Raw genomic sequence first — 138,793 nt, forward strand, 5'->3', positions numbered from 1 at the left:
CTCAGTTTTAATTCCAAGGGTTTAGCATGAATTGTTTAGGAACACATAACTAATTTTTAAAAGCTCAAAGTTAATTGAACAAACAAACATCAAGATTTAAAGTTCAAGATTGTTTTTCATATTTGGATTAAAATCCTTTACAGTCAATGACTGCCTGAAGTCCGGACCATATGGACATCACCAAATGCTATGCTTACCGTCTTGAGATGCTCTGCCATGCATTTACTGCAGCCCCATTCAGTTACACCCTATTGTAAATCCTCGGTACTTACTTACATTAATGAAACCGTCTTATGATTGTTGACTTTGACAAATGCATGCGAATTTCCTAGAGGTTTTTCTGGGTTAGATATTGTAAATTTCACTTTAGTCCTCCTCCATGGTCTTCCAGGCCATTTGAGCTTGTTGCAAGTGCATTTCTCCTATTTTTTAAAAAATATATATTTCTGATATATTTATTTAGGTTTTAAGCCTAGTGATGGCCTTCTTCACCTACATTTCTTTGAACCTCATATCAATTCTGCCAGTGCAACAATAACTAAAATAAAAACTTCTTGGCAATCAATTATCCAATTATATTACATATTGATTGCCTGATTTAAAAGTCACTGTGGTAAAGTACGCAGACAAAATGACAAAAAATGTGTCACTGTCCAAAAACCTACGCACCTGACTGTACTTGAATGGATTTGAAAAAGACGGAAATTTGTTATCAGCATTTGTTTAGTATTTACTAAAATGGAGTTCACTGAATCACTAATTCAACCCTTTCAGTCTATGGTCTCATTTGTCACGTGCTTTTATGACTTATACTACAAACTGGACAAACCTCAAAGGATATAATTATGTTACAAAGAGTTTCCACCAGACTTGATCAACTATGGCTCCAACTCACCTGTGAATTTCATCACTGCGGTCTTGGTAGAAAGGTCTTTTGTCTGATAAGATGCAGTATTACTGAGGTGGAAGTGAAGGTCAGGCAAAGGTCTCTTTGACACATAGAATGACAAGAAACTGTGATGAAAGAGAAGACATGCTCTACATGTTTTATTCGTCCCATTCATCCCATTTTCTTTCTGTTAAACTTAAATATTTCAATTTTAATAGTGCAGTTAGTTGTGGGTTAGTTAATAGTTTCACAATGTTTTTGATGCCCTTTAGATTAAATTAAATTAAATTAACTTTCCGTGGTAAATTAATTATATAAAATTACTAGATGGTGGTAGACATAGTAGTGGTAGACAAGCAGAAAAAGACAGCTGTAGTGATAGATGTAGCGATACCAAAATGGTTTAAGGATGGTTTAATGACTCAAAAAAAAATCTTTTTTTCTTTTGTTTTGTATAACATTAACTTTAGATGTCAAAGGTCTTGTTTATTAGCAATGGGCAATAAAGGACAAAGGTATCACATATAATCAAGTATAGTGGAAGAGAGAAATTACAACTACACCGATGCAGTATCTTGGATGAATGATAAGATTAAACCTGCATTAGCTACATACAGATTTGGAGGAGTGCACATGTGCAATGGATCTGTAATAATAGTAAATGGCAGGAACAGTTTTAAAGTAAAAGAAATTTCAAATATATTCCTCTTGTATCAAATAGTGCAGACTTAAATGCTGCAGTTCTGCACTGAATATGGTTAGTGGTTAAGCTGTGACCAAGACTTTTGGCAAACAGATTCAGGATGAAGTGGCCATTAAACATTCAATAGAGCACTTTGAGTGCTCTAGTAGAGTAGAGAAGCACTCTATAAGCTTGAGTCCATTTACCATTTATCTATTCATTGTCACACAGTTAGGATATTACCTTGGAAAAAAAAACATGAGCTTTAAACGGCCACATCAGCAATCAGATAGATGATGAGATAAGAGGGTGTGTGATTTAAAAGGAGCGGCAGAGTTTGAAAAGGGCACTCCTTGTTGCAGAGTCCTCCAGCTCACCCTCACCGCCACCATGACTTTCAACGGCACCTGGAAAGTTACTCAAAATGAGAACTATGACAAATTCATGGAAAAAATGGGTGAGTGCTAGAGCTGTCTTGATAAGCTGCTTCTGAATCTTCATTTTTTCTTAAATAAAGAATACTGATGTATTAATGTCTAAATATAATCTTTGCACCAAACTGATAGTCATGCACATTTTTTTGTGACTGCATTATAAGTGATTAGCCTTTAGACGGGTAAAACTTCCTGACATTGCTCAATCTATTGTGACCTTATTGTGTCTATCCACAGGAGTTAACATGGTGAAGAGGAAGCTGGCTGCTCACGACAACCTCAAGATTACCATCACACAGGAGGGAGACAAGTTTAACGTCAAGGAGAGCAGCGCTTTCCGCAACATCGAAATTGAATTTACCCTCGGAGTCACCTTTGAGTACGCCCTTGCAGATGGAACAGAACTATCAGTAAGTTAAAGTGGCTCCTAGTTTCACTCACTTTAGACTTTCAACTTTTGAGTCCCTGTTACTAAGTCAACAATCCATACATCAAGCCTTGACTTTGCCCTCTGTTCAATACCGCAACTATAAAAGTGTCAAACAGCCTAGTCAGCCTTTGGACTTCTGCACAATATCCCCTCCTTGCCTGTTCTCTATTTCATTAATTTCCTCATCGTTGGTTTCAACTCTCAGGGTGCGTGGACCTTGGAGGGAGACGTGTTGAAGGGAATTTTCAAGAGAAAGGACAACGGAAAAGACCTGACGACAACCAGAATTGTTCAAGGAGATGAACTCATACAGGCAAGGCAGAGTTCCTACAAACGTATAAAAATAGAGATTATACATTCAGAAATATAAATTTTCATCCCGGCATAAAAAAATGTGAAGTTAAATAACAACTGTATTTGATTAATCTTTCTTCAACAGAGCTACACCTACGAAGGTGTGGATGCAAAGAGGATTTTCAAGAGGAGTTAGACCAAATCCATCTAAAGAACCGAATTGAAATATTTTCAGGGTTACATACAGTTTTGTGCCAAGTCATCAACAACATGTAACTCATCATATTTTAATAGCTGTATTAATAAAGTCACAACTGCCTATTAATTTGTGTGCTTGTTTCCTCTGCTTTTCATCAAATAATATTCTGTGGAAGCTCATGCAAAGTTAAACACACACACACACAAACACACGGTCAAGTGGCTAATTTAGTAGTGATACAATAATTGAAACTTTATTCAACAATGAATAAAAATAAATATATATTATCTACAAAAATATAAAGTGTAGACAGGTTTCACATGTTTCTTTAAACTGACATGAAGCATTTACTGTAATGTCAATAAATCAACTCAGCAGACCAAATGCACAGGACCAAAACCAAGCAGACGGCAGGATTCAGGGAGGCATCCCGAGGCTACTTATCAGGCATCGTCATCTTATAACTTCTTATAACTGATAAGATCAGTGACATGATAAGATCATGCAGAAAGCTTTCTTTTGTTTTGTGGTTTTACAGCGTAATTAGGTTGCTCCACTGTACGGGTAGCCCGAAATAAAAGAAACAGATCGATGCAATGCCAACTGTGACTTTAAGTGACACAGGAGAAAACCAGTCTCATCAAGCAGGCCTCGAGAGCAAATTCAAACTTTAACTGAAGACTACAAACTGTGAATGCAAGACATAATCGTATTTGCACAATTGGATTAAGTACTGTTAGTTTAACAGAGGGAATAGTTTTTGAACTGCTGAGTTTGCTGCCTGCAGCTGTGATTGTTACATCGAAGCCTGAAGGAGCCACTAAGAACCCCAATCCAACCTATAAATAACATTTTCACATACAGGAGTGTCAAATACGTCACCGGTAGCATTGCCTGCTCCAAATTTAATCGCAACATCGTCTATTTCCCTTCATTCATCATTTTTATTCTCTAAATGTGGTTCACCAACAAAGAACAAAACAACAACAAAAAATGAATTCACTGAAAGTGTCAAGGCACTGTTGATACAACTGAAGACACAATGTTCAGAATGTAAAATTAAACTTGTGAGGAAAAGAGAAGAGTTTTTTAAGATGAAGGAAAAAAAAACAAACCCACAATCATTATGAAGAAAAAACACTTCACATGTGAATCAACGTTAAGGTAATCTGGTTATTATTCGTGGACTGAGCTTCAGTTTATCGGTAATTTAGTTATTTAGTTACTTTTTCCATTAAATATATAGGAAGTCTTAAAAATAGCAGGGATTTATAATTATTACAGCACAATCAAGTTGTTTAAAGGCAGTCTAGTGTATATCATCGTGTACTGTATCAGTGAGCGATAGACTGGACTGCCTGTGAAGTCCAAGTCTTGTTTTTCTTATATTTAAACAGTGTAAGTAAACCATGACAAATACAAGTAGAAACACCCAAAAAAACGAAATGACCAACACAAATTTCAAATGTCTGTCGGGTCAAACACGGCATACATACACAGCTAAATGTGTTCAGTAGGAGTAAATACCTGGACAAAGGTTGATGTGATAAAAATGTAAGGTGAAAAAAAATATGTGTATATGGCATGATGGTTATAAAGAGACTTGGCAATCTAGTGAGTTGAAAAAAATATATATATATTGAGATTTGAAAAATGTGCATATAAAAAAAAAAGGATCTAAAAACACCAAAACCTGCTCTTAAAGTAATTATTTTTTTAAAGTGAATGCATAGTATGCCTCTGACAGTTTGTTTTCCAACACATTGTTTGCATTATACATTTAGATTCAAAAATGTAAGCATAACATAATATTATGTATTCTAGTGTGAGCAAGAGAACATTCAAGTGTTTAAAAGGTTACAAATTGCTATTTGATGACTTTGTTTTATTACAATTGAATAAAATCAAACAGAATGTTATGTTTGCTGGAGTCAGTCCAGGATTATCATGCTCATGCTCAGGCTGTACAAACAGCTAGTATGACTCTGTAAAGGCCACATGCAGGTTTCAGAATATTAGTCTTACTATGAACAAGGATACTTGTGTGTTATGTTAAGTAGTATGGTTAATAGTTATGTCAGTTATATCAATTACATTGGCATTATTATGAAAATACCTGGAAATACAGACCTGCATTTAAATCTGCCTACTTTAAGAGGAAGACTGGGGAAAAATGGTTTTGACATCACTGGGAATTACAAAAAAAAGGTTACAAGAATCAGCACTGAAGACAAGAAAACACAAAAAGGTTGCACGACTGTGTATGGCGGTTACTAAATAGCCTGAAGGCTGCCCTGTGACATTGCCAATAAAACCAACCAATAAAACAAGTTACACATTTTTTTTCAAGGATGACATAAAATTGACCTTTACTGGGGGTGGTTTTCTCAAGTAAATGAACAATCGATCATCTTTTCCAGTACACTTTTTTTCTTTTTTTTACATCAAAAGACTGACTGGTATGGGGCAGCCCACAGTCATTCATTAACAGAATAATGTTGTAAAATAACTGATAACTGATAACACTTAGAACACCTCAGTAAATAAATAAGACTCACTGTTACAGCGTCTGTCCTCTGGTGACCTAAAGCCTCCAAAATGTGCATAAAACTCGTAAGGTGCTCAGAAATCATGAATACTTTTCCGATCTTACTCCTTTGACAGGGGTAATTAGATTAACTGCCTTTAACCTGCTATCGATGAGGCCAACCTTTGATGTTATTATGTTGTGTAGAATGACATCATAATCAGATAATGTATCTTTAGCATATCTTTTCATGATAGCATGCTCTTATTTGTGATCACACTCAATTCTTTTACCATACAGACCACAGCACATCATCTGTGATTCACCTTAATCTCTTTTGCCTTACCCTAAATATATTTGTATAGTTTAATTTCTGCAGCACTAGTGCACAAATAAAATATGTGCACTAAAATACAAATATTTTAAAACAGACATACGGTGATAAAAAAGAACGATCTAACCCTAAAAAAACTTCTTAGTGCAAACTGAAAACAGGGTTTTGTTGAAACAAAATCTTCGTGCAGCAACGCTACAAAACAAATGAAGATACACGTGAACGTTGATAATCCGTCAAGTCATACACAACAGCATTTAGAAATAGGTTTTATTTATGTGACAGGCTTGCATAAATAAGTTCGTCTCGGTTTGGAGGTGCCGTGGCTTCCTGACATATTTCCATTCTGTAAACTCTTTGGCATCCAGTTAATACTGCCCATCCATGTAAACAAAACTTACCAAGTTACACTCATAAAAAACCACGTTCATCCAGTCCTTTGGCTGTCACTGGGTTCCATTTTGCAGTGGGTTTATTGCTATTATGGCCTGTGAAGGAAAAAAAAAGAGTTTCCTTTAAAAAAAACCCTTGTTTTTACAACAGTCACGTGTCACTGACACAGCAACAAAGAAAACAATACGATATTGTCATTTTGTCCTTTCCAGTAACTTACTGGTTTTGTTTGGAGGCTTACTTGTTTCCGGTCTGGCTTTTGGCACATCTTGTGAATGTGTATCACTGTTATCTCTCCGCTCACTTGCAACCGTTGTCCGTGGCACCGTGGCAGAGAGGACAAGAGGCCTCTGGTTGTGGTACTTGAGACGGTATGTTTCCGTCATGCAGTTATCCACATTGAAGTATGTTGTCAGAGAAACCTCTTGAGCAGGCACTGCCTGTTCCATCCTGCATCCAGCTGCTCTTTCCTCGCTTTCACACGATGATGGGGTACTCCTTTCTGGGTCAGACCCTGACTTGGAGCTTGCATCTGAGAAGGTTCGGAGGCCCGACATGTCGGGCTTTCTGTGAGGACTGACGTAAGATGTAGACGAAAGACGAGGACTTGATGGAAAAGGTTCTTGGAGCATCCTGGGACGAAACACTGGGTGGCCTGTTTCCCCTTGGTGAGGAGTCCGTTGGCTGGGTCGAAGGTGAGGCAACCCTGTTGTACCAAGCTGACGCTGGCTGTTCAGTTGAAGAGGTTCTGCCGTCACATTGCTGGGAGGGTGGTATGGCAGGCTTATATGGGGACACTGAGAATCAGAGGCTGTGGCCTCGCTGTTACTGGAGAGGTAAGTGCTTTCTCTATCCTCTGGCTCAGAGAGAGCAAGATCATCAGAGCTGTTCCATTCTGAGCTGCTGGTTTTTGTAATGTGCCTCAGGTTTGTACTTTCTCCAGTGTGCCCTCTACAGTTTGTCATCTCCTGCTGCTCACTCTGCCTGCTGTCCGAGCCAGACGAGATCCTCTCAGAAGACCCTGCTTTTCTGGAGGTACTAGACGTGTACTTTGATTTCCGTCTACAGAAAAAGAGGAAATTAATTAAGATGTAAAAACTTAAAATTCATGTATATTGTCTTAAAGCATTTTGCTATATATTATTGCTATATTACATTTCAGTGTAATAACTTGGATTTATGCAAAACAACACATTTTGGGGTGCAAACTGAAGCAGCGCAAGTTTCCGACAACTTTTCAAACATCCAAGATCTACAACTTGCTGGCTGGCCTAATCACCGTAATCCAAACTACTCTGACATGTCACATGTATTTTTTTAAAGATATATTATACAACTGTACTTTTTCTCAGGTATCACTGATTTTCAATGAATGAAATGTCCAGAAATGTTCAGGAAGGAAGCTCAGCATCTGGTCTGGTTTGCTTTTTTTGTCAGCTGAAGTTTGGGGAGGAGAAACTAAAGTTTCCATGACAGCAGTGCTACAAAAATCTCTTCTAGTAGTTATGCACACATCTATTTTTGATGTGGAGGGCATTGATTGTAGGAACATAAGTTTCCAGAGGTAAACTGAGTTTTAGAATCACAGTGTTGACTTTCTGGCTCCATCCTTTAGGTCTCCTCTTCCATTTCATTTAGCTCTCTGTCTGTGTTCTCAGTTTATACTAATTATGCGATTTGTTAATTTATCCAATATGACCCATTACACACTATAACCACAGTGCAAGTCATCCCTATATATACAGGTGGATTAAGTCCATCAACTTGAACTATTTTTTAAAAACTAAAGCCATTTTTATGTAATTCAAGAGAAACAACAAGAAACAACCTCGAACATGGACTGCTCTTTTGATGTGAATGTGAAACTTGATCATGGTTCTTTCCCTGAGGTTTGGGTTGATGTTTGCCTATAAAACAAAACAAAACAAAAAAACAGGATCAAAACAAAGCAGTAAACTGAATAAAACAGGAAACATCCAAAAAAGATAAATCCATCTTTTTATAAGGTTTATTATTACTATTATTACACAAGAAGAGCAAAACAAATAGTAAGACATGGAAAATCACAGGCTAATCAAAAGTCTAAACTAAGAAGGCAGCTGGGAGAAAATCATCTGTCTGACATCAAGGCTGTTGCCCTCTCAGGACACAAGGTGGCAGCAGCAGCAAGTTAATCTCACAAGACTTTCACACAGCTGGATGAATCAGTCAGCAAGCTCCCTCCATGCACCAGCGCAGCAAGAGGCAGTGTGGTGCTGAATTCCTTCCCTTTAAAAATAGATGTGTTATTTTTTTCTTCGCTGTTGCCCTGGAGAGGTCCATGCAAGGATAAAAGCTCTAGCTGTTGGTTGGAAACACTGGCTCTGAATGCACATAGCCTTGATTAAGTATTGAGTGCAGCACACTCCTAAGTACAGCATGCAACAGAAAGATATTTATGACAATGCCGGCAGCCACGTCCAGCTGTGCTATCTGAACAAGCTTTGTGGGATTATCATCAGATTAATGCCTGTGCAGGACTGACTGGGTGAAGAGGTTAAATAAGCCAGTCCAAACTCAACATAGCCTATACAAGACAGGTTGAAGAAGATAGAACTTTATTAATCCCTCGGGTGGGTTCCTCTGGGAAATTCGGTTAAAGAAAGAAAGAAAGAAAGATGAACTTTTGAAAGATCTAATCTAAGTTTCTTTTTTCCTTGTAAATCTTTTCATGTAAGTATTGCAAATATTTTAAAACATATAACTGAGACCAAAGTCCTGTTTCAAACGTCACATTATATTACTTTAATTTTTTTTTTTTTACATGTTATCCTTTTTTTGCTTCTTTTATGGCAAAATCTACATTTAAAACATCCACATCGTGTTTTTAAAGCAGATATGACTTTGTTTGTGGAGGGATAATTACATCCACCCACAACGTATGTTTCCATGCATACCTGTTATATAAAGTGGACTTGTTACATAGAATAAGGCTGTTACATACAAGTACATGCATGTTAACATTTTACCAAAAACTGAAAATTACTAATAGCAGGTTACAATTACGCACTGCGCTGTGGTTACTTCACACACTACATTTATTACCAGCTAATTATTTTACTGTGCCACGAAAACCTCAGGAAGCCTATAAAATCGTGGAACTTACCATTGTGTGGAGGTGAGGACATTATACTAGATTTTGCATCGCCTCCTTTTTGGTGCTGCTGGCTGAAAATAAAAGACAGCAACTGAGTGTGTTTCCAAGTTTAATACAGAGCCAGCATAAAAAAAACCCTGAAGCATCAAACTTTTACTCTTTTTCTGGCAATAAATACTGCACATCAATCCAGATAATACCAGTAGTATGGCAGCACCAAAGACATATTCAAGGTCTACTGAGACTCTAATGACTAGAATTGACTTTAGATGGAATTGACTGTATAACAGTTGTTTTGAATCTTGTCTAGTTGACCCAATATATTGTCGAGCCTGTAAAAACGTATGATTGCTTTTAATTCTTACATTACATTCAAACTTTCATGTAGTTCTCTAGCTATACCATATATTGTTCAACAAAATGACAAAAATGTGCATAAAAAGGCTGAAAACAGTAGTAGTCCATGGTACTCTTTCATTTAAAGTATTTTTATTTTCAAAAGACATCTAAGGTAAATAATCAACCACTGAAAATATCTATCGTTATTACCAAGTTAAAACTGATTATTAATTGCTACATTCCTTCAGACCATTACAAAAATAATGCTTTGATGAGTACCATCATCAATAACATTCATGATATTTCAAGGATACCTTTGTAATATGATAGTGACTAAATGCAGTACTCAATAGGCTGTAAAAAAATGCAGTTTTTATTAAATAATTATTATTCCTAAAGGTGCTTATTATATTATGAATCCTCCCTAAAATGTACCTGTGTGTATCGGTACTCTCTGTTTATAAACCATACTCACTGACAAAGACTTACAAACTGCAAATTGAACAATTATGGAGAAATTTTATTAAATTTTTCATAATATTAATTTACAAAAAACAGATGATTTCCTACCTTAAATACCTTTTACTCAATATAATTACATACTTAAATACAAGTATTTTAATAGTTTGCTTTTACTTGCATGAGGCACGTTCATATTTTAATATCTCCGTGTACAGACTGCAAATTTAGAGAGCATTTACACATGCATTTCTTTTTAAACTTTAAAGTCCTTTTTAACCATTCAATTTTGGGTTGAATGTGACCTTTAAACAATCAATATTCATGTCAAATAAAGTCATTAACTGATGGGTGATTTGGAGCCTTGGTGAACACAAACAAATTTAGGACCAAATTCTCACAGTGTGACTGCTTCTCCACACACACACAAAACAACCAATCAAAACATACTGAGTAATGAAAAGTGCCATCTGAACAAGATTTAGACTGAAAACCACTCAAATATGGCTTTCAGTGATTAATAATTCCTTGTTAAATATACAGCCAAAACTGTTTTATAGCTTCCAGGTCTGCTTATGTATTGTAGATATATGTGCATTTCTGTGTCTGCTGCTGGCGTCCTCCACACACTCACCCTTTAAAGTGTACATGGGAATAGAGTATTAAAATAAACCTCCCTTTTTTAGCTTCTGGGAAACTTTTATAAATATAAAATGTCAGAGAACAAAAAAATAATGGAAAAATATCCTGTGTCCTATCAAAGGTTTTTAAGGTGTTTTGTCCACAACACAAAACGTGACCAGTGGATAAGTGGAAAAAATTAGCAAGTGGCAGAATATATCCAGCTCTCTTAAAATAACCATAGTCGCAAAAGGAAAACAAGAGTGCGCGTGACTATGAAACTAAAATGTGCAGAGCAGCATTTTTAAAACACATAAGCTAAAAAGATGGACAACACAAGTTTGTTTGTTTTTTTCTGTTTACATTGTAACGCAAATAGAAATGCTAGTTATTGTCATTGACAAGAACTTGACATATTCTCAACATGTTTATTAATGAAGGTTTTTATCCATAGTGTATTAATGCCATGGTAACGAGCTGAATCAAGAAGAAATTGTCTTCTTAGATTCACACATAGTACACATTTCACAGTGCAGGATGAGTCATAAACCTCTTTTGGTTTTCCAGGAAAAGATAGGCCTTAAAATACATTTTGAACATATACAAAACTATTTTTTGTCATTGTTAACACAGGCTTATTGGTGCTTTTAGAAAAAGATATCTGAAAATGTGATTTCTGGGCCAAAGTGTTCTGGGTCATCAAAATGTCCTTTTGTCACATGTACTATTTTAATGAGAAAATTCATAACAAAAGATTCACTTAAATCTTACTCTATTTCTAGAGATCTTATGATGTTGCCTATTAAATAAACTATTTATGAACACAGCATGCTGGCGATTTGCCGCAGGTAAAATTAAAATGACAGTATCTGTCATAGTCATCAGCTGAGTCTTACCTTTGCAGCGGTACCTCCGCTGTTGATCTCTGGTCTTTAACAGCAAAGCCATCGACCCCAGGAGAATCAGGATTGGTGGAGCCACTGCTGAGTCTATCACTGCTCTCATAGCCAGACTCTGTCCTTTGAATGGTCCAGGTATCACTACGTAGAAGAGTCTTTGGGCCCCCCTTTAGTTTGCTGCCCCTCTGGTAATTTGCTCGGCTTTCTGACTCTACAGAGCTGTGGCTCTCAGTCTCAAGCCGCTGCTCGTCCTCATAAATTGTCATTAAACATTTCTGTTTCCGATCCTCTCTGGTTCGGACATATTCCCGCTCGCGATCTCGGTTTTGTTCTGGGTGCACCCTCTCGTGTGATGGAGGCTTACTACACCGCGGGCTGTCATGTTGCTGCTGATGCCGCTGCTCTAGTTCATTCAATACCGTGTCCACATTTAACACCTCCCGAATAGGTCTCCAAGTACACTTAGACTTATTGCGACTTCCTCCACTCCCACCTTTTTCCCATTGGTCATGGGTGCCATCCTGGTCATTGTGACCTGGGAAATTATTAGTTTTCCGACTATGTCCACCACTCTGTGCACTAAAGGACTGTCCATGTGGCTCCTGAGATCCTCTGCTTGAATGGTTTGACGGCTTCTCATTACGTGGATAGCTTTTTGATTTTTCCACAGGAGGCCCTGGACCATTCTCTGGTGGAGATGAAGGTCTTGCATGCGTCATATCTAAGAACAGTGAACACAGATTATTTGCAGAATATCGCATGTAGAGCCCATGCAGTCTGCAAATTTGTCTTTCTCCTCCCAGATTTACACTGCTACCCTTATAACTAGAGAACATGTGCTATATGCACACAGCCCTCTACCTTTGTTTTGTGATGGTTCAGTTCTTCGATGACCTCTGTCTTTTTTTGATGTTTCACCTGGCCTCTGCAAATTCTCCATGAAAGTTTCCTGAAATTTGTTAGGACTGCCAAGAGGATGTTTTACTGTTGGGGAAAATAAATTAATCAAATGACAGGACTGTGGTTTCTCTACAACACAGAAATTATACTGTTTTTGACAAAGAATTTGGAATATTTCTGGCTCTCGAACAACTAAATGAGTGCTAAATATTTACTTTGAGCCATAAACTACCTTTAGCAGGGTTAGTTCCCATGGCCCAAATTTAAGAAAAGAAAGAAAGAAAGAAATAACAAGTAAAATGAAAAACTCTAAAGATTTGTATATATTTTAACTCAAGACTACAGTCTATACAAAAGACATTATTGTGCTTTTGACCAACATTATGTATGACGTAACCACAACTCTCCAGCATCACAAATATTTTGGCAAAGAGACAATAAGAGCACACACTCAAATGTGCATTCTAACTTTGAGTAATGTACTCTATCTTTTTATTTCTGCCAGGACGCTGGGGATGTAGCCAGTGGCCAGTGACTACAGATGTTTCTCATTTGACATCATGGTCACATTGATCGAACGTCCATATTGGTTGTAAAACAACCACCGACAGCGGGAGAAAAGTGTAAATCCCGGAACTGGTTAGCAAGTGGTTTCTGGATTTTGTCGGCTATTACTAGGTGAAACTGGTCGCAAGAGAGTGCTGCTTGTCAGTGGTTTGATTGTTACCAAATGGCTACAGTCGCCTGTGGAAAATGTCTGCATTGTCTGCAAGCACTCACAATCTACTAATCTACTGCAGTCTACATGTTCCAGAAGATGCAACATTGATTTTGAAAGCAAATGTTTCAATACAGCTCGAAGAGTAGCCGGGGAACATCTGCCGGTGTGTCAGTGTGCTCAATGCAAACTATGGGTAACCAAAGCAATCTTAAAGAGGTTTTTGCCAATTACTCAGGAAATACACATGGTTGCTAGGACCAGTTTTTAGGCCTGCATGATTTAGCCCTCTGGGCTATTCACTTAATCTATGATCGTCATCATGACTGTCACATGTCCAAAGTGGGCAGACAAGTCAACATGACGTAGTTAGCAGTCATGAATCTCACAAAACCTCAATATCATTTTTTGATCCATAAGATGTGAAATCCTGTGCAAACACTTATTCAACAGCAATTGGAAACTTTGTCTGGTTAAGCAAAAACTGGTTGCCTTGTGGTCTTGTTACACCCTGAATCTCATGATAAGACAGCAGTGTTAATCTGTTTGCAAAATTAGTGGCTGTAAATTCATCCATGGGCTATGATTTACTCTTAGAGTGACTCCTTTTGCATTTTTTCCTGTGCCATATACTTATAAGAATTAGTTATGAATCAAGTAAACGGTATTGCATGAGAAAATGTTAGAAGGGCTACTTTCATTATTAAATCATAGTCCATATAAAGTACACAGTAGATGCACCATTCTGCCGTTGCTTCTTGCCAACGGGGAAAGAGACAAAACAAGGAACATATGCTGCATCATTAACTTTGGTAAAATACACAATTGCTGCCATGGCTGCCCACCCTGTGGTGTTTCTTTGCCTTTTGTAGCAAACGGGTCACTGTGAGAAACAGTGCTGATGTGAACTGTGAACATCTGGCTTTTTAATGAGCATGATCACCTTCCACTGTCTTTTACTTTTGTAACTCAGCTCTTCTCTTAGTTACTTTGCTTTTTGCAGCACTGTCTCTTTCTTTGTATGTGTACTGCGCTTTAAGCAGAGGTTTCATTTTTACTTTTTAAAAAGTAAAAACGGAGAAGCTGCATTCAGCTTTTATGCTCCTTATATCTGGAACAAACTCCCAGAAAGCCTCAGATCAGCTGAAACACTCAGTTTATTTAAATCCAGGTTGAAGACTCACCTATTCTCAGCTGCATTTGAATAAAGCACCAAATCCACACTTTTAAGCTTAAACTTCAAAACTTACATTTTAACTACTGATTTTATCTATTGCTCTGATTTTATCTGTTTTGATTTTACATACTGTTTTGTTTGTTTGTTTGTTTGTTATTTAGTTTGTTTGTTTGTTTGTTTGTTATTTAGTTTGTTTGTTTGTTTGTTTGTTATTTAGTTTGTTTGTTTGTTTGCTTGCTTGTTTTAATCAATTTTAAATCATGCTTTTTATTTGTTTTTGTTTCTAATGTCTCTGTAAAGCACTTTGAACCACCTTGTTGTTGAATAGTGCTATACAAATAAACTTGCCTTGCCTTGCCTTGCCTTTTATTATAAGATCTACATTAAAACATAATACAATTATTACACTACAAATATTTATATGGCAGTGAAGGAAATATTGTGAGGATTATCTGAAACATGAGGTGAAATATTGCATAATGCTGTGTGTATGCAAAGCTGGATGTTACAAAAGTGGTGAGTAAGAGCAGTGAGTAAACTGTCATATACTGTTCATGCAGCCCAATGTTGGCATTGAAGGACATCGACTGTTCCAAGCATACTAAACAGTATATGCAGCAAAGTGCTGTTTAATTTAATAAAGCAAATTTTATCTTGTGTCTTGAAATGATAGAGCAAATTTGTAACGAAAGCATTAAACCACAAAACATTTCTTGGTTTGCTGCTTTAGTTTGAATGAGCATAAAGTACTGTACAGGACTGAAAACTCACTCCTAAAAACTGCACATCAAATTAACAGGACAACAGGCAAAATATGATTACATTCAATGAAAGGATAATAAATAAAAAACTGAGCCATCTGAGTGTGAAGCAAATGCATCAACGACTTACTTTGAATGTCATAAAAACAAAAATCCTGTCCCATGCCAAAGTATCTGGGCTCCACATTAAAGCAAAACAATCCATCTAAACAGGAAAGGTGCCGTTGCCAAAACCCAAAGCTTAGAAATTAATGGAGGCAAATGTCAGAAATGTCCAGGGGAGGAGTGAGAACTGTGGAGCAGGGGCATGAGTGCGTTTGGCCACAGGAGCGGGGATTAGGGAGCAAGGCGTGGGTGGTAATCTGCGTGCAACAGAGGCATCATCCTCATGTCAAGTTCAAGCCAGCACATAGAGGACAATCTTTCCGCCTGAGGTTTAACGGCATCACCCTGACGGAAACCATAACTGTAATTTGTGATTGACTGAAATCACCACTGTCATACTATTGTCATACTGTTAAATTTTACCTGATGATACTTTCACAAAGACAATTCAAATGCTGAAACAGACTGGGCTTTTTGGAAAAGAAATTACTAGACAAATTGGAATGGATCAGCATTCTGATCCCTATCATGCTCTCTTATGTCGCAGCTTCAGTTCACTTTAAGTTCCCGGACAAGCCAAGGATAATCTCTGTGATTGCAGCCTGGTGGACACTAAACCCTATTGTTGCACAAAACTCATTGTGTAAGTGTAAGGTTTGCTTAGATAAATCATACGCACACAGTAAAAAACACACAGTACTTTTTTAATCTAAGCTAACAGAGAGAGCACACTGCATCTTACTCTGAAAAGAACACTGAGCCCAACATTATGTAACTAAAGCAAAATTCAAAGAAACAAAATTCCTTTAGCTGGCTAAAATTATTATGTATTACTATGTCAGAGGATTATTTTACTCCTTGCTGTATGTCCAGGTAGCTTTTAGAACGCTAATGTTAGCTGTCTGTTAGCAAGCTACTGCAGTTACCGTAGTTAAGGCATTTGTAAATGTAATAACATGAATCATTGTTTTTTTTTAAATAATCCAGGGTCCACTATTATAGAGTTACATATGTGTTACCTTACTTTAAAAAAATAGCCTCACACTGGCATTTGAATATCACTGATAAAATACAAGATGCTAAAATATACACAGATCACATCAAGTGTCAGGATCCCACAATTTTTCTATTCTTTCTCCTCTTGTTTATACAAAAAAAACTGTGCATCCCACTCCACAGCATGTATTAGGCACTTATTACATTAATCAGATAGAGTTGATATGGAGGCATCTTTACACAATCAGAAGTCAGAGCCATGAATTGTTGTCTCCTGTGTGAGTGGGAATTAACTTCACTCTATGCTATATGAGAGAACATTTGAGTTTGTGAATGTGTGCGCACACGTGTGAAATTTCACATACCCCATTTTATAGTGTGAAGAATCAGTTAAGACTCATCCAGATATTAGCTGCCTAATATTACCTCATTCTTTTCACACTAGTGTTTCAGTAAAACCACCATTCCTTTTTGGAAAGTTTGTATGTCCAATCTGAAGTCACAAAAAGTTTTATGGTCATTTATCATGAATCTCCTGTGCTTTACTAGATTGAGATCTGGTGACTGTGGAGGCCATTTGAGTATAGTGAACTTAATTTACTGTTCAAGAAGCCAGTTTTCAGTGATTTGAGCTTTGGGACATGGAATGTAGCGGAGGTAGCCATAAGAGGATGGGTACAGTGATGGGTACATTTGGTGCTAAGGGGTCCAAAAAGTGTGCCACATAATATCCCCTACACTATTACACCACCACAATGATGGTTCACTGCTTTCATGTCATTTACATCAAATTCTGAGCCTACCATCTGAATGTTGCAGCCAAAATCAAGACTCGTTAGATCAGGCAAAATGTCCAATTTTGGTGAGCCTGCGCAAACTGAACCCTTGAGCTCCTGTTCTTAGATTTTTAGATACTTTTCTGCCTTGGATGAAATTTGTGATTATTTCATCGACTAATGTCTTCCTGTTAGCTTGAAACAGTCCTCTGACCTCTGATATCAACAGGGCAATTTGTCCCACAGAAGTGCTGCTCACTGTGAATTTTCTTTTATTTGTCTTTTTATGTAAACAGCAGTTTTGCACTTGAGGAAGTAAAACATAAACATTTAATGCTTTGAATAATTACAGGTAGTAATCAGGACTTAACTGTAGATTATCCCTAATCTGACTCGGGGTAGGCCATTATTTAATCTCATGGATTTATTGACAGTATTTGCCAACAATCCAATAATCATTAATACATTATTTACTTTCTCAAGTTAGTAAATGCAGGATAACTGATTTTTGGCATTAATGTATAACCAAACGATCTTGATGTAGAAAAATGAAGGAATGAACAGAAAGTAGGTCTATACTATTCAAACCATAAATACAAGCATTTCTGAGGCAGAGTTGAACATGTTTAGAGTGGGAAAATATAGTTCACAGTAAAAAGACATCACACCTGATATATATTGTGGATTATCGCCTTTATATATATGTGTGTATATATTAAATATACGCATATATATATATATATATATATATATATATATATATATATATATATATATATATATATATATATATATGAGAAGTTATCTTTTGTCTCATCCTGGACTGTGGTGCTGACACTCACCAGTGCCCAGCCCCCTTCCTTCCGCTTAGCGTACAGCCTCAGGGTGCTGGACTTGGGGTGAAACCCTCCATACATGGTAAGGAGCTTTCTTGTCTTTATGTCAGTGGCTTCTATCTCCTCCTTTGGCCAACTTATTATACCAGCTGGGTACCTGATAACGGGGAGGGCGTACGTGTTGATAGCCCGGATCTTGTTCTTACAGTTCAGCTGACTCCACAGGACTTGCCTGACCCTCTGCAGGTACTTGGTGGTTGCAGCTTTCCTAGCTGCCTCTTCATGGTTCCCATTCGCCTGCGGGATCCCCAGGTACTTGTAACTGTTTTGCGCCTCTGGTATTCTTGCCAATTCCTTTCTGTGTCCCGCTCATGTATTGACCCATGTGCCTGTTCATCTTAGCCGATATGATGCCTGACAGGAGCTTCCATGTAGTACTGAGGCAGGTTATTGGTCGGTAGTTGGAGGGGACCGGTCCCTTCTTGGGGTCCTTGGGGATCAGGACCGTCCGACCTTCGGTTAGCCATTCTCTCTCGTCAACTAGCAGCTGGTTCATTTGTGCTGCCAGACGCTCGTGGAGTGCAGTCAGCTTCTTCAGCCAGTAGGCGTGAACCATGTCGGGCCCTGGTGCTGTCCAACTCTTCATACTAGAGACCCTTGCTTGGATGTCTGCCACTGTGATGGTTACTGGACCCTGTTCAGGGAGGTTGCTATGGTCTGCCCTCAGATCCACTAGCCACTGAGCATTGCCGTTATGGGTTGCGTCCTTCTCCCATATGCTCTTCCAGTATTGCTCCGTGCTGTTCTCTTATTGTTCCCTTGCCACTGAGAGTACACCTTTGCTGGTTCTGTGGAGAAAAGCTGGTTTATTCTCCTGCCTTCTATCTCTCTGGTGTACCTCCTCAAGCGGCTGGCCAAGGCTGTGAGTCTTTGCTTGGCAGTTTCCAAGGCCTCAGGTATGGACAGCTTGCTGTATTTTTTATGCACCTTCTTTGTCGCACCTTTCTCCAACTCAGTTAGTTGGCTAACCTCCCTCCGTGCTACTTTGATCTTGCCCTCTAGCCTCCTTCTCCATGGAGGGTACTGCTCCTTGTGGCTGTTCAACTTATAGACAAGCATCTCACTGATCACTGCTGCCGTATTGTAGATCAGCTTATGATGGCCCCAACTGACTGAGTGCTCAGTGAATACCTCAGGCAGCAAAAACCCAAGAAAGAGGAGGGAGACGAGGAACCATCATGGAAGGACAGGCCCCTGCACGGTATGTACCACCGGCAGATAGAGAAGGTGGCTGATATCCAGAAATCCTACCAGTGGCTGGACAAAGCTGGACTGAAAGACAGCACAGAGGCACTAATCATGGCAGCACAAGAACAAGCTCTGAGTACAAGATCCATAGAGGCTGGGGTCTATCACACCAAGCAAGACCCCAGGTGCAGGCTGTGTAAAGATGCCCCAGAGACAATCCACCACATAACATCAGGGTGCAAGATGCTAGCAGGCAAGGCATACATGGAACGCCATAACCAAGTGACCGGCATAGTGTACAGGAACATCTGTGCCGAGTATGGCCTGGAAGTCCCGAGGTCAAAATGGGAGATGCCCCCAAGGGTGGTGGAGAATGACTGAGCTAAGATCTTGTGGGACTTCCAGATACAGACGGACAAAATGGTGGTGGCTAACCAACCGGACATAGTGGTGGTAGACAAACAGAAGAAGACGGCCGTAGTGATCGATGTAGCGGTTCCGAATGACAGCAATATCAGGAAGAAGGAACACGAGAAGCTGGAGAAATACCAAGGGCTCAGAGAAGAGCTCGAGAAGATGTGGAGGGTGAAGGTAACGGTGGTCCCCGTGGTAATCGGAGCACTAGGTGCGGTGACTCCCAAGCTAGGCGAGTGGCTCCAGCAGATCCCGGGAACAACATCGGAGATCTCTGTCCAGAAGAGCGCAGTCCTGGGAACAGCTAAGATACTGCGCAGGACCCTCAAGCTCCCAGGCCTCTGGTAGAGGACCCGAGCTTGAAGCATAAACCGCCTGCAGGGGTGAGCTGGGTGTTTTGTTTTGTTTTTTGAGAAGTTATAATAAGTGGAAGGCTGTCTTACCGTTCATGTCACCGTTTACTTGGGCTTTGTAGCGGGGACACATGGTGGTCTGCCTTGGTGCATCTTCATTAGATACAGGACTGCCCTCGGGGTTGGTGTAAAATAAAAGAAGCGGCTGGAAATGTCCTCTAATACATTTAGAAGCAACATCTTTCCATTTGGACCCAATCTGAAAAAAAGGTGAAAATAACTGAGTTAGAGCATGTAACACAGTAGTAGGTAATACACTTTTGAAAAGGGGTAAGGCGGATTAATGGCAGACATCCTAACCTCTTTCACAGTAGCATCGTCGAAAAACATCCACTTTGAAGATTTGGTGTGATAGGCAAAAGCTGAGTAATGTTTACTCGCAAAACAGATCATCCCCACCAGATGTAGCTCACTCCGTTTAGCATTTTCATCAGTGACTCGGTTGAAAAGCTGAAAGAGATCAAATTGAAGTTTGATGGTTTTGTGCCAGATTCTAAATCCTATGAAAATATCAGTTATTTGTGTGACTTCCGTGGCCAGTTTAAAGATTACAGCATGCTGACCTTCATATATATGATATTAAATGATAAAATTGACAAATATCTTTCGATATGTACATTTGTAACAAGTCTTTTAACACACTGGACAAAAGTGCAAAAAGTACAATGTTTTTTATCTATAATAATCTAATGGAATTCTATTTGTTATCAGGTTACTGGTGACTCAATTCAGCCTTTCACTTGGTCTTACCCCACACAGGTTCAAACGGGGGCTAAGGGACTTAATAACATCATCTGTAAGATCAGACTGCTCGGCGTCCCATACAAATCCAATCGTCACAATCTCTGGACAGTTCATTAGGACGCGACGGATCTTGATGCTCTGACCACAGTTACTCTGCATAACAAATAATGCATTTAAGGATAAAAACAACTGGGCATAGCAATTTTTAATTGTCCAGTAAAGTCCAGTAAAACTATATAATCTTTCTATTTGAAAAAAAAAATTATGTTTGCCTTTAAGTTATGCAGTAATGGGAAATGTGCCTTTCTAATGGGCTACTAGTTTAGGCAAATATGCTGTCTTTTCTAACTCTGAGAAAAACCCACTCTGTTGGATGTTTTGTAATTAGTTTTTTAGTGATAAAGTTGTTTATAAAACACTTTACCGAATTTGCAAAATACTTTAAAACAACAACCAATAAAAACAAAGAAGCAGACACTGGTAAGGAAAATGGCAAAGTTCTTCACTCAAAGTAATAAAGGCATTAAATAAACAAGACAACAATGAATAAACAAGACGCACAATAAAACAATGAAATGACCGTGTGTAAATAAAACACTTACAATGTGGTTGAAAGTTTTGAATTGTTTTACAATTTGATTGAGGCTAGCTGTTCTGCTTATATAACTCTCACTGAACCAATCTCACTGTTGGAAACACAGATTAAAAAAAAGCAAACGTGAACTTTTCTTACTAACTTCTTTTAAGCAAATTTCCCCAAATGTCAGAGTCATAGGTTGTGTCTTTTTGAGGTATAAACAAAAAGATGAAATAAACTGAAAGGAAATTAAAGTGACTTAAATATCATCATCAGAATATTGCAAAGGCATAAAGCAGCCAGAGAGCATGGGAAGAGTACGGGTTTAAGGGAACACAGCACTGTGCCTTAACTGATGCACACTGAAAAGAAGACAGCGGTAGCAAATACAGATGAGAGAAAAACAGTGGATAAGCCCTTACCGCTATTTATATCCTAACACTAGTCTGGCATCGTCTCCTTCCGGTCGCTTCAAGTGCAGTGTCGCAGCAGAAAGCACAGAGTGTACTCTGCACAGTTGCAACAGTCATTTTTGTGTCCATTTTAAAGTATCATACTAACTGTTAAACTGAATGCCTAAATTATTCATTTATAGCTGCGTCAAACAAATCAGCATTTGCTAAAGGTTAAATTCAGACAGATGTTCTTACTAAATAGCAAAACAGGGAAAAGGTAGTGAGCCACCGATTTTCTAAGAAATATTACCAGAGGAAAAGGAAAAGTGACAGCAAATATGGAACATACCGGGCAGCTTCGGAGGTCACCTGTGTTGTTTGCTGCCTGCAGCAACTCTCCAAACATGTCTGACCTTAGCCGCTCGCTCTTCCCCAACATGCGATCAACCTGTTGGCTGGGTGCAAAAACAGAAAATGCATCAACTAATATTTTGTTCCCATTCGATGTGTAACATTAAAAAAAAGTGTGAATCAGAAAATATGATCCAAACAATAAATCTGATATAAATTTAAGCAGATAATAATAATAATTTATGCTATTTATTATTGAGGTTGTGCATTTTTATTATTTTTTGTCTTTGTAAGGTAGAGTGTGCAAAGCCCAGGAAACACCTACTGATAAAATCCAATAATAATAACAGACTACAGCTAAAAATCCCCGCTGGACACCTTTAAAGAAATATAAAAACACTTTTCCATTAAAAAACTGTGCAAACTGTGCAATTATTTAGCAGGTAACAAAGCATCTAATACATCTCTGAAAGAGTAATTGACTCTGCAAACAATTCAAAAATTCACAAATCCTGCATGAATGTACACACATCTCATACTTACATAGAGTAGAAAGAGAATGTAAAAATATCTTTCCATTAAACTGTTTATGAAGGTGTTTTGTTTTTTAACACACAAAGTGAAGGTTAAATATACAAAGGAAATCACAATAGCAACCATAGTAGGTGACACTGGACTGGACTGGAAAATGTTGAGGTCGTTACGATATTGGAATTTCAAACTTCATAGCAATAGCCAGCAAAATACTGGATACCACTTTTTTACCATTAAAAAGAAATACAAAATTAATCAATGACAACACTATTCTTAGGTTGTCTGAAACAGGACAAAAATATATGAGGATAAAAATTACAGATATTTTAAGACTTTCGTTGGTAGTGCAAAAAAGGAAAAAACATATTTTTAAATTGTCTGAAGTAGTGCTGTGCTTCAGGTGACGGCACTATATACTGCTGATCAGGGGGGCTTTGTAAGGTAGGCTGCCAATGTTTCTATGTAACTGATGTAGACTTCTCTCAGTTTCAAATTGTGATTTTTTGTCAAATTCGTTTTTAGTGTTATCCTGATAATTAAGGTTGCCTATTAATAATAAACATAGGCAGGACTGATAAGGTTCGCTTCCTCGCTCCCACATGAATATTGCTGTTTTATCTTTAACCACAGCCGCTAGCTGCTGCCTTAGTGGTTATTGGGGGATTGCTAATAGTTAAACAGCTAACATTAATGTGTACGTTGGTTAAGTTAACAGTTATGATAACTGTTTAATATTTAATGTTGTTGAAATGGGAGCTTCACCAACCTCTGAAAGTGAGTAAAGCAAATATGGATCAAGACATATTCAGTTTTGTTATCATTAGTATATTAGTACTGATTTTAGACAAGATCAGTCACTACTAAACATTTTTTATCTTTATGGTACAACAGTTTGTAGTGGCCAGCATTAGAGTTGTGGCCACTAGGTGTATATATTCATTCACTAGGTGTATATAATTAGCAGGGTGTTATTTAGCATCCATTTTGGGGTTCTTAAGAAACAAAAAGATTAACACAGAAAATTTCAAACAGGGATAAACTGATTGTAAAAATTCTTGGGCAATGTTTGAAATTTAGCTAATATCAAGTTAATGCAGATGTCGATATCTATACGTTTTTATGCACTTATTCCCCCATTGGTGGAAAAGAAGCAAATTCATTTTCTAAACAACTATTACTTTAATAAATAACAATTTTAAGCCGTTCAGCTTTTCACCTCACTATCTTTTAAAATTAATGTGGCAATATGAGTGAGCAAAGCTGTTCAACTTTTATTGCTATATGTCTTCTATCCATCACGTTTTGTTCCATAATGATTTAAAAGCACAAAAACATTTATAATCTATTAATTTCAATTTAATAACGCTAGCTTGGAAATAAATGAATCCAAATGGTAAATGGCCTGCATTTGTATAGCGCTTTACTCAGTCCCTAAGGACCCCAAAGCGCTTTACACTACATTCAGTCATTCACCCATTCACACACAGGCAATGGCAAGCTACATTGTAGCCACAGCTGCCCTGGGGCGCACTGACAGAGGCGAGGTTGCCGGACACTGGCGCCATCGGGCCCTCTGACCACCACCAGTAGGCAAACATGGGGTTAGTATCTTGCCCAAGGATATTTGGCATGCAGCCAGGAGGCAGCCTGGGATCGAACCACCGACCTTCTGATTAGTGGCTGACCTGCTCTGCCACCTGAGCTACAGCCAAGTCTAGTCTAGTCTAGTCTTGGAGCATAGCTGAGCCACTGTGTGAGAGCTGAGCAGCGAAAGGAAATTAAGTGAGGAGCCGGCTCTTGCTCAATGGGAGTCGACTCTTCTGATTCACTACAAAGCACTCTCTAAGCACGGCTCTTAGAGCTGATACTTTTGCGCGTGACACGTTATCAAACGTTACGTTGTGTGTCATGGATACTGTTGACTCCAAATCTCCCGAGAGACCAACACAAGACCGAGACCAAAGTACGTCAAGACCAAGACAAGACCAGTCCAAGACCACGTTAAAGTGGTCTCGAGACTGGTCTCAAGACCAGTTTTGAGACATCCAACTCTAGCAAAGACACTATTATTGATTTCTCACATCATTAAGATTGTGTGAAAAATTGATGGAAGTTTGTTTCTGCCACTGAAATGCTTCTTTTTGGCTGTCAAAGTCAAACTTTTTGGTTATTGTCTTTAAATTTCAACTTAATAATTTGAAATTATGGTTAGGTCTGAGACTCACTAATTCAAAATATTGAAAACATATGAAAAAAAATACGTTTCAATTTAGAGATAATACGCTGGATCTCCAAAAGTTGATTCTGTTCATCTGGACATAGCGTTTTGTGGGAGAAACGTTTTGTCACTCATCCAAGTGACTTCTTCAGTCTCAGCTGACTGCAGGTTTCCACAATCGTATAAACAGTACATTTGCATAATGACTGAAACCAGCCCACTGAAGGATAATAATACGCTGGAATTTCTTTTTTGTCAGGTGCAGGTGAAAAAAGTCAGAAACAATCTTGCACATATTTGAACTAAAAATTGTGACTACAATAAACCACAATAGACCTGCTGATAATAACCAGCCTTGGATTTGTAATGTGATGACTTGATTAAAACTAGTAACCACCATAGTTATTTTAGCATTGGTAGTATTTTGACATTTAAATTGGGTTTACTGCTTTGGCCTGATTTTTTTAATTTTTAATCAACCAATATCAATATTTTTTATCAATCGAGTACTTACCATAAAGCAGTAGTGGAGACATAATGTACTAATTCTGTGAATGGGTGTGGGTCTGAAGATGCACCACAACAGCGACACACGAACTGCAAAACAAAGGCTGTGCATTATTCTACTGTTTCAAGTTTACAGTCTAGCGTGTTAGATGCATATTTCTAACAAGCAACCAGCTATATGACTCTTTTTATTATTTCAATTTATTAATTGAAAAAACTGACCAACTTAAAATTATGCCCTTCTTTTGCACAAGACAACGCTATTGTGTAGTTTTTTTTTTAATAACACATAGTGGTTTTTTACAAGATTACTCACTTGTTCATAAAGCATCATTGCAAACTTCTGATGGGTGATGCAGGATTTGGATGAGCATGAATCAGTCGCTGTGTCTGAAACTATGTGTAAATGAATTCGCTCCAAGATGTTCTCCTATTATGTGTGAGAGGAGATACAGAGGCAACGATCAAAACAAAGAACACAGCACAGGTGCGTAATTGTAAACACAAAAGTTGACGCAGTAAATGAGAACCACTGAGTAACACTTCACGTAAGCGTGTATTTAATACTCCTCAAAAACGTAACTATGGTGATCATTTACCAACATTTGTGCAGTCTTTTAATGTTCCTATTTCTTCTTTCTTTTCTTCAGTAACACAGTAATACTCTGTAACACTCAGTTAGTGTGGAAAGGCGAGCTGAAGATTATTTTTGATTGTAAAGCAAAAGGCACGGTGTCAACATACAAAGCACTCAGCAGCATCATCCATCAGCCCAAGCTGGAAGCGTTGCTCATCCTTAAAAGTTTCAGCAAGGGCGTTACGCAAGCTGTCGGAGGGAAGCACCCGCTCTCTGCTCTGCTGAAACTGGCTGAATATACTCTGAAAAAGACATAATTAGTTGCATAATTAATTATTAGTTTGCGATGCAGATATTGCATGTATGATCAGACAAGAATTTAATCCTGGACAAAACTAATTTTAAAAAAAGAAGAATGACTTAATGAATTAACACTAAATGTACCTTTAAAGCGCAAAAAATGCAGGCATCACCGAGACAAAAGTGACCTGAGAGCTGCCTCAGACTTCTCCTGAAAATGTCCAGCTGCCAAAGCACCTGCGGGGGTCCAATCAACCACACACATGTGTTCACACAAGGACATAATCTAAAAAAGAGTGTTAGAGTTACCCAGAAATCTAAACCTATTTAAAACATGGTGCACACCTGAACAGCGCTGTTTAAGAAGCAGCTATTCTGGCCGGGCTCATTCAGCAGGCCTTTGGTGAGTGCGAGGGACAGCATGCTCCCAGGCTGGTAGGATTTCTTCAGGCCTCCTCCAGGTTTTTTGAACATCTTCACCCATGCCATGGAATTATTGCCTGCAGCTAAAGGAAAAGAATAACTTTTTAAATTAGAACTTCCCAAAGTTATTCTCTCTACACAAATCAACTTTTGACTTACTTTTTGTTCTTATTACCAAGTAATGATGCAACTCTAAGCCATACTTTTTAATAGGTAATCAGTAATTAACAAAATACTAGATCAATTTAGCACCATACACATTCTTATCTCCTTATACTTTGTTCATCTGCCTTTGTCCCATGTACTTATAGTTGGTGCTCAGTAGGTTTAAATATAGTATATTATAATAGATATTTTATTTTATTGTATTTTTTGGTGGTGGTGTTATAAATGAAACTTTGAAAAAGAAACAACTAGTGTCAACTCAAAACACACCACCACCCAGATTTCTGTCCATTTAAATGCAGTTGCAGCTAAACTCCAGTATACCTATAGCAATAATATTTATTGCATACTGTAATGGAGGCCCTGCTTGAAAATTCTGTTGATCTTGGATACAGTGTTCATTACATCACTAATGCAAATGACTGATTTGGTCAGACGCCAGATGAATCCTGTGAACTACCTTCTCCAGAGTTGGGGGGAGACTTGCTGCAGTTGGACATGTTGGGATGAGGGAGATAGTGAGTTGGTCTGGCCATGGGCTCCAACCATTTCATCCCCACGCACCTCCTGAGCGGTTTGTGGAAAGCATTGTCAGCCACAAGGCAGCCTCAGCCATGTGCTGCCCAACATTGAATGCTACTGGACAAAGTCTGAGGACCGAGGAGGGGGGGAAAAAGGTGTAATATTTTAAATACTGAGAAAATATTTTATTATGGAATTCTCAAAAACTATGATTGTTTTTAATCTTAAACACGAAATAAAATACAGATATAAGATAAAATAAACAACAATCCAAAGACACTTTCTTGTATCTTACTTATATGATCCGACTTTACTCCTTTCATGTCTCTGGAATAGCTTAATTTCTTATGAATATAGTATGAAATTACAATGAATGGCTACAGAAGGAAAGTAGTAAATAACTCCGTGGTTGTACATTTTAAAAAGACATAACATTTAATTTTAAAGCTACATCCATACATGCATAAAAAAAATCAAAACACAAATAAATGAATCGTGACTTGTGCAAGATCCCTCATTTGCATGTCTATACACAGGCGAATAAGTTATTATTTTAAATAGTATATTATTGGTAAATGCTATTGTAAAAGTGACATAGCCAATATGAAATACATGCTGAAACAACGTTGATTTCAGGACATTAATTTCATCCTGAAGTCAATGTTGGTAACATCAACAGTGTCATCATATATTCTAACGTTTCAGTGGCCACATGTGTTTATTGCAACCCTCTCTGACACCATGTGATGCCTGTATAGGCCTATACGTGTACATAAGCGCCCATCTTTGCTGTCGGGTTCATGAAGAGGGCATACATCCTCCTTTATTGAACGGGATTTGTTGACCTGATCCTTGGTCCTGTGTTTCCCTGCGATAACAACCTACCGACCCTACACCCACCACCCCAATAAATAAATAAATAAATAAAGCTTCGACGTTCCCACAGTAGGAGACACGTTGCCAGTGTTACACAGCCTTACGCTGTAGATTTTACTGTATATGGGAGCAGCTCCCGGTCTGCCACTGTATTATAAATATGCCGCAACTTGCATTCATGCAGTGGGAAAACAAGCGCTCTTCTACACTCACCTTAAAGAGGAGTCGGATATCGGATAGTTGTCTCTCCTCTCCGCTGAAGGCGCAGAGCGGTCCAGCTGTCAACGCAAAAAAAAAAAAAAAAAAAAAAAAAAAAAAAAAAAAACAATCCACGATTGGTCGGTGAATCCTGCAAATAAAACTGCCCAGAAATGACTGCAGATAGGTCCACGTAACGCACTCTCTGTGCAGCATTCCCAACCCCTCCGACACGCACACGAGCGGCAGCCCGAGCCCCTGCTTCCCTGCTTGATAGCGCACTCAACGCAGGACAGTGTTATTTCACTAGAATTAGTCCCCCCGCCTTTTTTTTTTTTTTGTAAAACGGGGCCGATGATGGCCTGTACCAGAATGTCCGACGCGGATTAGTGATGTTTTGAGACTTGAGAGGTCAAACTCCGCCCCTAGTGTAGCCTCAAGTGCACTGCTGCTGTATTGCAATCTTCAATCCCTGCATGGCAAACTGTGTGCTGGCGGAAGGTCAGACTTCCAACTTGTCATGATGATGATGAGAGAAGACATCACATGACTGCACTGGTTTCATAATCATGCAGCACTGTGGGGACTAACCCCTGCCTGCGCTGTGCAGCACAGGCTCTCATTCAAATAAATTTAAAAAAAAAGAGTAGCATGTCTTTGCTGCGTTTTATGTCTTTGTTTGGAGTCCAAGTGAAATCCCAAATGCGTAAATATTCCACAAGTGTCTTTTCAAGCAACGCCAGATAAAGGGCTCCGTGCCCGTTCTTATAAAATATAAGCTAGGGGAGAAAACTGCGCCCAATATTGAACATTTTGTCAGGAGGCTTTGGAGAAATTTTAAACCCACAGTCTCTATCTGTGTGAGTGTAATGCTGCAGTAAACAGCACATGCAGTCGCTAAAAAAAAATCCGGGCAGATGGAGGGCCTAGCAGGGGAAAAACTGCCCAGCTGAGCAGGTTATAAGTGTACACAGGAAGACTCAAAGAGACTGATGGTGCATGTAAGCTGGAGTCAGCAAAAGTGCCACTAATTGGTTGTGTCTTTCCCACATAGGTTACAGTGCATCTTTCCTGCACAGGAGAAAGTTTTGGCGCTTAACCGTAAAGCAAACTAAAGGAGAAAAAAACTGACTTAAAATCTTGCCAAGTGCTCATGCTGTTTTCCTACTTTGAATATTTACATTTGTGTATGTGAGTGTATACATGTTTGTGTGTGTGGGCTTGTGTATCCACAGCATGTGGTGCCAGCCTGTGAAAAAACAAGTAAATCACTGTTTATGAGCTGTTACACTGAGGAGTCCTTGTTGATCCTGAGTCCAAGAATGAAATCTGTTCAGGAATATTAAACAGGCACTTTGTCCTGTGGCTGGCAGTCACACGCAGAACTATCCCAGTGACTCACTGTAACACTCACTGTAAGAATCGACACCTTCAAGTTTGACCCTGGATGCTGTGACGCAAATCAGGCATTACTACTATTTACATGTGATCCTGAATATATTTAGCTCCATACTCCTAAACAGATATATAGATAGAGTTGTGCAATCTTATCTGAGAATACCTTTAAGATATTATGTGTATTCTTCCAGTGAAATAAATTCTGCTGTTAGTCTTTTCCAGCATTAGCACTGAAACCTCCCGTGGGAGACATGAAAAGGTGTTATTTATAAATACATCTGAAAAAAAAAAAAAACCAACAACATAGGCTTCAAATTTATCCTGCTGAATGTTAGTTTGCTGATTTCGGCTCAGATGTGCTGTCAAACACATCTTAAATGTTCTTAAGGTTATTTTTGGAGTTGGATGAACCTATTTTCCTTTCTTTTCCTGTTTTCTGCATGTGGTGTTATAACCCAGCCTTCCTGCAGCTCTTAACTCTGGAGCATTGCCACCACAATGAGTGGTTATTAGAGGGAGTTGCGTTTTTGCAATACTTGTAGTTTTTTCCCGTGACAGTCAGGTTTTGAGAAACATAAAGGCCGGTCAGCTGGACCAGATTTATAATTTATAATCAATGTCACGCATGCTTACACGTGTGTAACACTTTTTGTTTTGTTTGTACATGTACATACATGCTCAACCATGAAAACAAAACATCACTTTTATTTAAAACACAAAACATGCACAGCGTGTGTCATTTCAGGAATGAAACAAGACTTCAAAACTTGCTTTAACACATTCATTAGACCACCATCCAATCTAATTACCAAAAACATTTTTATGTCTCTTAATAATTACTGTTGTTATCCATTAATTTTCAATGTAATTGTTTTACAAAAGAAAAGAAAAAATAATAATATAAAGCCCTTTTTTTCTTATGTTATTAAGATGCCAAATCACAGTTATTTGCTTGCATTTCTGGACAGAAACATTTTAGTGGTTGAATGTTATCTTTGATTAATGTGTGAGCTCTCATGAAAATCCAGTGACATGAAAATGTGAAATCACATTTTTTTAGTTGTAAACAAGTTTTTGATAGATTTCTAAAATATTTGTATTTTCTTGTTTTTTATAAGAAGTGGTCTAATAAATTTGTTAAGCACTGTAAGTAAAAGCTTCTGATGTGATGAACTGCTCGCACATCATTCTGCAGACACTATTCGACCTTCTCTGGAGTTCTGAGATTTTAGAGAAATCTTGTGTGACGTTTCTTCTTGTTTTCTCACCTCGCTCTCTTCCATATATTTTGCAGCTGTCTGGAAGACACCGCTTGTTTCTGTTTCTTTTCCACTTTGAAATTAATTAATAGCACACAATGATATTATATAATATAAGGAATATTTTATAATTAAGTATTATATAATTATATAAGTATTATATAATATAAGGAATAATGGTACATGTCTGATTCTTCAGCTCAGTATCAAACACCTGTACAGTGATTCATTGTATTACTATATGTATTTGTACAGTATATGTAACGATGCTGTTACAACTTCTGTCCCTACTTTCTATGATGAGAAACAATAAAACACAACAATTACATTTTTTCCTTTAGTGGTTTTGGTTTTTTCCCTTCAGGCACGGTAGAAATAACTCTGTGTGTGTGTGTGTGTGTGTGTGTGTGTGTGTGTGTGTGTGTGTGTGTGTGTGTGTGTGTGTGTGTGTGTGTGTAAGAGAGAAGAACAGTGTAACTTTTATACAATAGTTACATTCACAGAAAAAATATGGGAACAGCTTAAATATTTTTATACATACACTCAGTACTTTTTTTTGGATGAAATTTTTGGATGAATTTAGTTTAGACCTCAGTTTATTTATAAATGTTGATTTATAATTGTTTCCCTAGTGGATTTTTTTTCTTTTTTACAAATCTAAATTTACACTCACTCTGGCCTTTAAACAATGCTCAACTGATACTAAGGAACCCAAAGTATGACAACAAATCCCCCACCATTACCATCCTGATCCTAACCCTGGTCCTCATAGTGTTCACACCAAATTCTGACCCTACCATTCACATGTGGAAGCAGACAACTTGTGACTATTTGAGTTATCGTTGCTTCCTATCATCTTGAAGCAGTCTGCCCATTCTCCCTTGACCTCTGGCATCAACAAGTTATTTTTCCCAGAGAACTGATGGATATCTTCTCATTTCTGGACAGTTCGCTGTGAACTCTAGAGATGGTTGTGTGGGAAAATCTCAGTAGATCGGCAGTTTCTGAAATACTCAGACCAGCTCATATGGCACCAATAACCATGTCACGTTCAAAGTCACCTCTCTTCCCCGTTCTGTTGCTCAGTTTGAACTTCACCAGGTCGTCTTCACCATGTCTATATGCTCATGTGTGCAGAGTCGCTGCCATGTGATTGGCTATTTAGATATTTGTGTTAAAAAACAAATGAACAGGTGTACCTAACAAGAAGAATTATGAATATTACCTAAATAACTTGTTGCATGGCCATTTTTTTCTTGCACCACCAATAAATATATATATTTTTTTATTTACAATTTATATTCATCACTTCATTCATTTTTCACAATCTTTGTAATTTGCAGATATACTTCAGTATCTCTAGAGACTCCAGAACACATAGGGGTACATTCCATTTACTATTTACATTGTTTTCTTTGACACATGTCTTCAAAGGCAGTAAACATTCTAGTTTAAAGGGTGTCAAACACATGAAACCCTCTCTGTGCATTAAAATCTCTTATAAAAAAATTAGTGTTACTAATTGGCTGTTTTCTTGTCACAGGCAGCACCAAGCTGGCATCATTTTGCATAAAATCATCTACAGGTCATCAGACTCTGGCACTGAGATGGGCTCCAGGGTAATAGTGGGTAAAATCAGATGGGTGCCCTCAGATATCCATCCTTGGGCTGTCCTGTTGAAGGTGGGTCTCTTCAACCCCGCATCCTGGAGCTCTGGGTATCTGGGGGGGTTCAGGTCCACTTCAGGTAGTTTAAATGTGATTCCTCTGGAAACTTTCTCAAATCCACCAAATGGAGTGGCAACCCTGTAATTAAGATCAGTTTATGACTGTCAGTCTTTGTTGTGCTCAGCTCTAATTCATTAAAACAGACTCGTAGTTTTCTCACCGGTTGAAGCATTTGTATTCAGGAAGCTCTGACCGTGGGTCTGCTGCTGGCATTTTTAGTTTGAGAGTTTCAGCGAGGTCAGGGTCACGGAGCAGGGCCTCCTCCCATGGGGAGTGATATGACTTGTGTGTAGCTGTGGGATTTAACTTCTCAGTAGTCGTTACTGTGAAGGAGGAAAGAAGAATCAGTCAAGGGCGATCATAATCTGGGTTATTGTTTGAACAGAATGATCCGTCAGCCTGCTTTGCTTTTACGTGTTAACTCTGAGCTGTTTTCTTGAGCCATTATGTTTTAGAGTGGACAGGCTTATGAATAGATACTGCGCTTAGACAACACTTAACACAGGCACACTGAGTTGTCCATCAATATGATCTGAGGCCTTAAAAATAGCACATAGTTGAAGCGTGTGCTCATCATGTAATGTGTCGACATGAGATGATATTGTGCTCAAGGGTTTTTAGAGGAGGCACAGGACTCTGCTGTCAAAATAATACAATTAAATAACGCTTTTAAAGCTGCCCATAAAGCTGTTGTCCTGTTCTGGAAATCGGTTGCCATAAGATAAGACCAGCTGTTATGAATCTATGATAGCAGTTGTTATTATTATGACATCATTACATAATCAGTAGCTTTTATTTGACTGTGCAGTCTTATCGGCTGAATTTCAGACTCATGTACAGAGGAGCAAATGTAAAACAGAGTAATCCATCTTAAAACTACATCTTTGATTATGATTGTTTTATTTATTTATTTATTTTTGCATTACCATATTTAGATCCTCATTTAATTCACTGTTGGATAAAACAAGAACAGCCTGACTTACTAAGCTGCATAATTACCTGAATCTTTTTTTTCAGCATTAGCAATGTTTCCATTGGCTGGCGGCTCCACTTTTATTTCCACAGAGTGTGTATTCATGTTCAAAATATCATTCTGCAAAACAGAATAAAGTGCATCATTGGGTTAAAATATCAGTTGTGTAGCTACATGTTGAACTGCTAACATCTATTGCTGCTTTTTGTGTCACGCACATTAACAGCAAAGTGCCTGAGCAGCCTCTCAGAAGACTTGCCCGCAGGATGTAAAAGGCACGAGGCACATGTCTCTGTTATCATCCATGTCTTACCACACTCTTTGTTAAGAGCAAATATCCTGATAAATGTGTGCAGGCACCTTTACAGATTTTCTTTAAACCAAATCCTGGAACTTCAGAGAGAGATAATGAATAAAAAGTAAGTAAAACAAACAAGTCGACTTACACTGAGCAGCGCATTTGCTTCGTTTTGAATACTTTCAAACGTGTATTTGTCAGATCTTCTCTGGCGCATTTTGAAAAGCCGAGAACCTCTGTTGGAAAGCAGAGATAACTCCTCCAACATGATGTCTTTAGGAGTGCTGAGCTTCTTTCCAAGGTCCATAACGTAACCTGCCCAACAACAAAGTTGAAAAGATGGGGAAAAAGCAGTCTGTTATGTAGTTTAATGTATTCATTACATTTTGCATAATAGTGATGAGGCAATATTTTTTTTGATATTCCAGTATTTTACTGTATGTACTTTAGGTTTTAACTTTGAATTTTAATTTTCACTGATAACTGATGTTTTGCTATAAATGAGAGAGTGCAGGCAAAGGTTCCTGGTTTATGTCAATGCCACAATAAAAACTACATTCATGAGTACATAAATAACAATATTAGTTTGTATCTATGTTAGATGCATATTCCTGCAGACATTTGTGTACTAAAGTAGGAATGGATGGGATTAACAGTGGCCACTGGCTTGTTTTCCCATAAACCCGTCCAGGAGATCATTGCAGCACTGGTTTTAAAGGTGAAAATGTGGGACAGAAAGTATAAATATACACAACGTAATGTCAGTTTATCGGCCTGGCTAGGTTTAGGCAAGCTCATAAGATAGCATTATATGAGTCACAAAATGTATAATTTCAATTCTGTGAGCTCTGCCATGGAAAACAAATTGTCCCCATTGTACTTGTACTTGTACAATCGTTTTGGCTGTACGTGATGCTCCGTTATCCACGTGTACAGACAGAATGTACCCCAGCTGTCACAGACCTTCACGTTTCCCAAGCAGCAGTTGGCCCTCACAACCTCCCTCCCTGACACCCACCCAAAAATAGACCTTTGGAAATGACAAAAACATAGCCACCATAGGTATAAATCATCCCATTAGCTGATTTATGGTAGTCGCTGGAGAGCAGCCTTGACATTTTGAACTCTGATAACAACGAATTTTCTCTTGTGTTTTTGTCTGCCGAGCCTCAGCTCTAATATCATACCGCTGGTACCCTGGACCTCTCGGCATATAGCTGTGGCACACTTCTTCCTCTCTCCAGCAGGCATTGTACAGAATTGTGACATTGTGGCTTTGGCGAGATGAGAAGAACTCAGGAGGACTGGAAACACATACAGGACACAGGATGTAGTTGTTCTGCCAGAATCATAAAGTTTTATTTTCTGCTCATAGGTTGATGAGTTTATAAATATAAGGCCATGTATGAAATGGAGAGTATTTAAAGATCTCTAAATAAAACTCAAAATATATTCATTCAGTGTTCGTTCTGTTCCTGTTTTGGTACATAATAAAATTCACAGACATGAGACATGTATAGTTTTTGAGTCTCTAACGTCTGTGTCCCATTTGCTGTTTGCATATCGATGATTTGAACAGTATACTGCTCATGTCATTTTATAATAAACTCTGAAGGTGCCACATTTAAAGATTGCAGCATATTGCATAACCTATAAAGCTCCATTGTACATGCATTAGTGCCATACACGCAATTCTTAAATCTCTGGTGGTCACTGCACCAGTTTTTCAGTATGTGAGCTAACATTAGTGGCATCGCTTTTAATGCTGCGTAAAGGTCAAGGATGAATATGTGTCCTAAGTTTGCATGCGTAGCTGGACACAATCATTGTCCTGCAGAGCCAAATAAAACTGCTCAAGCATGAGACCAAAAATATTTTTCTCTGTAGCTGGTGTTTTGTGTATTTTTAGGTTTACTTTGTTGCTAAATTCAGAATGAGATCAAAGATGGTACAGCTCTAAAAATGCTTTTTAGAAACTCTGAAATGTTGAATAACTCTGCTGTGCCCTATGCCGTTGACTTTGGAAGAACTGTATTTAAAAAAATGTTAAAAGTAAAAAGAAAGACGATCAATGGGATTCTCAATGCAAAAATATATCCAATGCTCTGATAAACTCCTAAACACACATGCAGCCATTTAGAAAACATAAATGTTAGATGGTGTCAAATTTAATTGTTTTTAAATTTTAAAAGAAGTGCTGTGTTAACGTTATTAGAGCATAATTAAAAATACATCACATATTCACAAAATAAGCTTGATAAGGCTTGTCCATACCTGTGATGGTCGTCCTGTATCCTTGAAGAGGAGACACGGAGGCTCAGGGGTCAACCTACAGTAGGTAGTTTGATCTTCCCTGATCTTCACACTCCTGGACACTAAAGCCAAACTGTGAGTGTGTCTCTGGGTCTGTTGTGACTGGAATGCAGCTTACATCAATAGGCTAAATTTAACCTGCCAAACACTCAAAACCAATCTCAAACACCATGGGGCAAGGATCGCTATCATAGAGAGAGGGGGGAGGATGGACAGCACACACACCCACTCAGTGAGATTTTGTTTGGTGCCTCTCCTGTCTCTCGACGCCTTATATTCGACATGTCTCTGTGGGCTGACATAACCTCTGAGGTACCATGCCTTCATGTTAGGGAAGCTGTTAATGTTGCGTGCGCACTTCTGTCTCCAAACTGAGTTGTGTTACTATTGTTATGTGTAATTACTGACTCTGGATAATGATAAACAGATAAGAGAGGGGTGTTAAAGGGGTGATGGAGTATTGCCAAGAAGGGTTTTATATCAAAGTCATTATCCTCGCAGTTGAAGCTGTTGCAGTGCTGAAGATATTCTGACCGTTAAATTTTTTTCAAAGTCTGTGAAGTTTAAAATAGGAATAAGGCTGAAACCCTGTCAACTCAGTATTTTAACCCTTTAAAGCCTGAACCATGAAATAATTGCCAGAAAATTCTAATCTAAAAATGGAGCGTTTATTGAACCATCTGACAAAATTGTTAAAAAAATTAATTACATTTTATTTTCTATATATAAATTTGCATCATATTTGCTACATCCGCCATTAAAAAAAAAGCTTAAAAATGTATCCTGCAATTTATACCATTTTTTCAGGGGGAAAACCGGCATCAGCTGCATGTGATATTATCCTATAATCTGAATTTAAAAAGGCAAAACAGAGAAATGAAAAAGACTATATCTACTCTTCAAGAGTCAAATTTTACAATAAAAGATTGATATCAGGAACTTCTGAGAAACAAATTAAATTCAAATAACAACACTAAAAGTGTGTTTTAATCTGTTTTATTTCTTGTGTTTCAAAAGTGAAAACAGTGATATTGTACACGGTAAGAGCCCAACTTTAAATTTGCACGCGTCACTTGGAAACTCTGGCACTCAAGGACAGCATCTGCTTCTGTTAACACTTAAACACCACACAGTGTCTGATCAAAGGTGGGAAACTTTGCATTTATTCATGCAGGATTCATTCCTATTAAAAGATCAACAAAATAAAAGCAAATAAGCCAACACACAGTTTGTCACTTTAAATAACACTTTCCTTAAGGCACACACACTGATTGTAAGCTTACAACTTTTCTGGCAATGCATTGCAAAAGATAAAATAGGAACCATATGGTGTCTGAAAAACACAAAAGTCAATAAAGTGAATGAGATTATTGGAAATGGTTACTTGTGTAATCGCCACTGCATTACTACTGAGAAAAAATCTGATTATTATAGGATGAGTGATATAATACTGTTTGGATGACACTCTGGTGGCACAATAGCAACATTTCCCATGAAAGCTGAGCTCATATCTCACACAATCGTCACAGTATGTTCTTGCTTTAAACCAAATGATTTTTTCATGCAATCAACATAATTATCCATCTCGTCATAAATGCAAAACCAACATAACAAATGGCTTAAACTGTGCCAAAGCCTTACCCTCATTTTTCGACATACAGTACTCCATCTCCTAGTGACAAATAACAATTCTCTGCATTTCATGTTTTCTATACTCTGAAGGAAAATCTGTGCCTTACAATGTTAATATCATTTATTATTTCTCTTTCTCTGATATCTGACTTCATCTATTAACTTCGCTGAAATGCACTGTACACAGGAGAGCACTTTGTTGGACTGAAGCCTTGTGCCATTTGCCCAATACTGGCCCTAAGAGGCTGGGCAGGTCTGAAGGGAGGCCCATAGAAGGCTGGTTTCTCAGGTGAGAATGTCCTGCTCTTGGTAAGAATGTGAAAAGCTGGGGCCTCATGATGATAATGACTCTTACTGACAGGTGCAGGATCAAGAGATACCCTGCGTTTCCATTCTTCTGGAGGCTCTGGCAGAGATCCCCGGTGCTTTGCAGCTTTGGCATTAGTAGCTGCAGATGAGGGGAGAAACAAAAAGGCTTCATCCACAGAGCCAATAGGGCTTCTTGATGCTGCCTCCCATGGTGTAAGTGGTTTGTGGACTTTTTCTTGGAATGATGTTTGCCTCTGTATTGGCAGTACCCCGGGTGTGCTCACTGGTGACAGATGTCCAGGAGAAGGCATTGAACTCAGTCTCTGAGGCAGGCTCAGCGAACGACTTCTACCAAATCCCTAAAAGAAAAGCACAAACTTGTTGGCTGGAGTGACAGCAGCATTGCAGACTCTGCTGCCACCATCTGGCTTCTCTGAAACCTGGAGAGCTAATGCTTTTGAAGTGTATTCATATTTTAAGTGTAATAAAATGTGTGTTACTCTTCTCTAAAATAAAAAAAGACTTACTGAATAAAGATTATCCTTGAATTGTCCTATGACAAAACATTACCATTATGTGAATGTTTGAGCCCTAAGAGTGTCAGGTATTGAAACTATTAGTTTCGATGCTAGGGGTGGGAATACTATCAAATGCCTCAAATAAAGAACAGCATGTAGGATTGAGTTGCACCAGTTACCCTGGTATAAAAGTCTAAATAAGGACTTAGACCTCTGATATTTCTTAAGTCATTACCTTTGCTCGAAATTAGGAACCCTGTTTTTGTGATTGACTTGAGTTGCTGTCTTTCTTGTCAAGCATTGTTGTATATTTGATATTGTTGTGGCTTCACTCTAGCTGTTCTGTTCTGAGTCTTTTTAAACTTTTTATTTCTTGCATCTGTCCTTGCTTAGAAAAGTGTTTTAACAGCCCACGAGAGCACTTTGTACTTCGTGGGTGATGCCTCAACAGAAATGGTTTACTCAATATTGCCTGCAGAAGCTAAAGAAACCAATGCATGTATTTGATGTTGCACACCTGTGGTAAGTGTAGCTATAATTGCTCTGCTGGTATACTTGTGTCTCTGCACACAGAAGAAGGAATACATTGATGCATTTGAAATCTTGTTCATGTTTATGTCTTTAGCTCTGTGAAATAAATTAACGTAAAGATACTTTATTACTTTACCAAATCCATCTTGACTGTCTGTTCTTTGATAGTTTTTTTATGTCATTTTTTGGTCATTTTATTACATTTTCCTTTTTACACTTCCACAGAGCAAGGGCAGAAGTAGTGTTAATGTTTTGAGGTCCCCCCCGTTTTTCCGTCTTTTTTTGATTGATTAAATATGCCTTACATTGTCTTTTAAAAAGTGCAGATTCCACATTACAAAGCAATTTCAGATTTGTAGAATATTTTGAGGTTTTATTTGTTTTTTCTATGAATCCTGTTAAAATGTTTTAGTGAAAACAAATGGACATGGTTAATATCAATATTAGTAGCAAATGGACAATTTCACTTGTGTAAAAGTCATATATATCTGAATTTTAGGAATTATTCAGACTAAATGAAGAAGATTTCCGAACTTACCTGCTGCTGGTTCAAGCACCTTGAAACAAGTACAGTGTTAATGCCATTGAAAAGACAGGGGAAAAAACTTGGAACTACTGGAACTATTTCCTCTGCCTCTAGAATTTGCATAAGAATTACAATTTTTTTAAATTACTTATTTTATTTTTTTTATTATTTTTTTTAGTTTGAACAAGTATTTATGTTATGGGTCTATTTCTAAAGGCACTCTAATAGGGTTTTTAATGCAATAAAAACAAACAAAACATTTAGCTACACGTAAGTATGTCAAAATTTTAATTTAATAACTTTTCTGGAAAAAAACCAACAACTTGAAACTGAGAAAATAACTTGAAATTTTAAGTTATAAAATCAAAATTTTGAGATGATAACCTGTAATTGGGACTATAAATGTTTTTTTTGAAAAAAAAAAGTAAAACTATTTTGTTTTTGCTTTTTTCAGTGGCAGAAACAAGCTTCTATATAGCTCTCATCAGATTAAAGGTAGACAGAGTCATGCTGTAAACTGTGTGACTGGATAACTCTCTAACTCTCTTTTTCATTGTCACAAACTCCTGAAGTCAACTGAATGTAGCATTTTTCATATTGCCTGTAATCTGCATACTATAGTATTTAGCAAGTTTGTGAGCTTATCCAAATACACTTTCCCTCTCACACACACAGGACAAGGAAAAAGACAATTCTTAAGAGAAAGAAATGTAAACTTAAATGTGCAATTTTACATGTGACCTGTAGAGGTCCACAGAATTGGGATGAGCTTGGAAGCACTTTAAAACATCAATATTTTTCAGTATTTAAAAGAACTTATATACAACAGCTGCTACTAAAATATGTTTGATTTTGAACCCTGTATAGCAAAGATCTTTCAAAATCTGCAATAGCACTATATTTTAAGTTCATACTTTAATAAACTACTTACTTTATATACTTTAATACTATTATCATGTGCTAACACTATTATCACTGCCTACGTGTGTTAGATTAGTGTTATTAATATGACGATATTTGAATTAATAAGACATTGTATGTTAGAAGGTTGTGTTTGTTTTTCATGATCTTTTATTTATCCAGGTAAAAGTCTCATTGAGATTAAAATCTCTTTTCCAAGTGAGACTTGGCCAAGAGGACAAATGTATATAATTGAATGAATAGTGGAATTGTAAAGCGCTTTGGGTGCCTAGAAAAGCGCTATTCATTATTATTGCAATCCATTATTATTATTATTATTATTATTATTATTATTATTATTATATTTTTCATGCATATCATCTGATGCCTGGGCCACTATTTAGTCCAATTTCATAAATAACTATTTTGCATGTTAACATTTTTTTACTTGTATTTTAAGCTGACTTCTGAATAAACTAAACTGAATTTAATTTAATTGAACTGGTAACTATAATAAAGGTGTTTGTTGCATAATTATGGCTGTAACTAGACTGAGAGAGAGAGAGAGATTGATGTCAATCAAATGCTATTTCTACATGAAATAAGCAAAAAAGTTTATTAATGTGTATAGTTTCTCAATAGAAAACAGGAACACTAAAAAGGTAAGGAGATTTTTGTGATTGCTGTATCTTTAATCAGCGATAATAAGTTAAGGGTATATGAAACCACTGAAAATGCTCAAAGCTTTAGTTAATTCTACTCTGTCTCTAGTTATACATTTGAAAAAAATGCCTCTTTGCTGTATACAGATAATATATTATTTATCATGACGGAAGCTAATGACTTGCTGTCCATGAATGTTTAGAATAGCAAAATCAAATTCTGCTTTTGAGGGGGCTGAGATTATAGTTCCAGACTTTCAACATTCAGAGATTAAGATCGAAAAGCTGTAACACACAAATACAGTTAAGTTTGAAAGATTAGGTCGTAATTGCTAAAAGTGCAACAAGATTGAGCCACTTATGTGCAAAAGTGTGAGGCAGTGAGAAAGACAAAGGAGAAAGGAAATAGGGAAATTGTTCACAACACACATATGAAGTACACAAGTAGGAGGAAAGAGAAATTTAATAGCATGATAGTGCCGAGTACAAGAAGTGCAAACACTGACATGTCAGAAAGATGAGGGGATAAAGATTTGCAGTAGATGTTTTCGTGAAACCGTAGCAGAACATTCAAATTTCTATGATATTTTGCTCATTTTTTCCATCAAGGATGAGGATATAGAATTTCTGATGAAATTTCTGACAGTTGAATAACTGGCCATGTTGAAAAATACCCACATAAAAAACATTTTTAGAATATTTTAGTCATCAGGTCACAACCAAAATGAATGCTTTTTGCTGCTCTAATGCCATCAAAGTCTGGAATGAGACTGAAGCAAATGCAAATTGTTTCCCCAAACACACATGAGTATTATAAGTATAAGTTGTAAAAATCAGTTATCATTAACTTGAATAAAAGATTAAACAATCTAATTTGATAGGGGTAAATATCTATCTATCTATCTATCTATCTATCTATCTATCTATCTATCTATCTATCTATCTATATATATATATATATATATATATATATATATATATATATATATATATATATATATAGCGAGAGAGAGAGAGAGAGAGAGAGAGAGAGAGAGAGAGATAATAAACATTATGTGTTTGTTTTGTATTGTCTGGGGTTTCATGGGTTCCTATCTCAGCATGCAAATTTGCAGGTGATCTATTTTCTTAAAAAAACCAAAAAAAAAACCAAAATAAGATATTGTAGCAGAACAGGACTCTCTGCACACATTATTGCACATCACAAGAATCTACATTATTTTGTTTTGCTTTTCCCTTTTTCTCCAATTGTCAGGGACATTATGTTATGTGCTAATGTGTTTATTTGTTGTACTTTATGTTGAATTTATCTGTCACAGATTTAAAAGAGCTTAACTGTACCTTAAGTTGTTTCCTTACATTGCCAGCTAAACAGATCTCTATAGCTGCAAATTATTCCAGTTGAGGCCTACGTTTAGTGCAAAGGACTCTATATTTCCACCTGTTAAGACACATTAGAGGCTGCCAAGTTGCAGATAACTATGTAATTACTGTCTCAGTGTTGACCATACCAAAACAAGACCATATACAGTACAAGAATTAATGTAGCATGGCTACAGGTTTCCAGTGTTTGCTTGTCACCACTGGCTTCTTAGCAGAAAACTTTGGCCAAGGAGCCAATTGACGTGCGCCTCTAGCAATAAGAGATGCAGGAGAGAAAGCTGAAGCTATGCTGTCAGCAGCAGATGGCTGCTGGGAAGATGTGCTTGCAGGTCTGGCGCTGTGTGCTGGCTTTTTGGTTAAGCGATGGGCTGCAGGTGCTGCAGTGTGCTTTTTATCCACGTGCTTGTCAATTGCAAGAGGCTCAGCCAATCTTGTGTTTTGGGCAGAAGAACTTTGGGAACTTACCGATCCAGGTGACTTAGTTGGGACTTCTGCCTTGCTTTCAACAGCAAGCTCAGAGGCATTATAAGGAGAAGTGGCAGAGGCAACTCTAAGTTTAAGGTTTTTGGTAACCTCGAACTTTGACACTGGGGCTGGTTTGGGACTGGGGGTGGGGCTGGGGGTGGGGCTTTTGGTTCCAGGCACCACATTATATTTGAACAGTGATGAGTTCAACTGATAAGGCTGATGTTTCATTATATCTAAAGAGTTGAGTTGCTTGGGGGCTGATTTAGATTTCTCTTTGGTCTTGACATTGACTTTTGGGCTTGTGGAAGGGGGTTGTTTGGCTGCAGCATAGAAAGGAGAAAGAAGGGGATTGTAGGATAATGGAGGTGGGGCTCGAATATTCGATGAATACCTCCAAGAGTTCGGGAGGGATGAGGTCAGGGAGGGGGATCTGATTTTGTTTGCTTGCACTGTTTCAGCATCAACAATGAACTTCTCCATACGGGACTGTCTTTTGGCAAACAATTCTGCACCTTTTCCAGTCATAGCTGGGCCATCACCAGCCCAACTGGTACCTCTGTCTGAGATCCGACCCTTTGGAGAAAACTGTGGTGCTTTTGACAAGTGGATATATGACTTCCCTGCTTGTGGTGGGCAAGAGGCAATTGAGTGTGAAGTGCTGTCTGCATTGTTCTTTGAGCGTGAAGTTGGATACTGTGGTCTGTAAGTAGGACTGTGGGCCTGCATACTCACAGGGGATCGTTGCTGCTGTTGACTCCAGCTATTTGTGGTTGGCTGCAGATGAAGCTGAGAAGAGCTGTCCGGAGCCCAGGCATTAGTAGGTGTTTGAAGTGTTGCCTGAGTTTGATCTGGTGCCCAGCGGTTGGCCATCTGTTGAAGCTGAGCCCAGTCTTGTTGCTGTAAGTAATTCTGACTATGAGGACCCACGGGACTGTGCGAAGGTTGTGAAACCGGACTTCTTGGCGGAATATTGGGCTCGCTGGAGGGGCTCCTTCTCATCCATGGTGGACAGTTTGGGTTGAGGGTGGGTTTTGGGGCTACTGGAGGGGGATTCTTGAGTTTTATTGTTCTGGGTTGCATGAAATTACAAGCTTCAGCACCTAGACTAAAACAGTCCTCCTCCGAATCAATATAAGACCTCCTTTCCCCTTTGTTTTGAGTGTGAAGATCTGAATATTGTGCCCGCACAGATGACTGTTTATTAGTGGCTTTCTGTTTTGATTCTGGTAGGATGCCAGTTTTGATGGCTGGCACAGATATTCGCTCATCTCTTGAGGCTATTATGTCTCCAGTTGGAGACCAAACCTGTGGGTTAGTGTTAATAGGCACAGGTACTTTAAATCTTGTTTGGTGTTTCTTTGTAACTGGAACAACACTCCCAGGTATGGGGGTAGAACTTGGGCTATCTTGAAATCCTAGAAAAGGCCTTGCAGTTCTGTTTGGTACCAAGGGTTTTGGTACATTGGACAGATGGTTCATGTCCTGGAAATCTTCTTGGTATTCTCCATGCTGCTTGAGATTTGCATTCATATAACTCTGATCTGCCTGATCAGCATGCGCGTACATTTCCTCAGTGTCGTAAATTTGCTGTGCTTGTTCACAGGCAGGTTCTGTTAATACTTCCACAGGTAATCCTTCACTCCTCAGTTTTTCATGCTCGGTAACAATTTCATCTATTCGTTTGCGCCGCTGAGCAAACATCAAAACTCCCTTCCCTTTTGTCTCTGGTAGAGCATCCATTTCTTGAACACTTCCCCAATTCAGACTCAAATTGTGCTGCTGCTGATAAAGAGAATACTGCTCCTCTAACTCTGAATCACTGGTGGCCACAAAGTTATACCCGGCTGATCTAACTTCTTCAGCCCCCTCCTCTATTTGGTCTTCACTGTCAACCTTGTTGTCACCAGTTCCGTAACTCACAAGCGTAAACTTCTTGACTCTCTGCCGGCGTTTTTTGAACAGCAGGGCTCCCTTATTTTGGGGGTTTGGCGCATCGGTTAGAAGCCGAGCAATTCTCTTGCATTTAGACTTGGTCTCCTTGACATGCCTTTCTGACTGGCTCTCGCTGCGACTGAGCCCTGAGACAAAGAAAAAAATGAAGGGAGGGACAGAAAGAGAACGAGGGTGAGAGGAGAAGGAGGAGGAGGAAGGAGAGAGATTAAAACAAGAAGAAGCTGAACCATAAAACATAGGAAAATGTGGATTGTAATGTTTTTTGTTTACACTGTACTCAATTGGTCAATTTTCAGTAAAGTAAAAAAAAAAAAAAAAGCTATGGGACTGATAATGCCATTAGTATAAGCAACTAATGGAAGCATGACAGGTAAGACACAATTTCAGATCCCCCTGCTGAAGCAAGCACACTAATAAAAGCATCATATTTACTTACAGCTAACTTAGGGGGCATCCATAAGGCAAGAAAAGTGAGGAGCTCATTTTCCACTGCAGTCAAGGCTTACGATCGGAAAAGGGATCGGGTGACAGGCCAGGGTGACACATGCTGGTGTCTGTCAAATTTGTTTCTGCCAGCCTCATCATATGGTCATATTTTATTCTTATCCTGCTCTGACTAATAAAGCCATGGGTATTCTCCCAGTAAGTCCACTTCAAATAGACCCTGTGTTACAGCATGAAAAAACAGCAGCACCCATTGTGCTTTGTCAAAGTTATTTATCAATTAAGTTAGGTCTTTTGATTCACATACCAGCTACAGTAAATACAGCCAAAGGTAACTTTTTAAAAACTTTATTCACTGACTGTAATGTGTGCCTCAGCTGGCTGAATTTAAAGTAACTAAATAATATCTTAACTGTTCACAAATCTTATTAAATCATTTTAAATCTTAGAAAAAAAACAACCTTTCTGCTGCTGTGCAGTTTGCAGTACTACCTTGACTGACACATAAAAGGAGGGTAGAAGATCGATACTTACGTGTGTACTTTGCCCTCTGCCTGTCTGGTCTGCACAGATCTGTGTCAGACTCCGAGTTCCACTTCTCTGCCTGCTCAGCACCCTCATCTGAAATTCCAAAGGAGACAGAAGCAGGAGGTGCTTCACTGCTCCCTCCTTCCTCTGAAGATTCAAGCTTGCTGTTTCCAGTCTCTGGGCCTTTTCTATTACTGGCTCCCGTGGGCTGTCCTGTGGTCAGGGTCAAGGCCATGGTCATATCAGCAGCACAGCCAAGAGAGGAGAAAGAAGACTGGGAATGTGGCCGTGATATCTTGCCAGCATGATCCTCTGAGTCTGTGCACTCTGGATGCAGGGATGTTTGTGAGGTTTGGATGTGAGGAGACTCTCTCGACTCACTAAGGTAGATGTCATCCTCTTCCTGATATGATACTTCTTCTTCACTTCCACTAAGTTCAGGCGGGGACTGTTGCTCACCTGCAGATTCCCATTCTTGAAGGTGTTCTGGGGAGTCAGGGTCATACTTGGAGATATAAGTACTTTCTGGCTCTAACGGGTACTCTGCTTCGCTGACTTCATCTTCATTGTGGGACTCTACCACAGACCCAGACACATAAATCTCCTGGGACCCATCTGAACCTGACCAGGGGGCCAAGTTACCACTCTGCTCTTGGTCTTCCGTTTCTGGTTCCATCTCTAGTAGTGTTTCACAATATCCCGGGTTTCACCAGCAATACCTTCATTAAGACAAGGACAAACAACTTAAGGCTAATTAATCTTTTCCCTTTAGGTATATATATCTCAATATAACAAACTATTTCAGCACACATATAACTATATAGCATGCCCCTGAAGGTCCACCCTTGGCTACAATTCATGTTTTCTGTTCAGCTCAAGAGATTTTTAGCATTCAGTGACCTTTGTGACATTAGTGGTTACCATGTTATTTCCTAAATTATTCCTATCCCCAATAGGAAGTGCAGCTCTGCTTTGGCAGTTTCAACAGGGCTGCCATTGCTGTAAATGGAATGGTATGTATTATCATGAGGGAAACAGCATTCACATCCAAGAGCATAAGCAAAACAATTGGTGGCTGTTTTCCGAACTTGTGTTTATACAGAGATTTCTTTTCCCTCCGCTGCCGTCATCTGTCACAACAACCGAAATCTCTGTCAGCCTCTCCATGTAAGAACTAAATCCAAGACACCAGTCCTCCTTCCCTTCCTTCAAAGACATTGTTTATTTTGTCACATGCTTTTTTTGTTTGTTTCTTAGCTTGTTTTTTGGTAATCAGTTGTTATATCACAACTGAGAAAATGACTATGAAGAAAAATCTGTCCTTTTCAAAACAGCTGTAAAAGACAGTCAGAGCAGGGCTCAGACAGGGGGAGAGCTGTTTGTAGAGCAGGAGGGAGCACTAAAAATAGTTTTTTACTGACAATATAAATCTTTTATTGTAAATTAAAACATTTCCTGACATTCACCAAGAGGTGGCACTCTAACACTGTGACTCAACATCCAAATTAAAGTCAGTACGAGCTGTAGAAACTTCACACTGTGTAGTCCCACGCTGTACACTATGCATACAGTAAGTGGAGTGTTCATCTAAAACAAACAAACAAACAAAAAACACCCAGGTTCATCTATAATAATCTCATTACCATATATGTCACTATAAGGAACCCAACTTTCTCTTATACACAGGAAGAGTTTATATGAAAACCAAAGACATGTTTTGTTGAAGCCATATTTTCTAAAAAGCAACCAAACACATACACCTCCTAATAGGTCTTGGAAACACGCTCTTTCTATAGAGTACCACTTTGTTTATGTACATTTAAGTGGACTGGGAAAACCAGAGTTTTTGCCTCTATTAAAATATGGTGTTAGAGGAGATAAATGTCTTGCTTAGTACAAGAGAAGGTTCTCCCAGGAGGATAAGGTCAGTAAATCTTACATCAGTCAGTTAATATTACCATAATGACCCGAGGATGACACCAGAGAAAAAATTATATAGTCTCCAAAAAGAATTAACTCTTTCATCTTTTTTGGTTTTGTGGGTTCTTTGCTTGTTTGTTTTTCAAATACTACTCTACACTTTTGATTTTAAATAAATGTATATTTTGGTTTGATAGCAGCTGTGTAGAAATGATCAAGTCATAACTAAAAAAAACATCAGTATCAAAAGATATTAAATGTCCGACTCAAAGTCTTTTGGAGCTGGCTAAGAGGCCAGGTAAGTCTATTACCTGATATGATAATGACAATGACATTAACCCGCAGCTGTGTTTGAATTGTGTTTGTATACAGTGTTTAAACTTTAGCTCATTTTTACAGTGATGTGACAAAGATCATATCGTTTGATTTTTCAGTTGATTAGCTTTGAATTGTACACCCTCTGCTCTAAAGACAATACAAGCTGAAAATTGATGATTCACTACTGTCATTAATTATTACTTTTTCTTGGGCATTTGTACGTGTTAGGGGGGACCTTTATCGTTTCTTCTGTTTACTATAACATTTTATTGCTTGTGGTTGCTAGTAAGTACAAATGGAAATTCTGGAGGAGGCCCCAAAACATGCTGGAAATTATGTTTCTCAAATGGCTTGGGAACACCTCTGTGACCGACTCGATGAGCTAAGGGAGGTGACTCTGGAGAAGGGAGGTCTGGGTATCTCTGTTTAAACAGCCGCCTCCATGACTCAGCAGAAAATGGACAGACAGATGGATGGACCTACACCATCCATTCATCCACAATTGGTTCTATCAGAGTTTAGTTTAGTTCTCAGATACAGTACACATACACTAATCATTGCTTTAAACTTACTTAAACTTTAAACTTACTTACTTTGTAAGTTTAAAGCAATTATTTAAAAAACACAAAATTGGGTGCACAAGCTTGAATTTATTTTGTTTTTTCTCCAATTCATACAGGCTCAAATATAAACATATACTCATTTAAATCTGCTTTTAACCTTGACATGACCATGGCCTCCTAAATTCTCAGCAGTCATCAAGATTGATGACAACTTATAGTTTCTCTTTGCCAGCATAAAAGCTGGCAAAGCAGCAGGAATTCAGTGAAGGTCTAAGAAGGGATTTTAGCTACTTCAAACAGTTGTACATTAGTACCAATTATTCAGATGTGTCTACACTTTGCCAGCTTCTCTAAGAGGACCCTAACTGTCACCATCAGATGAGAGGGAATTGATTCGGATGTTCAGGAAAAACCTAGCAACAATCAAGACTCAAGTGTGCCATGAACTGGAAACTGCTGGAACACCAGTGTCACTGTTCACATGTTTTACATCGCCATGGACTGAGAGTGTGCCAACCAAGAAACACCTTCAATCTCAACTGAGATTTATTTTAGCAGACCAACCTGGATGAGCCAGAGGCCTTCTGGATAAAAGCTTTATGATCCAATGAGACAAAGATTGAGCTATTTGTTCACACTGACAGGAGGAATAATTGGAGGAGTAAAGGTGAGGCTTTCAAACCTAAGAACACTGTACGAGCTTTCAGGCATGGTGGTGGTATCATCAAGCTCTGGGACTGTTTTGCTGCCTGTGGTAATGGTGCATTGCATAAAGTGGATGAAACAATGAAGAATAAATACTTGCAATTTCTTCAACTTCACCTTAAATCAACTTACATGAAAACTGGAGCCTTGGAATGATAAAGCTATAACATTAGGGTCTGCAATGGCTTTCCCACTTTAAACTCCCTTTCTTGTCCATGATTGAAAGCTGGCTCTGCAAATACGACTGGTCAAATATCGAGCTAGAACAATTCAAAGAAATCATTAAAAGCCCCAAATTATTACAACATTCATGCTCATAATGAGTGGATGTAATCCTCTGACCACATATGCAGCTGTGGGATTACTAAAACTGAAAGACCTCTTGCACACTAGCCACGTTTTGTACAAACACTGTCGCATACCACCGGCTTATCTTCACCCTTGGTTCCACTCTACCACCAGCAAATCTGACTGTGCTGCAGCAGGGGTTTCTTTTTCCAAGTATGGCAGTAACCTCAGTCTGTTGACTTATTGCCATGGAAACAGAGAGTCAGCATCCTTGACAAAGGAGTGAACTCTTGTTCTGAAGGGCAACCCAAATGAGAACTGAGCTCTAGCGGATTAGATGTTTCCATGTTCTTACATAATTAGACAGTTTAAGCTCAACCATAAGAAACATGTGGACACATTTTCAGCAGTCTCTGCACACAAAGTTTTATTGCGCATTTCAGTGGCCTCATGGCAGAACAAACCCACAGAACACACAAAAATCAAAATCAACGTGAAAATATATATTTATTAAGTCACATATGTATTTAAACTCATGCCACTGAATTTAGGAAACCAGGTTTCTCGAGCAGTTTCTGGTGCAGAAAAGCACAGAAATTCAAGCAAAGGGTAAAACACTTCATGACATGATAATAAATTACACTTTTTGTATTGTTATCAATAGAGATGTTAATTAAAGTCAAAGCTAAAAATGAAATTAATGAAATCAAATCAGAAAGAGTTAAACATCTGTAAGAGACCCTAAAAGAAAATAATTTTCCAAACATCAGGTACTTACATTATACATCTTTGCACTTGATATCCAGCACAGGCATCTTCACATCCTGTCTGTTAAAAAAAATGATCCTGAGTGTTATCCCACTAACTGCTCATATGTAGCCTTGGTCATTCATGTATGCAGCTGTATTTAAAGAGGGAGAAGAAGAGGTGTTCCTAACCCATCCCCATGTGCCACCTACACAGTTCAGTTGATGCAGGGGCAGTGAGGTGACATAATGAACATGTCAATTGAGAAGCTTCAAAATATTTTTAGATTCATTTGAAACAAGCTTTGAATTTAGTATCTGTGTTTGGTTTTGATTAATTATATAATTAAAATAATTCACCACTTGAAAGAAACTAACTGCAATAATAGTAACAGACTCTTATATTCAGATTCGAGCAGATATATACTACATAGTGTTTTAAAATACCTATACATTTATGGTGATTTGCTCATCATAATGTACCTTTAATTAGGGTTAATATAATAATAATCTCAGCAGAATGGTAAACCGGTTATGTAAGACTGCTGTTCTCTTTGAGGGGATGACCGTAAATGGAATTCAATCTAGTTTTGAAAGTGTGGTTTGCTGAAGTAAAGTAAAAAGGGATAACGCATCATTCGGTTAATCTTTAAGAAAACAGTGTTTATTATTAGAAGTAAAAAAACATATTAAGATCTTAAACTCTGTTGGAAAGCAAGTCAGGTATCACAGTATCTTTTTTGTGCTTATTTTTTGTTTATTTATACAGTCATGTGACAGTTTCTCCATTTATACTGTCAGGTGGGGAAAAAAGAGTTTTAACACAAAGCTATGCAGCCCTGTGAAGTTATCATGTTAAATGTTTTTGAAGGGTTGCCAGCAAGGCTGGACTGGGACAAAAAATCGGCCCGGGCATTTTGACTAGAGACCGGCCCACCAGGATAAAGATTGAAAATGTGACGTCATTCAGGGGTAAAACCACAAAGGATTCTGGGAACTTGTGGCAAGAGGTACTAGCGCACGCAGGCTTTCAATTGAACTCAGTTACACAACGATAATAAGAAACCCAAAAAATGGCAAGAAGCTGTTGTATTATTAACTGCAACAGCCGGTCGCATGACAGCCACGGGAAGCCGATCGTTGTTTTTTTTAATCGGATTACGTCGTTGAAGAGAAATTTTTTTAAGCCATGTTTCCGAAGTAAGAGCCGACGGATGGTCTGGATATACCAAATATAACGTCTCAGAACACTCCAGCTCACAGGTTAGTCTGCTCCAAGCATTCCCACAAAGGTCAGAGTTTTGTAGTAGTTAATACGTCATTTTCATAACATAATTGGTGATATAGGTTACAAGCAAGTCTGGCGCTGAACAGAAATTGTCGCGCTATGCTCCTTTATTTATTGTGCATAAATAGTGAATTGTCCTGACACAATATTGCGTTTCGCTTCTGTTATTATGGTACATTGACAAAAACATATACTTTTATTCACAGGATAAAACAGTTGTTTTGTATCACTAATTGTCCAGTGCGATTACAGCATACAATATTATTGTCACTGCTACATTTCTGTAATGAACCAGAAATTATTTCCACTACTAATTAATTACCGTTGAGCTCAAAGGTTATATTAATGAACTGTTAACGAATGTGTATTTATGACGACGATTTGTGAGACTGGTAAACTTATGATACGTACGATGGTCTTTCGTTCTACACGGTGCATTTCAAGGTCCTGCACCCATCCGTCGGTAAACTGTACCTGGGCTAAACTTCATGAGTGTATGCACTCACTCCAAGAACCGTATGATTATAAATCTGAGCGTGGTGAAAGTTGGGCAGCACGCTGACGTCTTTTGTCCACTCTGTGTGCTCGTAAGGGTCTAACCCTTTCACTGCTTTGATTTTTTCCTCGTATCTTTTCTTTGTCTTTTCGTCGAGTCTGTCTTTGTACGGACCGGCATTGTTCTCCTTCTGTTTTGTACATTCCTTTTTTGTGCGGCAAAGAAAAAACAAGAATTTATTGGAATCGAAGAATGAATGTTTTGCGGTGCTGCAAATGTTTGCATTTGATGCGGTACTTGGATTGTTTTGCCATGAGTTCCCGGCATGCAATGCGCGAAAATCACGTGATTGCTAAACAAGGGGGCGGGTGCATTCAGCCTCCTCGGCTGTAATTGGTCCAGCCCAGAGTCGATCATGACCAATTGGCCAATCCAACACCTTTCATTATATATACCCTTCCTAAAAATAAAAAAAAAACATCGGCCCATAAAAACAAAAAATCGCCAGCGGCCCACCGGGCAAGTGCCCGGTATGCCCGATGGCCAGTCCAGCTATGGTTGCCAGGAGAAAGCCTCTTCTTTCTAAAAAAAATAATAATAATAATTAAAAAAATATGGGGCAGCAGGAAAAGGGGTTACCGACATTTTTATATGTAGTCCCCATTTTGGGAGGATCAAACAAATTGGACAAACTACTGTAATATAAATTACTTGGATACTGAAAATTCTTTACAGAATATAAAACTGTCAGTAATTTCTAAGCAGTTAATACAATAATTTTATTGAACCCTCTTTTAAAATCCACTTCGGTGGTATCTAGAGGAAAAAAAAATGTTTTCCTAGAAATGCGTCACACTCACTTATGGTTCATTTTTGTGCTACTCAGCATACTCTTTGTTTCTTGTCTCCATTAAAACACAAACACTGAAGTCTTATGTGTCACTTGGTGTCACGGTTAGCGCTGGCAGACCGTGGGGATGTGGGGAAAGGAGGACCTAAATGCTGGACTCCATGTGGTGAACAGTGCATTTATTTACAGTGCAGTAAATATTCACACAAACAATCCCCATGCGTTCCCCTGACTCCCATGCCGTGTCTTCCTTAAATAGCTCCCCCGACGAGGCTGATCAGCAGCAGGTGTGTGGCAATGGTCTTCAGCTGTTGTATTGAAAAATGTTGTAATTAGGTTGGTTCTGCTGTAAAGGGAGCTCTTGCTTTTGGCTGCCAAATTTTCAGAGATGTTTTTATTTGTTATGTTCTCATCCAAGTTTTTATTGTGCAGATTGTAGCAGATCGGTTTAATCTTCCTATAGTTGATCTCATTTTTGTGGCTGGTTTTATCTTGGTGCAGTTGCTACATGAAGAAATCCTGTGTGACTGTATATTTCTTTGGGCTGTGTACATAATATGGTGCTAAAATATTAAGTTGCCTGTGGGTGTGATGTGTTTGTTATAAAATTTAAGCCCTGCCAGAGCTGATATCTTAGAACTTACTACCATTGTAAAATAAAACATTACAAAACCATCTGATTCCTTTGCATATTGCACTGCAGCTGCATTGTGGGATAAGAGTGCTTTCTTGAGAACTGAGATCAATTTTAGATCACATTCTTGCTTTCTCTACTGTGAGTGCTAATTTTCAATTATAAATCCTGACTATTATAGCATTTGAATAAACATATCAGCCTTACAACTGATCAAAGCAAAGCCAGTGTTTGACTGAGTAACTGTATCGTACTGGGTACAGTTAAGTTACATTATTAATACATGTTTTTGGTATTCATTTTAATTATTAACATTGTGCTGGTGAATGTGTCTTTTATAGTGAGTGATACTCTACTTCACTTGACTTTTAGAGCATTTGTCCTCCCGGAGATACAGGAAGCACAGCAAAATGAAATTTGACAGCATTCTTGCAGAAATTAATGGATTTGGAAAATTCCAAATTGCTCTAGTCTTGATTCAGATCCTGTCTCGAATTACTTTGCCATGTCACTTTCTGCTGAATAATTTCATGGCAGCTGTTCCTTCGCATCACTGCAACATCGATGCTTTGGATACTGGAGCTGTCTTTGGAAATTTAACTTTAGATCAGAAATTAGCCGTTGGTATTCCAGCAGAGCGGGATGGGACTCCAAGCTCCTGTCAGATGTTTTCAGAGCCCCAATATGAATATCTGTTAGGTTCAAACAGCAGCAAAGGCTCATTTACTGTTCAGTGTCAAAATGGATGGGTATATGACAAAAGCACTTTCAAGTCTACTTTGGCAACAGAGGTAAGTGAGAATTAGTTATGTTGAACAGAGACATTTTACACAGTCATTTGGATTTTTTTTTAAAGAACAAATTTTATTTTGCTAACATTAAGGATATAATTTTCTATCCATTTTATTATCTACAGAAAATAATCCAACTAGCTAAATGTAATTTCCCCAGGCATCATTCATTTAATTATTGTTTATTTTCCAGAAGACGCAACTGTAAAATCACATATTGTAATATTTTAACGATTATTTGCAGTGGGATCTCGTGTGCAGCAGAAAAGGTATGAACAAGGCAACTGCAACCATTTTCTTTATTGGTGTTATGGTTGGAGCCCCAGTTTTTGGGTTTCTCAGTGACAGGTAAGGGTTAAATGGTCAAAAATACTAGTTCTTCTCATATACACGCTACATTGTGAAATATTTTAAATCATTTTTTGCGATAATTTTGATGATTAAGGCACCGTAGAGGTGTAAAACCGTAAAGGGACCTCTGGCTAATACATCCGGTTCCGTGTCGGGCTCGTAGCCGAAAACTAGCTTTACTTCGTTGTCTGGGTCAACTTTGCTAGCAGAGACAGAGAGAGGCGTTGAAAGGCTCCAGCGGAACTTGTTGTTTCAGAGGAAAACACGAACACGGTGTACAGTCGTCTTAATAGCGTACTTACAACTGGGCTCGTCAGGCACTCTTCTTGGCTGCAGGGGTTATTATTAACAAATTTCCCACGTGTGGGACTAATAAAGGTTATCTTATCTTATCTTATTATATTTACATGCTTCCATCTCCCGTTTCTGCTCGATGACAACTCGTACTTTTCCACTCTCCTTTTTCTCCTTCCCTTGCTCACAGACACATAACGGGTACGGCAGTCCATTCTCCCTGCAGCACGGACTAGCTGCCCAGGAGGCTACATTCTTTAGGGCGATGCCTGTAAGACTCTGCCTATTGCCTTCATATTAAATAATTTTAAAAAATATTTCTTCACGTCATTATGAGATGTGAGATTGAGACACAGGCATTTGAGCCTCTTAATGCGTGTTTTGTTTGGGTTTACACCGGCGTGGAATTACCAAAAATAGAGAGAGCATAGCCTAACATATGAAACAGGAAAGTACCGCCGTGTAATCCCTTTATTTCAACAAAGTAACTGTATTCTGAATACCACCTTTTTAAACGGTAACTGTAACGGAATACAGTTACTCGTATTTTGTATTTTAAATATGTAACTGCGGTAAATGTATTCCGTTACTCCCCAACACTGCAGACCTGTTTTATATACGCGCCGGATAGTTTTCTATATGGGATCACTGAAAAAAGTGCAGCCTTACCTAATATCAACCCTGTTACTCATTTTATATTAAGATTTAAAAATCTAGTTGGCATTGCTATGACGAATAACCTTCAGTAAAAGCAATAAATCACACAGCAATAGTACATTAGTGTAGTTGTAAAAAGCATGATAATATATTAAGTAATCCAAAGTATTCAGAATACATTACTCTCATTGAATAACGTAACGGAATACCTTACAAAATACATTTTGGGGCATGTATTCTGTAATCTGTAGTGGAATACATTTTTAAAGTAACCTTCCCAACACTGATAATATCACACATAACAAAAAAAATAAAGAAAAGAGGAAGACTTGAAATATTTCACATCGCCTGTAATGGATATAGAACATGGTTGATTTAATTCAAAAATTTTACTGCTTTAAATTAAATTATATTCCATAATATTCCAGTTTTTTTAATGTACTAGTATATTCGACAAAATGACCAGAAATGTATTATTTTATTTTTATTTTCCAGGTCTGACTTGTTTCAATCTCTACCAGTACCATTACCAATGCCAACTTGGATACAGACATATATGTATATAACTGAAAAAAAAATAACAATAAGATCAATAAGAGAGATGTTGAAGTGTTGCAAAATTAAACCGTCTTGCGAATTATAAATATATTAGTGCTGTCAGCGTTAACGGCGCCGTGCTGCCCCACGCACGGGGCGATCCGTGCTAACTCGCTAAAGGAGATTTGCTGCGTTAATGCGGTTATGGCGCTAACATCATTTTAACGAGATTAACACTGACAGCACTAAAATATATACATGTGAGAGGTTTACCCCACAGCTGTGAGCACAGTCATTACTTCATGCTTTTTCTGTCCATGACCAGGTTTGGGCGACGTCCTCTTCTGCTCGTGTCTTATCTGGCATCCTTGATATTTGCAGTGCTGAGTGCATTCTCCACCTCGTATGTAATGTTTGTCATCTTGAGATTTTTTACGGGCATGTCACTCGCAGGAATAAGCATCATGGCCATTGTTTTGAGTAAGCAGGATATTGTTAAAGCTGTGCTAACCTATGACTGAGACATTATAGCCTGGTTCATGTTTACAGGCATATTCTGTTTCTCTTTCAAGAATTTGCAATTTATAAAAAAAAATTTATAAAATTTTTTTTTATATACTTGTGCTAATGTTTCTGCAGATGTTGAATGGTTTAGCATTGAACACAGGACTTTCTCTGGTGTGATCATAAGCCTGGATTGGACAATTGGGAACTGGATCCTGGTTGGCACTGCATATTTTGTAAACGAGTGGAGGAAGCTGATTCTAGCAGTTACCTCCCCCCTGATTCTGTCTATCATTGCTTGGAGGTATTTAAGTTTTATTTGCTGACTTTGCAAAGTATCCTTAATCTCATTGGATTTTGATCAGATGCTAAACTCACCATGTTTGTTGATTTAGGTGGCTTCCAGAGTCTGCTAGGTGGCTTGTAGCCAAAGGAAAGACAGATGCTGCTCATCATTACATAATGAAATGTGCCAAGATGAACAACACATCCAAGTGCATGGCCACCATCACACCAGCGGTACATCTCAAAATGTTTTTGGGGTTTTTTTTATTAGCCGACAGTCTTACTGTAAAATAAGACAAAAAGGGGGCTTTGTAAATGAACATTCACATTATGTTTCCCTGACTTTCTCACAGACATTACTGGAATGTGCAGAAACTGAACATGGCGCTAAGAAGTACACTTTTGTAGATCTTTTCAGAACCCCAAATATTAGAAAACTTGCTATATACTCAGGAATGCTATGGTAAGTTTCGGTATAATGGTTTGGAGTTAGGAGATAGTTCAGCTTTTTGGGAAAAGGCAAATTGATTTCTTCCAGATATTCATCATATGTGTGCATTTTCTACCAAACGCACTTTAAAAAGAGTTAACTGACTTTTCTCTGTGTGTGTGTTTGTGTGTGTATTTTTGCTATCTTAAGTGACAGTTATGGGTGGATTATTAAATAGACAAATGGGGCAAATTGTACTTGGGACAAAGATGTTAAAGCCTTTGAGCTATCTTACGGAAATAAAGCAATTGTTATTTTTATAGCTATCATTTTTGACACTGGGAAATTTACACAGCTTTTGATTTTGTTCTAGCATACAGTGTAAAAAATATTTTAAAAAAATATTTAAATGAGAGTTGCAATCATGTTTGGGGTTTCTTTGAGGAAATTTGTATTTACCCCTTTATTTATCAGCCTAAGTTTAAGTGTTTCTTCTCCCTCTTTTCTAGGTTTGGCGTTGCATTTACATACTATGGAATAACTCTGAATATCACAGGATTTGGACTGAACCCATACCTAACACAGTTCATATTTGCATCCATTGAAATGCCCATGAAGATTGGCGTCTATTACTTCCTGGAGAAAGTTGGGAGAAAGCATGGCCAGATGGGTTCCATGCTATTAACTGGTCTCTGTCTCTTCATCAACATCTTTGTTCCAAAAGGTCATTTCTCTTTCATTTCTCGTACATTTAGCGGTTTATTTCTGCCACCGAGAGTTGATATGAATGTATGCGTTCATTTCCGGTGGTAAGCAGGATCAATCTTTAGAAATTAAAAGATAGAGCATTGGTCTTGGGTGGATGTGTTCTCTCACCTGAAAATTTTCTCTCTCCTGTTCTCCTTAGATAAATGGACTGTTCGTACTGTTGTGGCAGTTCTTGGAAAATCTATGTCAGAGGCCTCGTTCACTATCATGTATCTTTACACAACTGAGCTTTACCCTACGGTCGTACGGTTAGTCCACAAAAAACGTTCTTCTGCCTTGCTTTGATTATTCATATGAAAGGTTTATATTAACCTCAGTGGTTTGATCTTTTTAGACAAAATGGCTTAGGCTACACCTCATTTCTTGCACGACTTGGCGTGTCCATTTCTCCACTCATTGTACTATTGGAAGATCTGTGGCATCTCCTCCCTGCAGCCACTTACTGTGCAGTGGCAGTTGGAACTGGTTTAGTTGCTTCACTTCTGCCCGAAACATTAAACACCCGACTGCCAGAGTTCATCGAAGATATTGAGAAACCAAGGTAAAGAGAAGAGAGTGTTAAAGCATCACAGCATGCAATTCAGTATCCAAACTAAAGCTAAAAGATTAACCATTCACAGAAACTCCCCACGAAACAATAATCCAGTAAACTGCAGTTTACTGTTTATCAAAGTCCAAAATACACATTACATTCTATGTCCTGATGTCTGCATGTAAGGTCAAATGACTAACTGAAGTCTTATTTATATTGCAGGAGACAGTCACCAAGGAAGGAGATTCAATAAGAAAAACACAGTCATCAATAATAAGACTTATAATGATTGGATCTTAACTGATTTTTAAATAGTAAAGTTACCATGTTACAACTTCAAAGATCATCATTGTTGAAATGCTCAACAAGTGTCAATAAACGTAATGTTAACACCACTATTATTCACTTGTCATTCACTAGTCTTGTCATGTTTCACTGTATACAACACATTTCATTAGCAAATGAAAAGATAGGCTGGTATTGATAGTGAATCGATGGTGATGCTTACTTTACTTTGAGTTTATTTACTTCCATGCTTTATTGACTTCCACTTTCCATGCATGCTTTTTTTTTTAAATTAGGAAATTTCCATCCTACCATCCTCAGTATAAAGTAAATGTTTGGCCTGTTAGGTGCACACAAGTTATTGTTTTCCACCACCTTCAAATCTACTCTGGCTACAGAGGTGAGATTCAATATTTCCATTTAAAAAGCAGGAAATGAATACCAGTCCTAAATCAGCTAAAGTTCTTCTTTCGGCCATCCTCCCTTCATAGTGGGATCTGGTTTGTGATAAGACAAAAACTAACAGAAAAACACAGCTACCATTGTCTTCATTGGGGTCATGGTTGGAGCAGCAGTTTTTGACCATCTTACTGACAAAATAGGTTGAAGATGGACTCGAGGCAGGTTGTTCCTGGTGACTGGGATGTTCATGTTCTGCAGCATGTTTATCCATCTAGTTATATGATCCTTTCAAGCGTTGTTGTTGTTGTTGTTGTTGTTGTTGTTGTTGTTGTTGTTGTTGTTGTTGTGCTTTACTGGTTGTCTAAATATATTCTAATATTAGGCCATTTTTCAGGTCATGTGTGTTTTGGAAGTCGTGCAGCTATCGCAATATCCAGCTCAATACACAAACAGTATATAAGTTGATGTGAACAAACTAACAAAGAATAGAGATAAAATTATGTGTTAGTACACAGCATCATTTCATAGTAATTTTAATACATGTGTCATGGTCGGCTGTGTGGCAGGCAGGATGAGGACCCAATCGCAAAACTCACGGACTCAAGGGATGAACTCAAAAGGCAGCTTTATTGCTGACAAGATGACAGGAAAATACAAAACTTAAACTGGGCACAATAAACTAATACTTGGAGAGAGACACAGGGAAATCCACGCAGCATGAGGGAGACTACGACACAGAACTGAGGGAGACGCAGACATAAATACACAGAGGGTTAACGAGGGAAGTGGGAGCACACGGGGAACACAGCTGACACAGATAATCATAACGAGACAGGGCAGGAGTGAACACAACATGACGCATACTGACGAGAGACTGTCAAAGTAAAACAGGAAGTACAGAGGTTCAGACAGGAGGAGAGAGCACGGGGAGAACACAGACATAACAGGCTGGGGAAAACATGGAATAAAACACGAAAGGGGACAAGGGCTCATGAATACATAGAGGGGCACACAGGGGGTGAGAGTCACAAAGGGAAAGCACACAGGGAACCACATAACAGGGCAACTCAGGAAACAGAACCTAAACAGGGAACTGAATACAAAAATACAAGAGAACTAAGAATACTGGGCCAACACGGCCCAGGACCATGACATCATGTCTAGTCTAGTTTCGTTTATTATATCAGTGCTATTACATCATTTTTTCACACTTTTTAGATACATGCAATAACCTTGTAAAAATGGCATACATTTCCATTGTTTATTTCTAAAAAGAATGAAGCACATTTCAAAGCAGCCTTAACTCTGTTCTACTTGTATGCTATATGTTACACCAGACTTGTTAGAATTATAGTTTCTACGTAATACAGCTTTTTGTCAGGTCATTCACATAACTGAAGAAGACTCTCCAGGTGGGTAAAGTCTGTACATAAGCATATTAGGTCATGATAGGTGCACTGCTACAAATGCCTACATGCCTGAGAATGATCTGTATGTCACAAGTAATTTGCATTATCACAAACTATTCATTGTCAGTTGGCCTTAGATTGTAACCAGTCATTCTCATTATAATTAATAACATGACTTCATGTCTGTATATGTGTGCAAGTGTCATTTGGGCAACTTTCACTGATTGAGTTGCTGAATAATTTATCAGTCTAGAAGAAAGAGGCCTACAAGCAGCTGGAAACAAACAAAATGTCAGCTCTGTATCAAGTTTTGTCAAAAGTGTATATGTAATTTTAGACCTTCTGTGAGTTTGTTGAGAAGGGTTAGGGAATGTATGTATTCAGCCAATTACAGTAAAACCCAAAGCTATATACAAGCCCTGGTATCTGTCAATTTGTAAAAATATGAGCTAATTAAAAAAAAAACCAAAAATACAAGGCATTAAATAATACAGATTTGAGGGTTTTTTTTAAATGAAAATTCTAGTTTGGCTTTATATCATTTAGGAAAAATATGATTTGTGGATATAAAATTATATAGTAGGTAATAGTTGGTAATTAAACTGTCTCAATAAATGACTGAAACATTAATGAGCTTTTGTTTCATATATCTCTGTTCACATTAAATTAAGAGGTCTCTTAGGCATCTTCTCTTGTAATATTTTTCAATAATCTTCAGGAATAGTTCTCCAGGCTTCTTGAAGGACATTTCAAGGCTTTTCCTTGGATGTTGGCTTCATTTATTTTATTTATTTATTTTTTAGAAAGAGGGGCAATACATATTAATGAACATTTTAACAAATGTAAATATGCCAGATTATAGCCTTGGGCTAATTTCCATCTGCAGACCCTCTGGTCTGCAGACCCATTTTGTTTCATTCTCTGTTAATTCAGTTCAATATAGATTTATTTATATCACGCCAAATCACAACAACAGTTGCCTCAAGGCACCTTATACTGTAAAGTAAAGACCCTACAATAATACAAAGAAAAGAGAGAAAAACCCCAATAATCATATGACCCCCTGTTGATGAGCAAGCGATTTGGTAACAGTAGGAAGGAAAAACTCTTGAGTCAATTAAGACAGGAAATAAGGCATGCTGTGGGAGGAAGGCAGAGATTAATAATAATTCATGATTAAATGCAGAGTGGCATATAACACAGTAAAAAAGGTGAGTGAAGAAGAAACACTTCATCATGGGAATCTCCCAGCAGCCTAGACCTATTCTACCGAAACTAAGGGAGGATCCAGGGTCATCTGATCCAGCCCCGACTAAATGTTTTAGCAAAAAGGAAAGTTTTAAGCCTAATTTTAAAAGTGGAGATAGTGTCTGTCTCCCGAATCCAAACTGGAAGCTGGTTCCATAGAAGAGGGGCCTGAAAACTGAAGGCTCTGCCTCCCACTCTACTTTTAAATACTGTAGGAACCACAAGTAAGCCTGCAGTCTAATGGGGTGAAACAGTACCATAAGGTCATTAAGATGTGATGGGGCAAGATTCTTCAAGACCTTGTATGTGAGGAGGAGGATTTTAAATTCAATTCTGGATTTAACAGGGAGCCAATGATTCAATATCAATATAGCAAAAATATGCTTTCTCTTTCTAGCCCCTGTCAGTACTCTTCCTTCAGTTTGGATCAACTGAAGTGTTTATCAGGACATCCTGATGATAACAAATTACAGTAGTCCCGTCTAGAAGTAACAAATGTATGAACTAGTTTTTCAGGGTCACTCTGAGACAGCATGTTTCTAATTTTAGAGCTATTGTGCAAAGAATGTGCTCCACATCATTTTTTCTCCTTGACCCAAACAAATTCACTTCTTAACTTTAAATTCTGGTTAAAAAATAGAAATGTTCTTAAAAGCTAGATCAACAGACATAAAGCTGTTACAGGTATTGACAAAAAGGGAAAAAAAGAATGACTTTTTCCCCACTGGAAATTTCTTGTATTAAACTCAGCCAATACACATTTGTTTAAACTTTGGACCTTGGTACTTTATGACTAAAGTTACAGCTTTCTTGGAAAATTATTTATTTACTTCTACGGTTCACTGAGTTCAGTTTATTTTGTTCATACTGCCTAACAACAAATTAACACATTGAACATCAGCTGACCGTTAACCAAGAACGCTTAATGGAATAAAAGCGGCTTGTGGCTCACTATGAAAATCTATTTTGTGCTCCTGAAGGTATTTGCTTCAGGTTATTCTCTAGTTTGTGTCTCTTTTGTTTTCCAAGATGAGGTTTGACAATGTGCTGGCAGAGATCAATGGCTTTGGAAGATTCCAACTAAGAACATTCCTCTTGTTAATAATTCCACGGCTGACTTTACCATTTAACTTCCTGCTGAATAATTTTATTACATTTATTCCCTCTCACCACTGTGATATCAGGTCTCAGAATAATGGAGGTGTTTTCAGGAATTTATCTTTGGAAGAGAGGCTCAATGTTAATATCCCTTTTGAGCAGGATGGGAGTTTGAGCTCCTGTCAGATGTTTGCAGAGCCTCAGTACCAACTGCTGTCAAACTCTTCCAACTTAACCTACATACCCACAATGCCATGCCAGAATGGTTGGATATATGACACCACCATCTTCAGATCTACTCTGGCTACAGAGGTGAGGATCAATATTTCCATTTAACAAGCAGGAAATTAATACCAGTTGTGAATTAGCCTATGTTTTCCTTTTGTCTCTGTTCCCTTTATAGTGGGATCTGGTTTGTGACAAGAAAAAAATGAACAGAGCCACGGCCACCATATTCTTTGTGGGGGTCATGTTAGGATCAGGAATATTTGGCTTCCTTAGTGACAGGTGAGTCCATGTCATCACCTTTAAAATCGAGCACAAACACACTGAATAATAAAATCAACTATGCTTAACATTTTTTTGTACAACTATGGTGACAAGTCTGTATTGATCTGGGTGTGCATTGCCAAATATTATGATGAGCCCTAGATAGCAAAGAACAAAATTGTATTGCCAAAAGTAATCATTCACAGGTACTTTGCAAGTAGGGTGGAGTAAGCCCCTCTATTAGGTGAGTTTGGATGCTTCCATAGAGGCCTCAAAGACAGAACAGTGGAGAACATCACTAAGGTCCTTTATCTAGAGTACTGTTTATATTTAAAACAACCTTTTTTGAAATACTTCAGGTCAGAGGGATTTCACTTTTTTCTTTATAAGAAATATTTCAATTATGTAAAAGTACACTATACTGACAAGGCATTAAGCCCACCCAAACATTACCCATACAGGAACTGCCCAAAAGGCAAAGCCGTAAAGTTCCAGCTCCAGGTTGATGCTGGAGAAAGTTTGGATCTCTGCAGTTCTTCTATCAATAGTGTCCCTTTTTTTCATGTGCTATGGCCCTCAGCACTTGGTGCTCTGGAACCTTGTGTGGTGTGTGGTCACTTCACGGCTGACTTGTTGCAACAGTGGCATCCCATTACATCACACTCAAAATCAAAGAGGTCTTCTGAATGCCCCCTTCATTCACAAATGTTTGAAAAGGCAGACCGCATGGCTAGGTCTGCCTTTTTTTAACATCTGTGACAATGGGACCAGAATTATTTTAACGTTTTTTTATTTTCTCATTAATTTTTATTTTATTTCATTTTGACATTTAGTTTTTAATTCAATGTATTTTCAGTTAGTTTCTACAGAGGATTTTTTTTTTTGTTTCAGTTTAGTTTGTCTTGTTGGAAAATGTTTAGTTTTAGTCTTTTTAATTATTACTACATGGTTGGTATAAGCCAAAGGCAAGATTTAGGATAGCCATTGCAGGTAGTACAATTAAAATTACACAATTTTTTGAAAGCAGTTGACTCACAGTCTTGTAGACATCCAGAGTCTTAATAAAAAATGTCCATCAATACCTCATTGGTATGTAATAAAGGTTTTGCCAAATTAAGAAATACTGAAACAAATATTATTTCCTTACTTCCCTCCTTTATTTTATTTTAGTTATTTTTCCAAGTGCAAAGGATTTTTTTTTTTGTTTTTCCATTTTTTTTCAAAAGTCTAACATTTATTTTGATTTTAGTGAGCTAAAAAAAACATTCAACTTCAAAAATTAGGAGAAAATAAATTGTTCTTAACAGTTGTAATCTAGGCTTTTTTTCATTTAAGTGTTCCGTAGATTATTTGACTGTAATTTTTAAAAAATTTGTTTTACAGGTTTGGCCGGAAAAAAACACTTCTGTTGTCTTACATGGCAAGTTTCATTTTTGGGATTGCGACCGCTTTGTCCTATAATTTCCTAATGTTTGCCACAATGAGATTTTGTACTGGACTCGGACTCTCTGGAATTAGTATAAGCTCCTTCGTCCTCTGTGAGTTGCCTGTCATTCACATCGAACAAAAAATAAATGAAACATCACACTGACACAATTAAATTTTTTTGAGATGATGCCCATACAGGTGTGGTTTGCTCAAAATCCTTATTTTTATCAGTAACCTCAATCAGTGTCATTATTAATAAAAAAAATACATAAAATTCCTCCACATAGGTCTTGAATGGGTGGAAATCAGGCATCGGACTACAGTGGCTGTTTTAATGAGCTTGGACTGGAGTGTTGGTTGTGTTATTCTACCTGGAGTGGCCTATTTGATCAATGATTGGAGATTCCTGACTGCTGCTGTAATCTCCCCACTGTTTCCAGCTATGCTCTGTTGGTGGTAAAGACAAATTAATATCATTATTCAGTTTTCATGCAGGGAAAACTAGTTCCTGTCTTTCTAAAAGTATTTAAAAGACCTTCTAAACCTTCTCATTGCTCTTTCTCATAGGTGGCTCCCTGAGTCTGCCAGGTGGCTGATGAGTAATGGAAAAACGGATGACGCTCATTTTTACCTGAGTAGATGTGCAACAGTTAACGGCAGAGAGGATGTCATGGCTGACTTAAAACCTGAGGTACAACATTTTCATTATCAGCTAACTTCAAGACAGAACTGTACACTTCACAGCTCCTTTCTCTGAATAAAGTTTCCTTTTTACTCTACAGTTTCTGTCTACAGTAATACTTGTAGAAGATGAAAACAGAAAGTATTCCTATTTGGACCTCGTGAAGACACCCAAAATGAGAAGGCGCGCTCTACTTAGTGGCATTGTGTGGTATTTATCTTGAACATTTAAAACATTATACATAAGTATATAAACTATTTGCTCATTAGTACATATTTAATGGTTAAAACTGTGGACAAAGGTGTCCATGTCCGTGATTGGGAGGTTCATTGAATAATTATTAATAACCGAGAAATGCATATTTGATCTTCAACCTTAGAAGATCCACCTTTAAAATTTGGAGACAGCTGTCTATATCCATGATAGGGATGCACCAGTATGTTTATTCAGTCCAAAAATTAAAACAATGCCCAGTTAGGGCCTTGCATTGTTAAGGCCCACTTGCCCACGATGTGGGCGATCGTGGCTCAAGAGTTGGGCATTCGTCTTGTAATCGGAAGGTTGCCGGTTCGAGCCCCCGGCTCCGACAGTCTCGGTCGCTGTGTCCTTGGGCAAGCCACTTCACCCGGGCCCGGTGGCGCCAGTGTACGGCAGCCTCGTCTCTGTCAGTGCGCCCCAGGGTGGCTGTGGCTACACTGTAGCTTGCCATCACCAGTGTGTGAATGTGTGTGTGAATGGGTGGATGACCGTGTATAGTGTAAAGCGCTATACAAATATTTACCAGTGTCTCTTAGCTACAACCAGTAAACTTGGCTGAAATGGTGGCATTATCCCCCAGGTTAAAACCACTGGCCGTTATGATGGCAAAAACGGAACTGTAGAAAGCCAGATGTTGATGTTGTTTTCTTCTTCTCTGAGGTGCATTTAGAAAAAGTAAAAAATATCACCACCATAATTTTGTATTAAGGAAATTTACAGCTACATTGAGAACATATATTCCAAAGACAACACTACATCTAAATTATTTCTGGAGTCTTCGTTTTTGAGCAATTCAGCTCTTGAAGTTATTAAACCTCAGCCTAGTTGGTTAGCTCAGTGGCAGAAGCACTGTGCCCCCACCCCTCCTTACCTACTCCACCTTTTGCTGGAAAGTCTAACAAGGACATCCAGGCAACCTTCAAAAGGTCAACAGCAAAATTGCGTCGAAAACATTGGCCCAAATCTCATGTCTAAACAAATTTTTAACTAGACTAGACTAGATTAAACTGCCAAGAACAGGTTATTCAACATCATGTTTGCTGAACTCTAACACTGTTTCGATAACAATGGTTTTACTATTATCCATGTCAGATACCAGGTAGCTAATGAGAAACTACTGTTCTTTGGGGCAACTGTTTAACTTTAAAATGACAAAAGTCTGGTCTTGCTCGCAGGTTTGGAGTGGCCTTCGCTTATTACGGGATCAGCTTGAATATCAGCGGATTTGGTGTGAACATTTATCTCACACAGTTCATCTATGGTGTCATAGAGATTCCAGCCAAAGGATTCGTCTTTTTCACCGTAGACAAAATAGGTCGAAGGTGGAATCAAGCCGGGATGCTCATTTTGACTGGGCTGCTTATATTCAGCAGTGTGTTTATCCATGCAGGTATATGATCCATTCAAATGTGTAGATGTATTCATTTTAGTTTATTAGCTTACTTTCTAGTATTATATTATTTGTCACATGCACCAAGCCATGATTCTTTGACCAGACTGACAAAGACTACACATAATTCACTCTTGTTCTGGAGTAGTTTTGCATGATTCAAGCTGCTAGTTCATAAAAATTCATTGTTCTAGTCTTGGCGCAGCCCAGTTCATCCAGTGTCTGAAGTAAACCATGTTAGCTCCTCTTCAATGTAGTTCTTCCCCTGAAACAGTTTTCTTTAAACAGTAGATTGTTGAATTAGTAATTACCCCCATATCTGACATAATAAATTAGAAACAAAACATCTAAGATGTTCAGTGTTTAGTCTGAAGGTTGAACTTTTAGCTCATTATAATTAGTTGAATATGGGATGACCCCATTATCTGTATGAGCTAAATTAAATGTCCTTATGCATTTGTAGTATTTAATCTTCTAATAAATTCAGAGAAAAGTCTTAACTAGAACACAAGGTGAATTATAGTGTTTTCTTTTCAGATAGGGGGGATCTTCGGACAGCTGTGGGAGCTTTGGGCAAGATGTTTTCAGAGGGCTCTTTTACAATCGTTTTTCTGTACACAACGGAGCTTTATCCCACAGTAATGAGGTCAGTAAAATGCACATTGTCTTTTATTTTGCTGCCTGATAATCAGAGCACAACATTTGTTTTATTTTTTCTTCTTTTTGTAATTCAGGCAAAATGGATTGGGATACTGTTCCTTTATGGCCCGTGTAGGTGTGGCTGTATCCCCCTTGATCATGCTCCTTGAAGACGTGTGGGTGAATCTGCCAAGTTTTGTTTTTTCCCTGGTGGCTTTAGGCTCCGGACTGTCAGCTTCTTTGCTCCCTGAGACGTACAATGTGCGTTTGCCAGAGACTATTGAGGACGTGGAACAGACAACGTACTGCGCTTTAATGTAGAAAAATCATCCAAACATGAGACATTATAAACATTGTAAAATGTATATAAAATTATGTACATTTTAAAATGAAAATGTCTTTTGTATTTCAGAAGACGATCAGTCTCCGCCTCTGATGAGAAATCTCCTGCCTGTGCGTTTTTGTCAGTGCAATCAAAATCCCCATAGGACTACACTAAATCACCACAGCAACTTGATGGGAGCAAACAGTTTAAACATATGTAAAACAGTGTCTTTTACACATGTTCAATCCATGTTGAATATGAAGTCATTTTACCTCCTCGTGGGGGAAATATCCAAATTTAGCTGTAGTAGAATTCTTATTTGTTGTTGCAGAGGGTACAAATGCAGTGCCTTTCACATGTGTGATCTAAGTACATACCGCTGTGTAGCTATAAATTTATAAAAAACACAAATACCTCAGTCCTTTCATTAGATTGAGTATGTTAGGAAACTTGAGCTAATGAAGAAGCACGGTTTGTTAGATTCAGTTATATATTTTTTGCTCTAAATCTGATTGTCTTGTGAGTCATACGTCTGTGTTCTTTAGTAAAAATAAATCTAAATAAATCTTGAAACCCAATTTCAAATACTGTATGACATATTTGTGTTTGAGGTGTTGATTTTATGCTCGATAAATGAGGAGATCCACAGTTATTATAAATTAAATTCTATCTATAAGTGCAAGAGCGAGTGTGGTAACTTGCTGTAAACAGAGACAAACTGATACAGGGAGTGCAGAATTATTAGGCAAGTTGTATTTTTGAGGAATAATTTTATTATTGAACAACAACCATGTTCTCAATGAACCCAAAAAACTCATTAATATCAAAGCTGAATGTTTTTGGAAGTAGTTTTTAGTTTGTTTTTAGTTTTAGCTATTTTAGGGGGATATCTGTGTGTGCAGGTGACTATTACTGTGCATAATTATTAGGCAACTTAACAAAAAGCAAATATATACCCATTTCAATTATTTATTTTTACCAGTGACACCAATATAACATCTCCACATTCACAAATATACATTTCTGACATTCAAAAACAAATCAGCGACCAATATAGCCACCTTTCTTTGCAAGGACACTCAAAAGCCTGCCACCCATGGATTCTGTCAGTGTTTTGATCTGTTCACCATCAACATTGCGTGCAGCAGCAACCACAGCCTCCCAGACACTGTTCAGAGAGGTGTACTGTTTTCCCTCCTTGTAAATCTCACATTTGATGATGGACCACAGGTTCTCAATGGGGTTCAGATCAGGTGAACAAGGTGGCCATGTCATTAGTTTTTCTTCTTTTATACCCTTTCTTGCCAGCCACGCTGTGGAGTACTTGGACGCGTGTGATGGAGCATTGTCCTGCATGAAAATCATGTTTTTCTTGAAGGATGCAGACTTCTTCCTGTACCACTGCTTGAAGAAGGTGTCTTCCAGAAACTGGCAGTAGGACTGGGAGTTGAGCTTGACTCCATCCTCAAGCCGAAAAGGCCCCACAAGCTCATCTTTCATGATACCAGCCCAAACCAGTACTCCACCTCCACCTTGCTGGTGTCTGAGTCGGACTGGAGCTCTCTGCCCTTTACCAATCCAGCCACGGGCCCATCCATCTGGCCCATCAAGACTCACTCTCATTTCATCAGTCCATAAAACCTTAAAATAATCAGTCTTGAGATATTTCTTGGCCCAGTGTTGACGTTTCAGCTTGTGTGTCTTGTTCAGTGGTGGTCGTCTTTCAGCCTTTCTTACCTTGGCCATGTCTCTGAGTATTGCACACCTTGTGCTTTTGGGCACTCCAGTGATGTTGCAGCTCTGAAATATGGCCAAACTGGTGGCAAGTGGCATCTTGGCAGCTGCACGCTTGACTTTTCTCAGTTCATGGGCAGTTATTTTGCGCCTTGGTTTTTCCACACGCTTCTTGCGACCCTGTTGACTATTTTGAATGAAACGCTTGATTGTTCGATGATCACGCTTCAGAAGCTTTGCAATTTTGAGACTGCTGCATCCCTCTGCAAGATATCTCACTATTTTTGACTTTTCTGAGCCTGTCAAGTCCTTCTTTTGACCCATTTTGCCAAAGGAAAGGACGTTGCCTAATAATTATGCACACCTGATATAGGGTGTTGATGTCATTAGACCACACCCCTTCTCATTACAGAGATGCACATCACCTAATATGCTTAATTGGTAGTAGGCTTTCGAGCCTATACAGCTTGGAGTAAGACAACATGCATGAAGAGGATGATGTGGACAAAATACTCATTTGCCTAATAATTCTGCACTCCCTGTACATGATAGCTGCCATGAATCCTGTGGTTTAAAATACAATAGGAATAACCACATTTCTATTGCTCTGACAAACTGCCCTTTGACCTTAAAGATCTGCATATAAGACAAACACATCAGTCCTACAGCACTAAATAATAAAAACACACAAGATTTAAAATTTCCTCATTCCTCAATATATGGACAAAAGTGTGTCTTTTGCCACAACTCCTAATCTTTGAATTCAGATGTTTTCACCAGTTGCCACAGGTGTGTAAAATCAAGAACCTAGCCATGTGGCCTGTTTTTAAAAAGATGACCTTGGTCTTTCCTCCTAGATTTTCCATGATCAGCTGTAAGCGGCATTATTGTAAAGTGGAAGCGTTTACGAACTGCAGCAACTCACAGCCATAAAGTGGCAGACCATGTAAAGGTACAGAGCAGGGTCACCAAGTTGGCATAAAAATCACCTGCACTCTGTGGTTGACTCAGCAGCTGCAGAGCTCCAAACCTCCACTGGCATTATCATCAGCACAAAAACTGCAGCAGCTCCTGTATGTGGCCCACATTTGCCACATTTTGCTACAGTTTGAATTTACTTCAAATCACCTTAAAAGTTTCAGATGTTGCCAGCAAGAGCCGGTCATACCATACGGTGTAATTTATTAGGTGACATTTTGGTTTAAAAATATACCGGTATATATGCTATTATTTGGCATGCCTTCAACAGATCACAGTATTACCTCATAGAACTTTAGTCTTAGCGCACTGATCAGTCCTAACTGCTGCTGGTCCCTTACAAAATAAGAAACAGAGATGCTATTAAAAAAAAGATAAAATGATGTAATAGAGCTTGATGTCTTTAAAATGCTTTCCATCAGCTTTTTTCATTTATTCCTATTGTTTTTGCTCATGTCCTGCTGTAACAGGACTTTGAACCCTGTCTCACATTTTTGTAACAGCAATAGCCTTTTTTTTCATTGCTACTTTTGCTATTTTGTTATATTATTTAAAGGAAATAAATAAAAAGTGGTCAAAAACCACTAAATGCAAATTGTCTTTTTCCCATGTTTGCCCATACATTTCCACTGAATCGCAGTTTCTTTATTATGATGAGTCATTCTGCTGTGTCAACAATGGAGAGCCTGCAGTAGACTAGAGCGAGCTTCTATTTACAGTCACATAGATAAACATTAGTTAACTTGTTAAGACAGGTAAAACACTGACTTATTACAGATAGTCCAGAAGCAAATCAAACAAAGATTTGCTAGTTTTGGATATAGGCTACAAGCAACTGAGGACTTTCCTTTTCTTTTTAACCTTAAAGGAAGACATTTCGTTTACAGCAGGAGGCCACAATGAAGTTTGAGAATGTTCTTGCTGATATTAACGGATTTGGAAGATTTCAGATAATGATCATTGTGATCAGTTTCATCGGCCGCTTCACTCTGCCTTGCCACTTCATGCTCAACAATTTCATTGCAGCTGTTCCCTCTCATCACTGTGACATCAGCTCTCTGGATGATGTGGGTATTTTTATGAATTTATCCCAGACAGAGAGGCTTCTTGTTACTATTCCAGTTCAGCAGGATGGGACTCCAAGCTCCTGTCAGATGTTCCAGGAGCCTCAATATCATCTGCTATTTAACACTTCCCACATCACTGATGCGCGTAAAGTGCCGTGCCAGAATGGATGGGTGTACGATAACACTACTTTCAAGTCTACGCTGACCTCAGAGGTGATTCTTTTGTACTTTTTTTTCTATTGTGAAATAAATTAAAATGTATTTGTTCCTAATTATTAAATAATCCCACAACCAAATGTAGAATAGCATCTTTTTTTTCTTTGTACAAGTGGGACTTGGTGTGTGATAGAAGAGGGAAAAACAAAGCAACTGCTACCATCTTCTTTGTTGGAGTCATGTTTGGAGCGATGGCCTTTGGCAGCCTGAGCGACAGGTATCAGCGATTTCCAGTGTTCCAGCTACTGAAAAAAACAAAACAAAGATTGAGACTTTCTGATTTTTCCATAGGTATGGCAGAAGGATCATGCTGCTGGTATCATACGTGTCTGGGATGGTGTTTGCTGTTGCAAGCGCCTTTTCTACTTCCTACGTGATGTTCATGGTCCTGAGGTTCCTTACTGGCTTCTGCATCACAGGCATCGTCATCGTTTCAGCAGTCCTCAGTGATTATTTCATTTCATCATCTAAACATACACTGTATCCGTTCTTATATCAGCTTCACTTCAGAAGCCACAGAGGAGAAAATATATAATACTATTTCAATGCCATGTTGACTGCTGTGAGCAAGCTTTAAATGTAATCGCAAAAAAAATCTTAAATCTATTTTTTTTTTCTAGAACAGAGGAGCTTTGCACACATTGATTACACGTAACAGGTCATGATAGCAGGCAGTGTTTAGTCAGTAGCAATGTTCCCTCTAATTTTTCATGTGTCTAAGCAAACGCACAAACTCCCTGAGCGGTCCCTTGGACCACTGTGAGCGACATCAGACGTGTGCACTGTGGTCACGCCGGCATCGAATCCATCCAAGTTACATGGTTTATTAAAATAATCAAATTACAGCATTTATGTTAGACTATTTTTAATTAACTGCTTTAGCCCACTTACAATGAAATTATTTTAAAAGAAATCTTGTTCATGATCTGTGTAGTATGTTAAAACTATTGGAAGTAAAAATAACTTGAACTCCAATTTTGAAAACACAACTTTCTAAAAAAAATTTTTTATAAAGCTCTGACTTGTATTATGAGTCTGAGTCTGTGGTCTGGGAGAGAGTCCTGTAACTCTTTGTCTGCAAAATACAGTATATAATGACCAATGTTGGGCAATTAATTATATAGTTACTTCTTCAAAAAAGTAACTGAGTTATGCAAACAACAACATTTTTTGCTGCTGTTTACCTAAAAATGCAGCCAAGGCGTTTTTTTAAATAAACATTTCAAGCTATTTACAGAACAATCAGCTGTTCTGCATCAAATTTGATGCCACACAAATTATTTGTGCCACTCCAAAACATAATTTCTGTCCACTATGAGATAAAGGAGCCTGATTCCTGCAGGCCTGACAACAGGAGATGTATCACTCCTGTAACACCTGTAACATTCAGCAGTCGCCTCATTGTTCTGACACACACAACAAAACTATTGACTACACTACACACTAACTACACAAGATTTGCGCTAAACGTCGCAAATCTCTCACATCTCAAAACACCGCCGTCACTCCTAAAACTTCCCCCTTCCTAAACAACTGTTGCCATATCATTTTTTGATTGGTCGACATGGTACATTTTTCCACCAATGGGAAAGGGTGGGGTTTTTTCGTTTTCCTTATAAAACGCTGTTTTTACCGTTTCTTCCCGCAGTAAGTATAAACAACGATAGTATTCAGGAAGAAAACCAAACATTGCATTTTTTTTAAAATCACAATTCTGGTTTTACGTGGCCTATCAACACGATTTAAACGCTGGTATAAAGTCCACACTTTTTCTGTCAGTTGTTCCGTCTGTCCTGCTCACATCTCCAATGGTTGTCCACGTTGTCATTTAACGTGGCTTCACTCCACATCAGCCACGCCGCTTTGTTAGCTAAAACACCGGTGTCGGCACATGAGGACGCTGTCATAGCCTGTCAACGACGTTGATTAGCTGCGTATATATGAATGTGAATCGCATTATTGGCTGGACTATGGGATAAGGTAGCATCGTTCTAATCCCATACGGGAGCAGCCAGTCACTCACTGACTAACACTGCAAAACAGAATTGTTAAAGTATTAATTTTAATTTCAATTCAGGTCAGATTTTTTTTCCGTGCGCAACGCAGATTTACTGTGCGCAGACACCGTGCCAGCAGTGCGCAATTGCGCACGCGTGCAGCTTAGAGGGAACATTGGTCAGTAGTCCTGTGAACTTTTGACTTGCAGTACGAGTAGTGCCGTATGCTTAGTAATGTAATTTAAAAATGAGAAAAAAAAAAGATCAAAATGAGCTGCTGCAGACGCCTGTTCAGCTTCAACTCTGTGGGGGGGACGCAGAGAGAGCACACTGTATTGCAAATTTTTGCATAAAAGACAGAAACTCGTTCCCAAATTACAGTATTATATTGCATTATAGAGGATAGAGGCACCCACTCTCTTTTGGCTTGTGTGCGCGCAACAACATTTTTTCAGCTCATGTAAAAGTTCTTTGAATTGTGTCCCCTCTAAGGCTGCTGATAAGCATCATACTAAAAGCTTTCTTTAATTAAGCTACTTAAGAAATGAATCGACTGCTTGTTTATTTCAGGTGTGGAGTGGGTGGACATTGAACACAGGAAGATTGTGGGAGTGATCGACAGTTTATCCTGGACGTTTGGAAATACAGTGTTTTCACTTATTGCCTATTTTGTGAATGATTGGAGGAGGCTGATAATCAGTGTTACATTACCTTTAATCTTGGCCATCTTCACTTGGAGGTATGACTAAGGCATGTTATCAAACAGAGGCTCATTTCAGTACACTTTAATCGCTTTCACCTGGAAGTCTGTAACTGGTTAACATCCAGCATCGATCTAGTCATGCATGAGTTGAAGGACAAACACAGATTAAAAATATTTTGCGCACCGATTTAATAACATAATACTAATGTTGTAATAGTAAAATTTTAAGCACCCAAATTTCTGCCTTTTACAACAAAGCTTAATTTAGAAAATTTAAGCATTGAAATAATTTGATGATTCCTCCGTAACTAAACACTTGCTTGCCACTGCATATATGAAACAAAAAATGGCATGCATATCCTTGCTTGTCCTTGTCCTGATAGATTAGTTATGAAATTAGTTATGAAATTTTAACAAAACTCTGGGATTGTGGCCTTCAAGGGAAGTGATTTTGGGTAAGTGTAGACACTTGACTCTTGAAGGAAGAATAATTAACTGAATACAAAGACTGATGCTTTACAAAACTTGGGACTCAAGGATAAACTGAATAGATCTTGGTGGTCAAAGGTCAAGCTCCCTGAAACCTCACAAGTGAAGTTTTGAACTCCTGAAAACTGACAAAACTTGACAAAAACTTAAAATGAAGCAGTGTGATGACCACAGGGACAGTGAACTGATAAATTTTAGCTGAACCATAATTCTTTATAGTCTGTGACATTTAGATTCTGAATGTATGGTTTCTTCTTATTATCATCCATGTTTGAACCATTGTCTGTTGTCATGGCTTCTGCAATCTGTTTTATTAAAACCAGCTTCATTGGTCAACTATTAGCTCAAAATCTTCTATCAAGTCTTCACTATGTCTCTCAATCTGAACAGATATTTGAGATTTGTTTTTATTTTAAATGCTGCATTGCAATAGGCCTACATATGGGTTAAAAATGATAATAATAATAATTCCCCCCTAACATTAGGTGGATGCCAGAGTCAGCTAGGTGGCTGATTGCCAATGGAAAGCTGGAGCAAGCTCAGATGTATCTGAAAAACTGTGCCAACATGAATCGGACAGAAGAGTCGATCCACACACTGGAAATAGAGGTTTGTAAGCTCCAGATGGTTAAGTCAAGGGAGCCAAGTAGAGTCCATTATGGTGTTATTATAGGCACTAATTACACACAAAGAAGGTGAACAAAGGCACTAAAGAATACAGTGTATTCTTATCTAAATGTAATCGTAGGTTTTGTTCTGATCTTCACAGCATTGTTGCAAATGGAAGCTTGCCCTCAAATGGCTTTGAATTCTTTCAGACACTATCCACCATTGTTACGATGGAGAAACGAGATCGAACCTACTCTTACCTCGACCTGATTCGGACACCTGAGATGAGGAAACTGGCCCTGCGTACTGGTATATTATGGTCTGCATTCTCAGGGCTTTACAGTGTATTGAATCTTGTGTATAAATTGTAAACCAACAGATTGTTCACTAACGAGCCGCTTCCTTCTCCGTCCCTAGGTTTTGCGTTGCAACTACATTTTACGGCATCAGCTTCAAGATCACAGGTTTCGGGCTCAACATCTATCTCACTCAGTTTACCTATGCATTAATTGAACTTCCTGCCAAGCTGGCAGTCCTCTACTTACTGGAAAAGATAGGCAGGCGACACACTATGGTGGGAACTTTGCTGATGGCTGCCATTTGTCTTGGAATCAATATTGTGATACCAAAAGGTAGGCACTTCTTGATCACAGGCTTGATCTAAGATTTGGGTTGTTTTAAAAAAAATATTTTTCAAGAAGACACTGCTGTCACTACCAACTTAGGGAATGGTGGTAATGTTGTATGTTTTACAGCTTTGAAATAAACTACATGTGATAAATCAAAAGAAAATGGAAAATCAAAAAGAAATGAGGGATCATTTAATATTGTTGCACAGTATTTTAAATCTTTTTTTTCCTTTTTGTACCGTTACACTAACACACCATCTTCGTTTGTGTTCAAATTTGGCGGTAATCGTGATTCTGATGCTCTTTGTAGAAATGTCGGTCGCCACGACTGTGGTAGCCATCATTGGAAAAGGGTTTTCTTCAGCATCCTTTGCCACTCTAGTGCTATACAGCTCTGAGCTGTACCCGACTGTAGTAAGGTAACTCTACACGCCTAATTCCAATCTTCTGCTTTTGAATAAACTCTTCAGGACATCGCTTTTTCTGCAAGATCCTCTGATTAAAACTAATATGTTTATGTTTTCAGGCAGAATGGTATGGGTTACAACTCGTTCATGGCTCGGTTTGGCGTAGCTGTGGCTCCTATGATCCTCTTACTGGATGAGGTCTGGACGGAGCTGCCACAGGTCATCTTTTGCTTTGTGGCTGTACTCGGGGGAATAGTAGCAAGGACCCTTTCAGAGACCCGCAACAGGTGCCTGCCAGAGACCATAGAAGACATTGAACAGAAGCAGTAGTAAAGAATCTCTGACATGAACTCGTTCGGCCCGTCAGATATTCTACAGCCAAAGTGCAGTCTATTCTGTGAACTCAAGTGCAGTTTACTCTAGAAACTGCATAACTTTAAAGGATTTCAAATAACCAAATCAAATAATTACACTACCACTACTACTATGATTGCATAAAGCAGCAGTTTCATTAAAATGCGCACAACTTTTACATTTTTCTGTTTTAGTCCTACTAATGTCTACTTTGAGAACCATTTCCAGGTGAGAAATTATTGTTAGTGTTATATTTCCAATAAACTGAGTTTCATTAAATCTGTTACATTTTACTTTCCATTTGTTCCTAAAAAAATATATTGTGGCTGAGTCGAAGTCCAAACCGTTTATTGGATTTTCCCAGAATTTCTAAAGTCATGTTATGCATAAACATAACGCTGCACTGAAGTAGATCATTCTTTTTTAAACAGCAGGTGTTCAAGTACTGATTCACTTTACCCAACCTTCATTTCCATATTTAGTCAACCAAAAGCACCTAGACAAAAGCACAAAAACCACGGATCAAACTGTCTTTCGGATAACTGACTTTACTAATTAATTTATACAGAGAAATGAAGTCAAAGCTCATTGTTTTAAAGAAACAAAGCAAGCACAAACGTTTATGACTCAGCAGTTTCCTAAACAAAATTCAACCACATCTAAATAACACATTTGTTATTCCGTTTCAGTAATTACGACCGGGTCTAACCACTGTTGTTGACATTTTATCTGACGGTACACGTAGTTACAGAATTAACATTGATGGGGGGGGGGGGGGGGGGGGGGCAAAGAAAATATTTTTAAAAAATAATCAAAAAGTCAAATTTGAAACATTAAGATACAATGAGAGAAAGATCTAAAACTAAAGTAAGCAGTTGTTTTTCCAGGACACTTGTTGGCTGTTGTTCAGTACTGGGAATACTCTTTGCTCTCTAGTTTGGCAATGATTCGCTCCAGCTGTCGCTTAGCTTCACATTGTGGGAAGTTACTCATTTCGTAGTACTGAGGTGCAATCTTCACCAGCCTGTAACAGAGACAGGAGAACATGGATGACCCCGTCATTCAGCTAACGCAACACATGTTAAAATAACAGCTTTTAGTGAGATCTTATTGTCTGTACACGTACCACTCTGGCTTGATGTCTGTGCATGTGCGGATGTAGTTCTTGGTGGTGAGGACAAACTCGTTGTAGAGCACCCACTCTGGTTTGTGGTCCAGGACTGTAGATGGGTGCAGCTGGACCACTTGGTTGTCTTTCACTGTGAGGTAATGGCCTGTGCGCTCCAAATGAGCCACCTGCAGGGAGGTCCAAAAGAATAATTTGAAAAAGGATAACAATAAAATCCTTTTCAACACTAAGCCCACTAACAGGCTGATAGCAGACTTCAGTTTACTGCCAGAGAGGAACACTGACCACATTTTTTACCTGGGCTGAAAAGATAAATCAATCATTAGAAAATTGGGGTAACAGAATAATTTAGATCCATTCAAAATCAAAAGCAGCTTCCCTAATATACACGTTTTTCGCTGTACTGTGTCTCGGTTTATGGCTGCAAAGGTTTTAACAAAACTCATGTGCGTTTGATTCCAAACTGAACAACAGACCGTCCTCAAAGCATCCCAAAGCTCCTTCTTCTTCCTCCTCCAAATCTATTATGTCTGCTCACCTGCATGAAGAAGCCGGTGCAGAGCGCCCGTCGGATGTTGATGTAGTAATCTCTGCTTGTGAACTCCGTGCTCCGACGAGGCAAGTTGAAGCGGTCCATGATCCTGGACAGCTGCTGCCGCACATTGTCGGCAGACATCAGCGAGCGGTAGTTGACAAAGTTGTCATAGCACCACTGGTTAGACTCATGGTCTGGAAAAAGGCATGAGAGACATTCAAGTCTAAGGTGCTAACTAGATCATCAAAATTGAACTAATCCCCAAATGAGTTGTTAATAAAAAATAGATCATGACTCTTTATCTTTAAAATATGTCAGATGAAACATGTTTTCAAGCATAAATGTCTACAAATCATGTACTGAATTAGTCATTTTAAACCAAAATGATGCATGAGGACACAAAAACGCATATTCCTGTCACCTCAGTAGCTCTCAATAGATTATACATTTGAGTCTTGTCACACAACACCTCAAACCTCTCTGTTGCATACTAGCCTGTATGTAACAGAGAGGTTCAGCTGTTTCCAGGAACATTCACAGTCAGATCCCTGAAGCATTGGAATAAACTGCCTGAGGAAATCTGGTCAGCAGAGTCAGTGCTGTCCTTGAAATCTCTGCTCAGGCTGGTTATCCAGAAGCCACCTGTGACTGTTTTAACAACTCTCATTGTATTCATCTACTGTATTTTTCTGTACGAATGCTCACATATCATATAACATTCAACCACTCTACTGCTCCATTATAAACACATCTTTCTTCAGCACGTTTTCTTTAGCTTTAAAAGCTCATATGTTGCACTTTCATCTTATTCTGCTGACCATAAAGTGTGTGTAAAAAAAACAACAACAAAAAAAACAAATTAATGCAGGTTTAACTTCATCATGCAGAAATCCAAATAAAACGTGGACTGATGCTCACTTTGTTTGAAGGCGTGATAGACGTTGAGCAGCGTCAAGTGGTCTCCATCAATGTGAGCAAACCTCATCTTGGACTCGTCTGCTGCCTTCTTAGCCTCCGTAGGACGGACAAAACACTGTGGGACTAAACAAGGTTGGTATGGGCCCCAACAAAGCCGCCCATAGGGATGAGTCAAACATTCACAGAAAAATGCAGCAAAGCCTATGATGCTAGGGCACTCGACACTGCTTGGGACAGGGCAGGACCACAAGCTCTATAAGAGGGAGCTGCAGTCTGTTCTCATGGTCATTCCCAACTGTAATGGTTACTAGCTCGTAGAGAGGGGTCATTTAACCACATCTGTAAAACAAGAGTTTTCACACAGCTGCAGAGTGTTAGGGACACCAACAACGTTGAACCTTTCCAAAACTCACAGATCTTACTTTAGCTACATGAGTGTTAGGCCTTTTAGTAAGTGGAAGACTGAAACACATCTGAGCTACATGTTACTCTACAGTGCAACATTAATTTTTAAAGTGTTACTTCAAAAAAGAAAATTCAATAAATATGAAAAACGTCCAAGTGGTGCCTGCCCTATCCACTTTCTTTAATGATGAAGCACTCGTGAAAAACTTGCTTTCTATTAACAAAAATGCAAGAAAGAAAAAACCCAAACAAAAACCTGAGATTTAAAGTTAAGACTTAATATATGAAGTCGTATTGACCTACATGCCTGTGGCAAAAAAACAAAACAGAAATATGAGTATTTTATTGTCTTTTTCCAACTGATTCATTATTTCCTTATTTGTACTAAAATCAAAAATAAACTCTCCAACAAACCACCCTGATGAATATATGATTCAATATAAATAACATCAGTTGTGACTAATACTGGCATGAAATGTGTCATATATGTATTGACAAGCATCTGAAATATCAGCCTGTTCAGTTGTCATAATCCTGGACAAGGCACTACAAACGATCTGCACTTGTTTTCTGAGTACTTCCGTAAACATTAAGTCAGCGCTTAGTTGTTAAATCTTAAAAGGGGCATAAGTGACCCCCAGATCTCTTTTTTTGGTCTCTACAAGAGCAGCTTTGCATGAGTCAGTTTATTATTCATTTGTTACCCCTCAATTCTGATGGGGGCTGATGTCCTCACAGCCAGAGCTACGTGGCTTAGATGATCATATTAACGTTATCTGCTCTCATTGAAATCAAACAAAGCCAGGAGTAGGGGAAAAACCTCAGAAATCAAGAGGAAATCATTTAGAGCAGTCTGAAGTTCAAGATTGTGTCTCACAAGGTTTGTTCACACAAATGTGGATCTTTGCTTTTAAAACTTTAGCCTATTCAATATGAGCATCTAGAGCTGGGCGATAGAACGATAACGATATGTATCGCGATATAACTTTTACTCGATAGAGAAATTAAGCTATCGCGATAGACCTCGCCGCTCTTGTCCTCAAAAAAAAAGAAAAAAAAAAAAGAAAAGGTCAGCCAATCCAAATTAAGTAGCGCAGAGCCGAACCAATCGCAGCCGCAGCGTCACGTCACGTGACTTGTTAGGTACAGCACAAGTGCCAAGCCGCACGTGTGTTTGTTTGGGAAGCAGCCAGCGGGTAATGGAGCCAGCGCGTAATGGAGGAAATGAGTGTGCCGACTAGAAAAATCAACCGAGCGTGACCGAAGAGAAAACAGATGATGGTTCCAACGCCGGAGAGATTGTCGAACGGAAGAGCCATAGAAGTTCTGTAGTTTGAAGGTATTTCGGCTATTTCAAGTCTGACAAAAAACAGAGTAGCGTGCACTGTAAATGTGCCGAAAGCAAGTCTGGAAATACAATAAACTGGTGCATGCGTCACACTGCGCCACGTTATTGTTTCGGTGAAATGAATTTCTACAATACTGTTAATTCTACTCTCTGCAGTGTTTAAATGCTTACATATACACACAGTTACTGTCCCTCCACACATACGACTCGGTTCTGCTTCTATGCCCCAGCTTTGTTTACTTTTTCCCACCGAGGCTTCTAGACTTCTGATTGGCCAACATTTCGGCACGGTTAGGAATCTAGCACCACCTGCTGCTTTGGCATGTTCATAGCAGCGTTTTCCTTCATTTCTGCCTTTATGTGTGGACGGGATTCTTTTTTAAAACGAAAACGGAAAATCTCCGTTTTCAAAAATACCCGTGTACGTGTGGACGTAGCCTCAGTCTCTGACTGGAAGCGCTAATTCGTCATTCGGCTTTTGTCAGACTAAAGTAACTGTTAAAACTGTTTGAAAAGCTCAGCTATACAACAAGGAGAGATTGAGAATTTCCTTTTAGTTCTCAGTTTATTTGATATTGACAAAAGTTAGTCAGTTTTGTCTGTTCTTCTGTAAAACAAACTAAGATTTATTTTTAGAATTAATATTTTGTTTCTAAGTGGAATTGACAATTTAGTCTGTTTCGTTTGTTCTATTTTGAAACTTAAACGCTTTAGCGGCTGCCTTTTGTGTAGTTTGCAATATTTGCCTTTATTTATCTGAAAAAGTCTCATGTTCCTTAAGTACAGTGGGGCAAAAAAGTATTTAGTCAGCCACCGATTGTGCAAGTTCCCCCACATAAAATGATGACAGAGGTCAGTAATTTGCACCAGAGGTACACTTCAACTGTGAGAGACAGAATGTGAAAAAAAAAATCCATGAATCCACATGGTAGGATTTGTAAAGAATTTATTCGTAAATCAGGGTGGAAAATAAGTATTTGGTCAATAACAAAAATACAACTCAATACTTTGTAACATAACCTTTGTTGGCAATAACAGAGGTCAAACGTTTACTATAGGTCTTTACCAGGTTTGCACACACAGTAGCTGGTATTTTGGCCCATTCCTCCATGCAGATCTTCTCGAGAGCAGTGATGTTTTGGGGCTGTCGCCGAGCAACACGGACTTTCAACTCCCGCCACAGATTTTCTATGGGGTTGAGGTCTGGAGACTGGCTAGGCCACTCCAGGACTTTCAAATGCTTCTTACGGAGCCACTCCTTTGTTGCCCGGGCGGTGTGTTTTGGATCATTGTCATGTTGGAAGACCCAGCCTCGTTTCATCTTCAAAGTTCTCACTGATGGAAGGAGGTTTTGGCTCAAAATCTCACGATACATGGCCCCATTCATTCTGTCCTTAACACGGATCAGTCGTCCTGTCCCCTTGGCAGAAAAACAGCCCCATAGCATGATGTTTCCACCCCCATGCTTCACAGTAGGTATGGTGTTCTTGGGATGCAACTCAGTATTCTTCTTCCTCCAAACACGACGAGTTGAGTTTATACCAAAAAGTTCTACTTTGGTTTCATCTGACCACATGACATTCTCCCAATCCTCTGCTGTATCATCCATGTGCTCTCTGGCAAACTTCAGACGGGCCTGGACATGCACTGGCTTCAGCAGCGGAACACGTCTGGCACTGCGGGATTTGATTCCCTGCCGTTGTAGTGTGTTACTGATGGTGACCTTTGTTACTTTGGTCCCAGCTCTCTGCAGGTCATTCACCAGGTCCCCCCGTGTGGTTCTGGGATCTTTGCTCACCGTTCTCATGATCATTTTGACCCCACGGGATGAGATCTTGCGTGGAGCCCCAGATCGAGGGAGATTATCAGTGGTCTTGTATGTCTTCCATTTTCTGATGATTGCTCCCACAGTTGATTTTTTCACACCAAGCTGCTTGCCTATTGTAGATTCACTCTTCCCAGTCTGGTGCAGGTCTACAATACTTTTCCTGGTGTCCTTCGAAAGCTCTTTGGTCTTGGCCATGGCGGAGTTTGGAGTCTGACTGTTTGAGGCTGTGGACAGGTGTCTTTTATACAGATGATGAGTTCAAACAGGTGCCATTCATACAGGTAACGAGTGGGGGACAGAAAAGCTTCTTACAGAAGACGTTACAGGTCTGTGAGAGCCAGAGATTTTCCTTGTTTGAGGTGACCAAATACTTATTTTCCACCCTGATTTACGTATAAATTCTTTACAAATCCTACCATGTGAATTCATGGATTTTTTTTTCACATTCTGTCTCTCACAGTTGAAGTGCACCTCTGGTGCAAATTACTGACCTCTGTCATCATTTTAAGTGGGGGAACTTGCACAATCGGTGGCTGACTAAATACTTTTTTGCCCCACTGTACATCTACCCTGTTGAACTTATTATGGGAAATAAATATTTAAATAAAAACAAGCTGCTGATTATTTCACATTTTACTTGTGAGCAACGGCACATTTAAATCTTACAAATATAGTTATTTGGCTTATATCGTGATAGATATCGTTATCGCCTGAAATGAAAAAAACATATCGTGATATGAAAAAAATCTCATATCACCCAGCTCTATGAGCATCCCTCAGTTTGACAGTACCTTTTATACATGAGACAGAATAAAGAAAAGGATAATAGCACCTCTTTAATAAGCTTTCTATACATCTCATCATTATTCAGTAAATTTATTATGCAAGAGATAGATAAGACTTGGTGGGCCCCGTGGGATATTCTGTGTTTTAAATGGGCCGCAGCACTCTTGACTTTGGGAATGGCTGGCTTAGAGGAGTAGAAAATGTGCACAAACTGGACGTACATTGGGATTATTTTTAACACTACCTGTAATCAGAAGTGTTAACCCAAAGGGACTTGGCCTACAACAGGCAAGTAAGATGTCAGCCCAGTCCTGGGCATTACCTGACAGCATGGCAGTAATGGAAAGGATCTCGTTGGAGCAGTTAAACTCGCAGCTCGCAATGACCATCTTTGCCAGTTGGGGGTCCAGAGGAAATTCTGCCATCATGGAGCCCAGCTCCGTCAGGTCACCGTCATCGTTGAGAGCTGCCAGGTAGTTAAGCAGCTCAAGGGCCCTCATCAACGTCTCAGGAGCTGCATGGAGGAGAGACTGTGAGGTCAGCTAGCCATGGCTAACTAGCATAAAAGGACTACTTACAGTTCACAATAAGACTGCAGGCTGACTTACCAGGTGGATCCATGAAGTCAAAGTGGACAAGGTCATCAATACCCAGCTTTTTAAGCTGAAGCACTACAGATCCCAAGTTTGAGCGAAGAATCTCAGGGTATGTGTTATCCTAAAAAGGGACGATAATAAAGTCAAATATAATGAATGTTGTTATCCTGAAGAAGGAGCGAGCAGCACAAAGATTAACCTGATGTGGTGAAGTGAGGGGATATGAGGTGCTAACAAGGGCAGAGCTCTTAGCATAATGTCTGAGAGGCTTTGTCACACAACATGAGTGACCTATGTACAAGGGCAAACTGTGGAGAAGACATAATGCTGAATTTATATGGCAGATTGTTCACTTCGAAGGCAGCAAAGAGTTTAAATCTTTGTGCTTGAGTGATCACCATTCAAGCAATCCGCGTGATCTACAAATGATCATGAATGTGAAGTGACGTCTGCAGTATTTACACTGTGTAAACTCTTACTTCTTGACACTGCTGCATCCATATGAAGGCAGCAGTCTGATGGCATGCCTCTAATTTAGGAAAGTTTACTACAATATAACTTTATTTCAATGTTTCAGGAATCAGGTTAGTCCAGCATAACTCAGTATTCGGTATAAAGTTTCCTTTCATTTGATGAGCTGATGTCATTTTGGGCTTCTGTGACTCACACTGCCGCTTCTTTGCAAAAGCCTCCAAACCAAAATTTCAGGTGCATTTGAAAATCTGTGTGTCCCCTGTGAAGGACATACAAGGTCCTTCACAGTTTACGATGCCTTTATCCAAACCTCAACAACAACAACAACAAAATCACTTGCCTGCATCTCTGTTTTGTAGGCCTTCTCTGTGTAGAGACGGAAGCATTTCCCTGGACGTGTTCTTCCAGCTCGTCCTGCCCTCTGCTGGGCAGAAGCTTTACTGATGGCTGTAACGAGCAGAGACTCCACTCTGATTCGAGGATTGTACACCTAGACACACGTGGCAAAGCATGTTTAGGTACAACAGCTCTCATGATAGATTACTACAATGAGATGAAAAAAACAAAAAACAAAATCATAAACATCTACATTTCAGTCACTTTCACATCACTTTAGACCAAACTAATCATAAAGCTGAGCAATCAGGTGAGTCACTTTTGGTCTACCTTTTGTTTGGCAAATCCAGGGTCAATGACAAACACCACGCCATCAATTGTTAGAGAAGTCTCAGCGATGTTTGTCGACACCACAACCTGAGGGAAGAAGCAAAGTGATGTAAAATATTTGAAACCTGATAGGTGAGAATCTGTTTGTTTGTTTAAAAGGGGTTTCTGCACACAAAAGCAAAACTCATCCATTATATTTAGGCCACAGCACAGTATTGGCACTTTTTATTTGCCACAAATGGCCTGAATGTGCATTTTTCTTAAAGACATAAGAATTCTGTTATATATTATCCTTGGTCTGATCTACTGTGCATTATCAGAAATCAGTTTCTTTTCTTTCCATTTGTAATACACACAGGGTAACATTTGCGTCCCAGAATCAGACTTCAGGAATACTTTAGTGCCCCCTAGTGTCAGTCAAAAAAAAAAAAACAACCTACATCTTACAATGCAGGCTATTGAGATAATAAAGACAACTATGTAAATGACGTGAAACTGCAATAACTTTAAAACCGATGTACAAAATGAATGTTATCGGTCATCATTATTCTCCACTAGCCTTAAAAACCATCTGCGAATGTAATACCTTCAGCAAATTTACAGGAAATGCATTTTAAAACCTTAATCTCCTTGACTTTATTTCAAACTTGTACCTTTCTTCCTATTGCACCATTTGGCTTCCTTGGAGGAGGAGGCTCAAAGATTCTTTGTTGCTGCTGTGGAGGCAACGTGGAATACAGTGGAATGATTTTGATGTCTCCGACCTCAGGACCCAGGTCATCTACCTCACGCTTGATCCGTTTGCATGCCTCATCAATTTCCTGAAAGAAGAAAAAAAAAAAAAAAAAGTATTATAACCTTGCATTTTGAATCAGTGGAGGGTGTGCTGCTTCAAATTAAAGTCTACTGGAACTGTAACCTGAGAATTATGAGCTTTACCTCTTGACCGGTGAGGAAGAGAAGACAATCACCTTCCTCTTCCTCACACATATGAATCTGGATGACAGTACGGATTGCTGCCTCAAGGTAGTCCCGCTCTGGCTCCGGAGTGTAAAAGATCTCAACAGGATGTGTACGTCCAGGAATAGTTAGAAGAGGACAGCTGTCAAAGTACACCTGGAACTTCCCAGCATCTAGTGTGGCACTCATGACAATCACCTGCACACAAAGTTTATATGTGGGTATATAAAATACTTAAATCTTACAAATATCTGCAATGGTATCATCTCTGTATGATATTAGCTGTATAGTGCTCTTAATGTTATTACATGGTAACAAAAGATGGAGCTTTTATGAAAATTCCTATGTATGCAATCATCCTTCTCTATACATTAAATACCCCATCTGCATTTTCTTCTGTCATTCACACAACTTCACATCACACCAGAAACCTCTAAAAGTGGAGGTTTTAGCCTACCCCAGGTTTCTTTTTTGTTTTGTTTTTTTACATTGACCAGATTCTCCACACTGTCCCAATTTCTGACTTCCTGTCTCTTCTGGTCTTTGTCCCTGGTTGGAATTCTAACCAGCGTCTTTAGTGGCCACATCCAATCCAGCTTTGTGTGCAAAATTACATTTTCTGGGGATAACTAAAGTGATAACAAATTACAACCATGGCAAGCATCAAAGGCCACCTCCAGTAGACACTGCTTAATTTAACATGGCTAATGACCATTGACATGCTCCATTAGTGATATTTCCTACTGAACTGTCCATTTCCTACTGATGCATGAATGGCTAATCAAATCCTGCTGCTCGTTGCGTTTCTAACTTTACTACTGGAACATACTCAACTTGTGAGTGGTGTCACTCCTAAATCCAACATCCAACTTCTGAGGCAACTAGAAAGAAGCATAATTCACCTGGCACACCTGCTTTTGTTTTCCTTACTAAATGTTTTAAATATTCTGAGTAGAAATTAAATCTTGTTTTTAAATCAGCTAGATTAGTTGGGGTTTTTTTTTTGGTTTTTTTTTAATCTAGGAAGCACCTGTTTGTAAAGACATAGATACATTAAAATTACATCCCACTTGGGTGAAGAAAAAAAAAAAAAAACCTTCAGATCTGATCTCTGACGAACCACTTCTTTCAGTACTCCCATCAGAATGTCTGTGGCCAGAGTTCTCTCATGAGCCTCATCCAGAATGATCACACCATATCGTTCCAGCAGTGGGTCATTCATGGCCTCTCTTAACAACATACCGTCTGTCATGTACCTGAAGAAACAACAATGCTTTGTTAGGCTGGGCTGCTCTGTGCCAGTGAAAAGCAGATTCTCTGAATCAAACCATCTCATTCACTCACAGAACTACTTACTTTAATATAGTCTTGGCAGAGCTACAATCCTCAAATCGGATGGAGTAGCCAACTTCCTGTCCAAGCATGACGTCCATTTCGTCCGCCACCCTCTGAGCCACACTCATGGCTGCTACTCTTCTGGGCTGAGTACAGGCTACTGCCCGCTTAGGACCAGGCAAGCTTCTAACCATATCCACACACCACTGTGGGATCTGCAGATTTAATCAAAGGTTGCAGAGAATCTAATAAAACCAAATCAATTTAAAAAAAAAAAAGATATGCATTTACACTGTGCCATCACACTAGAGCTGGGCGATATGAGATTTTTTCATATCACGATCTGTTTTTTTCATTTCAGGCGATAACGATATCTATCACGATATAAGCCAAATAACTATATTTGTAAGAGTTAAATGTGCCGTTGCTCACAAGTAAAATGTGAAATAATCAGCAGCTTGTTTTTAAATATTTATTTCCCATAATAAGTTCAACAGGGTAGATATACTTAAGGAACATGAGACTTTTTCAGATAAATAAAGGCAAATATTGCAAACTACACAAAAGGCAGCCGCTAAAGCGTTTAAGTTTCAAAATAGAACAAATGAAACAGACTAAATTGTCAATTCCACTTAGAAACAAAATATTAATTCTAAAAATAAATCTTAGTTTGTTTTACAGAAGAACAGACAAAACTGACTAACTTTTGTCAATATCAAATAAACTGAGAACTAAAAGGAAATTCTCAATCTCTCCTTGTTGTATAGCTTAGCTTTTCAAACAGTTTTAACAGTTACTTTAGTCTGATAAAAGCCGAATGACGAATTAGCGCTTCCAGTCAGAGACTGAGGCTACGTCCACACGTACACGGGTATTTTTGAAAACGGAGATTTTCCATTTTCGTTTTAAAAAATAATCCCGTCCACACATAAAGGCAGAAATGAAGGAAAACGCTGCTATGAACATGCCAAAGCAGCAGGTGGCGCTAGATTCCTAACCGTGCAGAAATGTTGGCCAATCAGAAGTCTAGAAGCCTCGGTGGGAAAAAGTAAACAAAGCTGGGGCATAGAAGCAGAACCGAGTCGTAAGTGTGGAGGGACAGTAACTGTGTGTATATGTAAGCATTTAAACACTGCAGAGAGTAGAATTAACAGTAACAGTATTGTAGAAATTCATTTCACCGAAACAATAACGTGGCGCAGTGTGACGCATGCACCAGTTTATTGTATTTCCAGACTTGCTTTCAGCACAATTTACAGTGCACGCTACTCTGTTTTTGTCAGACTTGAAATAGCCGAAATACCTTCACACTACAGAACTTCTATGGCTCTTCCGTTCGACAATCTCTCCGGCATTGGAACCATCGTCTGTTTTCTCTTCGGTCACGCTCGGTTGATTTTTCTAGTCGGCACACTGATTTCCTCCATTACGCGCTGGCTCCATTACCCGCTGGCTGCTTCCCAAACAAACACACGTGCGGCTTGGCACTTGTGCTGTACCTAACAAGTCACGCGACGTGACGCTGCGGCTGTGATTGGTTCGGCTCTGCGCTACTTAATTTGGATTGGCTGACCTTTTTTTTTTTTTTTTTTTTTGAGGACAAGAGCGGCGAGGTCTATCGCGATAGCTTAATTTCTCTATCGAGTAAAAGTTATATCGCGATACATATCGTTATCGTTCTATCGCCCAGCTCTACATCACACTGTTGGCTTTTTTCAGTAAGGGTAGCACAAGATTACTGACACATAAGAGACGCACCAATGCACTTGACTTCATACCTGTGTTGTCTTGCCAGAGCCAGTCTCTCCAACAAGCACAAAGCTTTGGTGACGTGTGATGATGTCGGTGAAGCTTTCCTTGTACTCCCACACTGGAAGCTGTAGCCTCTTCTTCAGGATCTCATAGTAGCGGGGAGTATGGGGCAGGTTGGTGAATGGGTTGATCTGCTGTTGTAGGACCATTTGCTTGAGCGGTGGTAAGGCTGAAGCAGCGGGTGTGCTGTTAGATGGGGCACTAGATGGCTTTGGTTCTCTGTCCCGGTCTCTGTCCCGATCACGGTCTCTGTCTCGGTCCCTATCCCTCGAACGGTCCTCACGGTCTCTGTCACGGTCCCGGTCTCTCCTGTCAACATTAGAACAGCACATCATTGTCAACATTCTAATTGTAAAAGAAATAATCAGGTTACAGTTTGCAATCTCAGGGCAATGAGAGTAAAGTTGGGACATTGTCCAATGTTTCCCATATTCAAGCATGCTTGATGCGTTCAACATGTTTAAACTGTCTACCGACCTTTTCACCACTTTAATTGATAGGCACTAAATGACAGCCTATTGCAAATTTATTTGCCATAGTGAGCCTCCATCTCACCCTATCCCTTGCATCCTCCTCTATCGCACCCACTACACTACCCATGGATGTAATGAAGTCCTCCTTCACTACATCCATGAACCTCGTCTGGGGTCCTCCTGATTCCCTCATGCTTGGAAACATCATACTCAACATCGTTTGTGCAATATATCTACTATCCCTCCTCTTTCTGCCTCGTCTCCAAACTGCTTAACCTGAGCTGTCCCTCTAATGCACTGCCTATTCTGGTCACTCTTAATAAAAACCTGACATCACCAGCTCAGCCACCTACCTTTCTGTCAGTGCCACCATGTCCAAATCAGAGTCATAGCAGGTTACACAACTGTCTCATAAATGTCCCCTTTCACTCTTGCTTCCATCCTTCTGTCTCACACCACCCCTGACACTGGTCTCCACCCACACCACTCTACCTGCACTCTCTTCTTCACATTTCTTTTCCTCAGTTCATAGCTATTTAAACTCATCCATCTTTACCATCTCTACTACTTGTAACTCCACCTTTCCACTTGTCTCCCTCTCATTCACGCACACATGTATTCTGTCTTAGTTCTACTGACTTTCATTCTTTTTCTATCCAGACTCTCCTCCACCTGCTCTCTGCAGATCCATCCTCTGTTATCATAGTCCACAGAGAATCCTGCCTGAACTCATCTGTCAGTCTGTCCATCACCATGGCAGGAGCTCAGAACCGATCCCTGGTGTAATCCCACGCCCACCTTGAACCCAACTGTCACTCCTTTGCATTCTACATCGCTGTCCTCATACTTATGATTTTGTGTTGTGATATTTTAAAGTTATAATACGAACCTGACACTAGTCTGTTTAAATTATGATCTTATAGCAGTGCCACTTCTAAACTACCTGACGTTTACTTTTGCATTTAGACAGATACTGACATATCTGCAGTGGGTGCACACTGTCAGTTTAACAAGCACACACAGCTACAGCAAATGTTTCTAACATCACATCAAATACTTTGAGGGCTTTGAAGTTTATATATATATATATAAAAATGGGTCACAATTTACTTATTTGCAAACTGTCAATATTTAGCCTACTTTTACTGGTAGTTTGAACAGTCAATCTCAATGAAATCCTGCAAATTTAAAAAGAATTGCCACGATTTCTTTCGCATCTGTAAGTCTGTTGTGGAGGTTTTCACTGAAATAAACACACACGAGCACAACGTAAAACATGTGAGTGCTAAGAGACGCTAAAGTTTCTGTTAGCTTAATCGGCGCCAAGGACAATTTTAATTCGCAGCTAGTATAGTACAACATTAGATGGCTATTTTAAGAACCAAATCACAGTCTTTTAAATCGAAGCCACGGCTGGCTAGATGAACCAACACGGGTTAGATAAGGAGCTATGTTAACGTTAGCCAAACACACGTGCCCCCGCTACGATGAAGGTAACGTTGATGCTTCGTTTGTTAGCCCAACGTCTACGGTATTTTTTTTTTTAATACAAGCACTTAGCACGTTTCTGTTCGCGCTGCACGATCATTCAGGTGCTATCAAGAAACAGCGAATAAAGCAGAGCTGCAGCATGAGCAGCTTAGGGTTATATTTTCTCAGCTCCCATCTTCCATCCATGGTGACCGAGAGCGGCAGCTAGCAGTTAGCTTGTACCCGACTAGTTTGAGAGCGATAACTGTGGGACTTCACTCACCCGTCGGACCTCTTCTTGCTGGAGGAGTAGTCATCACCCAAATCCAAACGATGTCTTTTTGACATCTTAAAGGTAAAATGTGGCTTTCTGTGAAACAATTAACGCGGGCACAGGTCTACCCGGCAGGTTATATTTCCTGATTCCTGTGCTGCAAGTTCTCCGACCGAAGTGTTTTCTTCTTTTCGTATTTGTGTAACACAATTTCAGCAAGCGCCACCTACTGTTGTGGAGTCTTCACTGTTGTTTCCACGGCAATCTCTTTCAAATGGATTTTCACTTATTATTATTAATGCTCTATATATAGTCATATAACCATATAATACTTTTTATTTTCTATTGGATTTCAAAGAAATTTGGCACATTAAAAACAAGCAAATAAAAACACGTTTTTTGCCCATTTGTTTGAGCTACTGGTCCTTAAACAATGAATTTGATAATCGTACCACACAGAAAATCAGGCACATCTATTTATTATTACGAAAACAGATGTTTTAGAAGTGGTGGTAGGGGCTTATAGTGTGTCACTGGGGGAAAATTCTAGGCCTAATCTATTACAGTTAAAAAAATTATATATATATATTTTTAGTGTTCATATGGATGTAACGTTTTCAGTGGGAGAAACATTTTGTCACTCATCCACTGAAACCTTATAAACAGTACAGATTTACTTACCTGGATGATTGAGCATAGATCAAAAATATTTTTTATTCTACTTTAAAGTCATATGAAAGGTTTTCCCATGGGTTCTATAAAGTCCTAGTGTCATATATCACTGTGGAGGAATTATGGCCGACTCTGCAGAGTGCTTTATTTCATTGAGGTTTGCGTTCATGCACAGCTCTCACACCGGCCATTGCAACACTACGATTCTTTACTTTGTCAGACATTCTGCTGTAGATTTGCAGGTCTCCTTGGATTCATTGTCCTGTTGCATGATCAGTTTTTTGGCTAAGATGGGCTCACATTTGACTACTGAATACTTTGGTATACAGAGGACTTTATGGTCAACTGACTGCAAGGTGCCCAGGCCCTGTGGCTGCAAACTACTGCAAATCATCACCCCTCATCACCCCTGAAGTGTTTGTGCTGATATGCTATGTTTGGTTTTCACCAAATGTGGCACTTTGCATTATTGCCTAACATCTCCACTCTGCTCCAATCTGTCCAAAGGACATTGTTCTACAGGAGTTGTGGTTTGTTCAGCTTTGTAAACCTAAGTTGTGCTGTCATGGTTTTCCTGGAAAGAAGACACTTTGTCCTTGACACCCTTCCAAACAAGCCATACTTGTTCAGGCTTTTTCTATTTGTATTGCCATGAATGTAAACATTTAACATGCTAACTGCTCTTGTTTTATTTAGCTATTTATTCTTAATACATTTATGAACTTATGTATACATTTGCTGGGATATCCACTCCTGGGAAGACTGCGGCACCTGAATGCTCCAGACCAACAAACTGGCTTTTATGGAGGTGCTCACACTTTCTGACGATTGACTATCAAGTGTATTTGATTAGGAACATCTGGCTGCTCTTAATTCCTGTGGGAGCAGTAATAGATGTACTTAGTTTTTCATAGGACTCTGTGCTGCCCTTTCATTTTAAATAATAATAATAATAATAATAATAATAATAATAATAATAATAATAATGGGCACAAGTGCGACACAAGCAACATCAGGCTGACCCTGTCAGTTTGCGCCCTCTCCCAAATCACGGACAAACGTGGTTGGAGAACGTGGTACATTGAGCGTTAAGGTTTCTATGAATCGAGTTTACACAGACGTGATTATGCTCTTATCAGGCAAAACGTCCTGGGTTTGTTAAAATGACTCCGTGTGATACCACGTGAGAACAATAAAATATTTCATTTTCTGTTGTTACCCACAAACTGAACGGTAATGTAACGGGGTCGAATATTTCGAGATTTACTCATCAAATCATGAAAAGACTTGTCAAGTCCCTTGCTCCACCCTCGCCAAACAGCAACGCCCATTTGTTCACAAGAGTTTATACAACATTGTTTGAAAACGCTTTGCATCCTCACCCTGCAGACTGCAGCGCTCGGCTTGTGAAAACCATTACGTTTAATTTACAGCCTTTTCTGCGCCTTTTACAGGTGACCATGCATCGATACGCGTAAGTGGACTTTGTTTGGCACTGTGTACTTAACTTTATTTGCATTCCTGCGACATTTAGTCTGTAGTTAACCACTTGTACTTTTGGGCGATGTTGTGTGCGCCTAAAAACATCGTCAGAAAAACATTAACTGAGAAGCTTTTGAGTGCCACTTTGTCCTCAGACTTAGAAACACTGAAGTTTTACATTAATGTAAATTAAAGTACACCTTATACCTAGATGCAGATGGAGATTGTAAATAAAAATTATGTAAAATTGTTCTATGATATAAGAGAGGCTCGTTTAAACCCTGTGTAGAGTTGAGTTTTAGCAGTTACATAACATGTTAGCGATAATAATTACATAATTATAGCTTCCCCAGTGTGGATTCTTAACAATAACAATATTTCTGAATGTTATTGCAATAGCAGGACGTTTTTTTTTTTTACCAAGGTGAACAATCTAGATATTGCCTTAATTGGTCTATAGTCACTAATTGTCCTTCATGCCAGAGGGGTCTTGTCCTAATTTTTTTTTTAATATCTTACAGGTCAGTGGGTATACTGGAAGCTGCTTTGTTGGTTTTGCTGGCAGGCTGTCAACAATGTGTCTTAGCATCCAGCGACACATTGGCTCCAGAGGTCTTGCAGAACAACGGCACCCTGTATGCAGTCTGCAAGGTGAGACCCAGCACCTCTCTCCCGGAGGACCTGCCCAAAGTGTACGGCCATGTGTTGTTCAAGCAGGATCATCCTCAGGAGAAAGTCAAGGTCCTTCTCCGGTTTAGTGGCTTCCCCAGAGACGGCAGTCCGGAGCCCAGAGCGGTGCACATCCATCAGTATGGAGACCTGAGCCGGGGATGTGACTCCACCGGTGGCCACTACAATCCATATGGTGTAAATCACCCTAACCACCCTGGAGACTTTGGAAACTTTGAGCCCCAGCAAGGGAAGATTAATACAATGCTAGAATCTGATGCAACACTGTTTGGAAGCCTGTCTGTGTTTGGGAGAGCAGTGGTGATTCATGAGAAGATAGACGACTTAGGGCGTGGTGGAGACGCTGGGAGCCTGCTGCATGGAAACGCAGGCCGAAGGCTCGCATGCTGTATTATTGGGGTTTCGTCCCCCAATCTCTGGAATATGAACTTTAAGCAGTACTCCAGGCGGCTGAGGAGGAATTAACCTACAGTAGTGTGCTATACTCTACTTCCAGTTTGATACCAAGAAAAAAAATAACGAGGTGGTTAAACCCACATCCTGCCAAAATGCATAGTAGCTTCTTAGAAGTATTAGAAACATGCTTTAATAATTGTTCAAGAGTTTTCTTACTACAAATTAGCATAATTATGGTGTTCAATATTAGTAATGGTACAGTTGGTTGGTTGGAGTATCAACAAACCAAATATATGATTGGACTGCTTTTCCTTTGGCTCCATCATCAGATTCACCTCTCAGCTTATCCTGGTCCTTAAGTTGTGACCAAAATTATTGAAATAAATTTCAGTACCATCAGCCTCAGCTGTGCTGTCTTTGTAGCTCGAAGTTAGTTAGTCGTAGCTGTGGTCTTGTGTAAAAATAAATAAATACAGAATACATAAAAATGCATACAAATACAATGGTTTTTAAAGTCAAAAACAAAAGGTAATTTGTACAAATTTTCTAATAAAAAAAATAAGATCAAGATGTCAGTGTGTTATATTTCAGGAGGAGCTTCGAGAAATGACTCTTGTAATTATCAAATGTCTGTCAATAAATTAGGTCAGATAAAAGAAACAACCGAGACTGTCTTAATTTACACAGTAGCATGCTGTCGTATAGCATTTAACACATGGTGTGTTGATATCTGTGCATTCCTGTATTATCCTTTTGTGTTACACATTTCAATGTTTTTTTTCCTCGCTACCTAGCCTGACCTGTCTCCCCAATGTGATGTTTGTGTATTGTATGTACGGTCGGCAAGGTCTGTCATCTCGGTTGTGGGCAAAAGACCTGCAACTGACAAATAAAGGCTATCTCATCATCTCTCTCATCTCATATTTGAATGAATAAAAGGAATGAAATCTTTATTTCCAACATATAAGTAACAAATGTTAATAAATATTAAAAAATGGGTATGAAATAAAGAAGCCATTATATTAAATAAACTCCACAGACTGATCCCCCATAAAATACTGACCATTTCCTGTTCGAAAAGGAGTAGAAGGAAGCAAATGCTTTCCAATTCCTACTTCCTGTTTAAATCATATGTCTGTTTTTGGTTAGAGAGCATAATATATACCTGTATCTATAAATAAATGTACCTATACAACAATCTAAAAATATTTTTATATCTTTATGCACAGTATAACCATCATATCACCTCACAGTGTTCAACCCAAATATCCATGCAGAGTTTAATATTTAATACTCTGCTTCCATATACTGATTTATAAGTGTTTTTTTTTCCATGTATAATTTCTTAAAACTGATTTATATTTGTGCACATTTTCAAAAAACTTCTCCATATTATTCCACAAATTCACTGCACAGGTTAATTTGAACCAGCTCTTCTTTGTTGTTCACCCTATTTTTTTCTTTTTTAGCTCTCCTCTCAGATCATAACCACATTTTTTATTATACTTTCTGATAACATATTGCTTGTTCTGTACATTATCTGACCGTTTCGTAATATTTGATGTGATGAGCACTACTAGAACATGTAGTCTCTGAATGTTAACCATTTGTTAGCTTTTACACATTGTTGACATATCACATCATCATACGGTCTCATGAACTCATAGCGTTGTCATATGCGGCTTTGCTGATTATACGCTGCGAATGTTAAGTAAAGCAGAAGGTCTGTTTGTGCTTGGTTCACGTTGGGCACATCGTATTTAGAACAAGCACACAGTGCTTCCTGTCATCTTTGTCAAATTGCTTTTATCCTCGTGGTGACTGAATTAAATCATGCCAGGGCTGAATTCTTGACAGTAAGGAGCCGGTTCATGACCTAACAAAGGTCATTTAAAAGATCATCATTAACTCCTTTTTATTATGTGATTTAATAAGGAAAAGAATTCATACGCCTAAAGCAGACAACTCTGTAAATGTTACCTTCAAAAAGCAGAAAGAAACCTTTAAGTATAACACATACAGCACTGATGCATGCATCTTTTCTGGTGTTAATAAAGAGAAATCACTGTTTTGCCACATTAGATATGCAGACTACATGAAACGTGCGAGTGAATGAATGAACGTTTTAAAACTCTCAGAGAAACTCTCACAGGAGCAAATATTGTTACTCCTGCGAGTATGGTTTGGGGATGACGAATCACCGGTGTCCAGTTACTTTAGGTCACATTGACATCAGTTCAAAAGGTGGTGCAGAACTCAGACAATGCACCGAGTGAAAGCAGAGATACAATAGAGCATCTGAAGAGTATCGTTAATACTCTTCAGTTTGGTAGGAGTCACTGTTGATTCATTCACACTCATCTGAAATCTAATATGCTGTTTTCCAAAGATTCGTTTATCAGTTTTTTTGATTTTTGAATTATTTAAAAAATAATTAAAGAGCTTTATGGATTTTGTAAATACTTTAATTAGTTTTGGTTTTTTCCTAATGCTGTGCGACATCACAACTCCTCCTGACTACTGCAAACATCCGCGGTAGTCAGGACGTCCTCCTGCTGCTCTTCGGAGGCTGCAGTAGACACAGTAGTAGATGATGTAACGTGACTATTTCTCTCTATTACATTACACTCCGTTTCAACACTTTCCCCCCCTACAGTGCATTCATCTGACTCCTCCTCTCCTCCAGCTGTTGGGACTGAGTTCTCTGAGAGTTGCTGTGAGTGGCCGGGGTCTGAGGGATCAGGTCTGTTCAAGTATTTCACATCAGCACTGGAGTCACTCAGACCCTCTTCTGTTGCAAACCTGGTAAAAACTGCAGTGCTTTGTGATTGGCCACTTTCCTGGCACTCCTCACTAGCTGGCATTTCTGTTTGAGGCCTTGAGGACTCTTGCTCGTCCAACTGTGGTGAGCAGTTTTGGTTCGAGGCCTCGACACACGATGATGGTGTTGGTGCGTCATCTTGAAAATCTGACGCAGCTGGTGTTACACTGTCTTCTGGAGAGCTCTCGTGCTCAGCTGGTTTGTTTGACCTTTTGTCACCTTTAAGAACAAATCAGAAAAATAACATTCAAGAAATGCAGCTCCTATTTTAACTGCTGTTGACCAAGAGAGGAATAACTCCACTGAATAATCACCGTTCTGTCCCGGAGAATCAGATGGATCGGTCGAATCCACTAGCTGCGTGTTCAGGATGATGGCGTCTCTTCCCCCTGTTATCACAAAACAGTCAAAGTAAGCTTTCAGAAAAGTGGTTCACATAAACAGCTACTTAAAAAAGGTTGGATTAGATAGCGATAAGAAGTGTTGGTAGATATTAGAAGAAGATTAAGTTGAGCGTTTATGACGTAGATGACATCGTTTTTGGAGAAACATACTTCCGCATATTCCCAGAGACACATTATAAGTCAGGCCTCCAGGTTGCAAGAAGCAAAAGGGCAGAAAAAGGAAGAGGAATTATTGTAAAAACAGTATTCTTAGCACAGGTTAGAGTGATATGCACATGTCTCAGTATATTGAGACAATTATAATAACCTGGAAGGCTCCATAATCCGGACATCTCCAGTGTTTTTAGTTTCTTCTCCAGCTCGGCTACTCGATTTCCAAGAATCCTAATGGGGGAAAGAAAAAGGATATTGCAGTTGACCCATCATTACATCAAGAAGTGAAGTGGCTAAAAATCTACAGCTGGGGTGTCAAATAAAAGGCCTAGGGGGCAGAATCAGCCTGGCAGTCTTGGAAAATGTGAAGGAGGGCATACATTATGGACTATTAACTTCATTTTCATAAATTTTGCAGGCTTTATTAATAGCAAAGACTCCAAGGCCATTTATACTAAGAACAAAACAAAAAGTTTTCTGTGACTTAACAAAAATGTTCTGCAGAACAGTCTGGGCAACGGCACACCAGAGCTTTTTCTGTAATTTTACACATTTATTTCTTACAATTTAAGTCCACCAACTCATGCTAACAGATTTCTTTCATTTACTACAGGAGCATTTATTTATAATGCAGTTTGACACCCGTGATCTATGGAGCACATAATAAGAGTGCGAGTGAAGTCTGAATTTTAGTACTTGTTGATTTGGCGCTGGTGCTGAATCACCATGTTTTTCTCGTGGATGGTTTCCAGCAGGGCTGTGGCGAGAGATTTGAGGTCTGAGATGGACTGAGGAGTCACCGGCAAACTGCAGCCGTTTTCTTCAGACAGCAGCAGTTCCTTCACTGCAAGCACGTCACGAGCCACGGTTAAAAGAAACAGCAGTCATCATTTCCCACGAGACACTGAATAAAACTGAACTCACACATTTAAAGGGTAATATGTGCATAATAGAAAGTGTAGATGTTTGAACTAGCATGATTCCTCTGACCTTGTTTAGCAGAAAGCACCCCAGTCAGAGCACTGCTGTTGGGCTTTCCACTGATTTTAGAGGTCTTCCTACACTCCAGGGCACTCTGACATCAGCAGGAAACAGTTTGGAGAAAAGAAAGAGTTTTAAAAAAAAAGAAAAAAAAAAGAAAAAAAAAAAAAAAAAAGGATAACATACAATAAATATATATGAAATTACAGAAAAAAAACTACAACTACCTTGTACTTCAGCAGATTTGTCTTGAGCAAGTTGACCTCTTCTTGAAGTTGATTAAGTCGCTCATGCAAATACCTGAAATGTCAGAAACCACAAATGCTGTTCAGTTTAACCTGTTTCAACAGTAGAGAAGAATTTCTCAGTAAATCTTTATCTAAATTCTGTATATATAGAGCATTATGACCCCATTTGTCCCTAGACTCATTATTTGTCCAGCACAACCCACAGATGCTTGATTGGATTGAGATCTGGGGGAATATGGAGACCAAGTCAACACTTTAAACTTGTTGTTGTGATCCTCAAACCATTCCTGAACTATTTTTGCTTTTGTGTCAGGGTGCATCATCCTGGTGAAAGAGGCCAGAGCCTGAACTATCCTTATGCTTGCGTATTTTTCCTACTTCCAACACATCAACTCTGTGGACAAAATGTTCACTTGCTTTCTAATACGTCCCACTCACTAACAGGTACCACGATGAAGAGATAATTAGTCTTGTTCAGTTGATCTGTCAGTGGTCATAATGTTATGTCTGATCAGTGTATGTAACTATATATTGCAAGACAGCACGTGTACATGAATAGACTTTTGAAAATCACTGCTTCAACATGCCAGCCAATCACAGAGGTACTACTTAAAATGATCTTTTTAAAAGAGCAACAAACCTGTTCTCCATGCAGAGCGCGTCGATGTCTAAGATGCGGACATCATCATTCCCTACAATGTGGTTCATCTCCACATTGAGACGATGAGCCTTCTGTTGAAACACGTCCCGCTCTGCTCGAACATCCTGCAGCTCATCCGTGAGCGACTTCACGCTGTTCTCCAGCACCTCGTTCTGCACCCAAACAAGATTCAAGATGTAGGACAATTTTATCTAGCAATACAAGTCTCTTCTTGTCAAATATATATCATCTTCTCATTAAAAGTGGAACTAACTAATGCGAGGACCTCCTTGAAACTCCAAATTTTATTACCGGTATTATTTCCTGAAATTAATCCATTGTTGAGGGATTTGACGTACTCAAAAAACAAATTAAACTTTGAACAACCAGCAGAATTGCTTAAAGTTGATGACACTTGTGGCTATGCATAAAAGCTTTACTAGCACCCCGTTCCTGCATTTTTGTGTTCTCTTTTCCCCCCCATTTACAGTTGTACACTAAATAATGCCGATCCTTCAGAATCAAACTGGCTTTTTATTTGGTCAGTTTAATCAAAATGCTAAATAATGTGAATTTTGATATTTTGTCAGCCATTTCATCTATAACTCAGACGAACATCATCGGATCTCCCCCAAGCTTTACGTTATTGCTAAGAGAAGAGGTCTGCAAGCAAATATTCGGTTATAATCCTAGCGCCACCTTCCACCTTCTGGCAACAGGAAATCTGACCTAAGGGACAGATTCAATCCAATTTGGATGAAATGTACATGTTGTGCTTGACATATATTTACATCTATCTAAAGTATAATTACTGGTTGACAGAAAGGGATATGCAACCTCGCTGCACAGCATCTAATAAGTGTCACAGCTTAAAGAAATCTAATTGCCACCAGTGTTAGCAGCTTTAATATTCACCTACATTTAAAGAAAACTGCTAATCGCTTCCATTTTTTTCCTGCACAACACTTTTATTTCTCATGTGATATTTTAAACTATCATACTTTTTAAATCATATTCATCTGATACTGATATGGTGACCTTGTGACAGCTAAGGGTGAAAACACTGGGTTTGCTGAAATGGAAATAGGGTTCATGTGGTTGCTTTTAAAATAAATTAAAAAAAATACTTACAAATAAAATATAAATAAATATAAACTTTCTTTTTCTAATGCAAGAACCAATTAGAACTATTAAATGGCAGTATATAATGTATATAATAAATGTAAATCATAAAAAAGTGAACCATTATGTGAATATCAGCTGAATAGTCAAAATCAAGCAGGGGGCTCTCACCTGCTCTCTCGCCCTTTCTAACTGTTTGACCAGATCTTCTCGCTCATGCGCGGGAAAGTGTCGGGCGCCGACCTCTTCGTCTCCCAGCCTCTGTTTGGTGATGGTCATCCGTAGAAGCTGTGATAGCACAAAGAAAGAAAAGTCTCAACTAAGCTACAATTATACACCTTTGGTGTGTTTGTACAGTACAATTTGAAACCTGTCCTTAAAATAAACAAGGCTCATCCACTTGATCGTTACTTAGACTGACAAATAAGTGTACAAAGGTATGTTGGAAATGTATTTATGAATAATGAGAGGCAAAGATTCAGCAAATATACATTAGAAACATACCTTGTTATCACCCTGAGCTTCCAGTAGTCGCTGTTTCAGCTCCTTCACCTCCTCGGACAGATGAGAGTTTCGCTCTCTGGAGTCTGTCAGTAGCTGGGCTAAATTCACCTGATCATGAAGTAAATACAGAGACATGTTAGCCCCATTTGTCAAGTTGGTTTGTGAATATATATATATATAATAGAAGTCTTCCAGGTACAGCGCCCGACAGATAATGTACTTGAAAAAAATGAGCTTCTATCATTCCAATTTGAAACATTAGGTTCAAACAAGCAAACGTAAAATTCTTTAAAAAAAGAAAAGAAAAGAAAGAAATTGTGGTTAAATATGTTTCCCAAATCTTTTTCTTCTTCTGTGTGATCTTTGAGAGAAAACAGGTTAAATTCTTTTAAGGTTTTATTTTCTTGTTCTTCTTGTTTTTTCAGTTTTTATTGTTGATCTTAAGCACACTGAGTTTGAATGCAAACAAATGCATCATAAAAATAAAATCGTCATTACATTTTTTTTTTTTTTAAATCTGTGATTCATTCAGTGGTGACTTTGTTACTGTGTCATTAACCAACAGTTTTATATCAGAGAGCAACTTGTGAGAACATTGTGTGTGTCATGCTATGACACATTATGATAAGTAGTACACACCCATGCTACAGCACTGTTTAGGCCGTTCATGCTGTTGACTGTGAAATGAAAATGATACCATCCCATTAGAAGGTGCTGTACTGTAGGCGCATAAACACTAAAACTGGGTGATTTGAGCTTGTTGCTAAGTGGTTTCTAGGTAACGCGATAAATATATAATACAAAACTCAACTTTTGTTGATATAAATCAGACGTTACCATCGTAAAAATAAAACGATACAATGACTTTATAAAGTTTTAGAGGAACATAGATAAAAATGGATCATTTTAGGATGTTGGCACTTCATGCTAAGAAGCATGATGAGATCTTAACATCAGATACGGATAAGAAGTTTGTGGACAAATAGACAGGCAAAGATCTGATGTATTATTCTAAGATAAAGCTGCTGTAATTGTCAAACAAAGAGCGCCGTAGAGATGTTAATAGTTAGGAGTAAATATTAGTAGTAAAGTGTTAAGCATCCCATCCAAAGAGATCTCCAACTTGTGACCACATTACTGACTTTGCTGAAAGTCTCCAGCATCACTGTGAAATGCCAGTGTATCAAAGTACAGTTAAGACAGTTCTGCGTGCAGTGATTAGCATTTTTAAATCTCTTACTTGATTCCTTTTCTCTGGAGGCAGAGAAGGATCTCCATCCTGTCAGTGACACAAAGACAAAGGAAGTTGTCATTAGATGCCACAAAGTTTAATAGCAGTAGTTTTTATCCTCTGCTCTGATGCAGCTTTTAAAACGGAGTCAGATCAGCTTACAATGAGCTCTCTGTACTTCTTCTTGAGTCCCTGGTGTCGCTCACGGAGCTGGTTGGCCATCAGTTCGTACTGATCCCTCTCCTGCTGACAGGTGTCCAGCTCTTTAGACAGAATCAGAAGAGCTTCTTTCTTACTCTCCAACTTCCGCTTACAAACCAGGAACTGCAGAGAAAGCAAGGTTTTGAGGAAAAACAAAAGCTTCTGGCATGTAGTCAATATAACGTTATTTGATTATTTGAGGGATAAAGAGTTCTCTGGTCATCATTAAAGACCAAATGCACTGTGAAACATGTAAAAGAAAAACAAACAAACAAACAAAACAACCCACATATATACACTACTATAGTGGCACAAAAACGTTTTCTGATGGTAAAAAAAATACCAACGGTTTGCGTTGCAGCTCCTTGTTATTTTAACTGCTTGTCCATCTGATGTATTGGTTAAACATTTTCAAAAGCAGAAGAGCATCTCTGAATGCACAATACATGAGATCTTGAAGCAGATGGGCTACAGCCACAGAAGACCACACAGGGTGCTACTCCTGTCAACTATGAACAGGAAACCGAGGCTACAATGCCCTCTGACCCTTTGTGAAAACTAGTTTCTTGAGCAGGGGTTCACTGTACTCAAATGGCCTCCACATTCACCGGATTTAAGTCAAATAGAGAGAGATGGTGGGACAGGAGCTTTACATCATGGATGTGTGATGCTAGCATGTAAATATGGACCAAAATGTTTCCAGTACTCTGTCGAATTAATGTCATGAAGAATTAAGGCACTTCTGAAAGGAAAGGGGTTCAACCCAGTGCAGGGTGTATCTAATAAAGTGGCTAATGAGTGTATGTCTGCAAAGTATTGCACAACCAAAGCTGTGGACAAAAATAGTAGCATGAAGCATAGACTAGGATAAAACTACTCCAGTAGCTTAAATGCAAAGCAGTTCAACACTGACTGCACTCAAGTGAAATACTCGAGCAAACGCGTTGATATGCAGCCATCTGAACGTGTTTCTTCATTAAAGCTGCAACTCGCAGTGTGGTGCAAGTCAGTAACTTTTCAAGGCAACGGGCTCAGCAGGCACAAGGAAACTCAAATCTTCTTCCTCATACATGTGCAGTCCTTGCAGGTAAGAGAAACCACAGCAGCTGAGATTTAATCCCGTGAGCTCGGATTAATTTGGACACAAGTGTTTCAGTGGATCCGAACAAGCGACAGCAGACAGAACTAAAACAGTGAAACGATCATGTACGCCACAGTATTTTAGCCGGTCAGGACACCTGTCCCACAATTATTGTGCGTCAGTGAAGGTTTTTTACGCTCTTTCCTCATTCTCGTCCTTTCTGCGTCTTCGCAGTCTCACCTCACTGACCAGCCCCTGCCAGTCACTTTCGCTCCTCCTGGACGGATCCATCGCGTCCTGCGGCGGAACAAAGGTTACCCAAGCACAGTGAGTTTCACAGAAGCATCACCCCTCTGCATCTGCAGAAATCAGAGTCAAACCCGATTAAAGCGATCGAGAAACGCGATTTGCATCACTTCCGTCCGTCTCGACGTCAGAAAAGCGTCACGTCGCATTTACAGAACCTCGTAAAACAGAAAGAGACTAAAACAAAATAACCAAAACGGAACGAGATGCCTAACAGCTGAGCTGTTGTGTGTGTTTATTATAGTAATCACCCCTAAACAAGTAAGAGAGCGTGACAAATGATGTATTAGGCCAGGGGTGGGCAATTCCAGGCCCCGAGGGCCGGTGTCCCTGCAGGTTTTAGATGTGTCCTCGAACCAACACAGCTGATTTAAATGGCTAAATTAGCTCCTCAACATGTCCTGAAGTTCTCCAGAGGCCTGGAAACGAACTAATCATGTGATTCAGGTGAGTTGACCCAAGGTGAGATCTGAAACCTGCAGGACACCGGCCCTCGGGACCTGGAATTGCCCACCCCTGTATTAGGCAATAAATGTCCCTCTATTTATAAAATAGTCAATAAGAATTGGGGTAAAAATACTTGTTTCTCTGTTTTGTTTGTTTGTTTGTTTGTTTTTTTATAGCTTAACTAGTGCCAAATCATGAAAATAAGATGGTTTAACTTTATTAAAACGAAGGCAGGCATTAACGCTGTCAGCATACAGCTGATCTCTATATTTTATTTCAAAATATGACATTTTATCAGATGTCGTCAAGATTAAAGTATTATTGTTGTTGTTGTTGTTGATGATAATGATTATGATGATGGTGATGCTGTAAGACTAAAACTAACTGCACTGTTGAACTGAATAAATATGCAATAGCCATTTGAGCTTCCTGTGTCCCAAAATTCTACCATACAGGTCAAATAAACAGTATTTTTGAGCCTGATGTGATTTACCGTGGAAAACCTTTAAATTACTTTTTCTTTTTCTTTGTCAAATGTGACTAAACCTTAAACCTTTTTATACTAGTGCTGTTGTTGTTATATGGTTGTTTGGTGTGAGTTTTCCCTTTTTTTTTGGCTTGAAGTTGTATTTATGACGCTCTTGTGTAAAGCACAAACCCCTAAGATTGGTCAGTGAATAATCATTTATACAGTTGATGGCATGCTGTAGACAAGTGGCGAGCAATTTAAGTCAGGGTTATAAAAGGAACCATAATCACTACTACTAGGGAAAACTGTCCCACACTATCACAATACTTTATCCATCTTCTTGTTTCCTAAAATCAACAAAACATGAGATTCTGTCTTTGTCCTTATGCTAATCAAAAAACACGGACAGTACATTCAGTTTAAGACATGCTGTCTGCAACACTTTATCTTTACTTTAATGGTTTCATGTTTACATCAGCAAAACATGATGGAAAAACAATTTAATACAACACGTGTGGTTAAATGTTCTTTAATCCATTTCCACAAACTGTTCTTACATGGGATTCAAGATCTGAAAAACATGATTATTTTTCAGCATTACTTTTTAATGACGTGGGAAAAAATATGTATACATCACTGTTGGTAGTGCATTAGGAATAATTAAAGGAGAAACTTGTTATCAAAGCTATCAAAACACACTGATTATACTAGTTGGCATTTTGTCATTTTTATCTAACTGTCAATTTTCAAAAATCAGGCTCCAATATTGTTTAATGTGTGAAAAAAAATCTTTACAATATATGACAAATATCAAACGTTCTGTAAAGAAAAGGGAACGCTTGTTTTTTGACTGAATGAAAAGGCCTCCTACAAAGGCTTTAAAGGTACATAGTAGCACACAATAGACATTATGGTTATTATTCCATATTAACACTTAGTATCATACATTTTGCATAGGAATCAAAACTAAATAATGTATGTTATGTTGCTATTAAATAGGCACTCAGTAGCATGGCCATAAAGTAGTTTGATATAAATCTAGTGGAGTTAGGTTAAAGCTAGTAATATTCTGTTTTCAAGCCGAGGGTAGATTAGATCTAATCTCCCCTCAACATACCCCAACGTACCGGCAGCAAGCCGACAGCATTCCGAGGGAGACTGGGGACATTGTTCAGCATCTCCATTGCCGAAGATGCTGCATTGAGCTGTGGCAGCAAGGTGGTTGGTCCCTGTCGTGGTGGTAATCCCCAAACCAAATGGTGGACACCAGAGGTGAAGGGAGCCACCAGGCTGAAGAAGGAGTCCTATCAGGCTTGGTTAGCCTGTGGGACTCCGGAGGCAGCTGACAGGTACCGACAGGCCAAGCGGAATGCGGCTCAGGCAGTGGCTGAAGCATAAACTCGGGTGTGGGAGGAGTTCGGAGAAGCCATGGAAAAAGACTTTCGGACTGCCTCAAAGAGATTCTGGCAAACCGTCAGGCGTCTCAGGAGGGGAAAGCGGTGCTCTACCTGCATTGTGTATAGTGCTGGCGGAGCGCTGCTGACGTCGACTGAGAAAATTGTCAGGCGGTGAAAGGAATACTTCGAGGAACTCCTTAATCCCACTAACACGTCTTCCGAGGAGGAAGCAGAGTCTGGGGATGAGAGGGATGACCCGCCAATTTCCGGGGGCGAGCTCACTGAGGCAGTTAAACAACTCCTTGGTGGCAGAGCCCCTGGTGTTGATGAGGTCTGCCCTGAGTTCCTGAAAACTCTGGACGTTGTAGGGCTGTCCTGGTTGACACGCCTCTACAATGTTGCGTGGAGATCAGGGGCAGTACCTGTGGACTGGCAGACCGGGGTGGTGGTCCCCATCTTTAAGAAAGGGGACCGGAGGGTGTGTTCCAACTACAAGGCGATCAAACTCCTCAGCCTCCCTGGGAAAGTCTATGCCAGGGTGCTGGAAAGGAGAGTTCGTCCGCTAGTCGAACCTCGGATACAGGAGGAACAATGCAGTTTTCGTCCTGGTCGCGGAACACTGGACCAGCTCTTTATCCTCTCAAGGATACTTGAGGGTGCATGGGAGTTTGCCCAACCAGTCTACGTGTGTTTTGTGGACTTGGAGAAGGCATTCGACCGTGTCCCTCGGGGTGTCCTGTGGGAGGTGTTGCGGGAGTATGGGGTGTCTGGCCCATTGCTACGGGCCATTCGATCCCTATACAACCGTTGCAAGAGCTTGGTTTGCATTGCCGGCAATAAGTCGGACTCGTTCCCGGTGGGTGATGGGCTCCGCCAGGGCTGCCCTTTGTCTCCGGTTCTGTTCATAATTTTTATGGACAGGATTTCTAGGCGCAGCCAAGTGGCGGAGGGCTTTCACTTTGGTGGCCTCAAAATCTCATCTCTGCTTTTCGCGGATGATGTGGTTCTGTTGGCTTCATCGGGTGAGGGCCTCCAGCTCGCCCTGGAACGGTTCGCAGCCGAGTGTGAAGCAGCGGGAATGAGGATCAGCACCTCCAAATCTGAGGCCATGGTTCTCAGCCGGAAAAGGGTGGAGTGCCCACTCCGGGTCGGGGATGAGTTCCTGCCCCAAGTGGAGGAGTTCAAGTATCTCAGGGTCTTGTTCGCGAGTGATGGGAGAAGGGAGCCGGAGATCGACAGACGGATTGGTGCGGCGGCTGCAGTGATGCGGACGCTGCACCGGTCCGTCGTGGTGAAGAGGGAGCTGAGTGTAAAAGCGAAGCTCTCAATTTACCGGTTGATCTACGTCCCTACCCTCACCTATGGCCACGAGCTGTGGGTAGTGACCGAAAGAATGAGATCGCGGATACAAGCGGCGGAAATGAGCTTCCTCCAAAGGGTGGCTGGCCTCTCCCTTAGAGATAGGGTGAGAAGTTCGGCCATCCGGGAGGGGCTCAGAGTAGAGCTGCTGCTGCTCCACATCGAAAGGAGCCAGCTGAGGTGGTTCGGGCATCTGAAAAGGATGCCTCCTGGGCGCCTCCTGGGGTTGGTGTTCCGTGCATGTCCCACCGGGAGGAGGCCCCGGGGCAAACCCAGGACACGTTGGAGAGATTATATCTCTCGGCTGGCCTGGGAACACCTTGGTGTTCCCCCGGATAAGATGGAGGAGGTGGCTGGGGAGAGGAAGGTCTGGGCTTCTCTGCTTAGGCTGCTGCCCCCGCGACTCGGCCCCGGATAAAGCGGAAGAAGATGGATGGATGGATGGATGGATATTCTGTTTTCAGGTAAGGAAGAAAACTGTGCATCATGCACTTTTATCGTTGCAGTCATAACACTTACTGCAATGAAATGGCTTCAAAATTTTTGATGGCTTCTCAGAGAAAGTGTCCATTTTTTTACTCCCCATGACTTTCTGACTAACATTCAGCATTTTACTTCCAAGCGTAAACCCTCAAAAATGCACACTTTTTTCAAATACCAAAATTTTGAGGGCTACATGTCACAGTTTTTGTAATTTTTTGAAACTACAAAAACCGTGACATCTGTGCAATGTCGATAACGGTGGTCATTTTTTCCTTCAGACGTGGCAAATTAAACAGAGTATACAACACCATACAACATGATTTGCTTCTGCCAGTGTTCATTTTGACGTGACATACAAAGTTTGTTTTGCTTGCACAGCTACACCATCAGCTGTAGGGTGTAAATGGTCACGCTTCTCACTAACTTCCTGTGTAGGGCAGGAGGGTAATAGTCTGTGATATCTTTGGCTAGTGTGGACAGTGTCTGGCTTGTTGGCTTGACAGAATTATGATAAAAGCCAAGCCTTTTTAAGGATGTATTGGTATTGCCATAACATTTTCTTAATGCAGTTGCATTGTCATATTATATTTCTGTCAGCCTTTAGTTACTTTGGTCTAACATTAACCTAGCCTTCATAATTTTCTGAATCCATATCACATTATTTGCAGAAAACTTGATTAAATTTAGTTTCAAACCAAGAACGATAAATCTAGTTGCATAAGTACAATACACAGCATTTGACACTTCTTTGACAGCATACACTCATTATGAAGCGACTAACCAACATGCAGTACTTAACAAATTTATTTGACCACCACCATGAGGTTCATCCCACAGCTGTCCTAAATTATCAGTACTGGTAATTGCCAAGTCATTTTTAAATGTTTCTGCAAGGTTAATCCGCCAGCATTTACAATGGTCTCATAATTTCTTTTAAGCACTGTATATTTTGATCAGTACTGCTTTTGTAGTTATTATAAGCTTAAATCTACAAATATATGCTCAAAGACCATCGATTTCCCTTTGAAGCTGGAGGAGAAAATAAAACTCCTTCGGTCAGTGGTCACCACAGTAAATGACCGGGGTGACTGCACGTAAATGTCCTTGAACTTGTGAAATGTTTTTGACTCTGCATCCCAGAGGTAGATCTGTGTGAAAGAGTAATCGCTGCCAAGAGCAAGATAGTGCCTGTCTGCGAAGGTGAACGGCTGGAGGATCATCGCCCCTCGAGAGGGAAGAGGCAGCACGTCAATGAACTGCTTGTTGGTCCACTTGAGGACTTTGGAGTCACCGATGTAGCAAGCCATGGCCAGATACAAGTCACCCTCCACCCGGAAAGCTTTGACAGCCACTACATCATCAACGTTTGTGATTTCACTATGAAGTATAAACTTTAAGGTACTCCTGTTCCACAGGTAGATGATTGGTGACTGAGAGCGACTGGCTAAGATCAGGTAGGACTTACCGTCCACCTCAACATACTCAGCATCTGTATCACGAAACCATTCATGGAGAAACTGGTAGGAGTAGAAACCAGTTTCATTGCGTTCTGGTTGGTCAGTCCACTTGTAGAGAGTAGACATGCCTGCCTTGGAGCTGTCCACAATCACAAAGTACCAGTGACCTTCCATCTGAAAGACTTCAATATCATTTGGCTTCGAGATGTTGAACACCTCAATAGTTTGAAAGTTGATGAATTTGTTTTGTTGACCATCAAACTTGTAAATGTGGGAACCCCCAAAGAGCTGGGTGACTATTATTAGGACATGGTCTTCAATTAGAACCGACTTGCATCCAACAACAGACTTCCCTGTGAAGAAAAGTTGGTCATTAATAATACAACACAGAAAATGAAAGTATTAGTTGAAAATTAACGTACTCTGAAGGATCTGTGAATTCTATCTGTGAATTCTATGACTTCTATGATGACAGTATTAAAATCATTATGGTCAAGCATGAAAAGACCAAAGTTCAGACCAAGACAAGACCAAGGACAAAGTTGGATTTTTGTTTCTTTCAGCTGTTGATGAATGTAATGGACTTTAGGGATTCTGGCCTCACTTTTTTATACAACTAGTGTTTAGTTATCAGCTAACTTTAGCATATAGCAGGCGTCGTTGTCAGGTGAGTTGGAAGATGAACCTAAGCAGTGGCTCCCCTGGTTACCTTCTTTCTTTTTATGCAGGAGGTTGCTGGGAGATGATGTTTGATCAGACATTTCCTGTCTTACTGCAATAAAGTGTTCAGTGAGGATCAGTGGGGTGCACGGTTAAAAGCTTCACACAGAGTTGGTGGAAGAACTGTATCTGATTACCCACATGTAACAGAGACTACAGCTGCTGGGGTTATTACTTTTATATACCAAAAAAGTATTTTGCACAAAAATATTCTTTAAATGTTCTTCTGTAAAGTTGGGTATTTTAAATATATGGCAACTGTCTCAAATTGTCAGATCAAGTCTCAGTTGGCCATTTGATTATCAACTGTTACTTCAGTTTTCAGACCTGGAGGATGTCAGTTAGTCAATATCCATGATTCGGATGTGCAGTTAAAATGTATGCAGGACCATTCATTGATCTATTTTGGTCTTTTCATGAAATCTACTGACACTGAAAAAAAAAAAATAACATTACCAGCTTCATGGATGTTATCAAACCTGTTATATTATCAAATTTTCTGAAGTTCAGTTCAATGTGATCCCACTCCATGACTATGCAGCTGTTGGAGTTTGGGGCGGCCATCGCTACAAAGATGTCGTCTTTGAAGGAGAAGATGTCCGCTGATATGGACTGAATGGGGATGGACTGATGACGCACAAAGTCTGTGAGATGCGGACAAAAACAGAAACTGCTGGTTTGCTGATTAAGTGAAAACACCAAAATTTACATACTCACAGCTTCAGTTACATTTCAGTGCTTTGAGAAGCCTCATTCATGTACTCAGGGCTATTAAATTTGGCTTTCAGCTTAGTAATATTTTATTTTTGAGATTGTATGTTTTTTAACAGTCATTTGCAGTGACCATAAGGTTTTGCACAAAATATTTCAGCAACTGCTGCATGGATTGTTGTGAGATTTGGAACAGGCATTTGGCTCTCAGTTTCATTCTTATATCTGCAAATATAAACGTATTGTGATTTTTTTTTGTGTGTGTGTGTTGTTGGTTTTTTTTGCAAAGGTTATGCAGCATGTGTGGATATGTATATGTTTTCAGGAGGAAACATGTTAGCAAACCTTGAATCTGTTTCTTTTTGAGAGCAAATGATTAATTATTCAACATTTTTATTGATTTTAGAATGACAGAAATGCCTTTCATCATGCCCTTGTTATTTCACCTGTGGAAATACATTCGCCCGGTGGAATAGGAAGGTCATTGAGCCGCTTGCTCTTCATGTCACTGGGGCCTGCGCAGAAGACATCTGATGCTGTGGCATTCGTGTTTTTCAGCCATGTCATCAGCCACTTGTTCTCACAGCCACACTGGAAAGAGTTGCCTCGCAGATCTCTGATGCATCACAGAGGGAATGATCAACAACAAAGGATTAAGACAAGAGAGAAGAATGACTGGAAGATAGATAGATAGATAGATAGATAGATAGATAGATAGATAGATAGATAGATAGATAGATAGATAGATAGATAGATAGATAGATATCATACCACTCGGAGGATTTAATGCTGAACACTGCCAAGTGCAGTCTGAGTCAGCTTCAGTTAGAAAAACACACACACACACACACACACACACACTCTCTCTCTCTCTCTCTTAAACACACCCACATACACACTGCTGACACAACAACTGCTTACTCACATTTCCAGCAAGGAATCCAAGTCAAAAAAGAGATCCCTCGGCAGAAACCTTATCTTGTTATTTGCAAGGGAGCTAAACCAGAAACACAAAGAATGAGAAGGGGGAAAAAAACACAATTCTGGTTTTTTTTTTCACTTTAACTGCGAAATGTTGCTGTTTCAGCTGTCATGATTAGGAGAGAAGATGACAGCAAAACTTACAGATAAGTCAACCCTCGTAGACCACGAAAGGCATTTTTGGTGATGGTTTCTATCTTGTTCCCTTCAATGAACCTGTTCCATGAATAGTAATAGAACAGATTTATCAATGACGAGAGACAGATAAATATATTTTGTCATGTCTGAAAAGCACATGTGCACTGTTTATTATTTTTGATTTTCTGCTCCACTGGTGTGGGCATTGGGTATTGGGATAAGTTTAAAAGTTGTTGGTGACTGAGATTTTTTTAGATTAAGAAAGAATTTGTTTAATAATACTCACAAATATTCTAGATGAGGCAGACCAGAGAAAGCATCATCTTTGATTGCAGTCAAAGAATTTGCATTAAGAAGCCTGTAAAGGTAAAAAAACAACAACAAAAAAAGCTCTACAGCTTAAAATATTAAAACTTTCCTTTAAAAAACAACTTTTAGTTGTCTGGTTTCCAGTATAAAGCAACCAAAAACAACTTAACCAATAATAAATCCGTGTGCCTTATTTGTTTGGGTGTGACTGCTCTAAGACGTCAATAATCACCAAGTAATCAGTGGGTACTTACAGCAGCTGAAGAGAAGGCATAAGTGAAAACATCCCCTCTGTAATTTCCGCAATTGATCCATTAACCATGCTCCTGTTGAGTGAAACACATTAGGGACATGTTAACAGTCTGTACCAGACACGTCAGGCACGAAATCCCACTACAGGCAGTCAATTATTCTTCTGAATGCGGTATTAATATTATCTCGTGACTCACTGACGGATTTTAATAACCCTCTTCATAGCCAAAGAAATGTACTTACAGGGAGTTGATCTCTTTCGGTATAGTGTGGGGGATCTGTGAAATGCCGACGCAGATGATGGTCTCCTTTGTGCAGGAGCATCCTGAAGGGCATTTGAAATTCTTTTTCGATTCAGCTGCAACATAAATGCACAGGAGCGCGAATCCGGCCAGCCACTGCTTAGCAAGTGTCATGATGCTTCGTAGACATTAAAAACAGCGACTGAACGCGAGGTCTGAGCGTGTCGTTTGTGTATCCGCTGGGCTACATCAGAATGCAGCACTACAGTGGAAAGCCCTGACACAGGCTGATACGGCTGCAGCTGCGTCCTGGAGGGCTGCTGCTTTGGTGTCGGACGTCAGTGATCAGAGGTGATTTGTGTCGAAAGACTTCAAGGCAGCGTTTGTGTATATATGCATTTAATAAGTGCTCGACTTAAAAACGCATTCAAAGTGGGGCAATCAATAGCAAACACAAACAGACCTCGGTTTTTCAGCACCATGGAGAGTATTAATACTGTCATAATAGTTGCCCGCGTCTGTCGTGGATTTCATCACGTGATACATTCTGCATAACTATGCAGAAAGTACCAAATCCAATGAAAATAGCCTAATAAAGTCCCTCCACATACCAGGAAGAGATTTAATTGCACTTTTTAACCTGGTAGATGAATTATCCTCTCAGCTGTAGTTACCAACTGGTACAGAGGCATTTCAGAGGCTCAATTCATTTCCTATATTAAAAAAGAAACAGAAAAGTCATCAGTTCACCAAATGCACCCTCCTGGTGATTTAAATTTTTTTTATTATTATTATTATTATTATTATTATTATTATTATTATTATTATTCTCATAAGCTTTATTTAAAAAGTCTGAGACTAAAAGTCTGTTTTTAATAATAAGTTAACAAAAAAAGAAATACTAAAAGTCAAAAATCAGGGTAAAATTAAAATAAATCACAGTAACAAATTTTAACAAAGTTTGTTTATCATATTAAAATGAACTAAACTCCACCTGGGAGGAAAGACAAGTGACTTTATAACTAATTTTTGCTAATATAGTTCTGACTCTGGAGAGCAAAGGGATGAAAAAAAAACCAAGCAAAAAAAAAAAAGTAAAGTATGGTGAGACGTCAGGCCATGAACCAATTTATGAATTTCAGCCTTCTAACTGTTCAAGATTGCTGTATGTGATTGTTTTCTACAAGTACATCATGGTGGATTTGAAATATTACTTGGATCATGTTAGTTTATAGGAGCTTTTTTTTTTTTAATTTGCCTTATTAAAAGTTTTCTTCTTTTATTGTTTGTTTTTTTCTTGGAGTATTTTCATGACCCCATGTAATCCTAATATTTACTTTGTTAGTTGTTTTTAAGTTACTTAGGTGAGTCTCTTTGGTTTCAGTGACTTTTCCCACATATCTTGAGTGCTAATAGGGTAAGTAAGACTTACAGACCCCTGTCATGTCACACACACAATGCCTGACCTTTAATATTAAGTTTATAGGACAAAAGGCAGTACAAAGCTTTAACATGAGAAGATACATTTTTTAATCATGTTTTCTTTTTTCAGAAATAAACAAAGTGTGATTTGCCTAAGGGTAACCAGACTTTTGTTTACCAGTCAGTAGTGTAGTGTGTCAGTTCAGATAGTGCACCACTAGAGGGCAGCTGCTGATAAAGAAAGAGGAACCACACTGTGGCAACTGTTTTGCTAACATGGGGGGAAAGCATCTGTCGTGCTGCTATAGTTGTTCTGTTTAATTTTTGATATTTTTAAAATCCAAAATGTCATAGAAAGTGTTAATTTAATTTTCAATTCAATTCAATTTTATTTATATAGCGCCAAATCACAACAAAAGTCGCCTCAAGGCGCTTCATAGGTACAGAGAAAAACCCAACAATCATATGACCCCCTATGAGGAAGCACTTTGACGACAGTGGGAAGGAAAAACTCCCTTTTAACAGGAAGAAACCTCCAGCAGAACCAGGCTCAGGGAGGGGCGGCCATCTGCTGCGACCGGTTGGGGTAAGAGAAGGAAAACAGGATAAAGACATGCTGTGGAAGAGAGACAGAGATTAATAACAGATATGATTCAATGCAGAGAGGTCTGTTAATACATAGTGAGTGAGAAAGGTGACTGGAAAGAAAAAACTCAATGCATCATGGGAATCCCCGGCAGCCTACGTCTATTGCAGCATAACTAAGGGAGGATTCAGGGTCACCTGGTCCAGCCCTAACTATATGCTTTAGCAAAAAGGAAAGTTTTAAGCCTAATCTTGAAAGTAGAGATAGTGTCTGTCTCCCGAATCCAAACTGGAAGCTGGTTCCACAGAAGAGGGGCCTGAAAACTGAAGGCTCTGCCTCCCATTCTACTTTCAAATACTCTAGGAACAACAAGTAGGCCTGCAGAGCGAGAGCGAAGTGCTCTAATAGGGTGATATGGTACTACAAGCTCATTAAGATAAGATGGGGCCTGATTATTTAAGACCTTGTATGTGAGGAGCAGGGTTTTGAATTCAATTCTGGATTTAACAGGAAGCCAATGAAGGGAAGCCAAAACAGGAGAAATATGCTCTCTCTTTCTAGTCCCTGTCAGCACTCTTGCTGCACTAATTATTTGGGTTGGTGAAGTAAAAACTAACACAGTATCAGGTTTGTAAAGTTTGTTCATTCATTCTTGTTTCTGTCTTGAGTGAAAATTACTTCAAAGTTTTCAAAATGAGTTTTTTAACAGAAGGTTTTGAGAATTTCTGAGAACTGTGATTGCCCTGAATCTTTATTTACTATTTCATATTCTTCTCCTCATTTTTTCTTTACAACCATCTGATTTAAAATATACACATTTTATTAGGTACACCTGTTCTTCTGCTCCTTAACACAAATATCTAATCAGCAGCAGCTCAATGCATTTAGGTATGCAAACGTGGTCAAGATGACCTGCTGAAGTTCAAAACAAACATCAGAATGGGGAAGAAAGGTGATTTGAGAGCTTTTGAACAACTCATTACAACCAAGGTATGTAGAAAAGCATTTCTGAAGACAGAAGACTTCAAGCCCTGAAGCAGATGAACACGCCACATGCTGAGGCTACAAGTTACACTGCATCACCAAAACTGGGAAACACAAGACTGAAAAAAAATCACCTCGTTTGATAGTGTTGCTGACCATGTCCATCCACAGGTACCCATTTTCTGATGGCTGCTTTCAGCAGGATAACATGTCATGTTATAAAGCTCAGATCATCTAAACTTGGTTTGCTAAACATAAGAATGAGTTCAAAGTCACCAGATCTCAATCCAGTAAAGCAGCTGTTGGATGTGGTGGTAGTGTGATGCAATCAAGTCAATATGGAACAAAATATCTGCAGAATGTTTAAAGCACCATGTTGAATCTATGACCAGAAGACTTCATCCAAGGTGTACCTAATTAAATGACTGGTGAGTATATATCTGCTGTCCTCTAATTAAAGATACTCTAATGCTTTAATTGTTAAATGTATAGTTAAATACATTTAACATACAGTTAAACTGATTGTAGGCTTATTATACCAGTTATTAGGTTTAGGGGCTAATTGCCTCGTCACATATTGCTTTTTTACTTTAATAAATGAAATCGTAATTTCAAAATTGCATTCTTTGTCTGATATTAAATGTGTGATGATCTGAAACATGCAAGGGTGACAAATTTTGACAACACTGCATTTAATGAAGTAGTCAATAACAGTTATCACATCATTACATTAAGAGACATAAACCAAGATTGTCCATCGTATGCTGCTACTTATAACAATTCATTATGATTTTTATTATAGACACTGCTCTTCAAAAGTTTTTTCAGACGCAGGTTTGTGTCATTATTCATGAAAAGGAGCACAACAATAGGGCTGTAAGTTGTCCCACCAGGTCCTAACAAGGTGCCGACCTTTGCTGGTAGCCCAGCAGTCTGGCAGCATGAGTGAAACCGAATAGCCATTGCCAGAAGGGGGCAACCGTACATGTCTGCCATTGCTGGCATAATTCACGACAGCTCTGACTCTTGTATTGCTGTTTTTAGGCTAGAGTACTCCTAAACACTCAGGACCACCAGATGATACAGAGCAAACATCTCTTAGTTATTTAATCTAAACAATGATTAAGATGGAATTAGAGAACTGGAAATACAAGTTGAGAGATGCATTTTTATATTTCATTTATTTTTACGTGTGTTTTAATCTACACAAACATGAAGGGGTGTCTGAGTTTTGGGAACCCCAGCATACTAAAAACATCATTATTTGTTCATATTTTGGATATCTCTGCAACTTGAATACAACAAATTGCACTTTTTTTTCCATTTGGTAACTTAAAGTGCTGGCACGTAATGATAAGAATCACTGTTAAAAACAAATGAAATGTTAAAAACAGCTTTGTCTTCTTTTATCCTCGTTCACAGGCATGTAACTGGTTGTGTCAGATGAAGGATGAAACATTTTCTGACAGACACAAAGAGATCACAGAAATGGATAACTTTTTCTCTTTTGACTCATATCCAACACTCATATCAGGCAAAAATGCCACTTCAGGGGAGTGAACAGATTTTGATCCTGAAGAGAACAAAGTGGGACAAAGTAATAAATGCACGTATTGAGAGACAGCAGAGATAGTCCTGTTAAAGTGGGATTTGTTTTGTGTTGTTTTCTCTCTACTGACATATAATCTTACAATCAAAAACATTTTGTAAAGAAAATTAGTGCCACTTCATAATGTCTACTAATAAAAAAAGTATGTCAGTATATAACTACTGCCAACATTTTTTTAACCTAGTAAATACTAAAACAAGTATAAAAATACCTTTGATGTTAATAATGTTATTACAATACATTACTGAATATACATAACAATACATAAAAAAAATTCATACATAAAAATTACCATTTTTCAACCTCAGTTTTATTGATAACATTAGTAGAAATAACCGAATAGCTTGTTTTCTGTTGTTATACCTTTATAATAAAGCACTTTAATTGGAAGTTGGTGATACATGTTGCAAAGTTTGTTTTTTAAAATATGTTTTGTGATCAACTTTTTTCATTTTTACATAAATATGTCACTTTCCCAATTGTGATATTTTTTCTTTTCTTTTCTTTTCTTTTCTTTTCTTTTCTTTTCTTTTCTTTTCCTCCTTTGAGAGTCAAATCTCTTTTGTGGGAGACCTGGCCAAGAAAGTACACCATTACAAATTCACATAAAATACAAAACAAAGATGGGAGAAATGAAGCAAATGTAATTTACCCAGTAAGACTTTGTAAATAAAAGTGATGTACCACTGCTGTTGTTTCTTTAGATTTCAAGAGGGCCAGCAAACCAATTAAGAAGTCACTTAGTGACTTGTACTGAACAATGAGTTACATAAAGAACTGTGATACTCAGAGTCTTGAATAAAGTGTAGAAGAGAGAGGATGCATGTAAGTGATGTCACTATAATGAGGAAGGAAACCCTTACAAGTTTTTTCTTAACTGCTAAATTAAGGTAGGCCATATTTTGATAATAAACCCAGTATGACCTTTACCTGCTATAATCTATATGTGAAGGGAAGTCTATCATTCACCTGAGATCTGGGAGTTATATTTAGTTATTTAGATACTGGTAAACACACTCATCCAACCTATTCACCGGCAATGACACTGTCAGAGTGAACACTTTTCCTCTTTAAGTAAATTGTCAATATCACTGGTTTAGGGTAACTCTCTAATCCATAACATCCTCTAAACTAACTTCCATACAACACTTGCAAATCCAAAGGTGACCTTTTAACCTTTGAACCATGAAACCTTTGAAGGATAGGGAACTTAACCTAGAAAAGTGCGGTGTCTGGCTGGTGACTGCTTCACAGCAGGTGTTCAGGCTCTCTGACTTCTCCTGTTCCCACTTAGAAGCTGCAGAGGGCTCAGCAGTGAGTGTCAGAAGGTCACCAGTACGACCGCATGGTACCTAAAACATAAACATGTCACGACAGCATGCTGTGTACCAGTTTGTGTTAAATACGAGCAATATACATCACACAAATTCTCATGTTTAAAATGGATTTTGTGTGAGAGTGATGTTGTGGTTGTGCCACATTTATTTTATTAAATGATTGTACAAATAAGAGCAGCATGTTGTAATGTTTTATAAAAAAAAAAGAGCTGCACATCTCACCTCATCACTTTATGTATTTTGCCTACCATTTTCAAGTTGTTGATTTTAGATTAAGTTGTTTTCCTATGGAGCATAAAAACTTGTGGTGCAGTTGCGTGGAGATTTGTTAGATTGCATTTTAATTCATGTCATTTATTGTATTATAACCAGAGTGGAACAGCCTCTAGAAATGACAATAATGCACTGGTAAAGTGATGCATTGTTCTTTGCAAATACTGCTAAACTGCAAAAAAAAAAAAATGCAGATGCCATATTAACAGCAAACTACTGTGTACTCTTACAGTGTAATATAGTATAATTTCTGCCCCATTTCCACTTAGGGCAATCGTGGATCTCACTCTGTTGCTTGACTTTAACCATAACTCACTGACAAATCAGGTCCCACAACTTCATTTATGACACAAGAAACACAAAGTATGGTTAAAATATTTTGGAAACCTGACAAAGCCATTGCTTTAGTTATCTCCAGTTCCACACTGGTGAGCACAAACAGTCATAGAAATGGAAATGTTTAGCTCAAGCCATTAATTTAGGTAAGAAATTACAAAAAGAAAAATTTTTGCTATGACAGTAGCATTTGGATGATTAAATACTGGATATTGATGTAAATCAACAAACAGTTTACATTGCTAAAACAATAACAGTCAAACCACTGACAGTATTATAGTGCAAATATTATATTCTACACAGCACAGTGTTGTATTATCTGTAAAGTATAAAATGCTACTATATTAATGTAGAGTGAGGGTTTGTTCAGCTTACCTTTCCCTGTGAAATGGTTCTTGTCAGTGCGGTGCAAGTATTGGGTTTCAATCCCCTCTGTTCTACATCAACATTTGAGGTGTGAGGGTGAAAATTAGGCTCGAAAAAAGTCTTCGCATGGACCGTTCAAGACTTTGATTAATGGTGCTCATGATTTAGCACCTGCTGTTTTAATGTGGCCAGTGTAAGAAACTGATCTCAACTTGCTTGCATGAGCAGCTTCCCCATTTTAAATAGCTACCTAAATTTATCAGCTTTGTGGAGTTCACTTCAACCTGCGTGTGTTATGAAATGCTTAATAGCTCACATTTGAGTTATATGAAGGGGGGCGAGGAAGAGGTGGGGGTTGGGTCAATCATATGTGATATGTCTCTCTGGATGACATTCATTACAGGTGTTTAGTAATCATTAGTGAAATTATGGGTTATTTTCATTTTTTATTTCTCGTTCTTTTGCGCTAATGAATTGTGACCCTTAATCCATTCATCTATCAGGAGAATGCGTCAACAACAGCAATGGGAGAAGATCTCAGTTTACCTATATGCTACTTGAACTCTAGACCGCTGATGTTATTTTACTAATATCACCAGTTGAGGTGAAGCTATACTACTTTATATACAATTATATTTTACTCCAGGTGTTCCCAAACTGTAAAGCATAGTCCATGGAATCCCAAAATGCATTTTAGTACACCCCTTAAATAAATATGCTAAAGTTGTTTTCACCGCTGCCCTACACCACATTAGTGGCACTGAGAGCAGAAGTGGGATTTGAGGGTGACAAAAGGTTTATGCCAGTGGCCTCTGTCCTTGATATTGCTGTCAGTGTGCCCTCCATATGCAGCAACTGTCGGCCCGCCCCCTCCTAGCTGCATACCACCAAACTGGGGCCGAGTCCAGAAACAACACTTGTGTCTTCAACACTTAGACAGACTTCTCATAACTATATTATTATTATTATTATTATTGTTATTATTATTATTATTATTATTATTATTATTATTATTATTATTATTATTATGCAAGACATGAGGATTCTGTATTGTCTCTGCTAGCAAATAATCATCATGAAAATATTCCTTCATGCAGTTTACCCAAACTTTTTGCCAAGCCCCAAATGGCTCAGGGTGTGATGTGGAATGAGCTCAACACGTGTAAAAAAAAATGTCATTCTCCACCAGCTGATGGTGAGTGTTTCTCTCCATCATGTTCACAGCTGTTTCGGTGAGTGGGTTAAGCACTGAGCACATTCATGTGTCCACAAATGTTAAAAGTGCCAATACGTTACATCTGGTATTCATGCTACAGCAACTTTTGTTTTCCTTTCTCTAGATTATTTGCTTTTTATTTCAACGCACTTACATTTTCATGCACGAACATGGATATGTTTTTTTATGGTTTGACAAACGTTTTCTTAGTTTTTATATCTTCTTTTAGCTTTTGATGGGGCAGCCTTCTTGCTTCAATTCTTTATGTTTGACCATACTTTGAATATCTTGCTATGGTCTTATATTTATGCACAATTAGAAAACAAAGTGTAACTGTTGTTGGAAAGAAAATAATACTAATGTTGAAAATGATTTGTTGAAAATGTGCCACTTTCCCATTAAAAAAAATACTACTTTCCAAATCTTCCACTTTAAAAATATTTTATGGTTTCAGGACAGATAAGTAAATAATTAAAATAAAATGGAAATGTACAATTAATATTGTTGTTGTTGTTGTTGTGGTTGTTGTTGTTGTTAATAAATTAAATTAAAAAAATACACCTATCTTTTTTTTATTTAGTAAATTGTAAAGAATATTGAGCAATGCTTGTATTGTTTATGTAAGTGAAACTAATAATGGACTCTGGAGGAGCTGTTCTTGGAGAAAAGGTGCTGAAAATGAACTTTTTGGATGTTGATTTCAGAAGACCGATCTGTTGCTACAAAAATAAAGTAGCTGCTTGAGCCTGAGAGTAACCATTAGAGAAACCATCGTGGGACTTTCCTCTCTCTCTCTCTTTCCTACTCCCCTTCTCTCTCGCTCTCTCTCTCTCTCGCTCTCTCTCTCCCTCTCTCTCTCTCTCGCTCTCTCTCTCCCTCTCTCTCTCTCTCTCTCTCTCTCTCTCTCTCTCTCGGCTCTCTGTCCCCCTCCGTCCCTCCAGCCAGCAGAGTTTTCCGTCCTGTGTCAGGATAACATCGTAAACGAGGACCACCTGACGGTAAGACCGGACTAAATGGAAGCAGCGGAGAAAACTCTCATTTACCAAGATGACACCGGACTTCACAGGAAGCTGCTCACAGATGACAAGGATAAGGACAAGACCGGCGGTAAGGACCACGCCACCGAGACGAACAGCGACGAGTCCAATTATGTGGATCTGGACGTAAAACCTGACTGTCCCAAAACGGTTAAAGTGACTTTTACAGGTGTAGGGAACCAGCTGTCTGTTATCAAATGCGACAGTTCAAATCAGGGGGAGCAGGAACGAAAGAGTAAAATCATTTCGAGCAAGGACAAGCAGGACACCGTCCCCGGGCTCGGATCGGATGAGCCCCAGTCGGAAACTCTGACCAAACTTCCCAACACTGATCAGGACTCCGAGAATGAGAATCAGCGCCAGGTCGAGCTCGACCCGAGTGACTGCAGCAACAATGTGTGCAGTGAAAGTGATGAGCTCCGGTACACGGACATGTATCTGAACAGCAAGACGGAGTCCGATGACGGCGCCAGCGCCTTGCTGTCCGACCACTGCGGCTCGGACACCGTGGAGGACGAGTCCCACTATATCACCACGCACGAAATCCAGCTAACCGAGCTCGACCACGACGTAGATTACGATTTAGGCCGCGGGACCTGTTGGGAGTTTGAAGACGACAACCTGGTCTATTCCTTTGTGGATTACGCCTCTTTTGAAAGCGATGATACTCAGGAGGGCACTCTGATACTAGAGGGCAGGGGCCAGGCGAAAGTGCAGTCAAATCTCGGTGGAACAGTTGTCAGCACTGAGCAGGAGGAGAGCGATCTTTGTGATTCGGACAAATGCGCCAGCTCGGACGAAAGCGTGTGTAAAAATCCAAGTGAAGGCCTTAGTGAGGGGAAAATCCACCTGTCGATAAAAACCTCCTCTAGAGCAGTTAACGACCCAGTTAATGCATTTGACAACAACTTCTCTGAGTACAAGAAACACTGTGGAGACAAGAGCAATTTCTCTTTTGTGAGCCCTGGCGCCAGCGCGGGGCCCCTGTGCGACAGAGCCCCATATTTCATCCCTGCTCCGGGCCGTCAGCACCTTGCAACCAAACTGAGACGGAAAGATATTAATGAGTATTCCAGCGGAGCGTCCAGCTCGATCAGTGAGCTGGACGACGCTGATAAAGAGGTGCGTAATTTAACCGCCAAGTCTTTTAGGAGCCTGGCATGTCCGTACTTCGATGCTATTAATCTTAGCACCTCTAGTGAATCTTCTGTCTCGGAATACGGCCTCAATAAGTGGTCGGCTTATGTAGACTGGAATTATGGAAACATAACGCGAGGCGGAGAGCGCAGCGTAATTGCGCACAAGACTTCCAGGGCAACGCTGGAAATGAATAAGAACGTGGAAAGTAAGAAGCATGGTAAGTCTGTTACCGGCACGAAAACCCCGCAAAACAAAACATGCGCGCTAAATAAAAGAATAACTTCACAGCAAGCATCATCTTCCAGCAAAAAGATCCAAGTGAAAGATCACGTTCAGCCAGTGCAGCGCGGTGTCACGTTGAATTTCCGCTATAATGTTGAATCACATGAAACAGCTGATTCAAAATGCCCCAAAAAGGCACGACCCAATGGGGCTACCGGGGCTGTGCTGGCCAGGTCTGGGTATGAGATGCAGTATCATCACACAGATAACCTAGGAGATACTCACAAAAGGGCAATTTTTGCATCAAGTCTTTTGAAAAATGTGATTTCCAAAAAGATGCAATTTGAGCAGGAGCGCAAAATGGAGAGGGGTGAAATCTGTGACACATCCCCCTGTTTTCAGATAAAAGATCCAGAGGTGATGAGAGAAAGGAGTCCGGGACGAGGCCTACAAAGGCAAACATCAGAATCGGGCTCAGGATTCACTGTGAATTCTGCTGATGATCAGTGTCCCGAGGTTGGCAAACAGAGTTCCTGTGGTGATGGAGAGGAAACAAAAGGCAGCAAAGCACCAGATGATTCAGACAAGGGACAGGATGAACTCCAAAAGGATTCAACCATCCACAGTCAAAGTACTTCATCTAATTCATTAAAAGAAGATGATCCAGAACCTGTAAAACAGGTCGAACCTCCATCTGTAACCGGCACACAGACTGCAGCAAAGGAAGGATTAGACACCAGCAGCATGCTGTCAAAACTTCTTTTTGTTCCAAGTTGCCAGCTACACTCAAAGGAGAAGAACTTTTCAGATTTACTAAGACACACACCTGACTCTGTCACACCTGCTGCTTCACAGAAAAGTGAAAAGGAGCTGAAAGCGAGTAATAACGGAAACAAAGAAGAAAATGGGAAGGGAGGGAAGAAACCCGAGATAAAAATATGTCTGAGAAGCGTGAAAGAAAATAAAGGCTGCACGCTGAATATTGCCAATCTCCTAACCCCTAAAATAAGTTACAATGTCAACACGTTCAGGACAGCAGATGATACCAGAGTCCCCATTTTGTCAGCAGCCGACAGGGTTCCAAATTTCACTGTTAGAGACATAAGAGACACCAAATGCAAGCTTCAAACACCAATATATCACGTAAGGGATGTACGCAAGTTGGTAAAAAGCTCATATCGCTTTGTTTCCTTGAATAATAGTGGCAGTAAATGTTCCACAGCAGCTGATAAACCTGAGGAAAAGGCAAAAACAGAGCATGTTAAACATTTATTACCGTCTCCTATTGTAATCAAATGCAACTCTGTTAAAACAAATGTCAAGTCAGAGAAAACTGCAGCACAGAAACAAGCAGTGACATCTGAAAATCCCCAGAGTGAAAGTGGACCTTCTGCTTCTGTGGCTAACAGGGCACCACCAGTCATAACCAAGCAGGGGTGCCCTGACCAATCAGACATTCAAACGACTCAACTGGTGAAACAGAGGCAGGAGAAGTTTGCAGGTGAGACGGTGGAAAGGAGAAATGAGGCGGCAGCTCCAAAACAAGATGCAGTGGAGAAAATAAAAGCTGCTGTCAAAACGATGGAGCAGCTTTATTTTTTTGACAAAAATGAGTGGAAGCGCAAGAGTCAGGCTCCACGCCCCATCACAGGCAGCCATGTGCTGTCGCTTATTGCCAGGGAAGAGCAGGGAGCAGAGGTGCCCGAGGCGGCAAGCACCGACAGCACTCCTCAGTCAGAAATGGGGAGGCCGCACGAAGACAAAAGAGCCCTCAACGTCATTCATGTTCCATATGACAGTGATGCTTTTAAAACACAACAAAGCAAAACATTTACTAACAAAAGCGTCCTCCATTTTGGCAGCAAGGCTTGCGTCAGTGTTAACTCAGACAGCAGCTCTGCATTTCCACTGCCACCAACTGTGAAAAGCTCCACAACTCCAGCGGCTCCACTGTCTGTGAAAATAGAGGAGCCAAGACATTGCCAGGTGGAGAATGGAAAGGTCAAAATCAGCCCCACTAATCCTTCGGTTACACAGGGCTGCTCGGACTCTGAGAACTATTTAACCATACCAGGGATGGCCTACACAAATGAAATCAAACTTTCAAACCCAGAACACGATTCGAAGGAGGGCAATTCAAATAACAGTAAAGTCAATGCAGCTGACCTCAAGGCACCTGAGCAGAAAACTTCTCCGTTAATCATGGAGTACCCAGGCACGAGCATCTACCATCACTCAACAGCAGCAACAGGGCCTCAGAAACAGCAGCAGGTGCTCTGTTTCTCTCCCTACCTCCCAAATGTGTCGCCTACACCTTCTACTGGAGAGCCAGCGCAACAAAACCAGCGCAAGATGCTTGTGGACCCCACAACTGGACATTATTACTTGGTGGACACTCCCATTAAAGCGACCTCTAAGAGACTGTTTGACCCTGAAACAGGTCAGTACGTGGATGTACCCATGCCTCATTCACCTGCGGCACCTGTAACCCCGGTGCCTCTTTCTGTGTCTCCCCTGGCACTTAACCCAGGAGGATATGCCCCCACCTACATGATCTACCCAGGCTTCATCTCCTCACCCGCTATAGCAGCCCAGACGGTATTGCCACAGTCCCCATGTTATTCTGAAGATGCAGGTGGAGAAAATATCAAAAAGAATATTAGTCCTCAGCCAGAAAGTAAGACAGCAGGCACAGAGAGTACATATTACAGCGCAACAGGAGAAACTTCCCAGGCGCAGCTGCAGTTACCTGTGAGTTTGGGACTTCTGACCACCAGGGGAAGTGGCAGGAGCTCAGAGAGAAAGCCAGTTATCAGCATCACAACGCAGCAAGGTCCAAGAATCATTGCCCCTCCCTCCTTCGATGGCACAACGATGAGCTTCGTAGTGGAGCATCGGTGACCAAGAGAACGTCTCGTCATAAGTGATGTAAGTTTTTCACCTGCTCATTCAGACTGGCAACTTGTATGACTCAGTATTTACCTGATTTCACCTCACTCCAACCGCTCTTAAATTTTGAATCTATTCTGTTGGAAGCAGATAAAAGACATTTATTTTTTTGTAAATCTTGCTCAGAATCTTAATATCAATATGACTGCTCAAAATCTCCTGTGTGTGATGTCATGATGTATATTTGCAGTCAATTTCTGATTAGACACAAAGGATGGAAGGAATAATAGTGCATTTAAACAAATAGCATTTAAAAACAGAAAACACACACACACAAACAAAAAGCAAAATTTTTTCCCCCATCTGAAATTTTAGTTTGTTTGTTTTTTAAATAGAGATAAAAAGCAAAAACACTGGGATTTGAAATTTCTGTAGAACAATATTTTTTTTCTGACATATGGAAAAATAATTGCTCAGCACACTCAGCACATAAATCTAGCTTTTCAGGCAAATTCTCATTAAGATTTGTCCTGATCATGATCTATAATATTTTTTGATATACATGCATTGCTCATCTATAGCGCTTTTTGATGTACAAAGCCCCACCTTGGATTTGGGCAGGGGTAAAAGACTGCAAAAGTTGTACAAAGGCTAAAATAAAATTACCTCCAAATTAAATTGCCTAATTAGTAAGAGGGTTTTAATCATCTAAAGTGTTGACAGGACACAGTTAAACAACAGATATTCTTGATGGTATTGGTGGTGTCAGAGGTTGGGTGAGGAGTTGGCTTTGGCACCTATAAAGGCCCAATTAATGCTAACTGATACATACAGATCTTCAAGCAACATATGCTGTCATATGGATAGTCTTTTTTTTTTTAGGAAGGCTTTGTTCATTTCATTAATAATTGTAAACCAGGCTGTGCACATATTTAGAAACTAATTGAGGAGATGGAATTTTGTAACAAGCAAGATTGGGGAAAGGTTTGGCTTTCAAAACTGCAGAAATTGCTTTCAGCACTTTTTAAGCATCTGTTAAAAGAAGATACCATAGAAGACAGTGAGAGATATGCCCTGAACCAACATTTCAGAAGCATGTTGCTGGCATCATATTCAAAATAAGCACTATTTAAAACAAACTTTTCGGTTTTAATATATGATAAGGTGCCTCTGCACTTATTTCAAACTAATAAAGATATCATTGTGAACCAATTTGTTCTGGTTATAATTGGCTATATCTGCAGCGCTTAACCTAATTACACCACCACCAAATAATATAAGGTTTATGCAACAGCTACATTAAATAGAGGGTTAGGGTAATCACCAAGATCTTTCTTAGGTTACTGTAGTGGTTAATCTGCCAGCATATTTAAGGTCTTTATATAAAATGATAACTTTAATGCTCAAATCTAAATATTGTTGTTTAATTACGACTTTTCAAAGGTGCTGTTTTACAGAAAAGCTGAAAAAATACACATTAAAAAGCACATTACTATTTTTTTTTTATTCAGGCAGCAAAAGAAAGAGAATTCCAGTGTGCTCGAATCTGGATATAAAAACATTAATTCAGTTCAGTGAATTCAGTAATCTTTAGTCTTAAGCAAGGTTTTGACAGATAGCTAAAATATTTGTGTTTTGTTGTTTTTATTGCATGTGAATAATACATTTCTAAAGCGCTGTACGTTTTGCAAGTGCCTCTTTACAAATGTGCTAGCCAAATTCAGTACATAAAATCTCAACAGAATTTAATGCTGTTACTTTCAAGGAATCTCCTGAAGTCCGTACCAAAACTTATAGAGATTCACATTCCGAGGCTGCTCGTGTGTTACATTCAGATGACCTCACCGACTCGTGTTTTTTCATTATTTTGTGCCATAAATGTGGTCAAAGCAGCAGTCCAGCTTGGATGCTATAACAGTGACATGTTAATAGACATGCAGCAGCTTCATGACAGGTAACCCGACTCCACTGAGCTCGGCTGGACTTGCAGTGAGATTGGATTTTCAGCCATGGCCCAGAGCTTTTCTCTGCATTACACATCGTCGGGCTATTTTGATAGTGTGAGACGACTTTGTTTACATGGTTTATTCTCAGGGTTGGAAAGTGTCACAGGAAACTATTCCAGTTAGTGACACCTCACATCAAGTTATTCTTAATCCGTTATAAATGTTTTAATTACTTGTATAACTTTACAGTTTATTAGTGTGTTCGTTCCTTGCTTGTGACATTTCACAAATCCAACAAATATCTTGAGAAATAATCAGTTCACAGATTGCAAAATAATTAACTCCTAGGTGCAATATCTTTATTGTGCAGTGAAGGTGGACACAATGTAGCCAATATAATGTTAATTTAATTTAACCAAGTAATACAAGCAGTGGGCTCAGAGGGCTAAAATAATCTGATCACTAATTTTACAGAATAATTGACTGTGTAGTTTAAATGTAGAGCTTACGCAAATCAGGAAATAATTTTAAATAATTTTATATAATAAACAAAAACCTGAGTTTACAGTACTGTGGAAATAAAATTTAAACAAGAGATCTTTGTGGTGGTAAATGGTACTGCAGCACAAGTTTTATTTGCACTGGTTTTAAAGTTTTCACTCCAAAAGTTTTACAGTAATAGAATAATAAGGAGTTATATTTCACATTGTTTTGTGTCTAACTTACATTCCAACCTTACTTCTCAGGCCATTTTAAACTGCATACATTTTGACCTGTAACACCAGCTATGACTTTGTACAGTTGAATCATGGACCTAAATACTGATCTAAATTTTAGCCATTGGAACTTACTAATTACTAATGATGCTTTTGTAGCTATGAATTAAAATTGAATACATGCATTTTAATATAGTCAGAAAAAGTTAACAATAGTAAGTAAGATCAAAGTGATGTAAATCCAGGAAGCATTTTTTTTTAAAATTTGGTTGATTGACACTTTTTAAGAAAATCCTAAAGAGCTCTACAACAGAGGTTTTGCAGTAACGTATAAACAGCTTGTCAAAAGGTTAAATCTGGCTCACTGGATGGCTTTGGAAAAAGTAAAAGCAGAAGAAGGCCAGAAAGTTTGGATTTTTAACTGCATTTTTTCATTTTTCATTTTCATTTATTTTACAGTCTTGTTATTGTCCAACAGTACCAAAGGTAAGCAGCCTAAAAGATAAACCATTAAATTACATATATTAAAAACAAATTCCAATCGATAACACAGAAATGCCTATATACTGTAACATTTTATCGGGTGTCTTTTTTGTTTGTTTGGTTTACTTTTATAGTAGGCCCACACAAACATCAAACAAACAAACAAATAAATAAAATGACACTTTTGTGTATTATAAACATTTCTGTTTACTGGATTGGTCCTCTCAGCATCAAATTGGGGTGTGTGTGGCCCACAATGTGTTATGTTTGTGCTATGCTTGTTTTATCAGCAGATGTTTATATGAACACAGGTTGACAGGTTACCAAGGCAATGATTTGAGTTGACAAACATCAACAGCAGTTCTGCAAATGAACAATTAAGAAGGGCATAAAAAAAAAACCACCAGCAAAACAAACCAAATATAAATGCAAAATTATAAAAAGAAATCTTTTTAGTGTCATATTCTTTCTTTTCTTTTAGATATACACATATACACATTTACAACTAACCACAGTCCATTCTCAGCTAATGTGTCAGAGCAATAATACATCCCCATGAGCATGAGGGATTCATGTCAGCTGGGTGTGTGTCAGGCAGAGGCCTAGCGCAGGGTTGAGTAGTTGTGTGAAGGGAAACCAGGGCGTGTGCATGTGTGTCTGCGTACGTGTGTGTGTGTAACTCGTGTCGGTGGGGCAGAGGGACATGTGTGTGTGTGTGTGTGTGTGTGTGTGTGTGTGTGTTGGGGGGGGGGGGGGGGGGGGGGATTGCTGGGATAGTGATGCAGGAGGAAAAGGTCAGGCAATGCAAAGTATTTGTTGTGCTGATGCAGGGAGAGGACAGCTGCTCGGAGAGATCAGATGCTGTTGCAGCTCCAGCTTGGAGGCGATTCTGCGGGACTCTGATGGGGTCAACTTTTTATAGCCCCCTCCCCCTCTGCCTATTCCTAAATGGGGAGAGGGAGGTGGAGGGCACTGCTGTCCTTCTATGTAAACAAATCTAGTAGCGTGCCCTCAGCAGTGATTTGGCTGAATCTGATCAGCTGGCTAAGGTTGAGGAAATCTGAAGAGTGAATGCGTTTCAGTGGCTGGTGAAAGTAGCTCTTTCACAAACTGCACCATACAGTAACTTTTCTCCTTTATGTTTTCAACTTGTTTTCACAGCATCCATCTGACTTTAACACCCATGTTTTGTCTTCTTTATCACCTTTAGATGTTTCTGCTGAGGATTCTGCCTTCAGTCACTGTAAGTTCAGTTTTCACCTGTCACCCACCCCGTGATCTACTCCCAGGACAACCTCCACCACCATCATCTGCCCCCAGTTCTGTGTTGTTTAAACTTGCAGCAGACATTACTGTATACGCATTGCAGTGCTACATAGGGTCAACTCAACATTTTTGCCACGCTGTCCTGCTGAAGTTCTGATGTGAATAGGCTTATAATACTTTCCATTCAGCTGCTGTCAAGATCTGTTGAAATGCTGTTTGTGCCCTGCAGCATGCTTATTCAAAAGGAAAAAAGGCAAGTCTTCGCTTCCTGCTCAGTGTTATTCATTACTGGCCAAAAGCAACTGGTTTACTGATATTTTACTGTCGCCAAGTATTTTAAGCAAGACTATGTAACTTTTGAAAAAACATATTTAACCTAAAAAAGGTTTAATATGTGCAAAATAAAATTCAACTTTATTAAAGTCCGCATACCCAAGATTTGTTTTCTATAACCTCTTGTGATCATTACGCTGTACCTGACCTTACTGAGTGTGTGTGCAATTCATTAACACTACTGTGTAAGGATGTCACAGGTCCCTATGGTTTTATCAGAAAAGTAAAACAAAAAGTAAAGATGTACCTGACAAGAGCACATGTTGGTTGTCTGCTGCGGTTGATGCTTGGTCACACTTATTCTAAGCTAACAGCTAGGCATTGCAGTCTTGTTTATCCCAGTGGGCAAATGCAGTACGGTATTAGAGACAAATATGAGATTCTGGTGTATCAGCAGGTATCAAAAGAGGTGCTTTGCATTTGCTGTTTTCATCTGCACACATCAGTTGCTCGGTAGGACAGAGGATGTCTTATTCAGGTCCGGGGCATTGTAGGGCTTATTTGACTGGCAATCCTGAATGCCATGTGAATGTTGGGGACAGTGCAGGTAGCAAGTGGTGGGTCCCATTTTTATTTATTTTTGGGGTATCACATTGCTCAACTTCCTACATAAAGTTTACATCATTTTGCATTAAAGCTTCTAACATTAGATCCTTCCTGGTAGTGGATCAGGGCCATTTTAAAGAGGTCAACCATGCTCAGTGGACACTGAGCAACTTCTAGCCACAGCAAAGGCTCTGTCTTCCTGTGGACACTGGGATCCTTAGTAGCCAGGTAACATGTAGAAGATCCCAAGACCACAGTACACAGATCTTTTTTGGAATTCTGAGTGAATTAATACTCCAAGTGAATTCATCCATGAGAGGATGGACAGAGAGGTTGATAGCAGATATTAGTACCACATCAGCAGTAATGCAGAGTGGAGTGGAAGCGCTGAAGTGAAAGCTGAGCCTGGCATCAAACTTCTCGACTTACCGGTGGATCTGCTTTCTAACCCTACCCATTAGTCATTGGAAGAATGAGGTTGTAGATGCAAGCATCTGAAACAAGTTTCATTCGCTGGGTGATGCAAAGAGAGGGTGATCTGAGACATTTGAAAGAGACGCTGCTCTTCAGACATCTGATTTCTCTGGAGGTATTCCAGACAGATCCAACTGGAAAGAGATCACAGCACAGAGTCAGAATACCCTGGAGGGATTACATAGGATGTGGCTAGGGAGAAAGACATATGGGCAACTTTGTTTAGCCTGCTGTCACCAAGATCAGCCACAGAAAATGAATGTATGGGCTCCAGTAAAATAATAAACAAGATAACATAGATACCAAGCAAGTCGATTCTGTATGACATATTATTCATTTTCACACTTAAAGGTTTAGGTATGTAATCTTATTTAACCAAGAAAAATAGCCAGATGGGTGTAATGATAATGGTATCTTTCATTCAAGTACTGCTTTCCTCCATTTGATGTTTGTGCCACAGTGGTTGCTGTTCAGTGGGAGTTGCATAGTCTTGGTTTTAAATAAAACATTTTTGCTGTACATCATATGATCCACATTTTGCACAGGGACCATTTGTCTGCACTTAATTAAAAATGAACACGACAGATTAAGACCTCACTATCTGTATATATTTTTATTCTTTTACAGTCAGTTCAGTCAAAAAAGGAAATCATTTATTGTTGGATTTAAAATAAATATATTGTAAAGAATTCCCTACCAAATATATGTTAAAGAATAATCGGCTGGCATTACTATGTGCTGTGTTACAACTCACCAACATATTTTTCACATGCACAGCAGCAGCATTTCCATGTTTTTGAGCAGTCCATGCCCATGCTTGTCCTGAAGTCTATATAACCGTCCTGTCATGACTCACGAAATGATGCTCAAACCTGCTGCATAACTGATATATTGTATGAAGTGGTCTGCATTTATATTTTTAAAGCATGCTCAGGAGAAAAGTAATACACTATGTGTGTATGCCAGATGAAACAAAGCTGGGACTGTGGTTTATTAGTTTACTTAGGTAACTAAGTAGCGCTGGGCCTAATGCGTCAGAGCCAGCTGGGACATTTAGAGGATGACTTCCTCTATTTGCTTTGGTTCAGTTTACACTTTTGTGTACTGAGATGGGGGCTGATGTGTGTCTGTGTTTGTGCCTGTGAGTTATGTGTGGCATTTGAGCATTATGTGAGTACAACGAGGAGTTATGTTACTTCGCTGCAGACGTGAGCATAGACTGGTCATGTGTTTGGTTTGAGTGATTTTGCATAGCATACGGAGAAATGCCAGTTTAAATCTAAATCACTGAGCAAATACATTCAAATATTTTTATTTGAATACTTTTTTTTCTTTTTTCTTACCTGTTTCCATTTGAATATGCAGGGGCATCATGTGTCATTGTGCTTGATTTTACTCAGTTATACAAGCATACATGTAGTAATACTGCAACATGTAGTTTGCTATTTTTATCACGTTTCCTAGTTACACGGATTAAAGGTATCTGGACATGCTGGACAGTCTATGTACCTTAATGTAAAATGCAATTTTTGCAACTTTTATTCTTATGAATTGATTTCATTATAACGGATTCATGTGCACGAGCTGCTCTTTGGAGCATGTTAATGTTGCCAAATTTAATTCATTTTGAGGTAAATGTAACTGAGATATGTAACTGTAACTAATAACACTTCCTTTAAAATTGTAGGTTTGCTATTGAATGAAATCAGTTTACTCCATTGTAAAATGAGAGCAGTGCAAATAAAGCAACTGATGCTACTGAACATTTATTTATTTAAAATTTGTACAAAATGGCAGAAATGACCTAAGAGATGAAAAAAAAAACAATTTTAAATAAATGAATGACACATTTTTTTATTTTGAAGTACAAAAACGATAACACTGCCTCCCAGTTTTGAACTTTTATGTGTTTCCCCAGGTGTCCAAGGTGATATTTTCCTAAGTCTAGATGATTTTATTTTTATCACATTAACATATCATTTTTAAACCCTGTGAAATTTAATTAAGTAATATATTACAAATTGCAGGCTCCAGTAAACCAGCTATTCTAATGTTGTTATGAATGTAAAGCATAATTTCTCCCATGCATTTTATGAACACCATGTATGATTTTTATCTGTGAATAATAATAATGTACTTAATGCACCTGTCATCAACATTGTCAGCAATGAATGGCTGTAAACACTGGTGGTAGCAGCACAATGTAGATTTGTTTAATTTTGTTAAAATCTGATTTCATTTGAAAATAACATTTTTCATGTTTTCAGGTGAACTTTGCCCAATATTGCACTGTAACGTAGAGATAATGTAATTTCTTTGAAAACTTTCTTGAAAATGTTTGTCAAATAACAAACAAATACAACACCTGCTGATTTTGAGGTTTAATGTAAGAAAGTGATTGCATCAGTGCTTGATTTTGTATTAAACAAGAGGGATACGGTGAGGTGACGGTGGTTCGAGATAAGTGCAAAGGCTGTATGAACGGTTAAAGGAAAGGGGCACATGTTTCAATGAAATGTCCTCTAATGAGATACAGCTGTGTATTACCCACAGCCTTTTCTATGCATGATGTCAACTGTGTTGCGAGGCTGGCCCAGGAACAGGAAGAGGTCAGTACGACAGCTGAGAGATACCTTGAAAAGAGAAGTGAGTGCTGTGTTTGCACTTACAACTTGGAAAGTATAAGAACATGATTAGTGACTGTTATGTAGACTGACAAGCCTACATATGTTTGCAATAAATTCTAAATGCAAGCTACTGAACATGTGTGTGTCCATTTTAATCATTTTAAGGCCTCCTTGTGTTTGAATGACATGCATTTACTGCCACTTTCAAAACAGCTGCGCTAATATCAAACATTTGTTTAACTAAATAAAATTAATGTTTATTCAATTAATCTTTGATAGGTGGTATCATCAACAAGGAAATGATGTGAATAAACAGAAGCTGTGCTTATTCATCAAGATACTCTAAAGTGAAACCCAATACATGTTTTTTTGCAAGAAGCAGCTTTATTAGTGAATAATTACTAATTCATTAATGCTTTCATCCACTACCAAAACACTGTTAGGATATCATGTTGTGTGAAATCCATGTGCCTAGTTAGACAGTCAGTGCATGTAGAAGTGAGCATAGCAATGGCAATAACTGATCTGAACATGATTAATAATAAATAAATCAAATGAAGGCTATCATGATTGGAACTTGTATTTTCCTTCTGACTGTTATTGAAAAGTAAATAAGGTAAACAGGAGCAATAAAAAATGTGCCACATCAAATATATATATATATATATATATATATATATATATATATATATATATATATATATATATACTTTTTGTTTTACTTTCTTTTATCTTCCCTGTGCGTTTACCATAGCTGTACACTCAGTTTCACTGACCTAATTACTGTAAAGTTTCACAACTGAGCAAAAAAAAAAAAAAAGAAAAGAAAGGAAAAGAAAAGAAAAAAACGAGGGTGAAAGGCAGTCAAACAGATTTATGCTAACATAAGTACACATTTGGCATCTAGCAGCGTGCGAGGTTAGCTTTCGGGTGACACTGAAACATCACCCGGCCAGGCTTAAGTTTAACCTGACAGTTTGCTGCTGTGTTTACTTGGTTGCCATGGATGCAGGGAGACTGGCAGACACTGGTTTGCCCCAGCTGCTCTCAGTGGTTTCTAAAGAATCTACATTAAGGACCAGTTGTTGTCCTCGGATGCCAGCAGGTACTCTGATGGCACAGTTGTACCACGGGAAAACACAAGATTTATTAGCTCACCTGGATCACCAAGTGTGAGTTGCACTTAAGCCACTAAGGTATATCATCATTGCAAAACAATGATCTATCAAAAGTCCATGCTAATGCTGGTACAGCCTTCACAGACAGGAACATAGACTGGACTCCTCATTTTAAAGCCTTAACATCATCATTTTTGATTGCTCAGCTGTTTGGGAACCAGAAGGGACCCTGTTTGTACAACTATTGTCAGCTAAGACTAGCATGCTGTCTTTACATAATGCACCCATGAACAGTGTGAGTACAAAACACCCAGATATGCATATGCTAATTACTGCTGCTAATAACTATCTGCTCAGTGAGTGGGAAGGCAGAGGTACTTTACAGCTGTAAATGAAAACACTGCAAACTACGATCCGTGTTTGTACTGTGGCTGTACCTCCAACTTACACAAAGTCATGAAAGATCACGGTAGAGTAAAAGCTTTTTCCAGGAAGCAGCAAAAGAAACAAAGATACCCCCCAGACAGATCCATGAAAACCATGAAATTCTCCCTGAATGAACCCAGAGTTTACATTTCGTCTCTTTCTTGTTTAGAAACATAAGAACCAGCTCATCATCCCTTAATATCTAACTCATTTTTTTACAGCACATTTTCTTGAGGACAAATTTTCCAGAAAAACGCCGCATGTTCAGTGCTTATATATTTTACAGATTAAGTTTGGAATTTTGTGTTGCTTTTTTGCAGTGCTCTTGGTGTGTAAGGGCTGTTAGGGGTTGCTACCCCTATAAACATCAATCCTTTATCCTTGATCCTCTAAAGGATCAAATAATGTTATATGAAGAGTATGCTGTCTTGAACTGATGAATGAATTTAGTTCTTTATTCTGTACCTTATGTGCTGTTGGCTACGGTGGCCCCTAGAGACAAAGCACGTACAAACTCCAAAACACATGCAAATTCCAAAACACATGCAAACTC

General features: G+C 39.0%; 12 protein-coding genes across 18 annotated transcripts; 6 read left to right on the top strand and 6 right to left on the bottom strand.

Annotated features, from left to right (window-relative positions):
- Positions 1–1,877: 1,877 nt before the first annotated feature.
- fabp2 (fatty acid binding protein 2, intestinal) lies at positions 1,878–3,054 on the top strand. Its single transcript, XM_085276765.1, has 4 exons — positions 1,878–2,028; positions 2,243–2,415; positions 2,641–2,748; positions 2,875–3,054. The coding sequence occupies exons 1-4, from the start codon at positions 1,962–1,964 to the stop codon at positions 2,923–2,925; spliced, it is 399 nt and encodes a 132-aa protein (XP_085132891.1). The 5' UTR covers positions 1,878–1,961; the 3' UTR covers positions 2,926–3,054.
- Positions 2,909–28,863, bottom strand: usp53b (ubiquitin specific peptidase 53b). Of its 4 annotated transcripts, none has more exons than XM_085276764.1 (18): positions 28,383–28,863; positions 27,232–27,421; positions 26,529–26,689; positions 26,328–26,420; positions 26,051–26,185; positions 25,623–25,736; positions 25,314–25,396; positions 22,046–22,151; positions 20,731–20,877; positions 20,281–20,430; positions 20,011–20,179; positions 12,498–12,620; positions 11,634–12,357; positions 9,328–9,389; positions 8,011–8,089; positions 6,424–7,244; positions 6,191–6,277; positions 2,909–5,984 (listed from the first exon to the last, which is right to left on the bottom strand). In XM_085276764.1, exons 2-17 carry the CDS (start codon positions 27,323–27,325, stop codon positions 6,201–6,203), a joined length of 3,138 nt encoding a protein of 1,045 aa, XP_085132890.1. In that variant the 5' UTR covers positions 27,326–27,421; positions 28,383–28,863; the 3' UTR covers positions 2,909–5,984; positions 6,191–6,200. The 4 variants fall into 4 exon arrangements, with proteins under 4 accessions (XP_085132890.1, XP_085132888.1, XP_085132889.1 ...); XM_085276762.1 differs by having other exon boundaries at positions 6,403–7,244; XM_085276763.1 differs by having other exon boundaries at positions 2,909–6,277; positions 28,383–28,862.
- A 3,406-nt stretch (positions 28,864–32,269) lies between these two features.
- On the bottom strand, positions 32,270–36,453 carry myoz2b (myozenin 2b). Of its 2 annotated transcripts, XM_085276766.1 has the most exons (6): positions 36,297–36,453; positions 35,210–35,326; positions 34,171–34,337; positions 33,751–33,844; positions 32,912–33,074; positions 32,271–32,829 (listed from the first exon to the last, which is right to left on the bottom strand). In XM_085276766.1, the coding sequence occupies exons 2-6, from the start codon at positions 35,289–35,291 to the stop codon at positions 32,604–32,606; spliced, it is 732 nt and encodes a 243-aa protein (XP_085132892.1). In that variant the 5' UTR covers positions 35,292–35,326; positions 36,297–36,453; the 3' UTR covers positions 32,271–32,603. The 2 variants fall into 2 exon arrangements, with proteins under 2 accessions (XP_085132893.1, XP_085132892.1); XM_085276767.1 differs by lacking the exon at positions 35,210–35,326 and having other exon boundaries at positions 32,270–32,829; positions 36,297–36,452.
- Positions 36,454–37,324: 871 nt separating this feature from the next.
- synpo2b (synaptopodin 2b) lies at positions 37,325–46,865 on the bottom strand. Its single transcript, XM_085276768.1, has 3 exons — positions 46,196–46,865; positions 43,262–45,342; positions 37,325–38,635 (listed from the first exon to the last, which is right to left on the bottom strand). The coding sequence occupies exons 1-3, from the start codon at positions 46,863–46,865 to the stop codon at positions 38,126–38,128; spliced, it is 3,261 nt and encodes a 1,086-aa protein (XP_085132894.1). The 3' UTR covers positions 37,325–38,125.
- Positions 46,866–54,378: 7,513 nt separating this feature from the next.
- On the top strand, positions 54,379–59,526 carry LOC146572534 (solute carrier family 22 member 7-like). Its single transcript, XM_085276771.1, has 10 exons — positions 54,379–54,788; positions 55,033–55,136; positions 56,953–57,107; positions 57,267–57,435; positions 57,527–57,650; positions 57,770–57,879; positions 58,356–58,570; positions 58,754–58,862; positions 58,949–59,155; positions 59,369–59,526. The coding sequence occupies exons 1-10, from the start codon at positions 54,408–54,410 to the stop codon at positions 59,397–59,399; spliced, it is 1,605 nt and encodes a 534-aa protein (XP_085132897.1). The 5' UTR covers positions 54,379–54,407; the 3' UTR covers positions 59,400–59,526.
- Positions 59,527–63,519: 3,993 nt separating this feature from the next.
- LOC146572535 (solute carrier family 22 member 7-like) lies at positions 63,520–69,369 on the top strand. 2 transcript variants are annotated; one of them, XM_085276769.1, is made up of 10 exons: positions 63,520–63,900; positions 63,992–64,095; positions 65,461–65,615; positions 65,793–65,961; positions 66,073–66,196; positions 66,288–66,397; positions 67,621–67,835; positions 68,373–68,481; positions 68,570–68,791; positions 68,887–69,369. In XM_085276769.1, the coding sequence occupies exons 1-10, from the start codon at positions 63,520–63,522 to the stop codon at positions 68,960–68,962; spliced, it is 1,665 nt and encodes a 554-aa protein (XP_085132895.1). In that variant the 3' UTR covers positions 68,963–69,369. The 2 variants fall into 2 exon arrangements, with proteins under 2 accessions (XP_085132895.1, XP_085132896.1); XM_085276770.1 differs by having other exon boundaries at positions 68,570–68,776.
- A 2,907-nt stretch (positions 69,370–72,276) lies between these two features.
- On the top strand, positions 72,277–78,270 carry LOC146572536 (solute carrier family 22 member 7-like). The gene is made up of 9 exons (XM_085276773.1): positions 72,277–72,791; positions 72,908–73,011; positions 73,086–73,240; positions 75,362–75,530; positions 76,469–76,592; positions 76,802–76,911; positions 77,010–77,224; positions 77,532–77,640; positions 77,748–78,270. Exons 1-9 carry the CDS (start codon positions 72,411–72,413, stop codon positions 77,956–77,958), a joined length of 1,578 nt encoding a protein of 525 aa, XP_085132899.1. The 5' UTR covers positions 72,277–72,410; the 3' UTR covers positions 77,959–78,270.
- Positions 78,271–78,514: 244 nt separating this feature from the next.
- On the bottom strand, positions 78,515–93,199 carry LOC146572537 (ATP-dependent RNA helicase DHX15). Its single transcript, XM_085276772.1, has 14 exons — positions 93,001–93,199; positions 90,741–91,083; positions 88,984–89,177; positions 88,724–88,883; positions 87,607–87,825; positions 87,321–87,488; positions 86,668–86,754; positions 86,342–86,491; positions 85,540–85,648; positions 85,254–85,445; positions 80,565–80,687; positions 79,650–79,840; positions 79,109–79,278; positions 78,515–79,006 (listed from the first exon to the last, which is right to left on the bottom strand). The coding sequence occupies exons 1-14, from the start codon at positions 93,063–93,065 to the stop codon at positions 78,889–78,891; spliced, it is 2,289 nt and encodes a 762-aa protein (XP_085132898.1). The 5' UTR covers positions 93,066–93,199; the 3' UTR covers positions 78,515–78,888.
- Positions 93,200–95,011: 1,812 nt separating this feature from the next.
- LOC146572538 (extracellular superoxide dismutase [Cu-Zn]-like) lies at positions 95,012–97,140 on the top strand. The gene is made up of 2 exons (XM_085276777.1): positions 95,012–95,137; positions 95,667–97,140. Exons 1-2 carry the CDS (start codon positions 95,124–95,126, stop codon positions 96,298–96,300), a joined length of 648 nt encoding a protein of 215 aa, XP_085132903.1. The 5' UTR covers positions 95,012–95,123; the 3' UTR covers positions 96,301–97,140.
- Positions 97,141–98,674: 1,534 nt separating this feature from the next.
- On the bottom strand, positions 98,675–106,102 carry LOC146572539 (coiled-coil domain-containing protein 149-like). 2 transcript variants are annotated; one of them, XM_085276774.1, is made up of 13 exons: positions 105,858–106,102; positions 104,498–104,659; positions 104,345–104,383; positions 103,105–103,212; positions 102,772–102,888; positions 101,479–101,651; positions 100,818–100,890; positions 100,600–100,684; positions 100,306–100,453; positions 99,764–99,840; positions 99,607–99,642; positions 99,367–99,441; positions 98,675–99,271 (listed from the first exon to the last, which is right to left on the bottom strand). In XM_085276774.1, exons 1-13 carry the CDS (start codon positions 105,906–105,908, stop codon positions 98,733–98,735), a joined length of 1,683 nt encoding a protein of 560 aa, XP_085132900.1. In that variant the 5' UTR covers positions 105,909–106,102; the 3' UTR covers positions 98,675–98,732. The 2 variants fall into 2 exon arrangements, with proteins under 2 accessions (XP_085132900.1, XP_085132902.1); XM_085276776.1 differs by lacking the exon at positions 99,607–99,642 and having other exon boundaries at positions 105,858–106,101.
- A 1,250-nt stretch (positions 106,103–107,352) lies between these two features.
- Positions 107,353–115,197, bottom strand: LOC146572540 (leucine-rich repeat LGI family member 2-like). Its single transcript, XM_085276778.1, has 8 exons — positions 114,890–115,197; positions 114,649–114,720; positions 114,372–114,443; positions 114,092–114,163; positions 113,892–113,963; positions 113,413–113,582; positions 112,735–112,899; positions 107,353–111,888 (listed from the first exon to the last, which is right to left on the bottom strand). Exons 1-8 carry the CDS (start codon positions 115,060–115,062, stop codon positions 111,053–111,055), a joined length of 1,632 nt encoding a protein of 543 aa, XP_085132904.1. The 5' UTR covers positions 115,063–115,197; the 3' UTR covers positions 107,353–111,052.
- Positions 115,198–123,988: 8,791 nt separating this feature from the next.
- On the top strand, positions 123,989–133,138 carry LOC146572541 (uncharacterized protein C4orf54 homolog). The gene is made up of 2 exons (XM_085276779.1): positions 123,989–128,344; positions 132,661–133,138. The coding sequence occupies exon 1, from the start codon at positions 124,031–124,033 to the stop codon at positions 128,315–128,317; it is 4,287 nt and encodes a 1,428-aa protein (XP_085132905.1). The 5' UTR covers positions 123,989–124,030; the 3' UTR covers positions 128,318–128,344; positions 132,661–133,138.
- The last annotated feature ends 5,655 nt before the right edge of the window (positions 133,139–138,793 follow it).

Source organism: Mchenga conophoros, linkage group LG6, assembly GCF_057382185.1.
Source record: "Mchenga conophoros isolate Kocher_MC1m ecotype Shallow Benthic linkage group LG6, M_conophoros_male_GT1.1, whole genome shotgun sequence".
In the NCBI taxonomy this organism is placed as follows: Eukaryota; Metazoa; Chordata; class Actinopteri; order Cichliformes; family Cichlidae; genus Mchenga; species Mchenga conophoros.

Coding starts and splice junctions, on each gene's coding strand:
- usp53b (XM_085276762.1), bottom strand. CDS start 27,325: ATGAAATGGTTGGAGCCCATGGCCAGACCAACTCACTATCTCCCTCAT. Junction 26,186..26,327: donor GCATTTTTTGCGCTTTAAAG/GTACATTTAGTG, acceptor TGTCTTTTTCAG/AGTATATTCAGCCAGTTTCA. Junction 7,245..8,010: donor AAGAGCAGTCCATGTTCGAG/GTTGTTTCTTGT, acceptor CTTTTTCTGTAG/ACGGAAATCAAAGTACACGT.
- LOC146572535 (XM_085276769.1), top strand. CDS start 63,520: ATGAGGTTTGACAATGTGCTGGCAGAGATCAATGGCTTTGGAAGATTC. Junction 64,096..65,460: donor TTTGGCTTCCTTAGTGACAG/GTGAGTCCATGT, acceptor TTTGTTTTACAG/GTTTGGCCGGAAAAAAACAC. Junction 65,962..66,072: donor CCAGCTATGCTCTGTTGGTG/GTAAAGACAAAT, acceptor TCTTTCTCATAG/GTGGCTCCCTGAGTCTGCCA.
- synpo2b (XM_085276768.1), bottom strand. CDS start 46,865: ATGGAACCAGAAACGGAAGACCAAGAGCAGAGTGGTAACTTGGCCCCC. Junction 45,343..46,195: donor GCAGAGGGCAAAGTACACAC/GTAAGTATCGAT, acceptor TCTTTGTCTCAG/GGCTCAGTCGCAGCGAGAGC. Junction 38,636..43,261: donor CAACTAAGTCACCTGGATCG/GTAAGTTCCCAA, acceptor CTTTTCTTTTAG/GGATTTGGTAGAAGTCGTTC.
- fabp2 (XM_085276765.1), top strand. CDS start 1,962: ATGACTTTCAACGGCACCTGGAAAGTTACTCAAAATGAGAACTATGAC. Junction 2,416..2,640: donor CAGATGGAACAGAACTATCA/GTAAGTTAAAGT, acceptor TTCAACTCTCAG/GGTGCGTGGACCTTGGAGGG. Junction 2,749..2,874: donor AAGGAGATGAACTCATACAG/GCAAGGCAGAGT, acceptor TTTCTTCAACAG/AGCTACACCTACGAAGGTGT.
- LOC146572539 (XM_085276774.1), bottom strand. CDS start 105,908: ATGGATCCGTCCAGGAGGAGCGAAAGTGACTGGCAGGGGCTGGTCAGT. Junction 104,384..104,497: donor AGAAGTACAGAGAGCTCATT/GTAAGCTGATCT, acceptor TGTCACTGACAG/GATGGAGATCCTTCTCTGCC. Junction 100,685..100,817: donor CAAATCTGCTGAAGTACAAG/GTAGTTGTAGTT, acceptor TGCTGATGTCAG/AGTGCCCTGGAGTGTAGGAA.
- LOC146572537 (XM_085276772.1), bottom strand. CDS start 93,065: ATGTCAAAAAGACATCGTTTGGATTTGGGTGATGACTACTCCTCCAGC. Junction 86,755..87,320: donor ATGGTGCAATAGGAAGAAAG/GTACAAGTTTGA, acceptor TTCTTCCCTCAG/GTTGTGGTGTCGACAAACAT. Junction 79,841..80,564: donor CTATCACGCCTTCAAACAAA/GTGAGCATCAGT, acceptor GCCTTTTTCCAG/ACCATGAGTCTAACCAGTGG.
- myoz2b (XM_085276766.1), bottom strand. CDS start 35,291: ATGTCACAATTCTGTACAATGCCTGCTGGAGAGAGGAAGAAGTGTGCC. Junction 34,338..35,209: donor AGAGGTCCAGGGTACCAGCG/GTATGATATTAG, acceptor GTTGTTGGGCAG/GTTACGTTATGGACCTTGGA. Junction 32,830..32,911: donor GAATACAAATGCTTCAACCG/GTGAGAAAACTA, acceptor TCTTAATTACAG/GGTTGCCACTCCATTTGGTG.
- LOC146572536 (XM_085276773.1), top strand. CDS start 72,411: ATGAAGTTTGAGAATGTTCTTGCTGATATTAACGGATTTGGAAGATTT. Junction 76,593..76,801: donor TCCACACACTGGAAATAGAG/GTTTGTAAGCTC, acceptor GAATTCTTTCAG/ACACTATCCACCATTGTTAC. Junction 77,641..77,747: donor CTGTACCCGACTGTAGTAAG/GTAACTCTACAC, acceptor TTATGTTTTCAG/GCAGAATGGTATGGGTTACA.
- LOC146572541 (XM_085276779.1), top strand. CDS start 124,031: ATGGAAGCAGCGGAGAAAACTCTCATTTACCAAGATGACACCGGACTT.
- LOC146572534 (XM_085276771.1), top strand. CDS start 54,408: ATGAAATTTGACAGCATTCTTGCAGAAATTAATGGATTTGGAAAATTC. Junction 57,651..57,769: donor TGGCCACCATCACACCAGCG/GTACATCTCAAA, acceptor ACTTTCTCACAG/ACATTACTGGAATGTGCAGA. Junction 58,863..58,948: donor CTTTACCCTACGGTCGTACG/GTTAGTCCACAA, acceptor TGATCTTTTTAG/ACAAAATGGCTTAGGCTACA.
- LOC146572540 (XM_085276778.1), bottom strand. CDS start 115,062: ATGACACTTGCTAAGCAGTGGCTGGCCGGATTCGCGCTCCTGTGCATT. Junction 113,964..114,091: donor CTACGAGGGTTGACTTATCT/GTAAGTTTTGCT, acceptor TTTCTGGTTTAG/CTCCCTTGCAAATAACAAGA. Junction 113,583..113,891: donor TTGGATTCCTTGCTGGAAAT/GTGAGTAAGCAG, acceptor GTGATGCATCAG/AGATCTGCGAGGCAACTCTT.